Source organism: Notamacropus eugenii, chromosome 3 (assembly GCF_028372415.1).
Source record: "Notamacropus eugenii isolate mMacEug1 chromosome 3, mMacEug1.pri_v2, whole genome shotgun sequence".
Classification (NCBI taxonomy): domain Eukaryota; kingdom Metazoa; phylum Chordata; class Mammalia; order Diprotodontia; family Macropodidae; genus Notamacropus; species Notamacropus eugenii.
In genome coordinates this window covers 397,487-534,542 of record NC_092874.1, presented here as the reverse complement: position 1 = coordinate 534,542, position 137,056 = coordinate 397,487, and the positions used below count along the sequence as shown (strand labels likewise).

Here is a 137,056-nt window from a genome sequence, read left to right as displayed (position 1 = left end):
CAACCCCCATAAAACCTCAAGTTATTATAACAAATTAGCTTACAAATATAAATTTGGTAGACCTTCCAACAATCTTACAAAAGATTTTACAAACATTTCTTCATACAACAAATATTTTCCTCTCTTAAAACACTTTACAATTTATCACAAAACCTCTCGAACCTAACTGACAAAAATTACGAGAAAAGATCTAAAACCAAAGCCTTTACATAATTACCAAGTTTCCTTTCACAAACATACTTTTGTAAATGCTTTATTTATAGCAAAAACAATTTTAGTTAAAACTTTCTTCCTAATAGCAAGAACAAACTTTTTAGCAGGTTTAATACATCCTTAGATGAAACAGGCTTGAAAATCACACACACACATATATATTTAAGAATTCTCATTTTCTCAATAGGAATTCTACAGAAACTCTTACACAAAATTTATAACCTATTCATCATTTCTTTAACAATGCAATTCCTAATATAACAACATTTAGATAAATTACTTTTTCAACAATATATCTTACTACATGTTTAAAACTTCAAGCAACCCATTATCCATTCAGGGAAATGCATTTCCACATCACCTTGCACAGAAATTCATCTCCTCACCACCACATGGACATATACCATCACCCAAACCATTGCATCCACATTTTCATAAGAGCCAAGATTTCAAATGGGAAATCTACAATCATAAAGCAAACATCAGCATTATCAATACTTATTTATAACTAAATACAAGTTTCAAATTAGCAAATCTTGTCACATCCTTTTAAAACCATAATCTCTATATAGCAAAATCCAAATTTAAAAATTGTGTAACAATTTATTAGTTTAATGTTGTATCTAACATATGCCCATCTTTGTGTCAAGCACTTTACGATTATAAATGCCAAATAACAATATCTTTTTCTGCTTAATCCTAATAGGAAAAGCATTCTCAGATACTTCTCTTTATTCCTTCAGGACAGATTTTGGCTTCAATCGTATCAAATCTGGATTTATAATCACTAATGACAAATATTACAACCTTTTTTTCCTTTAAAGTCAAATACTCTTAGTACTTAAAAGAAAACATTATCCATAACTTCACATATTCCCTTGAAGGAATACTTGGTGACAATCCTCAGCTCTGAACAGCTCTTTTCCTTCACCTCCTTAAAGAACTGAAATCCCGTTTCCCCCCTGAGCCTCACCAGACAAAGAGATCTCCCAATCCCACTCCAGCTTCCCATTCCATCCCCTTTGGGAACTTCAGGCTATGTACCAGGAAAAGCACATAAAATTCTACAAAGAGTTTGAAATCACCCCTGTTCTCCTCAGGTTAGCTTAAAATATGCCAGTATTCTAAGACTAGGCTTCTGGTCCAGGCAGAGACTTAAGGGATTTAATTTCATTTAATCCTGACAGGGCATTGCCAGTCTCCTCAGGCAGAAGCTTCCAGAGTTTCAGAAGATTAAATAATTGACTGCCTAAATACTCACCTCCTTTTCTTCATCTTTCAGAATCTGAAGAGAATTAATGCTTAACATGCATCTAAAAAAATCACTGAAATCCTTATTGTTATTTTTTTGCAATTTGAAATACATTGTCTGGTATCAAATATATTGACTTAATTTGAACATAAAGTACAAATTTTAGCTTTGAGATCTCATTAAGTCAAAACTCAACTTTTCACTCCAGGCTGCCTGTCTGAGATATTTCTTTTACTTGCTAATTTCCATTACAGAAAAACTACCGGGTTGACCTGCCCCTCCCCTATCTGAGGGAAAAAGATGTCCCTAGTTCCTACTAAAGAAAGCTTTGAATCAGATTAAAGAGCCTAGCCCAGACAAACGGCCTAAAGAATTTAAATCAAAGCTGACAAGGTGGGGCTTCCAAGAATGGAAATATCTTTACCACAGTCAGCACCCATTTAAAAATTTGTAAATTCAATAATCTTATATAATTTTGTCTATTGGTTTCCCAATCAGGCTAAATATTTTTCTGAAGTGGGATAGGGGGAAGGGAATAGCTAAAAGCCCAAGGTCCTAGAACATGGACACACTGCTGTCCCACCCATATCTTTCTTCCTTTACATTTCTATTTAGCAATTCATTCCAGCTTCTTTGTTCCTTTTAAAAAACCCTAGAAGTTCCACTTTTTTTCTTCCAGCATCTGTAAAGAGCTTGTTAATTTTTACCAATTTCCAGCAGAGTTCCTCCCTACCTTATTTTTCCTCTCAGCCCCTGCTTCCTCTGGGCTTCTTGGGTTCTGATTCTTTATCAGTTCTAATAGTATTTAACTTTTAATCTGGTATTCCAACTTAGCCAGTATTGGAACACAAAGGAAAGAATCTTAATCTCCCACTGAAAGCCTAAAATGGAGTTCTCTCCTAATATTCTCTTTCTCTAATTACAGACCTTAGACATTTCTCACCACAAAACATGAAACACTTCACAACACACACAGACCAGACATTTAACATAGCATTGTAGAGTGTATATCAATTTCGAACTTGAATTCAGATCGGTCAAAAACTCAGAGTTGTAATTTACTCTGACTGATTTCTAGCCAATTTTGAAAGGATCTTTCCCAGAATCTAGATTCTCCCTCCTCCCCCATCCTCCTAACTACTCTCTTTTGGGAGTAGACGAGGGAAGGAATATAGCCAGCATTCTTTTAAATAGACTTTTGAAGGAGTACTCAGGATTCTTTATCCCCTTCCTGGTACCATAATCTTCAGAGCCCTCATTTCCCGTCTTAGGACTTGTTGACCTGAAAACTTAGTTAGAGAAGAGGCAACAGGCTAATGCATACATTTTATGATTTAATTAATTAATTGATCAATTCCCTATTAAAGACAACGGTAACATAATGCATTATGGAGCCAGAAATGTTCTGGCTACCCAGTGCAGAAATCTTCTGGCTTATATACATTTTGCCGTGAGAAAGGAACTCTCCTAGTTGAACAAATCATAAATTTAGTAAGACAAGACAATTAACAAAGCAATGTCAGTCAAGTCTTGAGATTCCAAGCTGGGTAAACATATGTCCCAGGTGGTAAGGAAATCCCACCACTAGTAAGTGGCAGGCTTCCTGCCCCAAACAGGTAACTGACACAGGAAAGGGCAAACAATGTTCAATAGAAACCCAGGATGCCTATTTTTTCTTTACCATTAATATCCCATAACATAGTATGTGTCCATTATTCAAGATATGTCATAACATAGTATGTGTCTATAGATAATAAGATATAAAGGGAAGTCCCATCATTCAAGATATGTCATAGGTTAAAGGTCTCCCAAGGAATGCAGAGTCAGCTTTGGCTGGCTTTTGCTGACATAGGAAGAGGCATTCTCTGAGTTTGCTTCAGAGAGAACAAAGAGATTATTCCAAAATTTTATATTAAACATTATCAGACTTATACTCTGAAGGTCCCCAAAGGACTAGTCATGCCTAAGATTCCAAAAGAGACAAAGCAGTACTTAGCCACCAATATTTTCCTGCAGTTGCTCAGGATCCTGACTTGTTATTATTTTACCTGCATTCCTGGGTTCATAACGATTCCAAACAGTCCAGACAAGTTAGCAGTCAGAAGAGGAGAAACTTGCCTGTGGATGTTTGGGCTACTGAGAACCAATGGGGGCTCCCCATGCCCCACAAGCAAATTTTCTTTCTGATGCTAAAGATCCTGGATGAGCTCCCAAATTGTGAGAAATGAGCCCAACCAACAGGCCCCTAACTATGAGAAACATGCTCACCTTACGCAAAGTGCAATACTTGTGAAATCAGGAAAGCTTTTATTACTTTCTACGTTCATTCCCACGAATGAGCAAGTAGCTCCCAAGGAAGGCTATAGGAAGACTACAATCTGTTCAGACCAATCCAAGTCCTTTATACTGTTCTGAATTTTGGACTTCCCACCACACAGTCCATCCATTGGCCATGTGACTTCATGTTGTTCTCTCTGATAGGCTTTTCCTAAAACATCTTATCAAGCCTGCACACAAATTTCTGACCTTTTAAACCTGACCATACTAGGTCAAAACTCTGATCACTTAAAGCTGTGATGAGTTTTAGCCCTATGGAAACAGAACTCCTTTCTTGTTTCCCACACCATCTAGGTCCCTTCTCTGTTCCTACAGTCTTCTGTATAGAAGATCCATTTTACCTCCATGAAAATGCTCAGATTCCTTAGGAGTCTATTCCTTAAGAGTCAAATGGTTCAGATTCAGTCTGGCCAGATGGCAGATTTTTAGAATCATGCCTACCCAAAGGGTGTTCTAATAAATCTTGTCTCTGGCTGAAGGAAAGCTTGGGTCCAATTCATTTGGGCAAGTGAGAAATAATCCCATAAAACTCCACACGGCCAGCAGTGAATTAAGGAAAAAAACAAAAGATTTTCATTTTATGTCATTTCAGATGGGAGATCCCTAGGAAAAGTCACACCCTTTCACACAATTGCAAAAGACCTTTTAGAATCCATCCAGATACAAATTTCCTTCCTGAACCCCATTTGTCAGGTCAGGGTTTACAAAAAAATGCCTAAACTCCACCCCCCTCTATGGGGTCTTCATCTCAGCTTCCTTCCCTCATGTCCACATTCCAATTTCCCCTCCCTTTTCATCTTCATTTTTCTCTATACTTAAATAAATGAAAGGCCAATCCATAAAATACTTTGAGTCTCATCCCAGGTGGTTTACATCATCCATAGCATGAGAAATGGATTTCCTTAATTGATAAGAGAATTAACAAAAGCTGTAAGTTGAAAAGTTAGCCTAAGATACCATGAGAAGGAGTCCCATTATCCAAGACAGCATCTGTGTTAATGCACCTCATCCTTTGTGAACCACACCTTGTCCTACAGCTTTTGAAATACAGGAAAAATGCCTTCTTAGAACAAAGAGACGTGATAGATATACTGATTATCGGGTGGCCAACATGCCCTACTGCCCCCCCAAGCAGTTTCAGTGATCAAAATGGGGTGTGGCCAATGGAGACACTTGGAGTCAGGGTATGGAAAGTCGTGTGTGAGGATAAGGGGTTGTGAGCAACAGTATTAGAATCCCCCAACTTCTCTGAGTGACCTCTAGAATCCTGAAAGAAGCATTCTGCCATTCTCTGGGGACGCAGCCTGCTCATGAGTGAGGGTGTGGGACTGGGGGGAGGTGCTTAGCATAGTACCAGGCACATAGTAGCTGCTTGTCCCTTTCACACACTCCCCCAGCCTGAAATGCCTTCCCCTGCTCCCTCTGCTCCCCCATGAGAATTCCCAGATTTCTTACAACAGTTCCAATGCCACCTCCTGCAGGAATCCTTTCCTTATTCCTTGGGGGTAGCAAACTGACACCTCCTCCCCAGACTCCCTCACCCCTGCTTTACATTAATTCTCCTGGGTCATTGTTCAATGCCACTACTAAAATGTGCTCTCCGGTTGGCAGGGATCGGCTCATTTTTGTTCACTCCTGCTCTAGCCCCTCTACAGAGGAACTGCTAACTAAACATTTTTGAAGGAAATTGAATTTTTCAGATGCAGAAAGTGCCATGGCTAGAGAGAGATTATGGATCCCAGGCTGGTACTCTGGAATTGATCCAGGTCTCACTAAGGGTTATTAATCAATGTTTTTTTTTCATTTGCCCATTCAGTGCCTGAAGTCTCCTCCCACCCCAATGACACTCCACCCACCTCATTCACTCTTCCCTGTCTTCATTTTACAAGGAAGGAAACTGAGGCAGAACCAGAGATATCACCTACCACTAAAACTTAGGGGCACACTGCCTCCATCAAAAATAGTTACAGGCCCATAGTCTCTTTACTTCAAGATAATTTTTTCTGTAATGGACAATAGGAAATCTGGTAAACTGAGTTCTATTGAATACACAGACAACTTTGCTTCAGTAAGGGAAAGAGAGATGAAGGGGATGAAAAAGTTGGGTGAGACATTTTCCTGTTTTTGACTTGTTCACGGATCCATCAATGGATTCAGGCACTTCCCTCTCCTCCAATGCATGGACAATTAAAATATTCCTCATATTGTTGGTGATGGGTTATGAACCTCACTTAGTCAACCTATTTCTTCTCTAAAAAGGAGGTTATTTGCTTTGCTCTCAAAATCTTCCCTCTGTTCACCTTTCAGGCCCCAGGGCTGCTCTGGATGGACTGGGGAAACTTTCCTTCTCTCTCCATGAAAATTAAAATTTCACGCTGATTTTTCTGTTATTTCAAAAAATCATTTAGAAACAGTGTCCAAAGACAACTTTTTAAAAAAGAAAATCATAAAAAGGCAGACTTAGTAATGGCCTTGGCACCTTTCTAAGATCAATGTTGACCTGAAAACTTTGTTAAAGAGAAGGCAACAGTAATCATAATATTATGGAGCCAGAGATTATCTGACTGACTCAGTACAGAAATTGACTGTCTTAAAGACATTTTGCCATGACAAAGGAACTCTCCTAGTTGAACAAATTGTAAATTTAGTAAGACAATTAACAAAGTAGTGTCAATTGGGTTTTATAATCCCAAGGTGTGTGAATTTCCTTTCTGTAGCATATGTCTCCATGACATACTGATAAGGAGAAAATCCCATCACTCTGATGGCAGGCATCCTGCTGACACAGGAAAGGGTATCTTAACAAAGTTGACGAAGTTGAAATTACAACCCAGGACATATGTGTTTATCCTTATCACTAAGATGTCATAAAAGGGTCTCCTAAGGAAATTACAAAGTCAACCCCATTTGCTTTCTTGAAGTACCAAAAGGCATTCTCTGAGTTTACTTAAGATAACAAAGGAGACTATTAGGTCCAGGCTCTTCTTAATTCAAACTTTGGCCCTTATTAAAGTTCAAAATTTATATTAAATATTATCATCAGGCATGTTTGTTAGACCATGTACTTACATGTCCTAAGATTTAATAATTCTGATGTTTCATGGAGTCATCACTACATTAGGCCTTTTGCCTCTTTTTGTATCCTCAGCATTTAGCACAGTGCCAGACACATAGCAGATACTTCATAAACCTTGATAGCTTCTATTGAGTGATAGCTTCTATTTGGTCAATTCTGATTTTCAAGAAGTCATATTTGCATGTGTGTGTGTGTGTGTGTTTCTGTGGGGGTGTATGTGTGTACGTGCAAGGGGGAGGGAGGCTTGAATGACAGCTGGACTGTGTTTTCCACTACTCTACCATCTTGACTCAGCTTCCAATAAACCTTGTGATCCTAATGTTTATAATTCAATAATAGCCTTGCAGATGCATATCTATTTGCACACATATGCATGTAGATGTATATGCTTTAAATGTTGGCACAGAGGTGACTTTCTCTTTTCAAAGCAGTGTCAACAAAGACCCTCCCTTGTGCCTGGCTGGTGAAATCCAGCTGCCCTTCCTAGTGAGTGACCTCATGACTTTGTCAGCATATTTGGGACTGTGATGTTAGAATCCAGATGTGGCAAGGCTACTGACCTAAATGGTGAAGACAGTCTGTTATTCAAACTCCTTGTCCATCTTTCCCATTTTTCTTCTGCTCATTATCCGTCTTCCAATCTTGTCCTTAAATTCCCTTGAGTAAACTCATCTTACTTAGATCTCCCACCAAGTTTCCTTTGAACTTGCTTTCCTTTCCTACTTACTTTAAGAGATGATATTTGTCATTGTCTCTCATCATTATTCTTTATAAAACTTTACAGATGAGTTTATGTTCTAAATTGGTGTTCCCTTTGGCTGCCATCTCTTTTTACTTGGCAAGTGCCAACCCCCTCTCCACCCACCCTTGGGAAAGATAAAATATTCAACATTACAGTGAATCCTAATGCAGAGCTGACATGACCTAATTGAAGGTAATTCCCTCTAACAAATCTCTTTCTAGCTCTCTGGATTCTACCAGCTCTGACCTTGACCAACAGGTCTTGACCTCTGGTCTTGACTAGGTCAGATCAGGGCTAGACATCTTCTGGTGGTGCTGTGGTTAAAGTACTGGGCATGGAGTCAGGAGGATAAGTAAAAGAAGTTGAGGAAAAATTAAGGAAAAAATAAGAGTAATATAAGTAAATCAAGAACATTATGAAAAGAAAGTCAATTGGAAATTGGAAAAGGATTCAAAAACTTATGGGAGAAAATAACTGCTTAAAAATTAGATCTGGGCAAGGGAAAGCTAATGGCTTCATAACACACCAAGAAATAGTAAAAACAAAATCAAAAAAATGAAAAAAAATAAGAGAAAAGTCAAATATCTCATTATAAAAACAAATGACCTGGAAAACAGATCAAGGAGAGAATATGATAAGAATTGTTGGACTACCTGAAAAATATGATCGAAAAAAGAGTCTAGACATTATACTTTAAGAGTATTGTCCTAAAAGTTTTAGAGTGAATGGACAAAGTAGACATTCAAAAAAAATCCACTGATCATCACCTGAAAGAGATTCCAAGATGAAAACTCACAGGAGTATCGTAGTTAAGTTTCAAAGCTCCCAGGTCAAGCAGAAAATATTGCAAGCAACTAAAAAAAATACTACAGAGTTATAGTCGGGATAACACAAAATTAAAAAAAAAAACTGGAACATGATATTTCAAAGAACAAAGAAGCTGAGTTTGCCACCAAGAATTATTTACTGAGCAAAACTGAGCATAATCCTATGTGGAGGGAAAAAAGATATTTAATGAATTAGAGGAATCTCAGGTATTTGTGAGGAAAAGACCAGAACTGAACAGAAAATTTGACCTACAAGAATCAGGAGAAACATAAGAATGTAAACATGAAAGACCAATTATAAGGGATTTAATTTACCTCTTATATGGGAAAATGTTATTTATAACTCTTAAGAATGTTACTAGAGTAGTTTATAAGAGCATAGATAGAAGGCTTGGGGTTGAGTTGAGCATGATATGAGCATCCCAAAAACTAAAATTGGGTAGAGAGTGGTAAAATGGAGCAATTATCTCACACAAACAAGGTGTGAATGAAAGAACTGCTGTAGAAGATCGTGGGGATGGGAAGGGCTGGTAGTAGTAGAACCTTATTCTCATCAGAACTGAGTTAAAGAAGGGATAACATACACCTAAAGGTCATAACAGACAGAGATATAGGAGGGTAATAGGAGATGATAAGGGAGGGATTCTTAGAAGAGGTATGGATTAAGGAGGTAGAGGATAAGGTAAAAAGAGAGGGAGAAAAGGATAAACAGTGAAGAAAAATAGGATGATGAGAAATATACAACTACTGATTAAAACTTTGAATTTCAATGGGATAAACTCACTCATAAAATGGAAACAGATAGTAGAATGGATTGAAAAGCAGAACCCAAAAATATGTTGTTTACAAGAAATAAATTTTAAAATGAAAAATATGCAAAGAATAAAGATAAAGGGCTGGAGTAGAATTTATTATGTTTTAGCTGATACAAATAAAGAAGGGTTAGTAGTCATGATCACAAATTTAAAGCTAAAATAGATTCAATTAAAAGAGTTAAACAGGGAAACTACATTATGATAAAATGTGCCATAGAAAATGAAGTAATATCAATACCAAACCTATATGCACCAAATGCTATAGCATCCACATTTTTAAAAGAAAAGCTAAATGAATTACAGATGAAAATAGATAATAAAACTATAATAGTGGGGAACTTGAATCTTCCCCTCTCAGAACTAGATAAATCTAACCAAAAAAATAAGAAAGACATCAGGGATGAATAAAATCTTAGCTAAGCTAGATATGATACATATCTGGAGAGAATTGAATGGGAATAAAAAGGAATATACCTTTTTCTCAGCAGTATGTGGTACCTTTAAAAAAAAACTGACCACATATTAGGCCATAAAAACTTTAAAGTTAGTGAAGAAAAGTAGAAATATTAAGTGCATAATTTCAAAATCAAAATGCAATAAAATGATATTTAATAAGGGACTGTGGAAATACAGATTAAAAATTAATTAAAAATCAAATAACTTAATCTTAAAGAATGTGGGGGGGGGGGGTGCAGAGCCAAGTTGATGGAGTAGAAAGACACACATACTCTAGCTCTTCCCCCATAGCCCATAAAATACCTACAAAGAATGACTCTCAATAAATTCTAGAGCAGCAGAAGCCACAGAGCGATGGAGTGTAGGAGACTTCCAGCCCAGGGTGACCTGGAAGGCTGACAGGAAAGGTCATGGAGCAGAGCCCAGCCTAGCCCAGCCTTGGCTGCGGTGCTGGGAGAAGCAGGGCCAGGACAGGCCTCAAGGGCACAATCCCCAGCTACAGTGCAGATCCCTCAAACCACAGGCACCACAGGTCAGTAAGAGGGCTTTTTCAGCTGTCCAAGAAGGGAGTAGGGTACCCCTATAGCTCTGGCTCCAGGCCTCGGCAACAGAGGCCGCAGCAGACAGCAGCTCCCATGGCAGGCAGCAGTCTGCATCCATTGTAGGAGGCCTCATCCTAAAGCCCCTGGGGGAATTGAGCAGCTGATCTAATCTTAGCCCCAAGTGCTGGCATGGCAGAAATGGAGTAGAGGTGGTTGTGGAGAGGAAATTCTACTACTTGCAGATTCTGGGCACAAAAGTTTTCCTGTTGCTCCCAGACCAGTTTGCAGGCTTGACTGTACCACCTTGGAAGAACTAAGATCTTACAGGGCTCCAGAGTATACCCTGCCATTGACAAAGAACCCAAAAGTCAAGTATTTGGTTGGGAAAATGCCCCAAAATGGGAAGAAATATAAGACTATAGAAGGTTACTCTCTTGGTGAACAGGTATCTTCTTCCATCCTTTCAGATGAGGAAGAACAATGATTACCATCAGGGAAAGACATAAAAGTCAAGGCTTCTGTATCCCAAACATCCAAAATAAATATTCAATGATCTCAGGCCATGGAAGAGCTCAAAAAAGATTTTGAAAATCAAGTAAAAGAGGTGGAGGAAAAAATGGAAAGAGAAATGAGAAAGATGCAAGAAAACCATGAAAAGCAAGTGAACAACTTGCTAAAGAAGACCCAAAAAAGTGTTGAAGAAAATAACACCTTTAAAAACAGGCTAACTCAATTGGCAAAACAGGTTCAAAAGGCCAATGAGGAGAAGAATGCTTTAAAAAGCAGAATTAGTCAAATGGAAAAGGAGGTTCAAAAGCTCATTGAAGAAAATAGTTCTTTAAAAATTAGAATGGAGCAGATAGAAGTTCATGGCTTTATGGGAAACCAAGAAATCACAAAACAAAACCAAAAGAATGAAAAAATGGAAGATAATATGCAAAATCCCATTGGAAAAACATTGACCTGGAAAATAGAACCAGGAGAGACAATTTAAAAATTATGGGATTACCTGAAAGCCATGATCAAAAAAAGAGCCTAGACATCATCTTTCATGAAATTATCAAGGAAAACTACTGTGATATTCTAGAACCACAGGGCAAAAGAAATATTAAAAGAATCCACTGATCACCTCCTGAAATAAATCCAAAATGAGAAACTCCTAGGAACATTGTAGCCAGATTCCAGAGTTAACAGATCAAGAAGAAAATATTGCAAGAAGAAAAAAACAATTCGAGTACTGTGGAAATACAATCAAGATAACACAGGATCTGGCAGTTTCTACATTAAGGGATCAAAGGGCTTGGAATATGATATTCCAGAAGTCAAAGGAACTAGGATTAAAACAAAGAATCACCTACCCAGCAAAACTGAGTATAATACTTCAGGAGAAAAAATGGTCTTTCAATGCAGTAGAGGACTTTCAAACATTCTTGATGAAAAGACCAAAGCTGAAAAGAAAATTTGACTTTCAAACACAAGAATCAAGAGAAACATGAAAAGGTAAACAGGAGAGAGAAATCATAAGGGACTTACTAAAGTTGAACTGTTTATATTCCTACATGGAAAGACAATATTTGTAACTCTTGAAACTTTTCTCAGCATCTAGGTAGTTGGAGGGAGCATACATACACACAGACACATAGAGAGAAAGAGAGAGAGAGAGAGAGAGAGACCATAGGGTGAGTTAAATAGAAAGGGATCTTATCTAAAAAAATAAAATTAAGGGATGAGAGAGGAATATATTGGGAGGAGAAAGGGAGAAATGGAATGGGGCAAATGTGCTCTCATAAAAAAAGCAAGAAAAAACCTTTTCAATGGAGGGAAAAAGGGAGAAGGTGAGAGGGAAGATGTGAAGCTTACTCTCATCACATTTGGTTCAAGGAAGGAATAAAATGCACACTCAATTTGGTATGAAAACCTATCTTACAATACAGGAGAGTAGGGGAGAAGGGGAGAAGCAGGGTGGAGGGGGGATGACGGAAGGGAGGGCAAATGGGAGGAGGGAGTAATTAGAAGTAAACACTCTTGGGGAGGGATAAGGTCGAAAGAGAGAATAGAATAAATGGGGGCAGGACAGGATGGAGGGAAATATAGTTAGTCTTACACAACATGACTATTATGGAAGTCATTTGCAAAACTACACAGATATGGCCTATATTGAATTACTTGCCTTCTCATTGGGGATGGGTGGGGAGGGAGGAAGGAAGAGAAGTTGGAACCCAAAGTTTTAGGAACAAATGTTGAGCATTGTTCTTGCATACAACTGGAAAATAAGAAATACAGGTAATAGGGTACAAAAATTTATCTTGCCCTACAGGACAAAAGAGAAGATGGGAATAAGGGAAGGGGGAGGGATGTTAGAAGGCATGATTGGTGATAGGGGTGATCAGAATGCTCAGTATTTTGGGATGGAGAAAGGGGAGAGATGGGGAGAAAATTTGGAACTCAAAATTTTGTGGAAATGAATGTTGAAAACTTAAAATAAATTAATTAATTAAAAACAAAGAAAATCAGACATGACTGAAAATGATTAAACAACAACAGCAAATTATGGATAAAAATAAAATAAACAAAAATAATCCCTATCTCTCATAGGTCTTCAATTTCTCCCTTTCTATTGGCTCTTTCCTGGTGGGCTATGAACATGCTCAAGTCTCTTGTCTTCAGAAAAAAAATATACTTTCAGCCTATGTCAATTTACATAACATATTGGGGGGGGAAAGAAGTGGAGATAGGCAGAAAAATTGAAACTCAAAATCTTATGGAAGTGAATTTTGAAAACTAAAAATAAATAAATAAATTTTTAAAAATTAAAAAAAGAAGAATGTGTGGGTTAAAGAATAAGTCACAGGAACAACAAATAATTATGTTACAAAGAATGATAATAATGAGACCAGAACCTCTGGGATGCAGCAAAAGCAGAAATTAGAGGAAAATTTATATTTCTAAATGCTTACATCAATAAAATAGAAAAAGAACAGACCAATGAATTGAGCATGCAAATTTAAAAGCCAGAAAAAGAACGTATTCAAAACCCCCAATTAAACACCAAATTGAAAATCTTAATAATTAAAAGTGAGATTAATAAAATTGAATGTAAGAAAATCAGTGAATTCATAAATAAAAGTAGGAGTTGGTTTTATGAAAAAACAAATAAACCACTGGGGTTAGAAACATGCTTGACACTAATTAGGTATCAAGGCAAATTTATTGCAGCAGAGTTCAGAGGAATTGGACATTTTGGCCAAAGCAGGCCCCCAACCTCTCTTCAGGAGGACGGAGAACTGAGATGAGCTGTATACAGTTAATTCAAAACAAATCCTCCCATCAGAGGATTGATTGGACTGTTCCCCTTTAGGTCACCACCTTCTTTACACATCCATTACATATCTCCTTCATATGCTTCCCCTCCCTTCTCTAACATATGAAATGTGCCTAATTTGGGGCTTTTTCTCCACCCTGGGTGGAGTAGTTAATATGCAAGTAGTCTATTAAGCAAGTGCAAAGAAGAAACGCTTTCTCCCTGTTATTCCTGGTCATATTTCTGAACCAGTTCAGGCCAGATCAGCCCCATCCTGATTCTGTGGTTTTCTGAAGGCCATTGTCTGCTTTCTGATTGGTTGAGTCCACCTGTAATCTGCTAGCCTTCTTATTATCTGACTTATTCTCAATGACTCCATCAGCTAATAACAACTTCTGGGGAAACAACTCTTTGCTGTCTCTCCCAAGACTGTATAATATGATCTCACACACTCACACACACACAAAAATATATTTGTGTCAAATGGTGGCCCCTAGTGTGAGGTAGGGAGGGAGGGAGAAAGCTTTTGTGACATTTGAAAAGTTTGTGAGACATAGTTTCTCAGTAATTAATCATTTTATTACTAATGCGAGCATATCATTAATAAAAGGGTCAGGGACACTCTCAAATGTTAGACCCCTCATGGAACCCACTTAATGCTTATATGCATCGAAAGGGTGATTGTTCCTGAGAGTGGCCATGAACTCTGATTAACGAGTAATGACGGTGAACGATTACAATGAGAGGTGGACCCTTTTCTAACGAGAGGATGGGGGACATGGCTTTGATCATATCGTAATGAAAGAACTTACTTTCACCCAAACCTGAGCTGAACACAGATGGGCTTTTCTGCCTGGGTGGGGTCTGAACAAGGTTCTTAAGAAAGTTAATCCAATTTCATTATCAGCTTTGTCCTTCAGAGACTGAACAACCTATAGGCTTCTACAAAAATCCCTGTCCTATTTTAACAGTTGGTTATTAATATAAGAGAAAGAACAATTTCTCTCAGTTTTGAACTTAAAATGTAACATAAAATAAATTTTTAAAAAGAAGAAAATAAATCGAATGAAAAGTCCAACATCTGAAGTTTCTCTAGAATTAACACAGGAAGAACCATTCTCTAATAGAATGAGTCAGCAAAAGATATAAACAACTTTTAAAATAAACATATACATGTACATATGTATGTGCATGTAGACACACATGTAATCAATAACTACCTGAAAAAGAAGTTCAAAATCATTAATCAGAAAAACCTGAATGGCAACAGCCCTGGACTTCCCTTTCCATCTTTCGGGTCACGGCATTTTCTCTGGTCATCTGCCTTGCTCCCAATGCTCTCCTCAGCTCTTGCCACTTGACCTCCCTGGCTTTCTTCAAGTCTCTTCTAAGATCCCACCTCCTACAAGAGCCTCCACCAACCCTCTTAGTCCCAAAGCCCTCCCTCTCTTAACCATTTCCTAGTAGTCCTACCTATAGCTTGCTGTGTGTGTGTACTTAGTATGTATCTGTCCATGTGTGCACAGATATCGATTTATACATACACACACATATATGTATGTTGCATGTTGTCTCCCCCATTAAATCATAAGCTCCTTGAGGGCAAGGACTGTCTTTTGCTTCTTTTTGCATCCCCATTGCTTAGCTTGGTGCTTAATATATTTTATTGATCGATTGGTAAAGGTATTTGTGGAACTATCTGGTGAGATGGGGCAGCTAGGTGGCGCTAAAGTGCTGTGCTTGGAGTCAGGAAGTCTAAGTTCAAATCTGGCCTCAGACACTTAGCTAGCTGGGTGACCCTAGGCAAGTCACTTCATCCTGTTTGCCTCAGTTTCCTTATCTGTAAAATGAGCTGGAAAAGCAAATGGCAAACAAGTGCAGTGTCTTGGCCAAGAAAAGCCCAAATGGGGTCCCGAAGATCTGCTCGAGATTAGATTGAATCTTCGGAGTCAAGTCAGAATGTGTCAGTCAATGAGAAGAGTAAAACAGAGTCAGGTCTATAGGGCAGTGGATCCAGTCACTTCTGTCTCTCCCTTCACCAGCGTCTTACCTGGAGAGAGACGAGGCCCTGTCTGGACACGGACTCTGCTGCCCTCTGCTGGATTTTGCAAGCACTGCGCTACCCCTCATGCTGCCTAGCTCAGATCCTGAGCCCAAAGCAGGTTGGGCTTTTAAAAATCCTGAAAGAAGCAGAGGAAATTTGCCCCTCAGGCCCCCCTGCCTCTCAGGTGTGCCCTGATCTCCAGTCTCTTGCCTTTGTCATGACCACATTACTGTCTGACCTGCTGCTTCAGTGACAGCGGATCTAGGATTCAGGAAGCCCTGAGTGCAAATCTACAAAGCCTCAGACAGCCTAGGCAAGTCACTCAAACCCTCTCAGCCTCATTTACCTTGCAGAGTCTTTCTAAGGATCAAATGAGAGAGTATTTTTAAAGCCCTCAGCATAGTGCCCCACATGGTAGGGGCTATATAAACATCCTCTGGACATCTCTCCCTCCCCCTTTCCAGCTCCCTTTTCTAGGCTGATTTCTCTCAGAAAGTCAGCTCCCCGAGGGTAGGGGCCATTTTGTTAAACTGCCATTCCCAGAGCTTAGCATATACCAAGTTGTTTAATAAAGGTGCTTTCTCTCTCCTGCCTTTCCCTCTCTGTCCCTATCTCTCATTCTCTCTTTCCTCTGTCACTCACTCTCCTGTTTGTCTCTCTTCCCTCCCCTCCCTCCTCTCTCTCCCTCTCTCATTCTTTTCCACTGATGGTCACTCTCTGTCCTTTTCTGTTTCTCTCTATCCCTTCCTCCATTCCTCTCCCCCTCTCTTCTCTTTCCTCTGTCCATGTCATTTTATTTCTCTTCTTTCTCTGTCTCTTTCTCTTCCTCCCTCCCTCCCTTTCTGTCTCATTCTCATTTCCTCTCTGCCTCTCATTCTCTTTCCGCTGTCACTATATCTCTCATTTCTCTGCCTCTATTTCTCTTTCTCCTTCTGTCTCTTTCCTTTTTTCTCCCTCCCCCTCCTGCCTGTCTCTCCTCCCTCCCTCTCCCCTTCTCTCACCCTCTCACCTTTCTGTCTTCTCCTTCCCTCCCTGTCCTGCCTTTATTTCTCCTCCCTCCTCTCATCTCTCTTCTGTCTCTGCCTTACCTGCTCTTGCCTTTCCAGTCTTCACCTCCCCCCTACCCCGGTCTCCAGTGCATCCAACTCTCCACCTCCTGACTGAGCTTCTTTTCTGGGGTCATTGCCTGTGGGTGTGTTTATGCTAAATGCTCTTCCTCCTTATCTGTTTCCTTGCTCCTCTGGCTTTTAGATCCCAACTAAAATCTTGCTCTTTGCTCTTCATCTCAGTGCTTTCCCTCAGAGATAACCCTCAGCATACCCTGCCTGTCTTGTTTGTACACAGTTGTCTGCACGTTGTTTCCCCTTAGACTGGGAGTTCCTCAAGAGCAGGGACTAATTTTTCTGCCTTTGTATCTGTAGCACTATGTCTGGCATATGGTAGGTAATGTTTGCTGACTGCCATATTTACACATATTATACATATTTACATATAAATATATATACACAGACACGTATGTATAAATATATGTGAACTGCATTGTCAATCAGTATGGGTTGCAAAGTGGTAGTCATTCCCACACCAAAAGTTCTCCACATAAATTGAATCACATCTGGACAACAGACTTTTGATTTCATCCAATACAAGAACTGTTAGTGTAAAAACCTGCCCCCTGCCTTCCTCATCTCTCCCCAAGCTCTTTGAAAATGCAGCCTTAGAGGCACTGAGGGGTTTAGTGATGAACCAACAGTCATGGGGCTGGGATGTCTTTGCAGAACTGGAACCCAAACTTTCCTCTTTCCTGATCATCCTAATTAGCAAACCCTGCCCTACCATTTTGAACCGTTAATCTGACGGAATCTAGAGCGGTGGCATATACTAAAAACAATTAGTTTTGATCACTGCTTAGAGTTAAAACCACAATAGACCCGGTAGAAAAAACCCTGTCCTCTCTAGAGTGGAGCAGCCCAAGCTGAGACCCAAAGGCATGGCAGAGAGTGCAGGGAGATGGCATGATGCCATGGAGAACACTGGCCCTGGAATCCCAAAGCCTTGGTTTGAGTTCTGGCTCTGACACTGGTTAGCTGGGTAGCCCTGGATAAATCACTTAGCCTCTTTTGGCCTGTTTCCTCATCTTGGAATTGAGAATGGCAACCCTTCAAACTATTGAGTGCACAAGGCTGATAGTGCACTGATAATAATGATGGAGATGTCTAGTCCCCTGGGAGGCTGGCAAAGGCACTCTGTAATTCTCTTCTGGGATCTCACACTAACCCTGCCTTGCTGTCCCTAAGTTACCGATGCCAGCTATTGCTTGTGGGTACAGGAGCAGGGAGTAGTGTCTGAGGTGAGAGTCCAATCCACACCTTCCTGATTTCAAGGCTAGCATGTCAAGCTGTCCTGCTAGAGACAGGTGAGCCGTCACTGTAGAATACAAAGTGTGTCTGTTATCCTTGCCTTGGAAAATGGGAATTCTGTGGGAAGGTCATCAAAGGGTATGGTTTGGACTGAAATAAGAGTGACATGGGAATAAGGAGACATACCCCTGAGCACCCAGCAGGCCTTCTTCAAATGACCCAGGAGAAACAAAGGGTCAGGTTCAAGGATGGGGGATGGCCATACCCAAAAAGGGAGGGCTACTGAAACCTCCTGTACTATATAGTTCAAGGGGTGCAAACTTGGGGCCCCCAGAGGAAAAAGATCTTTCTTGACCAGGGAGCCAGGAGGATAAGGAAAGGACTTCCTGCCAGGGCCAGAGAGAAGAGGCAGAATTGGGGGGGAAAGGTCTTTAGATTGTAGCCTTTGAGTCTGCAGCGTCACAAACTCCCAGTTTAAGGGAGTCAGGGTCCTTTTAGAAAGGAGACTCTGAGTTCTGTAACAACAAGGTCTTTGACCCCAGGTCCTCAAATCTATCAGGGCAACAGCCATCCTGTCTGGGTTTTACCATCTCCTGTTACTTGGTCAGCTGAAGACCTGCGACGTGAAAGGGCTTCAGTGGGTGAGTTAGGGTTAGCAAGGTGAGGTGTTAAGTGACCCAAGGATCCCTTGGGTAACTAAAGTAAATGAACCCAAATAATCGAGCCTTCCAAACCAAATCCTGAGCAGAGGATCTTAAGTGCACTTCAAGGGGGTTTCCAGCACAAGAAGGAGGCTCATCTCGACTCTAGATATCAGGCTCTCAGCAGTGGGCATTCAGTCAGTCTAGTCTTTCAAATTTAAAACCTCTTTCCCTCCTTCCATTATATTACTGCTGTGAACTCACTTTAGAGCTGTGTCCTCACAGGAAAGGAACACCACAGTTCAACATAGGGAAAGCCCAAATCTTTCATTCTGGCCTCTTCACCAACTTTATCTGGGACTTTCAAACAAATCACCAGTTGGTGTGTGTGCATGTATGTATACGTATGGGCTCTGTATGCTGTGTATGAGCTATGTACATGTATGTGTGGGGGGTTGATATAAGGGGCTAGGTGCATGTGCCTATATGGACTCTGTGTATGTGTGTGCATGCATGTGGGCTGTGTGTGTGGGAGCTAGGTAGATGGACTCTGTGTATGTGCATGCACATGGGCGGGAGGGAGCTGTGCATGGGATAGGGTGTGTGGGGAGAGGGTATAGGGAGAGAAGGGGGCCCCAAGTTCCCATCCACACCTAAAACACTGTCTTAACAGTAGTGGAATGTTTTGAGGACCTACTTTTGACTACCTGTTGGAGACTCCAGAAATTCCTTCAGGTCACAGTTTCTTAGGCATCTCCTCAGCGCACAGCACCGGGCTCTATTTACAGGAGACACAGGGATCTACTTGACTTACAACAATGGCGAAGCCCCTTTTCTGGGCTGCCCTAATCCCCAAGGGCATCCAATGCCTCTAAACACAACTGGGGCAATTGGATTCCACAGGGGGTAACAAGAAATTGATCACCACGGGACGTATAGCTTTTTTAAGTTTATTTCAGAACACAAACATATATTACTTTTTTTTTTTTAAACATAAATCACTTAACATTTATTTCAATGACTAACAAGCTTTTTGATTCCACCAAAGAAATAGGATTCTGATAAGAGAGTTGCCCATGACCCTACAATCTGTGAACGCCTGTCTCATTCATGCATTCCATCCCTTCTTGCACTGTTCAGAAAAGCTGTCTGAGCCCCTACTGTATGCTCCTTTTCCTCTCCTCCACACCTCAGTACCCCTTTCTGCGGCTCAGACGCTGAAAAACTAGGACAATTGCGTTCCAACTCCAGCGATGCTGGAGAAGTCTGGTGGTCATGGGGTGCCACGCAGCTCCGGAGTCGCGCTGCAGAGCCGCTCCCAGGAGGAAGTGTCTGGCACTGCGCGCACTGCTCCACGGAGGCAGGCTTATCTCTCTGTTCATCAATATTCTCTTCCTCAAGATGACCCATGGGGACGTTGTCTCCTGTCTTCAAATCCAGAAGGATGCACCCACATTATTCCCCTTTCAGAAATGCTCCTCCATCAGCGTCCAAGCGCCCTGATGGCGCTAAGACGATGCACAGACTGTTGGCTAGCTGCTTCAGGATCCCACCCAACCCCCATCTCGCAGTTCCTAACTCACTGAGTTCCCCTTTGTTCACTGTTCCACTGCTCAAAGACGATGTGCAAGCGATGGCGACCCACCTGCTGGTGGCTCCAAACCTCGAACTGCATGGGCACAAATGTGACCTGCTGTTCACTCGGGACGTTTGTGCGATCCCTTCTGAATAGCTCCTACCACTTAGACACACTCAGACAACGGACAACTGTCACCATACTGAGACATACCCTGGCACACTTTGGACTCGGCAAAACTCTCTGACATTAAAAATTGATTCAGTGGCAGTGTGGTGAGGGAGGGGGCAGCTGCTTCACAAATAGTAACAACAACACAACCAACAAGGATTACACATCGGGACATGCAGCACCGAGGAGATAAGCATAGGACAATGTTTCTGAAGAATGAGAATTCATGTTAGCAACCGACATCTCTTCCTCATAGGCAGTTTGCAACATACAGAATGTTCTGTATTGTGAGATTTGGCAATCATACACTTGATGTGTGTGCGTGCTAATTCACGTCCCTTGGGCCTGTCTCTGCTCTCGCTTTTGCTGGACGAATAGGGAGGACTCACAGCAGCCACAGCGGGTGGACACAACAGCTAGAAGAGGCAGCAAAGCTGAACAGCACACAGTCGGCGGGGTCACAAGAAGCGAGGGAGAGTCCAGCAAAGTGGAGCACTTTGGAGATGATTGATTCAAGAGAACAGGCAAAAGTGGCACGTGGCTGTCCAGGTGCGTGGCACACAGACGTCCCACGGGAGTGCCCGGGGAGCTCCGAGCTGTCTGGGGCTTTGGGGAGCCTTCCTGGTCAGCCTAAGACAAGCTGGTGGGCTTTGCCCCCTTGAGGGTATCTGGGCTGCCTGGGTGCAGTCTCTGATCTCTCTAAAGGGGGGAATGATCATCGATAACAATTGATAGTGTTTTAGTTGGTACCCAAGTCTGACCCTGCAGCCAGCTTGGAGGCTCAGGGGATACAGCTGGATACCGCTCCAGAGAGAGGGCAGGCAAATCGTGGGTAAGGTCCTCTTCCCAGGTCCTAACATGCCCCCCTCCCATGAATCCTTTGGTGGTTCACACGGACCAGGTAGAGCAGAAATATTGATAGCAGAACGTTCTGGCAAGATGTGGGGTACAGGCAGAGAGAGTGGGTCCCCAACGAACATCCATGCACCGTAGAGTTTCCAATAAGTTAAGTATTGTTAGAGCACCCACAATTATGAAAAATAGCGGCGAACCACTGGGCCAGTGGCTGGTTGATAATGCAATCCCTTGAGGCCAGAGCCCAGTGCTTTTGGATTTGGGTGAAGGGTTGGGGCCCCCCAGCTTGCCTGTCCAGTCTGTCAGAGTCTTGGCACATCTTGCAGGTGGTCACACAAAGTAACGCACATGGCCTCGCAGTCGAGGCCACCCCAGCCCCTGGCTGCGAGACCACGGGTGTAATGACAAAGCCAGAGGACTTGGGTCTGTGCGCTCCCCGACGGGGCGTAAAGGCACGACCGAATGCGCAAGAGCACCTCGGAATGAGCATGTGTTCCCAAGCCACAGGTGCTTCGTGGCCTGGGGCTCCTCCTCCCCTTTCCCTCCTGCTGCTGCTGCTGCTGCTGCTTGCGGGTGGGCGGGCTGACAAGATGGAAGTAGGGGTGGGTGCAAGGCTGGGGGAAACCTCCTCTACCGGGAATCCTAGCTCCCCTGGTTGGGGTTGGCCTTCTCGTCCTGGGGCTCAAAGGCAAATGGATGGATAGACTGGGGATGCACATGAGCTGGAGATGAGGCGGAGTGACCAAGCCAGTTGGGAGTGGTTTCACCTGGGTGAACTCCAGGGATACTCTAGTTGGTTCTGGGGCCCTAATAAATAGCCAGATCTGAAGCTCTAATTTGGGGAGGGAGGGAAAATGTCATCATTGGGCTCAAGAATATTGGAGCCAGGCTCTGGAGCTAAAGTTGGAAATTGGGGCGTAGGAATGGACTTCTCAAGCACAGAAGGATCCTTGCGATGGAGCCCGAGGCTCCTCCAGTCACCCTTGCGAGCACCGGTTCCTTTACTACGCCAGCTTGGCCGATTGGGGATTTGGGCTAAGTGAGGATCCTTTGAAGGATAAGGAGAATTAAGGGCACTCGATAGGGAGTAGTGGGGCACATTTCTGGCTCCAATGTCTACTCAAACGGATTTGGCTACACTGATGCAGACTGGCACAGTGTCTCCTGGCTCTGGAATTCTTACTAAAGGCTTGGAAGTGGACAACAACTTTGATGTGGGGAGCCAGGGGGGTGGCCTGGCAAAGGCCGCTTAGGAAAGTGCGGGGAGTGGATCTTGGGGTCATCCCCTAAGATATGGGTTCTCACTCCTCTACTGGCCTGGATGCCCTGCCCTATGGGATGATAATGCCAGTGGGCTGGGATAGGGGTTCCAGACCCTCCCGATCAGGGCCTGCTCACCAGGATGGAAAGCAAGCACGAGGGCTTGGTGGGCAGTGGCAAGGCCCGATTGGGGCTGGCCAGGAGCCAGAGACCAGCCTGGGGGAGGCAGGCGAGCTCTCCTGTGAGGAGCACAGCAGCAGGTGCGGGGAGGAGCTTCACGCAGTCAAGCAGCAGAGGGTCGGAAGGCCCTCGGTCTAAAAAGCAATCCCCCCAAGAGCTGCCCTAACAAGGGTTTATTATCCAGCCTCCACTTGACTTCCTCCAGTGCAAGGCAGCTCACTCCCTCACAAGGAAGTGCCATCCATCTTCAGAGATCTCTCATCAGAGGGAAAGGCTTCCCTCCCATCTAGCTGGCAATCTGCTGTCCTTGAATTTTCATGAGGGAGGTTCCAAAGTGGGCAACAGGAGGGTGGCCCAGAAAGCGTATGGAGGCTGGCTTCCGGCAGTGGGGGGGCTCTGTCCCAGGGTGGGACAGAGAATGGGCGTCCAGTCCCCAGCAGGACCGGAAAAAATAAGGCAGGATCCCAGCACCTGGGATCCTCGGAAACAGGATAGGATGCAGAGAGCTTGGACATGGGGGGGAGGGGGGTTCAGTGCTGGCAGTAGTATACAAGGTCAGATGAGGACCAGCGGGAAAGGGGTTGATGCTGGGCCACGTGACCCACAATCTTCTGTACAGAATGGTGGGTTTTCATGGGCCTCCTGCCTCGAGGCCAGATTGATCTAGAAGCCATGAAAGGGCCAAGCATGTAGGTGGCAGTTAAGTGGCCCCAGCTGGCGGGGGAGGAGGGGGGCTGCGGCAGGCGGGGGCCGTCTTCTCACTTTAGGGATTGGGGGATACACCGACTTGGACAATCACAACAAAAAGGGAGCAGCACACTTGCTGCTGGTGCTGAGTTCGTGGAGCTGGTAGATGTTATCGATTTTGGCAATGTATCACATGGTGTTTAGGCGCATGGTCTCTTCTAGGCTCTGTGTCCAGGAGGCAAAGGCAGCTTTCATCACTTCTGTGTTGCTAAGCTCGTGAAATAAAGAGGGACAGAGGCAAAGTGGCCTTGCTTCTCCCCTTGCCTGGGAGGGGGCTGTCCCAAAGGCCATGTGTGAAGCATCAGTTTCTAGAAAGAATGAGAAATGGCCATCCTGGAAGCGTCAAACTGAGGTCAGAGTGTAGATTAACGTCTCTGGGGCTTTCAGCATTTGTTTGGAAAGTCCCACTCTCCCTAAAAGATCTGTTGAATGAGGCAAAGAACCCAATGAGTTGCTGCAGCTCCTGGACAGTCCTTAAGGCCCCAGGTGTCATGGGGAGGACATGTCAAGACGACACTGGCCTGATGAGAGTCCATCTGGATGCCTTCAAAGGGGGAGGTTTCGCCAAGAGATTCACACGAATGAGGCTGACGATACAGTTCTCTAAATTTAATGTACAGCTGGCATCTGGGAAGCCAGTTTGGAGTCTAGACAGACTGCAGTCACAGGAATCAATTGTTAGACGGTCAGCTCCACGGCCATGTGGTGGTGAGGGAGGTGGTCACAAAACATCTGGATGAGATTGCTGGAATAGGAGTATGCGTTGCGAAAGCCGGACAGCATCAACGGATATTGGAGGTGACCAAGAAGGGGATCAAGCACAGTTTTCCATTCATTTCCCTTCCCAACATTGACCAGGTGGTGTACCCTGCTGGGGACCTGGTCCTGTAGATGGGGGCTGCTTGGAGCTGGTACAATACGTAAGGAGTTGAAGGTGGTGGATACTGGTTCCAGACGGCAATGGCATTTGGGTTTTGAGAATCATTGCAAAGATATAGCTCTCCCACTTTCTTCATGATGACAACTGGGGCCCCCAATGGGGAGGCCGGCTGGACACAAACCCATTTCACATTCTTGGCCAGGAAGTCTCGGACAGCCATCAGTTCTGGGTCCGACACTGCGTAGGGGTAGCCGGTGGGGGCTACAGTGTAACTGTACGGTGCGTGGTATGGGATGGCTTCCTGGGCCATCGGCACAAGAACTTCCTGAACGTCCATTCCTCCAGGGACCAGGCTCGGTGCCATCAGCAGAGCAGCCCGACAGTTGTGCTGGCAATACTCTGAGTCAAAAACGATGGTGCGGGAACTCCACATGATGGAGGGGTTGTGCTGGGTGAGCCACCGCACCCCCAGAACCACAGGGAAGAAGGGGGACTGGGTCACATCGAAGGAGAGTCTCTCACGGTGTTCCCCAATGTCTACCACCAGCTCCTGGGTTTCCTGGGTCACTGGGCCAGAGGCCAAGGGCCGTCCGTCAATTGCTTCCACCAGCACCGGCCAATACTTAATCTTTACTGGGATTCCAGTCTGTGCAACGTAATCTTGGTCAATAAAATTGCCGGAGGCACCGGAGTCAATCATGGCGCGGACGGTACAGTAGGAGCCGTCCGGGAGATGTAACGTGATCAGTAGTTGCAAGTGAGAAGATGACGCGTCATCTGGGGGGGACCTTTCTGGTTCAGGCCCGGGCGCTGGGGGTCCCTCTACAGCGGGGCCAGGGAGTTTCCCACCCCAGAAGACTTTGGCTTCTTGGATGGACAGTTGTCCACGTAATGGCCGGCCAGTCCGCAGTACATGCACAGGTTCAGTCTTCGGCGACGTTCCCTCTCTTCTGGGGTCAACTGAGGCCGAGTGACCAGCTGGTTTGATTCCGACTCGACTGGAGGGGACGAGGCGCTCTGGGGCTGAGGAGAGCTGGCAGGAGATGCCCCTCTCCGGGAATTCAGCCTTCCCTCAATGCGCAGACACTGGTTGATGAGTGCGGGAAGCGATCGGGCCACCTCCACGCGAGCGAGCTCATCTTGGATGGGATCACTGAGGCCCTCCAGGAACTGGTCGATGAAGGCCGGCTCATTCCAGTCCAGGTCCTGGGCACAGAGGCGGAAAGCACTGGCGTAGTCTAGGACGGAGCCGAGGCCTTGGCGGAGACGCCGGATCTTGCGGTTGGCGGCCTCTTTGCGCTGGGGGTCCTCGAAGGCCTGCTTGAACTCATCGATGAAGGCCTCATAGTTGTTCAGCAGAGGACTGGACTCCAGTAGGTAGGGGGTGGCCCAGCGGGCCGCGCGCCCCTTGAGCAAGCTGGTGAGGAAGCACACGCGGACGTGCTCTGTGGGAAAGTCTTCAGGCCTCAGCTCCATGTACAGGCGGCTCTGGGCCAAAAAGCTGGGAAGCATCTCGGGGGTCCCATCGAACTTCTCAGGGAGGCCGACGGGGCACTTACCACGAGGGGCAGAGAGGCCCATGGCCCCTACCGGGGTGGCCTGGAGCTGTCCCCGGAGGTTGGCATTCTCCTCTGACAGCTGGAGGAGCTGGGTCTGCAGGGAGCTGTTCTCCTCGGTCTGCTGGAGGAGCTGGGCCCGCAGGGCCTGGACCTCAGCTGTGAGGTCCTCCATCCTGCAGCGGCGGGCCGAAGCACCGGAACCAGTGCTGGTTGGCATATTCAAAGATCCTGGGAATCAGTGTAAGCACGGTCAAAGATGCCCCGGGGGTGGGGCTCAATCACTCTGGCTAGACCAGAATGGGTAGAGACAGTAGGCAAGGGACAGTGGAGCTTGGCCAGAGAGCCCCAAAGAGAGACCCAACAGACCAAGGAAGAGTCCTACTGTTTTAGAGTCCACCACCAATGAGAAGAAAGGGCGACGAGGCCAAGAGTCAGTTGGTCAGCTGAGGCTCCAGTGAAAGTCCCCTGGCAGCCCCTGAGGGCTCCATGCCATACCTGGCCAGTTCAGATAGGAAGTGATCTGAACCAGTACCTCTGAACGGTTGAATCACATTATCTAGCTGGCAGAGTGTGGTTGGTCTGGGCACAGGCTGTTGTCCTTCTGCAGAGGTGCTGACCTCCTCCTCCGGGAGCCCTCCCCCCCACCCCAGGGTGGGGGGTCTGGTTTGACGTGACTCCCAGATCCGGCTGCTCCCTCGCACTCAGCACTTGTAGGTTCTACTGTCTGCTGAAGGAAGTCCAAAGTCACTGGTGCCTGTGAATAAGGAAGACAGAGAATGTCAGCTGAGCTAGAGGCATGGAGGAGACATGGAGAGGAGCAAGTCTGTGGCACATGCCAGCATCAGATCACAGAAGCAAAAGACAGAAAGTATTCAGAGACTCTGATCAAATGACTCTAGAGGGAGAAGACTCGAAGGAGGTGGGGAGGGGCTGGGAGGCTACTGGAGGGCAGTGTTGTGAGGGGGCTCCATTGGGAGAAGACTGAGACTGGGTCATAAAGATGGGAAGGGGGCTTGAAGGCAGAAGCCTAGAGCATTGTAGGTAGGCTGATGGGATCATTGGAAAAGGAAAAGGGAAGGGGGGGTTGAGGTTAGGTTGTGGGAGGGGGAGAGGAGGTGGTATTCATATAGGACACCTGTAGGTTGTGAGGAGGGGGTCCTGAGATTAGAAGAGTTTAGTGATGAGGGGAGGATATTGGAGGGCTGGATTATAAAGGGATGGGGAGGGGAGTGGCATTGAGAGGGGGCTAGACTCCAAACAGAAAGGGGTGGACTTTGAGTCTGCAGGATTACAGTAATGGGGGGGGGCCTGGGAGTGGCAAAATATTGAGAGAAGGGGGAGGTGATGCTACTTGGGGGAGCTAAAATCTTAAAAATGAGGAGAGTGTTTGAGGATAAAAAACTATTTAAATGAGGGTAGGTTTGGGGGGTGGGCTAGATTAAAAAAATGAGTAGAGTTTGAGATCAGAAGCCTGTAATAATAAAATCAATCAAATCAAATCAAATCAATACAAAAATAAAAAACAGGGGGTCTGCATTATAAAGAGAAGGGGAGGGGGCTTGAGATCAGCAGACTCATTGAGGGGGGTATAAGGAAGGGAGAGATAAAAAGAAATGGGGAGGGGGTTTGAGGCAAGAGGGCAACAGTATTAGGGACAGGTTGTAGGAGGGGGGAGGTGTTGATGTGGGAGGCCTGCAGTAATGAAGGAGGCTGTGAGGGGCTAAAAGACCCCCAAATGGGGAGGGGGCTTGTGGTAATGAGGGGAGGATGTGGGGGGGTTTGCTAAGATGTTAAGAGATGGGGGTAGGGTTTGCAAACCCTACCCTAGGGAAGCAGTAGGGGCTGTTTGTGGCTGGAAGGCCCCAGCAATGGGGGCATATTCCCAGGAGTGGAGCCTGAAGAGCTGCAGTGGGCTCTGAGATTGGAGGAATGTGGCAATGCAGGTAGCTGGTGGGAGGTGGGGGCTCTGTTACAAAGGGATGGGAAGGAGATTCAACAAAGAAGCCTGTAGTGATGGGGGTAGGTTGTGGGGGCAGATAAGGGGGAGGGGGGGGGGGCTAAGGTTATAAGACTTTAGGAACAGGAGGAGCATCAGGGGCCTAGATATCAAATAGACTGGGAGGGGTTAAGCCTAAACTTTAATGTGCTGGGGAGGGGATTGGCTTCTACAGGACCATAGTAATGAGGGAAGGTGGTGGGAGGGGTGGGGGCGCTCGGGGAGGTGATGCTAGACATGTATCGTAAGAAGAGTAGGTTGGGGGGTAGGGCTCAAAATTTAAAAATGGGGAGGGGGTGTGATATTGGATGACTAGTAATGAGGGAGGGCTGCATTATAAAGAGATGGGGAGGGTTGGCAGCTAGGAGACTGTAGCAATGAGGGTAGGAGTCAGAAGACATGGGGAGGGGTCTGAGATCAGAGGATTGAAGTAATTAGGGTGGGTTGTGGGGGGGGCAGACAATAAATACGGAGGGGCATATGAGGATAGAGTGTGCATGTGGGGGGGGCTAGACAATATATAGGGAGGGGCACATGAGGAAAGAAGGTAGGTTGTGGGGGGCTAGATAATAAAAATGGAGGGAGGGGCACATGAGGAGAGAGGGTAGGGTGGGAGGGGCTAGATAATAAAAATGGAGGGAGGGGCACATGAGGAGAGAGGGTAGGGTGGGGGGGGCTAGATAATATATAGGGAGGGGCACATGAGGAGAGAGGGTAGGTTGTGGGGGGGTAGATAATATATAGGGAGGGGCACATGAGGAGAGAGGGTAGGTTGTGGGGGGGCTAGATAATACATAGGGAGGGGCACATGAGGAAAGAGGGTAGGTTGTGGGGGGGCTAGATAATACACAGGGAGGGTCACATGAGGAGAGAGGGTAGGTTGTGGGGGCTAGATAATATACAGGGAGGGGCACATGAGGAGAGAGGGTAGGTTGTGGGGGGGCTAGATAATATATAGGGAGGGGCACATGAGGAGAAAGGGTAGGTTGTGGGGGGCTAGATAATATACAGTGAGGGGCACATGAGGAGAGAGGGTAGGTTGTGGGGGGGTTAGATAATACATAGGGAGGGGCACATGAGGAGAGAGGGTAGGTTGTGGGGGGGCTAGATAATATATAGGGAGGGGCACATGAGGAGAGAGGGTAGGTTGTGGGGGGCTAGATAATATATAGGGAGGGGCACATGAGGAGAGAGGGTAGGTTGTGGGGGGGTTAGATAATACATAGGGAGGGGCACATGAGGAGAGAGGGTAGGTTGTAGGGGGGCTAGATAATATATAGGGAGGGGCACATGAGGAGAGAGGGTAGGTTGTGGGGGGCTAGATAATATACAGGGAGGGGCACATGAGGAGAGAGGGTAGGTTGTGGGGGGGTTAGATAATACATAGGGAGGGGCACATGAGGAGAGAGGGTAGGTTGTGGGGGGGGCTAGATAATATATAGGGAGGTGCACATGAAAATAGAGGATAGGTTGTGGGGGGACTAGATAATACACAGGGAAGGGCACATAAGGAAAGAGGGTAGGTTGTGGGGGGGCTAGATAATATATAGGGAGGGGCACATGAGGAGAGAGGGTAGGTTGTGGGGGGCTAGATAATATACAGGGAAGGGCACATGAGGAGAGAGGGTAGGTTGTGGGGGGGTTAGATAATACATAGGGAGGGGCACATAAGGAAAGAGGGTAGGTTGTGGGGGGCCAGATAATAAAAATGGAGGGAGGGGCACATGAGGAGAGAGTGTAGGTTGTGGGGGGGCTAGATAATATATAGGGAGGGGCACATGAGGATGGAGGATAGGTTGTGGGGGGACTAGATAATACACAGGGAGGGGCACATAAGGAAAGAGGGTAGGTTGTGGGGGGCTAGATAATAAAAATGGAGGGAGGGGCACATGAGGAGAGAGGGTAGGTTGTGGGGGGCTAGATAAAAATGGAGGGAGGGGCACATGAGGAGAGAGTGTAGGTTGTGGGGGGGCTAGATAATATATAGGGAGGGGCACATGAGGATGGAGGATAGGTTGTGGGGGGACTAGATAATACACAGGGAGGGGCACATAAGGAAAGAGGGTAGGTTGTGGGGGGCTAGATAATAAAAATGGAGGGAGGGGCACATGAGGAGAGAGGGTAGGTTGTCGGGGGGCACAGGAGAATAGAAGGTAGGTTGTGGGGGGGCTAGATAATAGATGGGGGGCACATGAGGATAGAGGGTAGATTGTGGGGGGGCTAGATAATATAGAGGGAGGGGCATATGAGGATAGAGGGTAGCTTGTGGAAGGGCTAGATAATAGATTGGGGGGCACAGAAGGATTAGAGGGTAGATTGTAGGGGGGGGCTAGATTTTTTAAATGGGGAGGGAGATTGAGATTCAAGGCCTGTAGTAATGAAAGCAAGATATAGGGGAGGGGACTAGAATATAAAAAGAAGGGGAGGGGGCTTGAGGCCAGAAGATTCATTGAGGGTAGGTAGAAAGGGATAATATGGCAAAGGGGAGGGGGTTTGAGGAACAGGTTGTGGGAGGGGGGAGGTGTTGATGTGGGAGGCCTGCAGTAATGAAGGAGGCTGTGAGGAGGGGCTAAAATGCCCCCAAATGGGGAGGTAGCTTGTGGTAATGAGGGGAAGATGTGGGGGGGGGGCGTTGCTAATCCTAACCCTACAGAAAGAAGAGCAGGTTTTCTGGAGGGGTTAAAATATTTAAAAACTGGGGAGGTGGCTGAGATTAGAGGAGTGTGGTAATAAGGGTGGGAGGGGGTAGATAAAAGGGGATTTGAGAATAGGGCACAACAGGGTGGAGCTGGATTTATAAAGAGAAGGGGAGGGGGTATGAGACAAGATGACCACTTTAAGGAGGGCAGGTTGTGGGAGGGGGGGACTGGGTTTAAAAATGGGGGCGGGGCTGTGCTAACCCTAACCCTAGGGACTTTTTGTAATGAGGATAGGTTGTGTGAGAGGGTGGATTATAAAGAGATGGGGAGGGGGTTTCAGGCTATTGGACTGAAGTAATGGGGATAGGTTGGGGGAGCTAGATAATAAAGAGCTAGGAAGGGAGTTGAGGCTATAAGACTTTAGTAACAGGGCGGTGTTAGGGTTAGTGGTGACCCACAACACTAACCCTAAACTTTAATGAGCTGGGGAGGGTATTGGCTTGGAAGGTGGTGGGAGGGATGGGGGGTGGGGCTAGAGGAGGTGATGCTAGAGATGGGCAGTAAGAACAGTAGGTTTTTTGGGGAGTGAAATATAAATAATGGGAGGGGTTTGATATTGGATGGCTAGTAATGAGGGGAGCTGGATTATAAAGAGAAGGGGAGCGCTTGAGGCTACAAGACTGTAGCAATGGGGTTGGGCATGGGGGGGGCCCTAAACTTTAATGAGATAGGGAGGGGGTTGATTCTAAAGGATTGCAGTAATTAAGGTACGTTGTGGGGGGGCCTAGATAATAGGGAGAAAGGAGGTTTGAGGATATAAAACTTAATGAGGGTAGGTTTGGGGGGCTAGATTAAAAACATAAGTAGAGTTTAGAGGGGAGGAGACTTGAGGTCAGAAGACCCTTTAAAGGTGGATGTGAGGCAGGGAGAGATAAAAAAGAAATGGGGAGGGGGCTTAAGATTAAAGAAATGTAATAATAAGGGTGGGTGGGGTAGATAGTAGGTTGGGAGGGGATTTGAGAATAGAGCACAGTAGGGTGGAGCTGAATTATAAAGAGAAGGGGAGGGGGGGTCTAAGGCAGGATAACATTAATGAGGGCAAGTTGTGGGAGGCGAGAACTGTGTTTAAAAATGGGGGCAGGGCTTTGATAACCCTAACCCTAGGGACTTCTAGTAATGAGGATAGATTGTGTGAGGGGTTGGATTATAAAGAGATGGGGAGGGGGCTTGAGGTCAGAAGACCCATTAAAGGTGGGTATGAGGCAGGGAGAGATAAAAAAAGAAATGGGGAGGGGGCTTGAGGGACAGGTTGTGGGAGCGGGGAAGTGTTGATGTGGGAGGCCTACAGTAATAAAGGAGGCTGTAAGGAGGGCTAAAATGCCCCCAATGGGGAGGGGGCTTGTGGTAAGAACGGAGGATGTGGGGGGATGGATTATAAAGAGATGGAAAGAGGGTTTCAGGATATGGAGTCTAGATAATAAAGAGATGGGGAAGACGAATGGTGGCTAGATATGTATAGCAAAGAATTGGGGTGGGTCTAGACTTCAGATAGGTGGGGGTGCTTTGAGACTGCAGTAATGAGGGGGCATGTGGGGGTGGCAGAATATTGAGAGAAGGGGGGAGGGGGTACTTAAAAATGGGGAGGGGTGTGTGGGAGTGGCAGAATGAGAGAAGGGGGGAAGGTGGTACTAGTGTCAGGGGGGCTAAAATCTTAAAAATGGGGAGGGGGTATGAGATTAGAGGCCTGTAGTAATAGGGGTAGCTTTTGGGGGCCAGATCAGGAGATAGGGAGGTCAAGTAATGAGGGGAGACTGTTGGAGGGGGTAACATGGTAAGAGATGGGGGTGTGGCTTTAAGAACCTTAACACTAGAGGTCTGTAGTAATGAGAGAAGGTTGTCAGGAGGGGTTCAAATATTCAAAAATGGGGGGTGTTGAGCTTAGAGTGTGATAATGAATGAGGGGAGGAGTGAGGGTGTAGACAATAAATGGGCAGGGAGGGGGAGTGAGGATAGAGGACAGTAGTAAGGAGGGGAGAGTGAGGGCTGCATTTTAAAGAGATGGGTGGGGGGAGTTGAGGCTAAAGCAGGTAGCAGTGAGGGGAAGAGGCAGGAGGGCTGGCTCTAAAGTGATAGGGAGGAGGTCGGAGACTAGAGAATTCTAACAATTAGGGTGTGGGGTCCACTCTAAAGATATGAGATGGGGTTTGAGGCCAGAGCTGTTGAGGGGAGAGGGGCCCTAAAACAAGATGAGACATTAATGAGGGCAGGTTGTGGGAGGGGGGGACTGGGTTTTAAAATGGGGGCGGGGCTGTGCTAGCCCTAACCCTAGGGATTTCTTGTAATGAGTACAGGATGTGTGAGGGGGTGGTTTATAAAGAGATGGGGAGGGGGTTTCAGGTTATTGGACTGAAGTAATGGGGATAGGTTGGGGGAACTAGATAATAAAGAGCTGGGAAGGGAGTTGAGGCTATAAGACTTTAGTAACAGGGCGGTGTTAGGGTTAGTGGTGACCCACAACCCTAACCCTAAACTTTAATGAGCTGGGGAGGGCATTGGCTTCTACAGGACCATAGTAACGTGGGAGGGCATGGAGAAGTGATCCTAGAGATGAGCAGTAAGAATAGTAGGTTTTTGGGGGAGTGAAATAGAAATAATTGGGAGGGGATGTGATATGGGATGGCTAGTGAAGAGGGCAGCTGGATTATAAAGAGAAGGGGAGGGTTTGAGGCTAGGAGACTGTAGCAATGGGGGGGTGGGGGGGTGAGTCCTAAACTTTAATGAGATGGGGAGGGGGTTGATTCTAGAGGACTGTAGTAATTAGGGTAGGTTGTGGGGGGACTAGATAATAGATCGGGAGGGAGGGGATTTGAAGATAGAAAACTATTAATGAAGGTAGGTTTGGGAGCCTAGATTAACACAAATAGGTAGAGGGTTTGATATTAAAAATCCATGATAACGAAAGCAGGCTATGGGGGAGGGCTGGATTATAAAGAGAAGGGGAGGGAGCTTGAAGTCAGAAGACCCTTTGAGGGTGGGCATAAGGCAGAGAGAGATAAAAAAGAAATGGGGAGGGGGTTTGAGGGACAGGTTGTGGGAGGGGAAGGTGTTGATGTGGGAGGTCTGAAGTAATGAAGGAGGCTGTGAGGAGGGGCTAAAATGCCCCCAAATAAGGAGGGGGTTTGAGATTAAAGGAATGTGGTAATGAGGGGAGAATGTGTGTAGGGATCAACGAATTAAGAGATGGGGCGGGGCTTTGCTAACCCTAACCCTAACCAATGAGAGGAGAAGGGAGGGGGAGGCGGTCTGAGGCAATAAGAGAACAGTAGAAAAGATGGGTTGTGGGAGGGGGAATATGTTATGAGATGAGGGCGGGGCTTTAAGAACCCTAACCCTAGAAGCTGGCTGGTAATATTGAGAGGAGTGAGGGGGTGGACTGGGTCAGAGATGGGGAAAAGATTTGAGGCTGTAGGACTGTAGTAATGGGGTAGGTTATGGGGGATCAAACGATGAAGAGATGGGGGTGGGGCTTGGATAACCCTAACCCTAGAGGTCTGTAGTGATTAGTTTAGGTTGTTGCGGGGGGCTAAAATATTAACAAATGGGGAAGGGGTTTGAGTCTAAGGGACTGTAGCAACGAAGGAAGCATGCAGGAGCAGGGGGTGACCCTAAAGTTAATGGGAGGTACTCGGAGGTTACAAGACTGGTGTGAAGGGGTAGTTGTAGGGGGGCTAAAGTGGGGCATACCTGAGGAGAGGTTTAAAGGTTGGGTTCTTTTACTCGGGTTACAATTTAGGTTTTCTTGTTTGTCTTTTTGGTTTTTGGAGGAAGGTTGAGGGGATTATTGGGGTTTGGGGGGCTGGAGGCCCTATCTAAGGAAGCTAGAATACAGAATACAGGGTAGAGATTAAGGTGTATGCAGGATATGCGCTGGGCTCTAGTGATGTGGAGGGGGCTTGAAATCGGATCCAGTAACCACCATAAAGGTGAAATTGTAAGGAGAGGGCTCTAATGATGGGGAGGGGGCTTGAGACTGAATCCAGTAACCACCACAAAGGTGAGGTTGTAAGGAGAGGGACTTAAGACTGGATCCAGTAACCACCATAAAGGTGAGTTTATAAAGGGGGGGGTTCCAGTAATGTGGAGGGGGCTTGAGATTGGATTCAGTAACCACTGAAAAGGCGAGGTTGTAAGGGGGGCTGTAATGATGCAGAGGGGGCTTGAGGTTGTTCAGCATTAACCAGCAGTAAAGTCTAATTTATAAGCGGTAAAGTCTAATTTATAAGGGTGGGGGTCTTGTGGCTGGACTAGCTTGGGAGGGTAATCGAAGAGGGGGTAGGCTACATTACCAACAGGTAGGCTGTTCTTTAGTTTTTGTGCTTGGGCAAAGGGTTGGGGCTGGGCAGCTCTGGTAGCTGGAGGGAGGGGCTGCTGGACTGCAGTGAGCTGGGATGGGAGGGGGCGCCCTGTGGCTGGACTGCAGTCTCTCCGCTCAGCCACCGCAGGGCTGGCGTGGCTACACGGGGGTCTCAGTGGTTGGCCGGTTTGGGGGGCGGGACCAGGCTGGCAATGGCGCAGCAGGCGGTCTGCTGCAGAAATCGGGTGGGGTCTGCAGGGGCTGCGGCAGTGGGGGCAGTGCCAGGGGCCAGCCCACTTCCGGGGTATCAGTCTCCCCATCTCCATCCCGCAGCCTTTGCTCCTCCCCGGCGGTGGTCCAGGGATGGCAGACTGCAGAGGAGGGGGCGGGGCATGGACCCCTCCCTCTCGGGCACTGCGGCTCAGGGGTCCAAGGCGGAAGTGGGCAGGCTGTGGGGGGACTGCAGTATTGGGGGGGGGCTGGGCTGCAGTAGCTGTCAGCTCCCCAGAGGCGGGCAGAGGTGAGGCGGGGCTAGAAGGGTGGGAGAACAAGGGTCCGCATTGGACGCTTCCGCATCTGCAGAGCGGTCCGCAGGGAGGGGGGAGGGAGAAAGAAAGGGAGGGGGCTGCTCTGGGGGTGGTAGGGGGCGGGGCTGGGCCTCAGCCGTCAGAAGTGATGCCCCTCCTTAGTGCGGCACAGGGCACCCAAGGGAAGGGGGAGGCGGTCTACCGCCGCCTCCACCACTGAACCATTTTTTCTTACCTAATTACCTGTGCCTTCATGGCTTCTTCCAAAGCTTTCCCCATAGATTGGGGGCTAGCCGGAACCTTGGTGATCGATCAGCTAATGCCCTCGCCCTCCCTCCTTTTACAGAATAGGAAACTGAGGCCACAGCGGTGAAGCGCGAGCTACCGCAAAGCCGCATTGGCGAACCCTCCTGTGACGCCAATGCACCACTTGGAGCCCGCCCAGCCCCCCCCTTTCTCTCCCCCTCCTCCAATCTCGAACAGCCAAGTCCGAGAGCCTTTTCTCACTCCTCACTTCCTGGTCTATGCGGTATTTGCTCCGCAGACCACCCCCTCCCCTCCTGACGGGGTCCCGCCCACCTGTCTGCTGCAGTTTTTCCACCCAGATTTTCGACGCAGTTCCAATTTCTGTCTCCCACCCCACCCCCAAGCTAAATGCTCCCCAGGGCGCTGTCTTGGACCCTTCTATCTACACCCTTTCCCCCGAGATCTCCCCGACTCCCAAAGGTCCAGCTATTAAGCCGATGACCTTCAGATCAATAAAAGCTGCCTGAAGCTGCATCCCCAACCGCCCAGAGCATCCATCCCTATCCTCTTTTCTGAACTTTCCTGGGGGGCTTCCTACCTTCCCTCCAGGTGTAGAACCTGGCTCATCAGACTCTCCTGCGGCCATCCGTGGGCAAGGGTGGTCATTTCCCGGCCTTCTTCCCCATCATCACTCACCTGGTCTACCGCAAGGGGCTCAGTCTCCCCCCAGTCTTCCACACAGCTGCCCGAGTGAGGCGCAGGTCTTACGTGTCTCCCCCACACCCTCAACGAGCTCCAGGCGCTCTTTATCGCCCTTTCCATTGAGACGAACGTCTCGGTTGGGCTTTGAAAGCCCTTCACCAGGGGGCTGTTAATCTACTTTTCTGCCAAACAGCCTTTTCCCGTTCCCGTTCTGGACCCTGCAAAGCCTAGCCCCCGCACCTTTGTCCTGGCTCGCCTCCCCGTCTCCCTCCCTTTCTCCTCGCCTAGCTCTTTCCCCAGATCGGCTCCAGGAGCCTTCTTCCCCTTGCAAAGTTACTTGGTATCTCTTTGGGATCCTCTGGATGTCCGCCCTCTATCCCCCGCCGGGGCTGAGCCCCCTTGGACCACCCGCCAGCCCTGACGCAGTAGGCGCCAAATCTCTGCCCTTGGAGTGACTGTGGAAATGGAGGTGTGGGGCTGCAGGGGTCCCCGGGCTGGGGGGCCGGCGCCTGGGGGGCTGCCCTGCTCCGAGGCGGGCTCCACCTTACCCGACTCCCGGCTCTCGGACAGCCGTGCGGTGGCGGCTCGAGGCTGGCGCCGGGCCGGCCCCTGGGGAGGCGCCGGTGGGAGCGGGCGGCCGAGCGTCTGGGGAGTCCGGGGGGCGAAGGCGGCAGGAGCGTCGGGAGAAGCGACTGCACGAGGCGAGACTCGACTCCGTCTGGGCAGAGCAGAGCGCGGGGCGGGCTACAAGAAAGCTAGTGCGCAGGCGCGGCGGCTGCGCTCCTCCCCCGCCCGCCTGGGGCCCTGGCTGCTGCGGCAGAGGCGGCTGGTGGGGGCAGGGCGGGCCGGCCGGGGCTCTGCTACGCCGAGGGCGGCCGCCAGGGGGAGACCGAAAGCAAGGCCCGCGAGCCCGGGCGGGGCCGAGCGAGGCCGAGTGGAGAGAGGAGCCTGGGCTGATCGCGAGCCCGAGACTGAGGAGGAAGATGCTACGGGCGCCCGGAGGCTCAGGGGGGGGACCCTGCATGGGCAAGAGCCCCGCCACCGCCGCCGCCCTGCTGTTGCTCACAGGTGCGTCTGCGACCCCCAGGATCCCCCGGTGAAGGACGGGGTGGGGTGTGTGGGGAAGACGGGCGGGATCCCACCCCACCCGTGTCCCGCGTGGGGCAGATGGGTGGCTGAGCCCCCACCCCTCTCTAGGAGGGGCCTCCATCTTCACAGCCCTTACGAGGGGGTCTCTGCAGACCCCTCTCACCTTCCCAGGCCTGTGCCCCTGGCACCCTTCTCCCTTCCCCCCCTCCCGTGGCACCCACTCGTGATGGAAAATATGAGCTTCCCCCCCACCCCGCGTTCCAACGCTACAGCTGCTGGGGCCGCCTTTTCTCCCGACCCTTCCCTTCTCTCTCTCCTTCTCTGAGGCCACACTGTAAACTCAGAAGCCAGTAGATCTCAGGGAGTCTCCCTCTGAACACTCCCCACCCTAGCCCTCCCATACACACTGCTGGCACCCCCTTCAATAGTCCTGCCCTGGGCCTGTACTCCAGGCCTGCCTTTCCAGGCTTCTGGGCTCTGTCACTTCATCAGGTCTCAACCTCCTCTTTCCTTGGGTTTGCAGAGAGGTGCCCAATGTGTGTGGTCCATGGAAGACCTAGGATGATCTGTTATTCCAACATGCACTGGGCATGGTTCCCAAGAGAATGGCTGAATTCAGAAGGTCCGCTTTCTTTATCCACTTAGTCTTTTCTGTGTGGATGGTTAGGCCAGACTCTTGGGAATGGTGGGATCTTATCCCAGAGGCTTTAGGAGGCTGGGCAGGCATGGTGTGACTCTAGGATTTCTCTCTGCTATTTCGACCCAGAGAGTTCAGTGATTATAGCCCTAACTGCCCAGCCTGCTCCATTAATTGTCACAAAATCTTAGAACCCCTAGCTAGGTTGTTTGTTATTACGTTTCAAGCAATTTCTTACATGGGTAGTCTTGTCATTTGTCCACACACATGAATCTCCCTCTTGGTCAGGAAATAAGGAAAATAAATTCGGGAAAAATAATCCAGTCCAATCTGGTTCCCCTTAAAATTCCTGAGGACCCTGAGCTTAACTAAGTGGCTTGCACTAAGCTGCCCTTACACCTGTTCCCTCAACCCCATACACTGACCCCTTGGCCTCTGTTTGACAAAGTGAGCTTCCCTTTGCCCCCTTCGCCTCCCCTATGACTCCGTTCCTACGACCCATCCTTTTACTATGAAGACTGTTTTCTCTCCTTCTTGACCCCCTCCCATATACAGGGCCAGTTCCGAGGGCAATGGCAGGCGTCCCCACCCCAACTTCCCTTCACTCCATGACCCCACTCCCAGCTTTGCTCCCACTGGCCTCCCAGACCCTAGTAGCCATTGTCAGCTGGCCCCTTGACTGTGCTCTTAGTTTTACCCCCACAACTTATTGTCTTTTGCTCTAGGCTCAGTGGAGGAGGCGGTCATTCTGTTGGGTCAGGTCATGCCAAGTCATCCTCCGGGAATCTTCCCCTCCTGTCACTCCCTCATATGGCCGCATTTTCTTTATTTCTGGTTTTATTTTCAGTTTTTATTGATCTTTTGTCCTTAGTTCAACATTATTTTCAAATAATGAGATTTGGAGATCACGTCTGCCTTCTCTCCTTAGAAAGCCATCAGTTATAACAGACCAAAAAAAAGAAAAAGAAAGAGGGGTGGGGAGCAATTCAGTGAAACTAAGCCATCCCTGGACCATGCCTTGACAGCACATGAGGCAGTCCCTGCCGGGGATAGGGGCTGGTGTGTGGAGGGAGGAAGGACGTTTTCTCAGCAACAGTTTTGTTTTATGAAAAGTTCCTTTAATTTGTGTGTGTTGGGTTTTGGGTTTGCTTCCTTCATTCTGTATTAGTTCATATAAGTTTTCCCTGGCTTCTCTGAATTCTTCATATTCATTATTTCTTATGATCAATATCACCTTATTTTCATGGACCACAATTTGTTCTTCCATTCCCTGATCAATGGGGGTCAGCTTTGTTTCCAGTTTTGTTACAATAAAAAGTCCTGCTTTGTTGTAAATAAGATCTCCCTTCCATCCTTCATTTCTTTTTCCTCCTTTCTCTCTCTCTCTTTCTCTCTCTGTCTCTCTATCTCTTTTTCTCCATCTCACTCTATATGTATCTATGCGTGTGTGCATATATACTATATATGTATATAGTATACATACATACATATGTATGCCTAGTAGTGAGTAGAATTTCTTAATCAAAGAATATGGATATTTTAGTCACTTTATTGACTAATTAAGAATTTCTTTCCAAAATAGTTGGACTAACTCAACAACTCCACCAGCATGCTGTGCTCATGTAGCCACAGCACCCCCAATATCAACTAATTCTATCCTTTATTATCTCCCCAGTTTGCTGAGTGACTGTGACGTGAAATCATGGGACTGATTTGATCCACATCTCTCTTATTGATTATTTTTAATATTTCTCATCATTATTATCATATTATTATTATATATCTCATCATCATTATTAATAATTTGCATTGTTTTGAGAACTGTGTTCATATCCTTTGACCAATGGGTAGAAGACATACTCATTGGGAAATACTGGCCCTCAGTCATGTGTGCATGGTCATGTTTGTGTTTCCTGCAGCTCTTCCAACATCAGGAACTTGTCAGAGACATCTGATGCAAAAATATTTTCCTCCCCTAACAGTTTCCCTTTGAATTTTAGTTACATTGAGTTTGTTGCTCACAAACGCTTTTGTATTTCCATGCATTCAAAATAATACATTATATCTTTTCTGCTCACCTCTCTCTATTGTATAGTTAAGAACTCTCCTCTTTGCTGTAGCTATGGAAGATCCTGGAGCTGATTTGCTTCCTTTTTTTTAAGAGTGTGAGCTTGAATATTCAAGTCATGTATCCATTTGGAGCTTCTTTCTCCAACGTTCCCCCTCTTCTTTATCCATGGTCTCCTTCCCTTGCTGCCTGTAGACATGCTCAGATCTCTTGGGAAAAACCTTCCCTTGACAACTCTTCCCTCAGTTAATCCACCCTTATATTTCTTTCCTTTCCCAGTCAAACTCCTAGAAAAAAAAACTGTCTATACTTGTTAACTTTTACTTTCTCACCTCCCATTGACTTTAAAATATTTTTTTAATTTTAACATGTATTTTTTAAACTTTTGAGTTCCAAATTCTCTCCCTCCTCCCAGTCCCTCCACCACCCATGGAGAAGGCGGGTAATATGATACACATTATACATGTGAAAAAATTAAAACATTTACATATTAGTCATGTTGGGAAAAAAAAGCAAGAAAAGTAAAGAAAATGGAAGGAAAATATGCTTCAGTTTGCACTCAGATTTCATGAGTTCTCTCTCCAGAGGTGGATAGCATTTTTCATCATGGGCCTTTTGTAATTGCCTTGAATCATTGTATTGATCAGAGTAGCTAAGTCATTCACAGTCGATTATTGTTACAATGTTGCTGTTATTGTGTACAATGTTTTCCTGGTTCTACTTACTTCACTTTGCATCAGTTTATGTATATAGGTCTTCCCATATTTATTTTTCTGGAACTATCCCCCTCATAATTTTTTATAGCACAATAATATTCCATCACAATCGTTGACCACAACTTGTTCAATCTTTGTCCCACTGATGAACTTCCTCTCAGTTTCCAATTCTTTGCTACCACAAAAAGAGCTACCACAAATCTTTTTGTACATTTAGGGCCTTTTTCTTTTTCTTAGATACCTTTGGGAGGCAGACCTAGTAGGCTATTGCTGGGTCAAAGAGTATGCACATTTTTATAGCATTTGGGGCATAGTTCCAAACTGCTCTGCAGAATGGTTGTATCAGTTCACAACTCCACTAACTGTGCAGTAGTGTCTGAATTTTCTCACATCCCCTCCAGCTTTTGCCATTTTTCTTTTTGGTCATGTTAGCCAATCTTATAGATGTGAGGTGGTACCTCAGAGTTGTTTGAATTTGCATTTCTCTAATTATTAGGGACTTGGAACATTTTTTTTCATATGACTATAGATAGTTTTGATTTCTTCTTTTGAAAACTGCTTGTTCAGATCCTTTGACCATTAATCAATTGAGGAATGGCTCTTATTTTTATAACTTTGGCTCAGTTCTCTATATATTTGAGAAATGGGGGCTTTATCAGAGAAACTTGCTAAAAAATTTCCCCCCAGTTTCCTGCTTTCCTTTTCATTTTATCTGCTTTGATTTTGTTTGTGAAAAAACTTTTTAATTTCATGTTATCAAGGTTATCCATTTTATCTCCCATGATCCTCTCTATCTCTTGTTTGGTCATAAATTCTTCCCTTCTTCATAGATGTAACAAGTAAACTATTCCACGCTCCCCTGGTTTCCTTATGGTATCACCCTAAAAACATTTAACAATCTCCATGATGTATCCATTTTCACCTCATCTTGGCATATGGTATGAGATATGTTGGTCTATGCCTCATTTCTTCCAGATTGCTTTCCAGCTTTCAAAGCAGTTTTTGTTGAATAGTGAGTTCTTGCCCTCAAAGCTGGAGACTTTGCGTTTATCAAACACTAGAATACAATGGTCGTTTATGACTGTATATTGTGTTACTGATGCAGTCCGCTCCATTTCTTACCCAGTACCAGACTATTTAGATGATTACCACTCTATAATACAGTTTGAGATTTGGTATGGCTAGGCCACCTTCCTTTACAATTGTTTTCATTGATTCCCTTTATATTCTTGACCTCTTATTCTTCTAGATGAATTTTATTATTTTTTCTAGCTCTACAAAATAATTGCATAAATGATTTTATAAATAATTTTAATTTATTTATAACTCACTTATAAGTTATAATTTTATAATATATTTAGTATATTATATATGTTTAGTATATTATACATGTTATATGTTTATAAATATGTTTTCTGATATTTTATAATTATATTTATAATATATTTAAACTAATTTATCATTATTTATAAAATGAAACTAAAATTAATTTGGTTAATATGACCCTGAATAAGTAAATTAATTTAGGTAGAACTGCAATTCTTATTATATTGGCTTAGTCTACCCACGAGCAATTAATAATTCTCTATTTGTTTAGATTTGTCTTTATTTGCTTGTAAAGTGTTTTGCTGGTGTGTGTATTCGTACTTCGTTGCCAAAGAAGACCATGCCATCAGAGAAATAATGACATGACTTGCACTTGACTTTATTTTGAGTGAGGGAGGGCTGTGCAGGTCACCAGCCTCACTTCTCCTCCAGAGCCATCTGAATCCAGGGACCAGATATTCCTCTGGATGACTGGAGATGACCCAGGATGAGGCAATTGGGGTTAAGTGACTTGCCCAAGGTCACACAGCTAGTGAGTGTCAAGTGTCTGAGGTGAGATGTGAACTCAGGTCCTCCTGACTCCTGCACTGGTGCTCTATCCACTGCACCACCTAGCTGCCCCTGTTTTGTTGGTAATATGTAGAAATACTGATGATTCATGTGGGTTTATTTTATATCCTGCAATTTTGCTAAAATTGTTAATTGTTTCAATGAGTTTTTTAGTTGATTCTCTAGACATCTCTAAGTATACCATCATATCATCTGCGAAGAGTGATAGCTTTGTTTCCTTGTTACACAGTCTTTTCCCTCAGTTTATTTTTCTATTGCCTTACTGCTACAGCTAGCATTTCTAGTATAATAGTGAATGATAGTGGTGATAGTAGACTTCCTTACATCACTCCTGATCTTAGTAGGAAGGCTTCTAGTGTACATTACAAATAACACTTGCTCTTGGTTTTAGAAAGACACTAGGTATCATTTTAAGAAAAACTCCTGTGATTCCTATGGTTTCCTGTGTTCTAAATAGGAACAGGTGTTGCATTTTGTCAAAAGTCTTTTCTGCATCTGTTGAGGTCATCGTATGATTTTTGTTGTTTATTAATTTGTTCAATTATGCGTTTAGATTTCCTAATGTCGAACCAGCCCCACATTCCTGGTGTAAATCCCACTTGGCCATAGTTTATGTTCTTCATGATATATTGCTCTAATCTCCTTGCTTGTGTTTTGTTTAGAATTTTTGCATCAATATTCATTAGGGAAATTGGTCTACAATTTTCTTTGTTCTTACTCTCTCTAGGTATCAAAACCATGTTTGTGTCATAAAAGAAATTTGATAAGGCTCCCTTATGTATTTTTTTCAAATAGTTTATATAGTGTTCGAATCAATTATTCTTTAAGTGGTTGGTAGAAATGACTCGCAAGTCCATCTGGCCCTGTGGATTTTTCCTTAGGAGCTCATTGGTGGCTGCTTCAATCTCTTTTTTTTTTCTCTCCAAAGATTGGCTTATGTAAATATTTTATTTCCTCTTCTGTTAATCTGGGCAATTTATATTTTTGTAAATATTCATCCATTTTCACTTAGATTGTCATTTTATTTTCATATAATTGGGCAAAATCGCTCCCAATAATTGCTTCACTTTTATCTTTACTTGGTGTTTCATTCACCTTTTCACTTTTGATACTGGTCATTTTCTTTTTTTATTTATCTAACCAATGATTGTCTAGTATATTGGATATTTTCCCATTATAACTAGTATGATCATGTTGTTCCTCTGTTCACTAACCTCCTGAGGCTCCCTATTACCTTTACCATCAGATGCAGATCTCCCTTTGTGGTATTTAAAGCCCTGTGCAACCTTGAAGACCATACACCTTTATTACACATTCCTCACTTTCTTGTGTTCTGTGGGCCAGCCAAACACACCTTGGTATCACATCCAATGCTGTTGCTCACACACAACCCTCCATTTGTTATCTCTTTCCCTTCGCACAGCCTATCCTCCATACCTGGAATGCATTCTTTCCCACCTTGTAGAAGGGCTTCACTTTAGCAGATCGGACGTACTTTCTGGGTGACATCTTTCATGTCCCAATTTTCAGATGAACCTTTTTCTTATATATATTGTGGACGCAGAGAATTCACAATACAAGTAGGAAAAAAGCTAATATAACTGAAAACGCATTTCCTTTGAAGCTTCTCAAGCAGTGATTGGCAGCATGTGGGTGGATAAAATTGCTGGCAGCAATGTTAATAACATGCTGAACACTCCATCTTTCCTAGTCCCTCCCTCAGAGACTTTGGTTACAGTTTCTGTGGTTTTAAGAAAATGCAGAGACTAAGAGTTAATTGTAATCTTGGAAGGAGTTTGTGTGTAGCACCCAGAGAGGATGAGGAATCCTCAACAGATAACTCTCATGGAGAGTCTGAGAGAGACTTGGGGAGTTAACTGATCTCCTGGAGAAAGCCTAAGGAGATACATGGAGGGAGCAAAGCTACCCTTTTGGAGGGGAAGTCAAGATCTAGTTTCCTTATGAGAACGGAACTGAGTTAGTATTCATTCTGAGGAGAATTCCTGAGCAGTTGTTACTGCCTTTCTGAGGGGGGGCTCAGCTCACTTATGTTTTGAGGAGAGACAGTTAACTGACATTTCTGAGAAGTGAGAGGAGCTGAGCTAACTCCATTCTGAAAACAACAAAGTGATTGGTCTGTGGTTCTAGTGTGTTGGAGGAGTTGGCCGTTGTCAGTGGGTGAAAGGAATTCTATCTAGTGCACGGCTTCTTTGCCCCCCTTTCCCAAAGCACAAGAGGATTCCATCTGTGACCTTTCTCCTGGCTGATATATTGTTTAAACTCTTATGACTTGTGCTGCTTTTTCTGTTACTAAATGACATGGGCAGCGGCCCCCAATTTGTCGAAATATATGAGTTTGGAATCTGAGATTGAAGGAGGAGAGAAAAAGAAGCTGCAGGAGAAGAGGGCTTCCCAGTTTGACAGGTGGGGCCTCAATCAGTGAGTGAGCATTTTCAGTCATTTCTGAGCTAGTACCAGAACATCCCCCTCCAGTGATGGCCCTTGGAACAGGGTGAGCAAAGGAAGGAATGAAGTGGTCAGTCAGGGCCAGTCCAAAGGAGGGTTTTGGAGCATTTGGGGTGCTTGTCCTTGAGAGCAGCTTCGAAGGGCTCTTCATCTCTGCATTCTGGCAGACCTCCCAGTAGGGTCCTTATAGGGGGGATGGTGTCCACAGAATTGCCACAGTTCTGCAGTGTGGCTATTGAATTAAGCTAAAATGGGGACATGGGCTGACTAAAATGAATGGAAGGTCCCATAAGATTCCAATCAATTCAGTTTTCCTTTATTTGGTATTTCCTGGGTACAAGGCACCCTCTTGGGCAGGGGGCAGGGAGAGCATGACTTCAGCAAGATGGAGGAAGCCCTTTCCCATCCCAAAGCTGAAGAAAAATGCATCATGTCACCCCATTAACATTGGAGCCATTTGTTTCCAATACAGAAGAGAGCCTAAGTTGTTCTCAGTACTGGCAGGATGGCTGTCTTTCTTAACTCTACGTCACCCAGTGACGAAGTGCTTTTACACAGCGCTGAGATGCCTTTCTTGAATAGGTGGGGTTGTCCACATGAAAAAAAAAACCCTGCTTTTCCTCTGGGAAAAATGTTCGAATTTGTAGCTCTTGGTGATGCTTGGGTTAGGGCAGTGCAGCCACATTCAGCTTTATCCAGAGTTCCCTGCATTATGTTGGGCCTCCTCCTGGGCAGACACAGAGCTCTCCTGGTAATTGGCTGAGGGGCCTGCTGTCAGCAGTGCAGCTCAACCCTCTCCTAGGTGGCTGCCCTGAAGGGAGGAGGGCCTGAAGGCAGCAGAAGCACAAGCATTCATCCACCCCTTGATGGAAAAAGAAGGAAACTAGAAGGCCCAGCTTTTGTTGTTTTCTGTTTTTAAAATCAGCAACTTTCCGAATGAAGGGCACCTACCTGCTTTGACCATTTCTTTCCTTGATAAGGAATCTCCCCCTTTAGGTGAGGCCAGACAGGCAGACCTTTTGTTAAACAAAAGTCAAAGGTAGCCTGAGGAGGGATGCCCACCTTGGGAGGAGTGAGGCCCCTTTCCCTGGGAGAAGCCAGTCTGCTCATGTTCGCAAAGGGACAGACTAACAGGTAGCTGCTGGTGCATATGTCCTTTTTAGACCTTCAGGTCACAGGACTTGTGGTTCCTTCTTCCAAAACTTCCACAGAGTTCTATGGGCTTGGTAATTCACTTCATGTTGGCAGGATTGATTAATGTTCAGCCCAAGACTAGTGCCCAGAGATGCAAGAGAGAGAGTCTCTGGATGGGTCTGATATTCTCAGGAAAGAAACATCTTCTCCTGGTCTCATGGCAGCTTCTAGGTGACATCTAACCTCATGCCCACTTTGTTTTGGCTTTAATTCGGCGGTATCCAAAATGAATCTCATTGTTCTTTTAAACAGTTGAAGGGTGATGAGAGCTGGGCCTGGAGCCAGGAGGACTTTGGACTCTGCCTAGCTGGGTGACCCTGGGGAAATCATACTCTCCACCTCAGTTTCACCATCTGCAAAATGGGGATAATAATTGCACCTTCCTTCCAAAGGCATTATGAGGCTCAGATTGAGCTGCTATGTGTGAAGTGCTTTGCAAACTTTACATTTTCGAACTTATCGAACAAAATGAACACAAAGTTCATTATTCTGATTATTAAAGTGTGATTTGAATGAAGGCAGCAGAGTGTGCACTGAGAAATCCTGGAGACCCTCATTTGTTTGCATCAATGGAAGATGTCATCATGGTGTCTTTCCCAGCTTTCTCTTCTTCACTCTTACAGACATATTTGCCTGCTGGTACTCCTCATGTGGAAGTTCTGGAAGCAACATTTCACAGTCCATACAGTTATGTCTTGGAGAATTTTGAGGGGTGTTGCAATTCCAGATGAGTTATATCCTCTTAAAATCTGACTTGGCTAAGAGTTGGGACCAATTTCTTTGTCAGAACTTTATTTAGAGGTTCCGTTCACCTCTACTGAAAGTGACAATACTAGCCAATATTCCACAAGAACAGAAGAAAATGGGACTGAAATTCTAAGTGTCCATGGCGGCTTTGGTTCTGCACAAACAGGTTAGGTGGCCCTGGACAAGCACCACCAGAGCTGTGGGCCGCTCCCTAAAATGCCAGGTTCCAAACCAGGTGCCATTTTGGGTTTGCACACCAGCGCGCCCCATGGTGCTTTTGTCTAGATGGACAGGAGAAGAAGCCCTAAAGTCCCATCTCTGAGCCTTCCCATAGGTGCTTTCCTGTTCTTTTTCTTCTTCCCACAAAGCTTTTCTCAGGCCCTTTTCCCTTCACTGAGCCATGCAGTTATACTCCTATCTACCCTCCTGCTCTTTAAAGTCTAAGGCTTGTGGCCTGCTCCAGAAAATGGATCTGGGCCTAGCTTTGCCCACGCTAAGGACCTCAAACTATGTCACAAGGGCCCATAAAGTCTTTGGCGAGGCCTTGCGGTGCACAGCCTGAAGTTGGAGTGCAGGCTGCAGTTTGATGATGGCCAGGTTTAACCCTCCCACATCCGTCTGCACCTTTGCAGAGTGCGCCCCTTGCCTTGCTTGCCCCATCCCCCCACCTCTTGGATCTCTCAGCTTTCCTCCAGAGTCCAGTTCCCCTAGCTTTCTGACCCTCTGAGCTTACTTTGTACTTTCTGGGGATGATTTCTTCTGTCTAGTTAGACAGATGTCCAGTTCCCCTGGAGAATGTGGGAGATCCTTGAGGGCACAGGCTGCTTCCTTCTGATCTGTGCCCCAGAACTCTGCCTGATACATGAAGTAAGTGGGCACTTGGTAGATAACAGCTGAATGATTGATTGTGTGGGGCTTTAGAGAAGGTTACCTTTCAGAAATATGGAGACAGACTTCCCCTTTGGGAAATGGTTGCCGAGTGGGTGGGTCCAGGGGACACTGTTTCAGAAAATGGCTTGATGTGCGGCCTGTCTCTGGCCTGGGCCCTCTCCTCTTTGCTGCCCACGCACTTCTTGGTCTCATCACAGCTTTCATGATCATCCTTAGATGATTCTCCCATCTCTTGTTCACCCTTAACCTCTCTCAGACTGGACGTCTCCCAGACATCTCCAATTCAGCCTGTCCCAGACTGAACTCAGTACCTCCATACATATCACCCCGCATCCTCCCCTCTTCCTCCCTCCCTCTTGGCTATCCAAGGTGATGCCAGCCTCCCATCCTGCAAACTCTAACCCAGTGGGTCATCCTCCCCCATCCTCGCTGCCAGTCATGTTGAATCTGCCATCCAAAGGGGAAATCTGACACTGTTCCTACTTGGCACCTTCCCTCCTTTCCTCCCCCCACAACATAGCCATTGTCAGACCTTGCTGTCCACCAGTCCAAGCAGCCCTGGCTACCATGCAGGTCTGAGCATGTCGTCTCCCTGCTAAGTGAACTCCAGGGTCAATAGAAAATTCTCTCTTTGGTGCTAAAAGCCCTTCCCAGCCTGGTCCTTCCTAACTTTGTCTTAGATTTCACTCCCCTCCATACCCTATGCATTCTCCCTACACTGACATCCTTGCAGTTCCTGAAGCACAGCACTCATCTCCCCACTCCAGCCTTTGCCTGGGCTGTCCCCTTGCCTGACACTCTGTCACCTCTGCCTCTTGAATTCTTTGACTTCCTTCCTGGACTTTCTCATTGTTGGTGCCTTCCTATTTCACATTCCCTTCCATCTGTGCTGCCTAATCTTGTATGAACCTCTTTGTCTTCATGCTTTTCACATACTCCCCTCCCACCCCACCGCCCAACCACTAGACTGTGAGATTCCGGAGGGCAGGGTCTACTGTTTGCTTTTCTTTGTATTCCTGGAACTTAGCACAATGCTTGGCATGTAGTTGGTGCCTAATAAATGGTGAGCCTTGATTTTAGAGGTGATGGGTGGCCACATCATAGATTAAACGGTTGTAAGTAGTTTGATGATGAATGGCTGACAGTTTACAGGTCCCAAGTGGAGTGCCACAAAGCTCTGTCCTTTAGCCTGTCTTGTTCCCTGTTTTTGCCGATTCTGTTAGACACAGAATCTGCTCATAGGATTTGCAGATGGCACAATGCTGAGGCCCATTCTTCCATGTCAAGTCTGCAAACCTAACCCCACTCTCCAGGATTCTGGTTCTCTCTCAGGAGTTCCTGAGGACAATTTTCAAGGTCCTTCTCCCTCGCCCCTCAGTCTTTACATGCCCAGTTCCTGCACCTCATCTTCCTCTCACCATCCTGGGGGCTGTCCTCTGGACACTCCCTCATTTCTCTATGGCCTTCTTAAACCCAGGTGCCCCAAACTGAGCACATCCTCAGGAGGGTGGGGCACAGTGGGGCTACTCCTAGGAGCTTGGCCTCAGCTCGATGCTACCTCCTGGGCTGTCATGTCACCGTGAGTCTACTAAAGCCTATCAAAGCTAAAAATATCATAGCTACATGTTTTTGTGGAGAGGTAGCTGGGTGGCACAGTGGATAGAGCACTGGTGCAGGACTCAGGAAGACCAGAGTTCGGATCCAGTCTCAGACATTTACTTACTAGCTGTGTGACCCTGGGCAAGTCTCTTAACGTCTGCCTGCCTTAGTTTGCTCACCCTCCCTCCCAGGGTTGTTGGACCCAATGAGATCCTATTTGTAAAGTGCCTGTACCACATGTATACAGCAGGTTCTATAGAAATGCTTATTCCCCCCACCCCACACACACCACTTTGAGTGTTAGTTCACTCCTTAGGGAAAAGGTGTTTTGTTACAGTAAAAATAGTAATAGCTGATATTTTTATTTCATATTTGATTTACGGTTTTATATTAATTTATTCGGTAGCTTTCTAAAGTGAATGCTGGGTGCCAGGGAGGGTACCGGGGAAAATTGCGCCGACTTTGGCGTTAGGAAACTGGAGCTCTAGAGGTTCCTCTCCTGCTTATTCACTATATAACCTCTTTCAGCCTCAGTTTCCTCATCTGTAAAATGATGAGGTTGTACTAGAGGCCCCTTCCGGCTCTATAGTTGTGGTCCGAGGTCTAATGTGTAATGAGAAAGTGTGGAATTAGACCCCACCACATCATGAGAATTCGTCTCCTAACCCTTTGCCACGCTGAGCTGGGCTTGTTTGCCCACCACTGGCTCACCAGGTTCTCAGACATAGACTGCCACCATCCGCTTCTCTTTTCATACTTCCTCAGAATCTTAAGCACAGTTTATTGGCTCACCATTCTGGCTCGATCTGGCATGAGCCCCCACACAGTGTCTGTTTTCTATCTGTCCAATCAACCACTCACAAGAGGTGATATTTATACAACCAAACACAATGATACCCCTTTTAAAGTAAAAAAAAAAATATAGATGCTAATTTATTAAATCAGCACATGAGAAAATACATCTTAATACACATATGAAGCCAAATCAGTCTTTGCTGCCAAGGTATATGGCACCTCGGGCAGAGAGCCCCAACAGAGAAAGGTTTGGGAGCTTGGGGTAACTAAGAACTGGGTCCCAGTCTTTAGGGTTTTGGGTCCATTCAGGGACCTCACAAAACTGCTTCTTAGCTCTCTGCTTAACTCTAGAACCTCTCTCAGCTGGTCTGGATCTTGCAAGAGAGAAATGCTTTTTTTTCTTCTCCTCTGAATAATACTTTTAAACTTTTTCATTAATAATCCCCTTTAAAAACCATTTAGAAATTGTTAGCTCTTAAAGAAGGTATCAGTTGTCTTTAAGCTGGATCAGGGCCTCTCTCATCCCATTGGCCACCTCTGGACAGTACAGACTCCTCCAGATACTACCTGGTCCAATCAGACCAGAGCACAGACTGACTGTCCTACAGAGTCCCCCCCCCCCCCCCCCCCCCCCCCGCCATGGCTGCAGAGAGCACTACATCCTATGCAAAGCTACTCTCCTCTCCAGCTCTCCATGCCAACTCTCGGTGCCAGCTCTTGGTACTCTGAGCTAAAAACTCTTGGCCAATAGTGATCTGTCCTCTCCTCTACTGGGACAAAGCATTTTCAAGTTTTTTCATTAACCATCACTCTCTGAAGGCTACTCTTTAATCATAACTCTAGTCTCCAAATGTTTATTCTCATTTTAAAACTTTTACCCTCTATAATGATAAGCTAGGGGTATGCAAATTAGCTGATATATCATCATGCTTTGGGTAGCTAGATAGTGCAGTGAATAGAGTGTCAGATATCTTCCTCAGTTCAAATCTGGCCTCAGACACTTACTAGCTGTGTGACCCTGGGCAAGTCACTTCACCCTGTTTGCCTCAGTTTCCTCATCTGTCAAATGAGCTAGAGAAGGAAATGGCAAACCATTCCAGTATCTTTGTTAAGGAAAGCACAGAGGGGGTCACCAAGAGTCAGACACAACTAAACAACAACAAAAACCATTGTGCTTTGCAGTTTTGAAGTCTTCCATGTGGTCCTCCATATCTTTGGTACCCTGGGAACTACTTCTCTACCTTCAGATTTCTCTCATCGAATAACAGATCTTCCTCTGTTCCCACCCAATCCAGACACCATTCTTTATTGGTCACTAAGAGATTTGAGGGGAGAGCTTTGACACTACAGATTGTTTTTTTCTCTCCATAACTGTCCAAATGCCGTCTGAAAGTTGTGTTTCGTCATACGCACATTGTGTATGTATGTATGTTGTGTGTGTGTGTGTGTGTGTGTGTGTGTGTGTGTGTATTAAGACAAAGGTCTATATCTACTTAGAAATCAAAATGTTCATCCACAATACTGGCAACATCCCATATCATTTGACAAGAGCTAAAACTCTCTTCCTTTATGAAGACTTTTTGGTCCCTTTCTTTATGAAATGCCTCCGTTTATCTGAAAGTGCCAGTATAACTTACATCTGTATTTAATGAACTTTCTCATCCATAGGGGAAATTCCTTATTATTGCACCTGTTTGCAGAAAATAAGCTCCCCATTGCTTAGAAAGTCACCCCCAGTTTGTGTACTGTTCCACAGGGCAGGATGACTGTCCTCCATGGGCCCCTGCCTTCTCCCCAGAACAGTTGGAAGGCTGGCTTTCAGATGAAGGCTTGGCAGAGTAGGTGGCCATTGATTAGGGCGTAACTGCGTCACTTGTGTATGGATTGAAGCTGAATGCTGCAAAATGAAAATCTCCAAGTTCTGCCCAGAGACAAGATGTGAGAAGGCCCCTCCCTCTGCTTTGCAGAGGTCGGGGACCATGGCAACGCTGCATAGCACGTCAGACTGTTGCCAGTATGTTGGTTAGTTTAGTTAAATGGGTTTTTTTCCTTCCTTTTGATTTTTGTTGAGAGGGGGACAGCATTCCCCTCTGGGAGGGGTTCGGGAGAGGGATATTTTGGGAAGTAGAGACAATAGGAAAATAAGAAGTATTAATACAATTAAATATATGTGTATAAAATAAAGTAAAATGTGCACTTCAAAGAATAAAGAAACATTTATTAAGTGACTACTATGTGCCAGGCACCATAGAAGTACAAAGACAAAAATCATTAAACTTCCCCTTCCTTTTTGGAGCTAAAATTTCACCAGCTTCTTTGCAGATTTAGGTAATCCAAATCTTTTATAGGGTGAGAATCATTTTTGTAAACCTGGATTGGGAGAACAATGATATATCCCCACGTCAGGGGAAAATGTCTCCAGTCGTTCTCAGAACCTTTTACTTACAGTTCTTTCCACCAGGATCATGCTGGGTATTTGGAAGGCTGTGTTGAAGCCTCTTCTTTTTTTCAACAGCTCAGCACAGTACCTGGTACACAGTATGCACTTAAGAAATATTCTCTTTCCTCTCTTTCTTCTTCCATTTGCTGTCCTGCTTCCCTCAATAAAGCCCCCCAAATGTCATCAGCCAGGTTTTATAATCATAAAGATATTGAATCTGACAGTTTGGAGCCACCAAGTCCTAGATGCTCGAGGTGGAAGGAGCCTCAGGGGTCCTCAATCCCTGTACCTGAACCAACATTTCCTGCACGGCTTCTGAAAGTGCAGCAGACCGGCAGGCAGGCCATCCTTTGTTTGATGACTTCAAGGGAGGGGAGCTCATTACCAACAAGGTCATTCCTAACAAATTTCAGAACAACAGACAAACTCAACCTTATCAGTCACGTACAAAGTTTTTGTTTGACAGAAGAAAAATTGCTTTTTTCTCTTCAATGTCTTTGTTCTAGGACTTATCAGCCTGCAGGGATATATTTCTCTTTGGGTCTAAGGGCAAGAATTCCCCTTTGGCATCTGTTTGAATTGCTACAAAATTTAGGCTAAAAGAGAGAGAATTATCTCTGTGAACTGAAAATGTGCTCTGTGTAACAATCCAGGTAATATTTTTTTAAAGGAAGACTCAAGTCACATAAAATTGTTTATTTAAAAAAATATGTTATGGAAATCCTTACTCCTAAAGTCTCTGTGATGTTTTCTCACTTGTTTCATTCTGGCTCAGTCATTGACTGTGATCTTGTGTGTGTATCCACCAGTGATTGGAAAGGTGCAATGGGTGATCAGAAGAGAATCTAAAGTTTAACCCAGCCACCAGTGAGGAATTGTCAGCCCTATTTTGAACAGTGGCAAACACAGCAAATTCACTGGTTTCTTAGCCTAGTGACTGGAGGTGGCCCTTCAGAGGAGGCCCTACATATGGCCTCTCCCTATTCTCCAGCCTCCTTGAATTCCCAAGGCCTGCTGTGGAGCCTGGCACACAGCAATCAATGCACATCGTGTTTCATTGGCTACAATGATAGAACCTCATAGAGTCCTTGCCCTGGACTAGAAGATGTCCAGCCTCTCTGGCCCTCAACCCCAGTGTCCAAGTGTTTTGTAAGTTTCTAAGGGATTCAGAGTTGTCTTTTGATTAATTTCAGAATTGATAGATTTTCATTTGGGTTCCTCATGGGGGGAAATGGGCATGCATCTCTACTATGGATGCACATAAGCATCAGGCCTTCATTCCCAAGCATCCCCAGAAAGTTTAGCAGAACTTTCAGCTAGATGAGCCCTGAAGAAGTGGGCCAGCTGGTCCTCATCCATCCTCTGGGCTCCAGGAAGACAATTAGACATCCATTCTGTCATCACCAGCCTCTGCTAAGAAAGACCATAAAGTCTGATCCAGCAGTGCTCGTGGGAAGAATTGGAAACCCGCTCCCCCTTCTATTTGTTTTCAGATTGAAGCTCCAGATTCTGGGTAGGAGATGTGCCATCTTGGCAGCCACAGTCAGAGGTTTCTGGGCTGGCTCTTCACCCTGAACTGTCAGCCCCTTTTGGAATTTCAGGGGCACAGATGGCTCTCTCCCTGTGGGAGAATGTCTTCCTGGGATGATGTTTTTTCATTCCTTTCTTGGTCCTGTTAAATCTTAAAAAGATTAGTAGAGATGCCTATGGACTGAGCCCTGGAATTGGAGTTAGGCAACACAACTTCAAATCCCAGCTCAGATATTCCCTGGTGGAGGGGCTCAGAGCCTCAGAGGATTGAGGAAAAAAAGAAAAAAACACTGGTAAGCCTGGAAGCAAGATGAGAACTTAAGAAAAGCTGCACCTGGGTGCTTGCTACTTGACTTTCAATATGTCACTGGCTGCTAGGGAACTCTTCTCAGTAGTGGCTGTGTATTGAGTGAACCATTGGCCTTAGGTCAAGTCTAGCCACAAGGTAAATGGGGATATTGGGTTTTTTTAAAAACCACCTTTTATAAACGTGTACATGCTGAATGTTTCTTTGTCTGCATAGACTGGAGTTTGGAGAGCTTTACACTCATGCAAAAAACAAAAGCAAATTGTCTGAATTCTGAGACTTTGGCCTCTCCTTTAGGTAAAAATACTAAGAAATGTGGGAATAGCTTTGACGTAAATATCATGAAGCTTAATATCTCCACATTAAATTGTGTGATGTTGAAAACTGCAAAGTCTGGTGCCAAAGGAAAGCGACACTGGCAGGGCCAGGAGGGCCCCAGCTAACGGGGCTGGATCTGGGGAATCACTTTGATTGACAGGAATTCATTCTTTTTCGTGCATTTATTTTATTCTGAAAAGCTTTTGCATCTAGCAGTGCGGATGGCATAGATGAGACAGTTCACTGGAACACAAAACAAACCAACAGTTTTGTTATCAGCAGAAGGGCAGCTGCTGGGCAGAGCCATGGTGAGTCCAGGTGGCAACATGCCCCCATCAGGGGCTGGCGGCTCGGGTACTTCCTCTCTTCCTCCTGCTTTTCCCCTCACGTCTTTGGTTTCTTGATAAATGGCAAATCGTTCAGGAAAGAATTAACTTCCGTTTCTAATCTTCTAAACCTTTGGATCCTTTATGTACTTAACCTCATGTTCTCTTCTGCTGCAGTTCCTGCCTTTTTCTGCGCAGAATCATTATCCTGTGCACAAACTGCTTGTGCCTTGTCAGTGCTGGTTGCTTCTGTCACATCACCGTGTGCTTGCCATAATGTTGCAGTCATGGAATTGAAACCTACAGGGAAGTTGTTCTTGAGATCTGATCTTAAAAGCATTGGAGCTGAATTTCAGCACAACCCCCTGCAGAGGATGTCTTTCCTGTTACATTCACCACTTTTATTTCCCTTAGAAAGATGGGGCTGCCATGCTAAGGGAAAGGTGGAGTGCCCACCCTCTGCTTGGGCTCTGTAGGGCTGGACCCCTAGAGGCATTGGGCCTTTGGTGCTCATTCACTCAGGGCTATGGGACGTGAGCCCCTACTTTCATTTCCCATTACTGTCAGAAGAAGACACCCAGAACCATTTCCAGAATGCCAGTGATGTTCTGTGGGTTTCTGCCTTATCTCAAACATCTCCATTCTAAATGATCCTTTAAGGTGTCTCTAACTTCTCATCCCCTTGTGTCATGGGGACCTCACTGAAGTGGACAGTCAGTTTTGTTCCCCCAACTTCTATAAACCAACCCTAAATGGCAGTCAGAATAAAATGGGGCTTAAAAAGTCTCCCAGTGTTTGTGCTAAAACTCCTGCCTTCTCCCAGGCCTTCTTAACTCCTGTCCCAGATAAAAAGAGAAGACTCACTCGGTCAATATTCAGAGGGTTTCTCTAGTTACCTGTCTGCTCAAGAGGTCCATGGAATTGCTAGCATGATAAGGAAATGTAAAGGAGAACAGGCCTATTTGTGGTAGAGAAGTGTTTTCTGCCTCTTCATTCCTCAGTATTATCTAATTTGTGGTGCATGAAGGAGCAGTGATTCTAGTTAGGCAGTCAGCAAGCATTTAGCAGGTGATTATGTGCCAGGCACTGTGCTAACCACTGGGGACAAGAGGGCAAATGAGATCTCCTCCCGCAAAGATCTGATGGGAAAGACCACTGAAATAACCATGTAAATGGAAGGCAACACTGAAGAGAAAAGACAAACCCCTGGGGGAACTGAGGGGATTGGGAGGGATTCTTCTCTCTGGAGAAGGCAGACTTTGTTTGGAGTCTAGAAAGAAGTATATCAAGAAAGCCAGTAGGAGGTGTGAGGGAGAGAGCATTGCAGGCATGCAGGACAGCCAGTGAAAACACAGGGGAACTGAGAGATGAAATGGCCTGTGTGAGCCACAGCAAGGCCAGTATCACTAGATCCCATAATACATGGAGTGGAGTGAAGTATCAGGAAGGAGCATTTTGTATTTATTCCTGAAGGTAATAGGGAACCACTGAAGTTAGTGCTGTGTGTAGGAGCGGGGTTAGGGAACATGCTCACACCTGTGCTTTAGAAAGGGCGCTAGGCAGCTGAGTGGAGGGTGGGGTAGAGAGCCAGCTGAGGCAGAGGCACCAGTCTGCAGGTTATTGCAGCAATCCAGGTGTGGGGTGATGAGGGCCTGAGCTAGGGGGATAGCAATGTCATGAGAGAAAGAAGGGGACATATTGGAGAGATGTTAGAAAGGTAGGATTGATAGGTCTTGGCAACAGATTGGGTATGTGAAGTAAACGGGCATGAGGAAGGACAGATGACGCTGAGGTTGCCAGCCTGGGTAACTGGAAGGATAATGGACCCCACTGGGAAAAGGGTGAGTATTGGGTAAAAACATAATGAGTTCAGGTTTGGACATGAAGTCTGAGACATCCTTGAGATAGCCAGTTCAAGCTATCCAAGAAGAACTCAGGAGAAGGGTTCTGACTGGATAGTTACATTAGAGAATCTCCTTCATAAGGATGACAGCAAAACAGCACAGAAGAAGAAGAGAAGATGCCCTGGGAAGATCATTGGGCGATACCCACAATTAGTGAGCGTAACCTAGATCCAGCCAAGGAGATGGGTAAGAGGACCAAGACAGGGAAGTGTCATGAAAACCTAGACAGGATGGAGTGCCAGAGAAGGGGATGGCCAGTGTCAGAGGCTGCAGAGAGGTCCAGAATAAGGACTGAGAAAAGACTTAGCAACGAATGGAGAGATCGATGGAGAGAGGAATTTCAGTTGAGATGAGGAACAGAACATAAATACAAGGAGTCAGTCAAGAAACATTTCTTAAGCACCTGCCATGTTCTTCTAGGCACTGTGCCAAGTGTTGCAAAGGAAATAGAGGCTGAGACTGGAGATGGCTTTCACAAGGCATTAACCTAGAAAGAGAGGTGAGATAGAAGGAGAGAGCTGGCAGGTCTGGTCAGATCACATGGAAGCTGGCATGGATCTCCTCATCCTGTGCTGTTAACACTTTGAATCCAAGTGTAGGATTTGATATTTATCTGTATTAACTTTCATATCAGTTTAGGCCAACACATTTAGCCCACTTCATCATTTCTACGTTGAAAGCACAAAATTCTGGGAGATAATTTGCTGAATTTTAGGATGTGCTTTATAGCATTCCTCCAGGAATCCAGGAGGGATCATTTCAGTTGAAGGGTAGGGTTGAGAAGTGAGCAGATGTGCAGGAAAATGACCATATCTATGCATGAGAAAGAAGGATGGATTGGAGGAAGGACAGTGTGGAGGTGGTTCTAATGGTGCTGTTAGGGATGAGGCCCTGGACAGAGTAGATGCAGGAAGTGTTGGAGTGAGCCTCATTAGAACCATGACATGTGGCTGGAAGGTGATTCTGTGGAAATGGGCTCTTTGGGCCACCACAGGCACAGTGTGGGTGGGCTGCATTTGAACCAGACTTAGAACAACATCTCAGGCCTTGAATTGGAGTAAGAAGAAAGAGGTAGGTTGGCCTCGAGCCACCATTGTGAAGGACTCAGCATTCTGTCATGAGTCTGCAGACACAGATGGGAATTCAGCTTGGAGTGTTTCCATTTCTATTTTGGGAGGCTGTTGTGGATTTCCCCCTTGGGCTGGAGGAATTGTGGGTTGTTGTGGTTATTTTTATTCCAGTGAATTAGGTTTGCCTCCTTACTACTAGCTGTATCATCCTAGGTAAGTCACTTAAACTTACTTTGCCTCAATCTCCTCATTTATAAAATGGGGAAGGGAGTCAGTCACTAAACATTGTATCTACTACGTGCTAGGCACTGTGCTCAGTGCCGGCGATGCAATCTCCCAGGAAGGGAAAAACCACCAGCAAAAAAGTACTTGCAAACCACAGAGGAAAGGCTCTGGAAAGAAAGGGGAAGCAGGAAAACATCCTGGAGAAGGTGGAATTTTAGCTGGGAGTAGAAGAAGGCCCGAGGCAGAGAGGGGGGAAGAAGAGAGTTCCTGGCAGGAGAGACAGCTGGAGAAGATGCCCAGAGTTGGGACACAGGGGACCTTGTGTGGTTTCCACCAAACTGGAAGCCAATGTCACTGGATAGAAGATGAAGTGCACGGGAAGGGTGGCTTTTAACACCAAACTTTGATCCTCCAGGCCCCAGGGTGCCATGGCAGTGACCTGAGGCAGGGAGGAACCTGACTCAGGAGGGGGTTACAGCAGTCCTGGGGTTGGCTTCAGGATCCTCTGTGCTCCTTTCTAGCTCTAACCCATGAGCCTGTTCTTTTGTTCAGGACTTGTGGAAACTCACTGGGGAACACTTCTATCCATGCCTGGGACAGTGTGTGGGTGTGATTGGCCCAGGCTCACTGGGACAGCATTTGTTTGCAAATCTTGAACCTTAAGCCAGCCCTCTCTCCACTCTAGCTTGCAACCTCTCTCTTTCTCCAGCAACGTGCAACTAAAATCTAAAATGAAGGTGTTACCAGTTTACAAAGCTGTGGACCAGTGAGGTGTTGGGGAGGTGACTGTTTCTACAAGGGTAGTTTACATGAGATTTTTGGAATGTGCCTTCAAAGCCAACTCAGCCCAAAGCTGGGGTTTCCTTGTGGAGTATCAGTTCGTAGAAGGGTTAAAGACCCTTGGACACCCAGAGGGCCACTGGGTCTTCCACTCATTCTACTGGAGCTGCCCACAAGCAGTACAGGAGCTCTGACCACGGACCCATTACTGTTGGGTCTCCAGTTCTGTTGGTGCTACATTGTGCCTCCAGGGTGGCTGGGGCAGTTTTCTTCAGGTATGTGAATGTGTGTCTACAGAAGAGTGAGGTGGCCTTAGACCCAGGAAGATCCTGATCTATACAGGCATGTTGGTTAAGTGATTATTGCCCAACCATCTTCCTAAGACTCTAAACTGCAGAGATATGATGCACTCTTCATGGGTGAAGGGAATCTGCTCATAAGAAATTCTTGGTGCAGTGAAATAACAAGTCTTGTCCCTCACTGCCATCCTTAGGAGCACCTCAATTGATGCACATAAAAAAGCTACACTTGACTGCTAGTTTCCCAGAGTCTGAGAGCTTATTTCCTCTGAATGTCCGTGCATGGAGCTGCCAGGCATCGTCGACCTGGCCAAGGAACCTGAGTCCAAGGCCATGTCAGACAGAGGTGCAGACCAAGACATGCCAGCCAGTGTCCTTTGGGCCACACTTCTTTACACACAACAGCACACTGGTTGGTTTCAAAGCCAAGGCATTTTTTGGGTAGGAGTGGCCATCTTGGGCTTCCCTCCCAGGTGGGGACCCAGGCTGAGTTGGGCCAAGGTCACACTCTTGCCTGCAGGTAACTGTCCTTCACCTTTTGCTAAGTGGTCGTTCTGGCTTTTTGAAGGCCATGGTCTTGAAAAAATGTTGTATTCTGGCCAGGAAACAACCAAAAGGCAGCATGGTTTGTTGGCCTTATTGAGCAAGGGCAAAGTGTTGTTTCAGGGGCACACATGGGTTGGTGCCTGCAGATTCGGTCCCATGTACTCATGCTTGGGTTTCTTGTTCCTTTGCTGGCAAAGCAAGGCAATTATTTTGCCTTTGTGACTGTGGTTTGTTCTGTTTCTTTGCTATTAAGGATTGAAAAGTCTAAATGTAGCCCAGGTGGGATTCTTTACATACTGAGGCATGGAGGGGGAGGGGCCCCTGGATTTGGCATCCCAGAACTGGGGCTCCCTGCTGGACCTGCTGCTGTTTCTCACCTGTGTCAGTGACGTTGAGCAGGCCTCAGTTTCTTCATTTGCAAAATCTGGTCAGATTTTCCCATAAAGAAATGCTTTGTAACCCTTTAAAGGCTGAAGAGAATTGGAGCTAGTAAGGATTCCTGTGTTGCCTTGTTGGAGGTGAGCCTGCTGCCTGAAGAGGTGAGGAAAAAGCTGTGGCCTCCCTGGGAGAAAGGGTTGGGCACTGTTAGACACAAATGTATCCTGAGTGCTGCTACAGTGTATCCCAAGTATGCTGCTACAGTGTATCCTGGGGTATATGACTTCTGTCTGTGGGGGCTGCTTGACCGCCTCTGGTGGGGGTGCCCAAACTGCCTCCCGGGCTTTGTTCTAAACTGGCCACAATGTTACTAACCCATGTGTTTGGCCTGTGTTTTTCTTTCCTCTGATCTGTTTGCACCACAGAAATAGCAAATGCACAAGGCTGGGGGTTGCTGCCTCTTCCAGCCAGCATGCCTCACTCGCCTCTTTTCTGTCTCTTCTTTTTAGTGTACACCATTCTCTCTAAGGTACAGTCTGACCGGAATGTGTACCCATCCGCTGGAGTCCTCTTTGTTCATGTCTTAGAGCGGGAGTACTTTAAAGGGGAGTTCCCCCCATTTCCGAAACCTGGTACGGGACACTTTGATCTTTCTGCAGAGAAGGGTGGGGTACTGGGCGGCCCAGGGCCAGTTCAGTCTTCTCAGAGTTCTGCATGGTGTCTTGAGAGAGGCAACATTGCAGGGGGCAGTCTGAAAGCAGAAGGAAAAGTGGGAAGATTGCTTGTAGCTTCAACAGCATTAGCTCAGACCTCACCAACAGTGGCTTTCTTTGGACCATTGGCGTTTTCCCAACAAAGCATCTGTTAACAGAACATTGAGTTTTGTTGTACTTAACAGAGAAAGTTAGGGTCAGGGTCAGGATTAGAAAAGAGAGTGCAGACATTAACATTAAGCAAGTCCATAAAGATTTATCATGACATCAGATTTATTTGAACAAACAATTTCTGATGGCCACTTCTGTTGGTTCTGCATTGGGTGCATTACTAATGGGAGGCTAGTCAGCAGCAACATACAAGGAGACAGCGGAAGGTGGAGAAGGTAAACTTAACATTTCCTTACCTGATGCGTGGACATATAAAATGTATTTGCATTGTGTGTGTATACACATGTGACTAACTTTATAAAAACAAAGAGAAAATACTCCCATTTTTATAGTGATAGTATCACACTTGAAAAATTCATGAGATATAATGGCTTTCTCAAGGTTAGAACATAGTCAAGTGGAAAGAAAAACTATTTATCAAAGAATTCTTCCCTTGCTTCCTCCCACCCCAAATGTTGCCTTGTTTTTCAGTAGGGAGGACATCCACACAACATGGGGGGTGGGTTCTTTCTGTATGTGGTTGGAGTTGGGCTCTGCTTCTTGAGGTACAGCCCCTCAGCTTTGGGAATGAGACAGGGTGATTATGGTACCTCCCACCCTGCCCAGAAAAACTGGATGACATAACTACTCTAATGGTTTGTTCTTGTAATGTAGGGTTGCTTCTTGAGATCAGTGGCCCAAGTCAGTCAGTCAACAAGCATTTATTAAGTGCTTCCTGTGTGCCAGGCACCTACCTATTTGAAGTCCCTCTCAGGAGGGTTGTGCCCGACATCTTTCTCTCCCTTTCATGAGCAGGGATCACAGGGCTTTCTAGGGGATTTGGCGAAGGGGCCTTCTGTCTTTCAGCAGATCTGAGCAGCCTCCAATGGACCTTTGCCCTCCAGACTTTTCTGGCATCTGGGAGGGACTCTTAGCCTAATTATCTTAGCATGTTTGGCATTTTCCTGATAGCAAGGATGACAGAAATGTTTTCATAAGTGCAATCAAGTGTGTGTGTGGGCACAATGGTTATCTTGCATGTTTTCATTAATCACCTGTTTCTTACCTAGGTGAGGTAAGTAATGACCCCATTACATTTAATACCAACTTGATGGGCTACCCAGACAGACCCGGATGGCTCCGCTACATTCAGAGGACACCCTACAGTGATGGCGTTCTGTACGGCTCCCCGACTGCAGAGAGCGTGGGAAAGCCAACCGTCATCGAGGTACCCTCCTCCTGCCCATGCCCATGGAGGGCTTATGACCTAGATGGGGCAAGATTGAGAGTCTCTAGGTTTCCCCCTATTTTAGTGAGACATTGTCTGGGAAGATTTTGTAGACATATGTTATCTCTACTTCTGTTTGTGGTATCTTTGGATGACAGTTTTAGATGGTTACCGGAAAACCTCACAAATTCCCACAACCAGGGGAAAGGCCAAGCTAAATTAGCAAAAAGCTTGAATTATGAAAGATTTTTGTAAAAAAGAAGAGTGATTCTGATGTCTGTGCCTTGTACCTACTTGCATTTGAAGGTTCTGTCAACATCCCCTTCTTCTCTCAGAGTCCTCAGAGCAAGGGTACCCCTTCTCCGTGAAGCCTGTTGTAATCTCCCTTGGTGAAAGGAATCTCAGAATTTTCCCAACCCATGACTGGGACTTTTCCTTGACTCATTCTAGTGTATTTGATCTTTGTTGAGCAACACTTCTGTCCCTCCCACATTGAAGTGGCAGTTCCTTGGGAACAGGGTCTATGGTAACCCTTTGACATTGTGGGTACTGATATTTCTGTGTTACCTTCACTCTTTGGGTAGGCTCTGGATGCTACCAGGCCATCCCCACACATATCTGACTTCTCCTACTTTCTAATATTACAGAGAGCAACAGACTGTCCTGTAATTAATTAGTGAATCAATTAACCCTCTGAGGAGATGTACTTTATCTGACTGTCTGGTGTCATTGTGACTGCCCAGGAGCAGTTCCCATGAATGTAGTCAGTGGTCCCCAAGCCCTCTCAAAACAGAGCTTGGAATCTGTCCAACTTAACCAAAAATGTGAAATTCCTCTCATCTCGGTGCCTTGAACGCTCATCATGTAGCTTGGATTCTTCCCCACTCCCCATCACAAGGTTAAAGGCCTGCTCAGGAGTGGATAGTTCCCTCTGACTCTGCTATGGGAGTTATCTAGTCAAGCAGCCTGAAGACCCACACAATCAGTCAGAAGCTTCCAGACCTCATCTGCAGGGCTGCTGCAATGCAGGCTCCTCCTTTTCCACTCCCATTCAGTCCAGCCAATCAAGGCAGGCTGGGTTGAAAAAGAAAGGATTAGGTAAGGCTAAGAATTCACTGAGATTTCTTCAGCACTCACTGGGTAGCCAGGGAGGGGAAAGGGCTGGATCCCACTGCTCTGCTCTAACCCTTCCATGTCACCCAATCAGTCCTGAGTTGCAGATCTGCCACCCTCTTTCCCCCTTTAGCTGCTTTACAGGTTTTTGTATGGTCTGCACCTCAGCAAACACACACTTTGGAGTGATCAATTCTTCTGTTAGTTCAGTGGTTTAGGAAACTCCCAAGTGAGCTAATTGAACCCCAAAGACCCTCCATAGCTTGCTCCAGGTTAGAGACAGTAAGCATTTGAGCTCAGCTTTGACCCAGGTCCCCTGACTCTGGAGATTCTGACCTCCCCACTGTACCACACTGCCTCCTGCTATGAAGGTGGGGTGGACTAGGTATAAAGAAAGGCTTTGGGGAAAGGAATGAGAGAGACCAAAGATCCAGAGTCCTAGCAGAAGCTCCACAGTTGTGTGCTGGGAAACTAGAAACACCAAATAATCACAAAAAAAAATGAAAGAGTCTGGTTATTGGCACAGAAGTGATCCAACAGTCAGACTGGCGACTTTTCAGGGCAAAGAGCAGAATTAAAACTTGACATGAAAGGACAATAATGAGAATGGAGATGGGAGACAGTCCTTAGCAGTGAGAAAGGGGAAGTGGGCATCAGTACTGATGACCAGAATTGGCACTGCAAGACCAGAAGGGACCCAAAGCCCCTCAGTCATCTGCTCTCTGCAAAGAGAAATGGAGGCCAGAGGGAGGAAGCCCAGGGCAGTGGGGGGATCTGTATAGGCTGCAGTGACTGAGCAATATCTAGGTTGTGTTGTATTTTTGCTTATTTGTTAAACATTTTCAAATTACATTTTAGTCTAGTTCAGCTGCCCTTGGGAGTTTTGTCTCAAGCCTGACACTTCCAGGTTAGAATAAAAGTCATTGGTCCCATCTTACAATGATGGATGATGGACAGTGATGGGCAGCATTGTCTTATAAAGCAGAGAGAATGAAGCCAGGCAAGAGAGTCAATTAGGTAATTTACTTTGGTTTAATTAAAAGTTAAGCATTCAGGGATGAAGATGGAAGGAAAGATGAAAACCCAAAGAAAATGGAAAAGTTCTAAAAAGATTATTAGTACAAATACTTTGCCTTGACAAGGACAGTGGGTCTTCCACTCTTGGACCCTGGTCCATCTGAGGTGTGTTGGCCTCTTGTGGCGAGGGGGACGACATCAGAGAAATAGCATTCCAAATTTGCCAGATTGGGCCACATCTGTACAGACAAGATTTGTGCTAGAGGAGGCCCAGTGGAGGGAATGCTGAGGGATTGATACGAAAGGTATCTGAAGGAGGGAAAAAACCAAAGATGTAGAAATGAATCTTGAATCTTATTTATAGCCCAAAAGTGACTGAGAAAGCATGAGCACCTCCTGACCCTATTGCCTGCCCTCCTGCCAAGACACCATCATTTACACCTGAATCGAGAGCATCCTTGATGAGTGCAGCAGCAGGGAGCGGGCAGGCTCCCAACAGCCCACATCTTTACCGTTTGGGAATTGACCGAAAGACAGAGAATATCAAGTCCTGCCGGGCTCACTGTTGGCTGCACTCAAGGCTTTGATTCAATGGAACAAAATTCCATCTTTGAGGCTCTTTCCCAATGAGGCATCTCCCAGCCTTACACCGAAATCTTCGATTCATTGAAAGACCCAGTAGCAGAGATATCCTTGCATGATGGCCCTCTGATCAGCAGCATCAGATGAGGCATAAAATGGGGAGCTATCTGCTCCCACTGGGATGGGGGAGATACAGAGCAGAGTCCAGGCCAAGGAGAGATTCCCTGGGGGAGGCTGAGACATTGTCCGGTTGTTCCTGTTTGTGCACGACATGGGGCTGTTTGCCTCAATTTCTAGGACAGTGCAGAACCTTCTAGAAATGATTTACAGTCACTTTTAAAAGTTTGGCCTGACCCTCCCCACCAAAAAGGCCAAGTGGGCAAAACATGTCTGATGCCCAGATTTCGTTGTTTATCCTTCGTTCTCAAAGAGGACCAATGATGTTAGGACAATGATGTCTCGACTTGCAAGCGGATAAGATTTAAGTGAGGCAGGGCTGTGCAAAGTCATATGCCTCACTTTGTCCTCCAGAACCATCTGAGTCCAGTGTCACGATGTAGATCAGGATGACTGGAGATGACCCCAGATGCAGTGGGAGAGCTTGGCCTTTTTAAGGAAGGTCATTCCAGGCCTCAGTTTGCCTGAGGTAGCACTCATTCAGTGATTTAAAGCTAAGTAAGAAATGAGGCAAAAAATGGTTTAGTTTGCCTACTTAAAAACCAAACAAACCCGACCCTCAAAAAGGGAGGGGAAGACCCTCAAGGTTTCTTTGCAAACAGAAGCAATTGCTATTTATACTCACTCTGAGCTAAGGTTTCACCTGCATTCGGATGGAGACACGGCAGAGAGTTTCTGTAAGGGTCCAAGTCTGGGACAGTGAGTTGGGTAGGCTGATGGACAGGAGGAAGAAAGCACTGGTGAAGGCAGAGACCCTAAAGCGTGGAGGAGGGGAGTGGGAGAAGCTGAGGAATGGCCTTAATTCTTATCAAGCCAGATTGGTTCAGTTGTGGCCAAAGAAGGCCCGGTTTGTCAGTGTGAGGGTGAGTGATGGTGTTATCATTGTTCTGTCTTCATTTCAGATTTTGTACTGTTTCACAGCTTGCCCTTTCTCTTCATTCTAGATAACGGCTTATAACCGGCGCACCTTTGAGACAGCGCGGCACAACCTGGTCATCAACATCATGTCAGCAGAAGGTATGACTGAAAGAACAGTGGTTTGGGGGCATGGGAGGGTATCGGTGTATGTGATGAATGGGACTTAGATCAGAATCAGGGCTAAACAGCAGAAAGAAATGTTGCTGAAAGTTTCCTGAAACATTTTATTCCTGATCTGTAAACTGAGGGACTCCATGGGGTTTTCTCTGGCTCTAACCTAGAATCAAGACGGGAGACCCTCCCCCCAAAACAAACCCCACAAACATTTCGATTCTACTTACTGTCAACTACCTTGTGATTCTGGACAAGTCAATCCCACTGTCTGAGCCTCAGTTTGCCTCCCTGTAAATGGCAGGGACCACAGGTCCTATGGTCCTTTTAAAAATGTATTTCCTGGAGTTGTAAACAAATTACTATGGAACCCTGATATGAAATTGTTGACTTAAAAAACAATAATTTCCCAGACAAAGTTAAAGCTAAAATAGACTTAATTAAAAGAGATGAGCCAGAAAACTACATTATATTAAAAGATACCCTAGATAATGAAGTCATATCAATACTAAATAAAGACATGCATCAGATGCTATAGCATCCACATTTATAAAGGAAAAGGTAAATGAATTGCAAATGGAAATAGATCACAGAACCAAAATAGTAGGGGACTTCACCTCTCCTTTCTCAGAACTAGATGCATCTAACCGCAAAATAAAAAAGCAAGACGTCAGGAAGGTGAAAAGAATCTTAGAGAAGCAAGATATGTTAGACATCTGGAGAGAACTGAATGAGAATACAAAGGAATACACCTTTATTCTCAGTGATACACGGCACCTTTACAAAAATTGACCAAATATTAGGGAATTAAAACCTTATAGTCAAATGGAGAAAAGAAGAAATATTAAATGCATCCTTTTCAGATCATAATGCAATAAAAATTACATTTAATAAAGAACCATGGAAACACAAATTAAAAATTAATTGGAAACTAAATAACCTAATGTTAAAAAATAAGCGGGTCAAAGAAAAAAATCACAAAAATAATAAATAATTTTGTTAAGGGGAATGATAGTAATGAGACAATATATCAAAACTTATAGGAGGCAGCAAAAGTGGTAATCAGAGGAAAATTTATATATTTAAATGCTTATATCAACGAATTAGAGAAAGAGCAGATCAATGAATAGGTATGCAATTAAAAGAACTAGAAAACAAACAAATTAAAAATTCTCAATTAAACACCAAATCGAACATCATGAGCATTAAAATTGAGATTAGTAAAACTGAACGTAAGAAAACCATTCAATTAATACATAAAATTAGGAGCTTGCTTATGAAAAAAACAACAGATAAATCATTGATCAATATGATTTTTAAAAAAGAGAGAAAATCAAATGACTAATATCAAAAATGAAGAAGGTAAATACACTACTAATGAAGATGAAATTCAAGCAATTATTAGAAGTTATTTTGCCCATTTACATGACAAAAAAATTTAACAATCTAAGTTCCAAGTAGAATCCTTACAAAAGTCTAAACTGCCTAGGTGAACAGATGAGGAAATAGAATATCTAAATAAACCTATTTTAGAAAAAGAAATTGAACAGGCCATAAATAAGCTTCCTAAGGGAAAAAAGCATTAAGACCAGATGGATTTACAAGTGAATTTTACCAAACATTTAAAAATCAGTTAATTCTAATATTAAATAAAAATTATTTGGAATAATAAGAGACAAAGAAGGAATTCTGCCAAACTCCTCGTATGAAACAAATCTGATGCTGATACCTAAACCAGGAAGAGCAAAAACAAAGAAGGGAAATTACAGATCAATCTCACTAATGAATATTGATGCAAAAATCTTAAGTACGCGTAAGGAGACTATGGCAACGTGTCACAAAGATTACGCATTGTGACCAAGTGGAATTTATGCCAGGAATGCAGCGATAAGGAAAACTGTGAACATAATTGATTATATCAGTAATAAAAGTGATAAAATCATATAATTATATCAATAGATGCAGAAAAAACTTTTGACAAAATACAACACTCATTTCTGTTAAAAAAAAAATTGAAAGCATAGGTATAAGTGGATTTTTCCTTAAATTGATAAGAAGCATATACCTAAAACTATGAGCAAGCAATCTCTGTAATGGGGATAAATCTCCTTCATAAAAGGATTTGTTCTGTAAAACTTGGACTCAGTCAAAAGGTCGCCCCCAAGGACCTAGAAGGCCACATGTGGCCTCGAGACTGTAGGTTCCCCACCCCAGTAGAAGCCTTCCCAGTAAGATCAGGAGTGAAACAAGGACCTCCATTATCATCAATAGAATTCAACATGGTGCTAGAAATGCTAGCAATCCTAACAAGGAGAAAAAGAAACGGTCTCCGAATAGGCATGAGGTAATAAAACTCTTCCTTTTTGAAGATGATATGATGATATACTGAGAAAATCCTGGAGATTCAACCAAAAAGCTGGTTGAAACCATAATTTTAGCAAAGTAGCAAGACAGAAAACAAGCCCACACAAATCATCAGCATTTCTGCATGTCACCAACAAAGCCCCGCAGGAAGGGATAGTGAGATATAGTTCATTTAAAATAACCATAGCCAATATAAAATACTTGGGAATCTGCCTGCCAGGACAAACCCAGGAACTACATGAACATAATTATAAAACACTTTTTATCCAAATAAAGTCAGATGTAAATAACTGGAGAAATATTAATTATTCAGAGGTGAGGTGGAGCCAAAATGATAAAATGGCAATTCTACCTAACCTAATCTATTTATTCAGCACCATCCTAGTTATATTACCAAAACTACTTTGTTGAGTTAGAAAAAATAAGACAAGAAAAAAGGACAAGACTATCAAAGGAATTTACGAAAAAAGAAACAACCACAAAGGCAGGTGGGTTAGCGGTACCAGATCTTAAACTGTGTCTGTTATCAAAACTATCTGATGCTGGCTAAGAAAAAGAAAAGTGAGTCAGTGGAGCAGGGTAGACACTGCAGTAAATAACTAACCTGGTATTTGATAAATACAAAGATTTAAGCTATAGGGACACGAATTCACTATTTGGTAAAAAACGAAACAAAATAAAACAAACAACAAATTGCTGGGAAAACTGGAAAGCAGTCTGGCAGAAACTAAATATAAATTAATATCTGATACCATTTACCAAGATAAGGTCAAAATGGATACATGACCTAGACATAAAGACATACTAGAAGAATATGGAGCATATCACCTATCAGATTTCTGGATAGGAGAGGAATTTATGAATAAACAAGAGGTACAGGGCATTGTGGGATATAAAAAGGATAATTTGATATTATTAAATTTTAAAGATTGTAAATAAATAAAGATTGTATATAAAGATTAGAAGGAAAGCAGAAAATTGGGGGAGAAAATTTATGACCAGTTTCTTGGATATAGACCTCATATCTCAAATATACAGAGAAATGAGTCAAGTTTATATATGACAGATATATACATATATATGACTGAGTCATTGCCCAGTTGATAAATGGTCAGAAGGAAGAAATCAAAGCTATCTAAAGTCGTGAAAATATGTTCTCAATCATTCTTGATTAAAGAAGTGCAAATTAAAACCACTTTGAGGAACCGCTAAAATGATTGAAGGGGGAAATGAAGATGCTGGAAAGGATGTGGAAAAATTGGGACATGAATTCACTATTGGTGGAGTTATGAACTGATCCAGTCATTTTGGAGAACAGTCTAGAATTATGCCCAAGGTGTTATAAAATTGCCTCTACCCTTTGGTCCAGCAATCCCACTATAAGGTGTGTTTCCCAAGGCAATCAGGGAAAAAGGAGAAGAACCCATATATTCTAAAATATTTATAGCAGCTGTGGTGACAAAGAACTGAAAATGGCAGGGAAGCCCATCATTTGGGGAATGGCTGAACAAGTTGTGGTATATGATTGTGATGGAATACAAAAAGGATGAGCTGGTTGATGTTAGAAAAAACATGGAAAGATGCATGAAATAATGAAGGGCAGAACTCAGGGAATGTTGCACATAGTAACATCGATGTCACTCAAAGAGCAGCTGTGAGTGATCCAGCTGCCCTCAGTAATGTGATCATCCAAACTGGCTGCCAAGGCTCTGGGGGAAGGTGCTCTCCACTCACAGAGAGAGGTGATCTGGGAAGTATGGAGTGGATGCTTCCACATATATGTCTATATCAAATGTTGACCTTCTCTAGGATGGCGGGAGATCAGTCAGAAATTAAAATATGACAAAATAAACAAAGGCACCAATACCATTCCCTCAGGTCACTATTTGCTTCCCAATACTTAGCCAATAGGTAAATAGCCAAAAAAGCCATCTCTTTAAATGTACATGCACTCAAGCAGCTAACTGATTTCCCAAGGTATACCATGATACCTTTTTGAAAAATGTGGATTTCTGAAAATCAAGGACAAGAGTATATTATTGGAATTAGAGAGTCAACTTTTCTTATCCCTACTTTGGCATCAGACTAGTTGTTTTTTCCTGAGGCTTCAGATAGTTAAAGATATTATTGTTCAATATTTTTCCCATTGTTCAAAATAATGTCCATCTCTGGAACAGGGATAAGGGTCTTTATGAAAGGAGGGACCAAAGGTAATTAACAGAACCCCCGTGTGATGTGGCCATCTCCCTCTGCTGGCTCAATTCCAGTGCTGCCATTTTGATGTGAGATGGGCTAAAGCCCACCTTCACACTGTCTACAATGACATGATTCGTTAGGCACATTTGTGACACAAAGTGAGGAGTGGAGGGCAGCCCTAATTGTTTTGGGGCTGTTCGGCAGGGTCCACACTCTCCCTGTGTGATCCTTGTTCCTAATGGAGTTGCCCTTTTTGCCTTGGGGGCAAAGCTGCCTGGAGGAACAGAGCTCACAGCTCACAGCAGGCCCTGGCGCTTTCCTGGATGTGTCCTTCTGATGGGAGCTGACCAAAGAACTGGGGCTGCCTCTTGGAGCAGACTGATTGAGTCCATAGGCTTTCCTTGAATTCTTATGAGTTTGTGGTGATTATAGTGATTCCAGATCCAAATAGTCAGTCAGTCAACAAGCACCGACTACATGCCAGGCACTGTGCTAAGGCCTCGGCCCCCAGGGAAGCTCCCAGCCTCATGGAGGGACACTATGAGAGGCGGTCTGCATTCCCCAGTGGCAGCATCTCTGCCTGAGATTATGCAGCAGGCCCTCCCATTGGTTGGTTTTATACTGCAGTGGGGGCCTGATTGATTACATAGGGAGACTGCAGGTGAAGTGGCCAGCTGCCTGACAGCTCCTGCATCCTGGAACAAGGCTTGAGCACGTGGAGCAGCTGAATTTTTATCCCAACGGCTGTGAAGGTGAATTTTAAGATTTGTGGCAAGAGCCATTGTCTTAGAGGGTGAAAGAATGTTTTCATGCCCCTGCAGTCTTCCCCTGCCCCTCAGAGGGTCCCTACACAGTGCAGCCTGACTCCCTTGTAGTCCCCACAGGAGTCCCCCCCACCTGCTGGGATCCCCCCACCTGCCTCTCTAATTAGTGGAAGCAAGTGGGCTAATACTCCAGTTGAGCTGAGGCTAGGGAGCAACAATGAGGTAAACTAAGGTGGGGGGCTGTTGGAGGTATTGGGGGAAGGAGAACAAATCAACAGAAGCATGGGCTACTGTCCAACTTTGCTTCTGCTTTTTTCTGATGAGGTGAGTGATCCTCAGATTGGAAAGGGCTTTGATCCCTAGACCAGTCAGGTGACAGTAAGAGTCCTTGGCTGCCCTGGACAAGGTCCCCCCTCATGACCCTACTGGAATGGCAGCCATCTTGTCCTCCTCCCTGTCCCGTGGCCACGTGACCAGCCTGTCTTCTCATCTGGCCACCATTTTCCTGATTGTATTTTTCCTCTGTGACAGAATGACTGTCTGAGAGGCTGTGGCCATGGCAACAGTGAGCCAGGAGCTCTGTGGAGTGGGCCCCCAAGCCCTTCTTTCGGCAGATTGCTGTTTTCTCCTTGTCACTCAGTGGTTTTCAGTGAACAAAGCAGGATCTGGGCAGTGTTAACAATGATTTCCAGACTAGAAGAGAAGGAAATGGAGATTAGTCAGAGGGCAACTCACCCCAGGTAGAGCGTGGGTCTGAGAATCACACAGAACCAGTCCTGGGTCTATTGATTTAAAGCCAGAAGGGGTTCTCATTTTACAGATGAGAAAACAGAGCCCAGAGAGGTTTGGTGACTTTCCTGGGGTCACACAGGTGGTGAGGGACAGAGCCAACCCCAATCCAGCACTATTTCCTGGGCATGGAGTAACATTAGCTAACAAACACAAATAAATCAAAAACAATGCTGAGATCTGTGGGTGGATGGTAATCAGTTGCCGTAAACAACATGGGGGTGTTTGTTAAATGTCTTGGAAGCAAGATAGCACTTTGATCGACTGATCCTTGGAGGGAAAGACAGCCCTGCTCAGTTCAGAAGAACCCTTCCCAAATCCAAAGGGTCCCCCCTGATTTTAGATTTTAGCAGCTGATTGTGGTTCAAGTCAGAGGGATTGTGGAGGGAATGAGTTTGGTGAGTCTGCAACCATCAGGGAAACAGCCCTGAGGAAGCTGTGAGGCATCCTGTGACATTCTTAGGAGGCAGATATGTTCAGGAGATGCAGACCCTTGGTTAGCTGTTGCTTTTAAAAGGTTGAATTCGGCCAAGGCACCTGTTCCTAATAGGCATCACTGGTCAGATATATACTCCAAATAAATGGTGGCTTGGCTCAGAGCTAAGGGCTTTTTCTGAAGTCAGTTGAGTGTCTAGACATGACCAATATTCTGTATTCCTCTTCTCCCCTGTTTCTCAAGGAGTGAAATATTTCAAATGTGTAAAAACAAATTATTCCCAAAGGGGAAACCGTGGATGTCTCTAAAGATGTTTTTGGTGGAAGTCCTAACAAGTGGTACCATTGGGAAAGTCCATTTTTATGACCATTTGTGGAGAGGAATGAAAATTCTGAGTTGTTTCTGAGGAGAATTCTATGCCTGAGATGGCTGCCTGGTAACAGTTTTAAAGATCATTTCTTTGGGTCCCAAGATGGCTCTGAGTCAGTGGCTGAAATTTTCCCTCTCTTTTGTGTCCTTGGAGGGGCTATGGAGGGGCAGCACTCCAAGGCTCTGGGGTGGGGTGGAGGTGGCATGGTGGGGGCAGCACTCCAAGGCTCTGGGGTGGGGTGGAGGTGGCATGGTGGGGGCAGCACTCCAAGGCTCTGGGGTGGGGTGGAGGTGGCATGGTGGAACAGCTCTGGAGTCAGTGAACCCCAAATCTCCTGATTTTCTGACAATTGACAAACCAGAACCAATCTTCTAACCAGGGTGGCATGCCTCTCTAATTAGTGGAAGCAAGTGAGCTAATACTCCAGTTGAGCTGAGGCTAGGCAGCAACAACGAGGTAAACTAAGGTGGGGGGCTGTTGGAGGTATTGGGGGAAGGAGAACAAATCAACAGAAGCATGGGCTACTGTCCAACTTTGCTTCTGCTTTTTTCTGATGAGGTGAGTGATCCTCAGATTGGAAAGGGCTTTGATCCCTAGACCAGTCAGGTGACAGTAAGAGTCCTTGGCTGCCCTGGACAAGGTCCCCCCTCATGACCCAAGTGACCTTCATCGTAGGGTCTACAAAAGCTGCCAGGTATGGGGGCAGATCTCCAAAGTTGGAGAATACAGAAGGAGTCATCCCTTCCACCCCAAGCGAGGGAGGTTGACTTCCGTCCCTGAAGAATCCTAAAATGTATTATTAAAAGGACGGTTGCTGCACATCTAGACATGGAAGCAGTCATTACTGAGGGCCATCATGGCTTCACCAAGAAGAGGACAGGCCAGATCAACCTCATTTCCATTTTTGCTGGGATGGTTGTTTAGCCATTTCAGTTGTATCCAACTCTTTGTAACCCTGACCCCATTTGGAGTTTTCTTGGCAGAGACATTTGGAGGGGTTTGCTATTTCCTTCTTCAGCTCATTTTCCAGATGAGGAAAATGAGGCAAACAGGATGAAGTGACGTGCTCAGGGTCCCATGGTCAGTAAGTGTCGGGGGCCAGATTTGAACCCAGGAGGATGAATCTTCCTGACTCCAGGCCCCACACTCTAGCTGGTCCTGGTGTGCCAGGGTTACTGACGGGAATGCTGTTCCTTGACAACGTATCTCATGTGAATGTTAGGATTATGAGAACTGAGTGAGGTGGCAGTACATAGAAGTGTATTCAGCACTAGTTGAGTGACTGGACCCAAAGGATCAATGACAGCCTGGAAGGAGTTTTCCAGCAATGTACCCCAGAAATCTGGGCGTGGCCTTGTGCTTTTTAGCATTTTTATATTGGATGCCTTGGATGAAGGCAGAGATGTCCCACTTGTCCATTTGCAGATGGCACAGAATTGGGGGGGGGGGCGGTGATGGTGAGAGGGTTCAGAACAGTCTTGGTGGACTAGGGTAATGCTATCCCTATCCTCTCCGTGGGCAGAGGGACTGATATCCAGTAACTGCGTCTTTTTCCATGGAAGCCTCCAAGCCGGTTTGAGCTGGGATCCTGTTTCCATGGCAACAATGCTACCACTCTCAGTTTTTTTCACTGGGTTTCTGGAAATTCTCAAATCAAACATAGGCATTTTTCTCATCAAAAACTAGATTTCCCGTTACCCTATCAAGCAGAATTCTTCATAAAAAATATGAACGTGGAAGAAATGCTGGCGAGTGAGGTTCTTGGCGATTTTCTCGGGGCAGTGAAGAATGTCTGGCAGCCAGAACGTCTGAACGCCATTAACATCACGTCAGCCCTGGACCGAGGAGGACGTGTCCCCCTCCCGATCAACGACATGAAGGAGGGGTAAGCAAAGAGCTCACATCTTCAGTCTGTGCTGGTTAGTGTTCAAAATGGCCCTTTTGATTTTCAGACTTCTCACCAAATCTATTCTACATAAAGGATATTTTCCAAAATCCTTTTCTTTAGTAAGGTCAAAGAATCCTCTTTGGGATATAAAAATATTAGCAGTTTTCCAGGCTGAGGAGGGAATGATAGAGAATATGGTGTCTGTGGAACCCACAGCTGTCCCTCTTGTCTTGGCTTCAGAGCCATCAGAACTGCCAAGCCAGCCTGTCAGCCCAGACTCCCTGGCTAGGAAGGTGGCTGGGGGGGACATCACTTGGAAGCAGATAAGATCTGGCCTAGTATTCTAGCCATGATCTCTATGGTCTATGGCTCTATCATAATCTAGGATCTCCCTGAATCCTTATCAGCCATCCAGTGTGTTAGCTATTTCATCCTGCACGTATGTGATGAACTCACCACCTATATCTTTGTCTAAGTCATTCATAAAAGTGCTAAAGAGCACAAGGACCAGCACAGACCACTGGGACACTCCATTGCAGCCCTCCTTCCACATTGCCATAGGCCAGAAACTCTCTGTTCTTTGCTCTTGGTCACTTGGCCTGTTCTGCATCTATTCTGTGTCTAATGTCCACTGCCTCAAATAACAATATACATGCCGTGCACTCCCAGCGTATGTCATCAAACATCCACCACTGAAGATGTTAGTGCCTGGACATGTTAGCTTTCTGAGTTCTGTGCCCATATTGTTAGATTATCCAAAATCCAGTTCTCTAGCCATTGAGCGACTGATGGCAGTGTGCCAGGTGCTAAGCTGAAGGCTGGGCACAGAAGGAAGGGACCAAGGGGTGCCCAGGAGTAATTGTCCATCCTCTTTTGGGGGAAGCGTGCATTGGCAGGAAGTTTATCCAGTCCTTGAGTTAAAATTTGCATCTCCGAGGCCCTTCCCCTTCCCCTGTGTTTAAGGAACCAGGACTCCAGATGAAGTCTGATGAGAGCAGAGGACAACAGGACCGTCCCTCCTCTGAGTGCTGTTCCCTCCCACTGCTGGCTCACATTGAGTTGGCCCTCCACTGAGACCCCATGGTGTTTCTTCTAGAACACCTGCTGTCTCTCATGCCTTCCTTATCTTATACTTGTGAAGAGGATTGGGTTTTTGGACCCAAGTTCACAACTTTGTGTTTCTCCCTTTTGCATTTCATCTTCTTAGGCTAGCAACACGTAGGATCATGGTCCTTTTTGATGTTGCCTCTCTCCTCTAGCATGTTTGCTGCCCCTCCTAGCTCAGCGTGCAGACTCAATGAGCATCTGGATTGTTGCTGATGCTGTGAAGCAGCCCTATCCCCAGGGTCCTCCATGGGAGACCTGAAACCAGTCACAAGCGTGCTTTGGATCCTGCCATCCAGGCACTCCGGACCCATGCAGTGGTCTTGTTATTTCATCCACCCCTCTCCATCTTTTCCACAAGAATAGCTTGAGATTCCTTGTCAAAAAACTGTTACAACTGAAAAGAAATATCCCTAGCACTCCCCTTCCTTCAGAAAAGGCAACGCCAGTGTGCTGTTCTGAACAAAGCCAGACTGGTTCCTTATACTCAAAGGTTGTGCTCACAGAGCTTGGGATTCCTATCTATGCAGTGCCAGGCCCTGTGCTAAAAGCTGAGCACAGAGAGAGAAAGAGAGAAATGGCATGGTCCCTGTCTGCCTTCAAAGAGCTGACATCGTAGCAGGAGCAGGGTGAGATAGCTTGGGCTCAGAGGAGGAACCTGTGGGGGCAGAAGGAAATCTATGGCTCCAGGTACCTGGGAGCACCCTCTGCTGTGCTCCAGGGGGGTGGGGGAGGCATAAGCTTTCCTGGAGCCCCACCTCTGCTCCACCTCCCAAAGGCATTCAAGTCCTCTGTCCACTCTTTCAAGGATGGTAGTGTCCATTTCTGTTAGGGTTTAATTCCAGGAAAAAAGGTGATCTCTGTAGTCTAGATTAGGTGCCTTTTTGTGCACAAAACGAACATTGTTGAGTTCAGGCTCTTTTCCTCTTTGCTTCAATTGCTAAGAAACTTGAGCCAAGTTCAGTGTAAAGTTGTGGGCATTATCCCCTCTTGGGTGCCTGGCAGTCTCTTCATCCATGCTCAGTTATGTTCTCTCTCCGTGTCTCTGTCTCTCTGTGTCTGTGTGTCACATACACACACACACACACACACACACACACACACACACACAAACATACACAGTCTAAGTCTCTCTGTGTCTCTCTCCGTGTCTCTCTCTCTCCTCCTCCTCCTCCTCCTCCCCATCCTCCTTCTCCCCCATCACCCCAAGAGGCAGTAAGGCCCTAGAAGGACTTCAGGGAAGGTCGCTTCCCCTGAGGGTGGACCAGGTTGACAGCTGTTCATTTCAGGAGAAAGCCTGCTTTGGAGACTGACTTGTCCGACCCTCACCCCAGGCTCCGTTGAGGGCCAGCCAACATCGCAGCCTGTCTCCCTCTCTCTCTCCAGGGTCTATGTGATGGTTGGTGCTGATGTCCCCTTTTCCTCATGTTTACGGGAGGTGGAGAATGCACAGAACCAGCTGCGCTGCAGCCAAGAAATGGAACCCGTGATAACGTGTGATAAAAAGTTCCGAGCTCAGTTTTATATCGATTGGTGCAAAATCTCTCTGGTAAGTGAGTGAAGGACCTGAGGGCTCACTGGGGGTGAGTGTATGGCCAGATGCCACAGCTCAGGAGGTGCCAGCTTCTCCCTCCTCTCTCCGTAGGTGCCCCCTCTGTTACTGCTACCCACGTTGCTATTTTTCTAGATCTCAAACACAATGTCTTGCCTGCAGGCTGACCCTTCTAGTAGACTCTGTGAGGGCAGAGACAGCTTCTTTTGTACTAGGTACATAGTAGGTCCCTGAGAAGTGCTTGTCTCTCCTCAAGCAAATGCGGGTTGTCAGTTAACAAAGATGAGGTACTTACTTTGTGCCAGGCACTGTGCCAAGTGCTAGAGACACAAAGAAAGGCCAAAGAGAGACCCTGCCCTCAAGGGGATGCCAGTCTGACAGGAGACAACAAGCCCACAATTAGATACAAACAGGAAAAAATCAGGATGGATTGGGGAGAAGCAGCAGAGGGAAGGGGAAGCAGTAACAACTTCCTGGAGAAGGTGAGATTCGTATCTGCCGTGACCTCAGAGCAGGCCCAGAGCTTGCCGGTGCCAGCTTCTGTTCACCAGCTCTGCCCCGACCATCAAGGAGTCTTTAGACAGCTAAGTCCCATGGACAATGGCCAAGCACGTCCTTCAGAGAATGCCTTGGGAGGGGACATTCCAGTTGTGATGCTCACCCTGAGGCCAAAGGAGGCTGGAGGTTGGGCCTTGACAGTCTTTCCAACTCCCAGTTCATAGTCCTGTGCTGTTAGATTAGGGTCAGGTTCAACACACATTTAGAGGTGCCTACTGTATGTAAGGCCCCATGCCAAGTGCTGGGAATGCAGATACTCGTTGAGCTCTCCCTGTCTTCAAGGAGCTCCCATTCTGCCAGAGGGGAGAAGGCTAGAGAGCAGGGAACAGACCTCCAAGGACAGGCTCATGTTCAGAGCAGAACTTTCAGTCATTCCACTTCCAAAGATTTATTGAGTATCTGCTGAGTGCCCAGCACTCTGCTATGTACTAGACTACCGAGACCCAAGGAACCAGTCCTGGAAGTCTTTTATGAAAATGGCTTCTGGCATCTAAATGTGTCTTGGTAGCTCAGGTCAAAAGGTGTCTGGTCCTCCTGGTTCCTGGAGGTGGCATTGCTGTCTTGGAGACAGTCAGTGCTTGCCTCATGGGCTTGCCTTATGTTGGGGTGCTCAGAGTTAGTCCATTTGGCGTCATCTGCCATGAACCTGCCAGCTCTCCCCTCCCCACTCCTTTATGATTCTAGCCACCCCCTATTCAGATAGGTGACAAATGTGGGGGACTCATCATTGTTTTCATCTTGTCAGGCCTGACCCAAGACCCAAGACCCCTCAATCCCTCCAATTCTTTGCGAGTTGAAATTCTGTAGCTAGGAGAGGCAGTCATGTAGGGGATAGTGATGGCTCTGGGTTTAGATTCTGCCTCACATATTCCTGGGTGAGGAAGGTCACCTCTCTGAACCTCAGTTTCCCCATTTGTCAAATTTATCAACAAATGCTGTAGCCCCAGTTACTCAGGGCTATGCCTGTACCAGCTATGAGGGGAGACATTTCTTGGGAGAATAGAGCCATTGTTTCTTGTATAAGCTGTCTTTAGTTGTTAGATCTTAGGGAGGGGTATGTTGTGTGTACAGCAGTCCAAGCCCCTTATGATTCAGGAACAAATTTTCCTGTTTGGAAATTTCTCTTCCTCACCACTGCTTTTGGACCACCCATGGTTCTTGTCAGTACTTGGCTCCAGGTGTGTCATGGGGGAGTGAAGAGTGGGGTGGAGAGTCCTTTGTGTTCAGGGTGAGAACCTCAGCCGGGCTTTCTGCCCAAGCTCTGAGTTGCAGTGAAGAAGGGATCTATGCTGGGACTCAGGATGCCCATGCTGTGGGCTCTGACAAGCTCACATTGGGCCCCTCTCTCACCATTCTAGTTGTGGTTTGAGGATCCCATAGTTGTGAGTGTGTGTATGCGTGTGTGTGAGAGCAAGGGCCTCAGTGGGCACTTCTCTGTTTGTCATCCTCGAACTGAGAGTTCAGGGTCTTGCTACAGGTGGAATGGGGCTCTTTTCATGGGATTCCTGGTTGCCTTGTTTGCTGTTTCTGGATAAATGGAAGTTGGTGGTGACTAGGTGGCTCAGTGCATGGAGCCCTGGACTTAGAGTCAGACATTTAACTAGCCGTGACTCTGAGCAAGTGAGTTCCCCTCTGGGCCTCCATTTCCCCATCTGTAAAATGGGGTTGCTTGAGGCTCCAGTAAGATAACATATGCAGAGCATGCAGCTATTGGTGCTGGCAGTGCACATGGCTCCCAATGGTTAATATGGGTTGCCATTTTCTCTCTTGTGTCAGGTTGACAAAACCAAACAAGTGTCCACCTACCAGGAGGTGGTTTGTGGAGAGGGGATTCTGCCCGATGGTGGGGAGTACCGGCCTCCTCCTGACTCACTGAAGAGCAGAGACTACTACTCGGACTTCCTCATCACTCTGGCCGTGCCCTCAGCGGTAGCGCTGGTGCTCTTTCTGGTTCTTGCCTACGTCATGTGCTGCCGCCGCGAAGGCGTGTGAGTACTTCAGTGCTCTCTACTACAGAATGAATGGTTGCGTCTCCTCAGCTCACAACACACTAGCTCACACTCAGAAAGAGCTTCCGTAGTCCATAAAATCTCGATAAACCAGTGGAAACCATATTTTCCTTTTAAACATGTCTTAAACTCACTTTAAGACCCTTATCAATGGTTGTAGGAGGTCTAATTGCATCATGCAGTCTGTAGGAATAAGACAGCCCCCCAGGGCCAGCTAGGTCCCAAGAATGTTCCAACTCTAACTTTGGTTTAGACTGAAACCTAGTGACCCACTCGGAAGAGGTCCAGAGGTGCATATGCTTTGCTGGGGCCTATGCTGGATGGGTGGACATTGAGCGAATGACTCAGCTTGACCAGAAGTTATAGTTGGAATAGGCTTGGAATTCTCAGCAATTGGATCGATGGAGTGTGCCAAACATCTGAAACCCCAGCCCACGTCCCAGCATCAGTCCAGGGCATCTGGTTGGAGGGCCATGGCTTTCCTCTCCAGCCTGGAGGCCCGAGGAATAAGGAAGGGAGGCAGCAAGCAGCACCACCCCCTCCCTCCATCCTCCATGTTGCCCGTGTCATCCCATCAGCCATTCTCTTGGTTTTGTTTCTTGTGTGTGTCTCTCATCGCCCTGGTTCTCCATCCAGGGCCGCGTCTCCACCTCATGCTCGACCACCATGAGCGCATAGTTCTGATGTTCCAAATATCAATGCTATGATTTAATTCATACATTTTGTTTTGTTTCTAGGGAAAAGAGAAACATGTACACCCCAGAGTAAGTGTCTCCTTCCTGCTGTTTGCGTTCCCATTGACTTTCCATCTCTCCGTAGTCCTTCACGCTTCCTCCATGTGTGTCAGCGCTTGTTCCATTTATCTGACCCCATGGTTTATTTCCAAAATGCAAACGCTGCTTTTTAAATAGACAGACCTTGGAAGGGCAGGAAATCTCCATTAAAAAGGGCACGGAAATGAATGTGTAGCTAATTAAGCTTAAACCACTTCCCAATGCGCAGTTTTATAAGGAGTGAAGAGAGGACACGTTCCCGGATGCAAAGAGTTCCCCCAAAGCGCCAGCCAGAGCCTCCCCACAAAAGGGCATTCTGCTCATCCTTGAGATGCCCCCAGGAAGGAAGGATATGGGGAAAAATGGGAGAGAGTGTGAGATTTCCAACCAAACCATGGCGTGTGTGCTCCCTGGTGAGGAGATTTCTGACATGGTACTCTGCACAGTTTAGTTTAATGAAACAGTCCTTGATTTCAAGATTAGTCAAATCATGATTTTAAATTCCTTCCAACCATGTAAAAGTATGTGCTAAACGGTTTCCTATTTCAGAGGTAGAATGTAGCAAGCCTGAAAAGCAATAATCTGTGTTTTTATTTTGAGAGAACTTTTTTTTCCATAATTTTTCAGATATTCCTGTCTGGAGGAGCTGATAACTCTTAATGACTCTAATTTATTCCTTCTGACCTAGCATCCAACTAGTCCATCACAGTGCTATTCAGAAATCCACGAAGGAGCTGCGTGACATGTCCAAGAACAGAGAAATCGCTTGGCCGCTGTCCACGCTGCCTGTGTTCCACCCAGTCACTGGGGAGATCATCCCCCCACTGCACACAGACAGCTATGACAATACCAGCATGCCGCTGATGCAGGCACAACCGTAAGTACTGCCGTGATGGCTTTGATTAGCGTCTGCAGCTGGAATACCCAGGGCCTTTCTCAAGACCCACCTGGGCTGCCAGGGAAAGATGGAGCTTTGACAAGGTCTTTAGAATGTGGGCAGGTGCCCAAAGGACCCCAGTGCAGAACAAGGCTCTTCAGAGAAGAGAATACCTTGTTATAAGGTGAGGTGATGTTCAAGATCCTGGGTGCCCTGCATCAATGAGAAGCTGGTGCGAGACTGGCCACATCTACCCAGAATTCAGGCTGTGGAACTGAGCTGTAGGGACACCAAAGAGTCCGGTGGCCATGCTTTTGGAAACCTTAGTGGGCGTGGACTCTGCGCAGTTCATCCTTTGAGCCTCTGTTTACATTTCAATTACTCTTCTCTTAGCTTGAATTTTTAAGGGGTGTCCTTGTGCATCAGCCTCCCTAGGGTGAGGACTGCGCAGAGATGCTCTTTCTTTTCCTGCTCGATGCAGTCAGTCGCGCACCCATCAGCCTTGACCAGCCCCTGGCTGGAAGGCAGCCATGGCTCTCTCCTCATTCATGATCTTTTCCTCCTCTTGGTTCTCTCACCTTTTCTTCTCTCATCTGCCCATTTCCCAGATGAACAGGCATCAGTCAACTCAAACACAGGTTGGGAAACGAGCAGTATTCCAACTATCCCTGCCTCCCCAGAGCTAGCAGGGCGCTGCAGCGTTGCCCAGTTCGCGGCCTCAGGCATCAGCAGATTCTTCCTGGGGCTGATCTTGCTGACTGCCTAACCCCTGGGCCACTGTATGTTAGACTACTGGTGGCATCAGACACGCAGTTTAATGTTTCCGTATTTGTTGAACACATCTTCAAGATTTTAAAAGATCTCTGCAAACTGATTTTAGCCTTTAAACTCACAATGTTTCATTTCATTAGAATTTTGGCATCCATCCCAGTGGTGTAGGGTGAGGGAGGTTTCCTCAGTTGCACTGGATATTCCTGAAGGGAGGGGCTGCCCTCCCTCTTCTGTACAACAGATTCCTGGAAACAGGGTCTTGAAGTGAATTGTTCTTTTCCCTTTGAAACAATGTTGCAAATGACAATTTCGTTGTTGTCAACCAAGGACTCGGCAGGACTTGAGCAAGGCTGTGCTGTAGCAAAGTTCCATTTAGGAGCCACTGACCTCAGTGAAACAACAGCCACGTGTTCAGGCTGGACATGTTCAAGTTCCACGTGGATCTGGGAAGGATTCTGAGACTCATTCAATTTGCTCATTTTTATGTTGGCAAACCGAGAGTCTGTTACTTGCCCAGGGCCTTAACAGTGGCTGGTGGCAGAGCAGGTCCTGGCATTCACATCTCCTATGACTTCAGTCACTCAGTCCCCCCACTGTCCATCTTTCCCATGAGAGTGTGACCAAGCTGCTTCCCCCAGGCCCCAGGAGTTTGAGCCATAGTGATCTGGGTGTTAAGGTTTCAGGAAGGGTGGCACAACCAGCCCAGTGAAGAGGCCCTGAGAAGCAAGAGTCCCTGGGACCCAAACCTGAGCAAAGTTTGCACTTGGAATGGGGGCTGTGCTCCCTGAGAACAGAGCTAAGCTATAGGCCTAACCCCCTTCACCGCCTCGGAACCTGAGGCCGGGCAAAGGGTGTGTTTGGGGCTAGATTATGCCTGTGTGTGTGTGTGTGTGTGTGTGTGTGTGTGTGTGTGTGTGTGTGTGTGTGTAAATCAGCTGGTATGTTGTAAGTATTCCTTTGTTTAAAGAAAAAAGTACATGGGATGGATGCCAAGGTATGATAGAGTGCCCATCCAAGGGGTAAAAAGTACCAGATTTGGTACTTGGGAGAGGGAAGACCTACCCATGGTCATATCACAAATCTCTGACATGACAGCCTTTATTTAATATTACTCTCACTTGATCTCAAACTTTAAACATCTGATTAGATAAGTTGGAACCTCCAGTGATTTGATCTCCCAGAGAATGAGGGACAGCTACCCCCTCCCTGAGTCACACAGCCTGGTCCCTCTTCTGAAAAATGGAAGAACCTGCACATTCAAGGCGGAGGGGCTGGGAGACACGAGCTTTCCCCTCTTAAACGCTAACCCCCAGGAGTCTTCAATGCCTGCAGTAAATTACAAAAGGGTCACTTGCAATAGGAGAGGCAATGGAGGGGTCCCTCACTGACCTCGATAATGGTGCACTCTGGCCAAGGTGGATCTTGCTAAAGAAACTGGGGACCGAGCAGGCAAAGGCTCTGAGAACTGAGGACCAGCTGTAAGGGGGCGAGGATGGTAGGTAGGAGGAGCATTGAGGGATGACTGTTTCACTCCAGAATGAGCCCATGATGTGGTAGCAGCAGATTCCTCGCCCCTCCATGCTGCACTAATTCTGGTGAGTACATGCTGGCTGGTGCCAAGAGTTGGAGGCAGTGTTGGACATGCTGAATGAGGGGGAAGCTACCTACAATGACAAGGTTTTGTGGATGTTTAGCAGTTGAATCTTCCAACTGGCCTCCTATGAAGTGCTACAAATAACACAGGCTTGTGTTATGTGTCTGAAAAAAGCATTTTTGCCCACTCTTTTACTGATGAACAACAGGTGGATGAGGAAGCTGAAACATTTTGTATTTCATGTCTACTTGATGAGTAATGTTTTTACTTTTCTTGGTAGACATTGTTTTGGGCAGTCATTAGAACTGTATTTACAACAGGATTCTTCTTAATCTTGAGAAGCTGTAGGAGATGTGAGTGCCAGGGTCTGCTCTGCTACTGACCAGTTTTAGAGCCTGGGCAAGCAACAGATTCTCAGTTTACCAACATTAAAAATGAGCACATTGAACTAGTCTCAAAAATCCTTCCCAGCTCAAATTCAGCTTAATTCTTATTAATTTTTGTGGCATGGACTTGTCTGGTGAAGTCTATAGACCCCTTCTCAGAATCATATTCTTAAATGCATAAGCCAAAATGTATTGGATTACCAAGGAAAACCACCTGTAGTAAAATAAAAATGCTCCCCAAGTTCATAGACCTCCCTGAAGTTAATCCTCGATTTATGGTGCCTGTTCTTTGGGATAAAGGAAAAGGCAGTAGCAGAGCAGCAGACTATCCTTAAGGAAAATCTATGCCAAGAGACCTAGGCTTCCATTCTCTCTCCTCACCCCTTTTTGCAGGAATCATTCATTGATTCTTTGCAGTGTCCAAATACAGGAGGTTGACTTGGATGACCCTGTGGCATGGCAGTGCCCCGCATGGCAACGTGCCATAGACTGGGGCAGTATTTGGATGACTTACGGCTTTTATTTGTGGGCACCAGCATAGTGACAAGAACCAGTAAAAAGGAAGAACTCAGACGGCTTTGGGCTCCTTGGGTTCAGGTTTGTCACTTTCAGTGGCTTTGTTTGGTACTTTCATGAGTCAGAGAAAAGGAACAGACAACTTTTTAAACTTGCTTTCGTGTTTCCATAAGTCTTAAATCTCAGCTAAAACCCAAGTTTTCCAGATTTTCAAGTGTCATGTTTCCAGTTTGCTGTTTAAAGTCAGTTCAATTTGTGACTTGTCAGTGAGGGAGTGGTGCACATGCAACCCTGTCATCTTGCTAAGATGGTGTTTCCACACAAAGAAGACCTGAGAGCTACTCCCTGGAGAACTGCGATGACTGGAACATACGTGATCATCCTGAAGGGTTTAGTTGTTCAGTCATTTCATTTGTGTCTGACTCTCTGTGACCCCATTTGGGGTTTTCTTGGCAAAGATACTGGAGGGGTTTGCCATTTCATTCTCCAGCTCATTTTACAGAGGAGGATACTGAGGCAAACAGGATAAAGTGACTTGCCCAGGGTCACACAGCTAGGAAGTGTCTGAGGCAGATTTGAACTCAGGAATAGGAGTCTTCCTGATTCCAGCCTTGGTGCTTTAGGCACGACGGTGACACCTAGTTTCCCAACCAGGGGTTCATTATCAGCATCTTTAAAAGGGTCTGGATCAGCTCTGGCCTTGTCTTTGCCTAATTCCCTTCTGGCGGACTTTGGTGACTACCAGCATAGGAGGAGAGGTGGGAGTTGGGATCCAGGCCAGATCTTTCAGCCGGTCCAGATGGATGCCCTGTAGAATGAGGAATGGCCTTTGGGACCCCAGCCCAGCAGCAGCTGAGTCATAGGCTCAACTGGCAGCCGTGTGACACTTGGACCTAAACTTGGTGGGACCAGTCCCATATAAGAACTGAGCTGGGGAAGGGGGGATGGTTCTTCCCCTCCTCCTCTCCTCTAGCACATGAACCCCTCAGGGTGTCTGAGGGCTGAGGGAGCAGCTTTAGGAGAGAAGGGCCAGAGCCAACTCCATAAGCAGAATCATGACGGAGAGGCCATGGTCAGTGATGGGTGTCATAGAGAAGGCTCCTTCCAGTTAAACTTGCCAGGCATGCAAATTTGGCTGGAATCCTCCTCACGTGTTCTTAATGCCAAGTTGCTGGGGGCCTCTCTTTTGGAATAGTCAAATTCAATCAGTATCATCCAGTCTGTTCCTCTGATTAGGTTTGGGATTTTGTTTTGTTTCTTCACTATCAAGGGCATCAAAATGGGCTGATAAGGCAACTTCGTCCCTAACAAGCCATCCTTGTCAACTCTGAGCAGAAGAGAAAAATCTAACCTCCCTCAGGTGCTCACCTCCAGCCCCAGTCCACACGTCAAGAGCCTCTTTCTGCAGCCTTGCCTGTCCCTTCCTGCTTCGCCCTCCTTCCCGATCTTGTCCACACCATTCTTGCTTTTCTCTTACTCTCTCCCCTGGTGCCCACAAACACACAGGTTGGCCTCCTCCATCCTCTTTCACATGTGAGGCACATTATGGGTGAGAGTCCATAGCCATTCAAACACCATTGTTTATGCGCCCCCATTGGTGTTTTCTCTTCCAGACAACCCAAAGACAGCAGTTCAAAGCAAAAGAAATGTGATTATACGATGTCGTAAGCTAAGCAACAGGAACTCTGTGCCCCATACCTGAAATGCCCTTCCCCCTTACCTTTACTGCCCAGATTCCCTAGCTTCATTCAAATCTAGCTGCTGTCCTTGGAAAGAATCTTGCAAACCTGATGGTTTTACCTACCAGGTCAATGTGGTTCTCCCCACTCCGTCTCACTTTTCACTTCCTTTCTTCATCAGAGTATGAGCTCTTTGAGGACAGGCACTGGCTTTCTTTGTATCCCAGTGCTTAGTACAGTGTTTCCTTCCTCCCTTCCTCCTTCCTCCCTCCTCCTTCCTTCCTTCCTTCCTTCCCTCCATAGTTCCAGGACTCAATCTTACCAGTGTGGAGGAAGGGGAAAGGGGAGAGGGGAGCTGGGTGTGGACAGGTCTTGGGCTCACTGGAGGAAAGATGGCAGTCCTTGGATCAGCTCTGCCATTAAAAAGATGTGTGATTGTCCATTTAGCTTAAAAAGAAAATGCACTTTAACTGGTTTGTAATTTGTCTACAGAAACCTGCATCATTTTATTCAAAAACTTTCATTGTTTCTAGGAACCTGCCCCATCAGACTCAGATTCCACAGCAGCAGGCAGCCGGTGAGTACCACCAGTGTGCGCAGATGATGCCAGTTACCAGGGCACATCACACCAGGGAGTGGATGGTGGGGAGTAGTCCATCTTCAATTGGACAGGGGCCTATGGTTCAGCACTCTGGGTGGACCTAGTTCCTGGGGAGTAAATTCAGGGTGTGAGCATGTGACCTGGATGGTTCCATGGAGCCTGTGCCCTCCGGGCTGATTGCTAATTGAGAAGACAAACCCCATTTAATTGGGGGTAAGGATTCCAGAGCTCACTGTAACAGAGGCACTGCTGGAGTATCTTTGAGCACCCTCCCTGGCAGCATTTGAGGCCCTTCAAGACAGAGAGATGGTTAGCACTGAGAGGGGCTTGCAAGGCTGGGCCTGCTGTCCCTGGGCAGTGGGAGAGTGATCATGCCCTTTCCCTCCATGTCACTTACCTATTGGCAGTGCCACCCTTCAGACCCCCTTTGTGGGTGGGTATTTCCCTCATTTCTGTGGCAAAGTGGCAGCTTGTCCTTGATTTTTTTGGTGGTAGTAGTCACTGCCACCCCGAAAGTCCCCCGTGGAGGTGAGCCTCTTGCCTGCCAGCTGAGGACAGGTCACTCTCCCATCCTCCCAGGACTATCTGCTTGATAAGAGGTTTCCAAGACCAGCTTCTAAGCCAGTGAGGTCTCAGTTCCTCCTGGGTCTCGTGGTCAGTGGTCAGGAGAGCCAGCCTGCCTGGTGGGGTGCACAGACCTGGACCCCGGCTGACTGAAGGGCAGTTAGGAAAGTAATTGAAGGTTTCCATGTTTGGTGCTTTTATTTAAAATGCATCTTCTCTGTTACTGCTTTCGGGGCTTTAAGGAGAATTTCGCATGACAACTTTTCAAAGATTTGAGGCAAGTATCATAAAACTCTTGTTCAGATTTTAACCCCAGAGGGATGAGAAGGTTGTGGAGCCCAAGGCAGGGCTGGCCCCTCCTTGGGTGGGTGACTCCTGGCAGGTAAATGTCAGCCCTGCAGAAACCAGACGCTGCAGCGCGCGCCCCCCAGTGGCCGCTTCTGCCAGAGTCTCTGTTGGGAGGAGGAAAGCTTGGGGCAGGGCCCATGTGGCTCTCCCAAGCTTTCTCAGTGTTTGCCCCAAATGTAGACTGCCATTTTTAAAGGAAAGCTGTCTGGGTCCAGTCCAATAACTCACATTTCATCCCTGTGGAGGAGGGAAGACAAGGGTTGACATCCCATTTTATAGGCTTAGAGCATTGGATGTGACTTCCCAAGGTTAAGCCTAGGTCCCCCCAAAGCCATTCCAATCCCCTCTCCCCTTGATGCTGCCACACTGTCTTCCATTGGGGCCTCACGGTTAGGGTTAGATGCCCTGGAAACATTGCAAGGAAAGGCTAGGGCAAACTGAGTGGGAGAGGATGGGACAGGGCCGCATAGAGCTGCCAGGGGTGGGGGTGGGGGGCGTAGGGCAGGGTCCCTGGCCCTCAGGCCCTCATTGCCTCAGCCCCTTTGGGCTGCAAGGTCTTGGGGAGGATGAGGACACCTGGCCCCTCCCTGCTCCTGCTCGGATGCCCCTGGGTTCTGCCCTAGTTGTAGTAAAATCAGAACTAATTAGCAGTCAATCAGTCAGTCAGTCAATAAACTCAATGGCCTTGGGGCTAGAAATGGCTTGAGATTTCTCTGGGCATCTCAGTGTCTCAGGATGCCTGGATCTTTGCTACATCTTTTGTTTCAATTAGGCCCAACCAACTCCGATGAGGCACGAGCCCTGGGACCAACATGGGCATCAATGAGTCCCATGCCCTGAAAATAGGGAAAAAGGGGGTACTAACAGCAGCAGGAGGGAGGAGCAAGGAGGGCTTCGAGGAGGAAGAGAGAGGGGCAGGGGACAAGCATTTCTATGGCATGCACTGGGCCAGGCGCTTTTTACCAATGGCATCTATTGGAGCCTCACACAGCAAGCCTGTGAGGTAGGTGCTGTTATTAGCCCTATTTTACAGTTAAGGGAACTGAGGCAAACAGATTCCGGGACTTGCCCAGCTAAGCCCACCTAGCCCCCTCTGAGGAGGAGGAGAGCTTGAACACCTCTGAAGAAAGACCAAGATTCTGGGAGTGAGAAAGGAGGAGAGAGGAGGCCAAGACATGGAGACTGAAGATGGGCATGGGCACCAGGCAGGGTGCTGGACCCCCTGAGGGTCCTGTAGATGCCCAAGAACCCCTGGAGAATTCTCATCTCTTTCGCAATTGTGCAGCTGCATGAAGATCCACTTTCTCTAATTACTCAAATTTGATCTGGATTTTTCTTTGGGAAAACATTAGGGTAGTGGCAGTGATTTCTGGCCAGTGTGGCCCCCAATTCCAATCCTAAGCCTAACCCCAACTTCCCAATGGATCATCAGCTAGAGCTCTCTCTTCTGGGCATGGAGTTTTCTGTCTGGTTTTCCCCAAGTACCTGCAGCCCTGCAGGGAAAATGAGTGGGCAGCCTGGACGCCAACCACCTCATGGTGCCAGCCCCAGGCCCTCGGTAGGCCTGTGCCTTCTGGTGCTCCAGCCTGCAAGGGTGTGCACTGGTGGTCAGTCCCTCTCCCTAATGGAGTCCACTCTCCGGTGGCACAGATTGAAGCCCATTTGGCCCTTGACCTGTAGCTTTCCTCTAATTCTCAATCTAGCCTTGTAACCAGCCACACCTCTTTCAGACCATCTCTCTAATTCCCATTTTCTCCAAATTTCTTGGTTGGAGATGCCTGGCTTCCTGCCCCTGTCCCATTACCTGGTCTTCAGGGACTTTTTCCATGAGCCACAGCCACACAGTCACAGTGTCTCACAAGAAGAGAGATTTGGGGTCCCCAAAGTGGCATCCCCAGGCCAGTCTGGCCCACCAGCTCCATGTCATCCTTCCTGAGGGGATGGCAGGCAGGGATCTCATGTCGGAAACTGCCAGATATCCTGGGGCATCTCGCAGTCAACAGCGATGCTAATGATCAATGATGATGATGAAGAATAGCATTTTACTTGATCCCTGGGAGGCAGATGCTGTTAAAACTGTCCCCATGGTACAGATGAGGAAACTGAGGCAAACAGAGGTTTTGTGACTTGTCTAGGGTCACACAGACAACAAGTGTTTGAACTCAAGTCTCCCTGACTCCAGATAATCTCAACGTCATTTTCACAAAAAAGCATCAGAGGACATCCATTTGAAGGGGATCCCTCTCCCATTTGGATTCTGCTGGATGTCCTCCATGACAGGAGCCACTGATGGCCTTTGGCTAGCAAAGGTCTCCGTTTTGTGCTTCACTTTATGAATCCTAAAAGATTCATTGAGATTTAAGGAAAGGCGAAGGATTTTGACAAATACCTTCTTGGAAGAGCCTCGAAGGTGACCTTTTTTGTATCAGGTGGTTTTTTTTATGACCAACACCATGAGCAGAGCAGTCTTGTGGTCTCTGCACCTCCTGGTGGACTGTGGTACATACAGACACATTCCCTTAGTCAAGGCTGTCTCATCAAAATGCATAGAGATGCACAAGCAGTTGTTGGTCAGGAGCTATGGTAGTTTTTCAACTGCCTTTGAATGGTCATAATCAGGTCCAAGATTTTCCCCAAGCCTTTAGTATTATCCCTCTGGCAGATCCCTTGAGAGTTAAGCGCGTAACACCCTCCCCACAGTTGTTGCCTTAGTCAGTCAGTAAGCATTTGTGAAAGACCAACAATACTGTGCCAGAACCCGGGTACCTCCCACTGAGGAGCCTAATAAGTCATCTGAGCAGCTGTGTGTGCAGGTGTATGGATGGTTCTCTATAATAGGGAAAATAAATCAGTGTGCGTGCTCCCCTCCATGGCTCTCTCCATCCACCCTTTTTTTCCTGCATGGCAGTTTCCACTCTGTCCTGTAGCATGCCAGGGACAATGGCTGCTCCATTGGAACGGGTGGAGCACAGAGTGTGCTGCAGACATTGGGGAGGATCGGCCCCATTCTCCACCTGCTTGTCCTCCTTTCCGTCTACGCTTGGATGCCCTTGTCATGTGCTGGCTGAAAGGGTCTCCAGAAAGACTGGCTGTAGGTTTGGCTGCCAACCACAGCCTGTCCTTTGCCTAAGTGGTGCTGATTCCACCGTTCTCCTCTGTGAGATCTTACCAATGAGGTGAGACTTGAGGACATGTAAAAAGTGTGCATGAGGGGACAAGTTCTGAGCTCTGACCATAGGACTCAGAGGCTGTGATTTGGGGGCACTGGTGGACCTGGGCTCGAATCCTGGCACTTCCACTTAGTACCTAGGTGACCTTTTACAGGCTTCAGTTTCCTCATCTGTAAAATGGGGTGGGGAAGCGTTGGACTCTCCAGTGACACTATGATAAAAGGCAAACTTGTGAAGCTGCGGAGGTGGGAGCTTTTTGGGGAGTGGTTGGGGGGTGCTCTCTTATAATTTGTCTTTTTCCTTTAAACTGAAGTTAGAAAAATGACAGGAATTCAACGCTGGTGTCTCCTTAGTTGTCCCTCTGCCATCTCAGTGTCTCCCAGCTCTCATGGGATGACACTGTGCTCAGTTTCTGAAACTCTCAATGCCATGATAGGATGGATCTACAGTGGCGCCATCTTTGTGTTCCAGGTAAATGGTATCCCTGAAGAGAGGAAACTGACTGAAGCGATGGACTTGTGACTGTCTTCCCATTGTACCTCTTTGATCAGCCAAAGGACGCATGAGCTTTGCTGGTGGATAGTGTGCATGCCCACCATGTCCTCAGAATAACGACCATTTAACTCATGGACTATTTTTTTTTGTACTTTGGATATTTTTGACAATTTGTACGACATTGATGACTTTATATTTGTTACACTTAAAGTGATCTTTAAAATAAACTTATTAATAAAGATAAAATGTCTGAAGACTTGCGTTCATTTCAGCTGTATATGAGGGGATACAGAAGGTGGAGAAGACACCAAGAAACTTGGACACGGAGTTGGCGTCCAATGCCTCCACTTCTTGGCCTCGTTTTCTTCAAGGCCCCTTAAAACCTGGCTTCCCACGTACAACCCGAATGGAACCGTTCTCTCCAAATCACCAGTGACTTGAGGCTGTCCACCACTGCCGAGTCCCGATGGTTTCCATGATTCCAGGTGGTGAATTGGGGCAGATGGGATACTTCCTCCAGGCTAGTAACAAGGCACTGTGCTAAATGCTTTACAAATATCGTTCCCCTCAATTCTCACAACAACCCAGGGAGGTAGCTGCCATTATTATCGCCGTTTTACAGATGAGGAAACTGAGGCAAAAAGATTAGTCTGTGAATTCATCAGGGCTGCTGAAGGAAGAAAGGGACATCAGAAAGAATGGATGTAAAAGATGAGGTCTGAGAATAGTATTTGGATTTCAGAATCATGGTTTATAGCAGAGCTTCTTAAACTGTAGCCCATGACCCCATGTGGGGTCACAAAAAATTTAGCAGCAGTGAAAGGATTCTGAATATGCAACAACCACAAGTTAATTAAAAATCAGATGCGTAATGGATCCCAGGTGTTTCTGGCGGGACTCACCTATGCTGCATCACACTTCACCGCAGCCTTGGTTCAGAACACCAAGCATGCACACTTTACACTGCATGTGCCCTCAGGCCATGCAACACACTGCAGTGGGGAAAGTTTAAAAAGCCTTGGTTTACAAAGCAGGCAGGTAACATGGGAATTTGACCAATCCTTTGCCTGACTTTAAGAAGACCCAGGGCCCCTCCAGGAAAGAGACCTGTCTGGAGGTCACTGGTCCTACAGGTCCTGTCCAGAGAGATAAGACATTAACTAGAGAAAAGGACAAGGGAGATGGATGGCAGATGAGAGAGAACGGTTCAAGAGGGCTGTGACATCAGGGAGGTGATGCCATGATCTGCAAGTGGATTGGATTTAAGTGGGGCAGTGCTGTGAAAAGTCACCAGCCTTACTCTCTCCTCCCGAGCCACCTAAGTGGCAAGATATGTATCAGGACGACTGGAGATGGCCCCAGTGCAGTGACAGACCTTGGCCTTTTCAAGCTAAAGCCTTTAACAGGTCTTTGTTTGACTGAGAAAAATACACATTCAGTGACTAAGACTAGGTAAGAAATGAGGCAGAGAATGGATTCTTTTCCTAGTCCAAAAAAATAAAAAAATCAGTCTGGGAGGGGAAGAGCCTCAGGGTTTCTGGCCCAAACAGAAACAACTGCTATTTACACTCTGAGCCATCTGAGCCCAGTTTGCAAATGACGCTTGGGCTGAGACCCATTGTTGGCCAATCAATGACAGCGAGAGTGATTTGGGCTTCAGGTACAGTCCTTAAAAAAGAAATCCAACCCACAAACCCCAAGATACCTTGCAAGGTTTCAGCGATCAAAATTTCTATTCTTTTGGGCAGAGCACCCACAGGCAAAGGCATGATTCCCTATGTGGACAAAGGGAGAGGAGGGAGAGAAAGAAGAGGGGAAGGAGCCAGGTGTCTATATGGATAGTGAGACTGGAGAAGCTGTAGGGTTGGTGATACCGAGGCCTGATGTGGAGAAGGAGGCCTGTGGGGTTTGCCCCTGGCTGGGGATGAGGACCATGTGGGCCCCGAGCTTCCTGGGGACCTTTAGAGGCAAGTTTTCCTTGTTCTCATTATTGACAAGCTCAGACTTGGACATTTTTTTGGGTTAAATAAACCCTTTTCCATGTTTAATCTCTCATTAGCTCTAGGGTTTGTCAGAGAAATGAAGTCCTTAGGGGCTTGAGCAGAGTTACCAAGGGCCTGGGGTGTCAGTGAGTATGGGCATTTTGACAGAGATCTCCCCAAAGTTGGACTGAAGTGTCTTGTGTCAAAGATTGGGGCCTGACACTTAGGTTAGATTTAAAATATGGGAAAGTTAGGTCTTTGGCCAAAGGGAGGGCACTTAATGAAGGCTGGCCAAAGACTTCTCCTGAGCCTTCCCAGTCTTACGAAGGGATCAAATAAAAAAAGAGGAAGGAGGATCCTCAAATATTCCTCTGAAAGAGAGTGTGTATGAATGTGTATATGCACGTGAGAGTGTGTGTAGAAGTGTATGTGTACGTGTGTGTGACTGAGTGTGTGTGTGTGAGCGTGAGTGTGTGTGCTGGTCGAACAAGGAAGCAGAGTGCTGCAGCATACAACAGTAGCAGAGAGAACACAGAGTGTTCAGGAGACAGAATTCAGGAAAGCAGCAGGGGCCTCCCGGTCAGTGCACAAAGGTACAGCATCCGGAGAAGACAGAGCCTCCTCTACGTCTGACTCGGTCCTGTCACAGAGGTCAATGTCATCTCCCAAGTGTCCTGGAGATGGGATGGGGTCAAGCTCACGCTTGGAACCAAGTGACCACAGAAGGAACAAGAGACAAACACAGCAAACGTTCATGAGGTGAGGGTGGGTGCGCATTTAGGCTCTCAAGGAGCTCTCCATCAAAGGGGAAGACAACAGGTAAATTATAATTGCAGATGAGATACACACAGTGTCGAAGGAGGCAGAGGAATTCCAGAGCAAGGCGCTGGGAGCAGTGATGGAGAGCTTGGGGGAGAGTCCACGGGGGAGAGTCCACAGAGGAGGGTCAGGGCACACCCTAGGCCGAATGCCCTGGTGCAGAGACAAAGCCCTCAGGCTTCTCTCCCCACTGAAGGCTTAGTTCTTGGGTCCTGGCTGGAATGATGAGCTTTAAATACCAGAGAAGGTTGTATGGTATTGGCTGTTTGGGGTCTACTTGGAGTTCCTCCTCATATGTTTTCAGCTTTATTCATGGGCTTCTGGGAGTACTTGGCTTCCTCTCCACTATTTTTTGGTGTGGGGTGAAATAAAGGCTTACTTAATCCTAGTGGCTAGGAGCCAGGCACCCGCTACCTGGAACTGTGAAAACTGAGACCTATCCTGAGACTTCCCAGTCAACTCTAGGGGCAACATGGCAGAGTGCATAGGGCCAGGAAAACAACCTGCTCTGTGACCCTGAGCCAGACCAAAGATTGTGGAGCTGGTGTGAATGAGTAAAGGGGCTTTCTTGTAGGAGAGTTCCCTCTGCTAATGAGCTTTCACATTTGGGATGCTCCTCACCCCCAAGAAGTACTTCCAGGTAGGGGCGACAGGCCCCAGAGAAAGAGGACTGTGGGAAGGGAGTGAACAGGATTGGATCCAATCTGGGTGGGCCGAGGTGTGGAGCCCTGGGGCCTGGTCTAAAGATGCATTCTCTGGGGTTGGATTATCCCTAGGAGGGAAACATCTGACATGTCCATCAACCTGGGGGGAATTCTGAGAGGTGGAGCCCAGAGAGGGGGGGGGAAGATGAGTTCACTCTTAGAGACCATAAACAGAGGCTAAAGGCTCATTGGGAGTAGGGAGCGAGATGGCCAGGCTTGTACCTTAATGATATGACTTCCTAACTGTGTGAACGATAGACTGGAGAACGGAGACTTGGGCCAGGAAGATGGAAGCAGTTCAGGTCAGAGTCTAAAGTGGAGAAGTGGCTGGCTGTTGGTGAGGAGAACTCTCCTCATCCTGGAAGTTCCTTCTCTCCTGAACTTTTCAAAATGGCAGCCCCCTCCACCTCTGTGACCTCTTCCTGATTGGCTGGACCTCTCCATCCTCATTCCCATGCCAGGCCCACCATCCTCTGCCCTCCATCAGAGTGGCAGCTCCTTGCGGGCAGTACTTTCTTTCCAGGCTTAGCACAGGGTCTGCCCATGGTAAGCACTTCATACTTGACTTGTAGATGGGATCGCTAAAACTCAGACACAAAGTGAGTGTGTGTGTGGGGTGAGGGCTGGGGATTTCAGGAACTGCTCTGCGGTCACACACCTGGGTGACCTGGAAGATGGTGGCACTTCCCCCTGGGGAAAGGTGATCTGCTTTGGACACAACTGGGCACTGCCCAGCCTGCAGTTGGCATGAGCCCTGTGGTTTCATTTCCCAATGAGGAGATCCCCTCTGCCAGTGGAGAACAACTGTCTTGTGCACTTCAGGGAGCCCTGAGAAGTTGTAGATTGTCCCAGGTCACCAGGCCAGCATATGCCAAAGCCAAGACTTGAACTCGCTGTCCTGACCCTGAGGGCAGCTCTTACTTCTCTCAGGACACAGTGGGCATGGAGTTGGGAAGACCAGAATTCAGATTTGGCTCCTGACTCCCTTTGTGACCACTGCCTGCTTCAGCTTCCCCATCTATCTCCCATAAAGCAGTCAGCACTGGGTCTGGTGCTTTAGTTATTAGAATTGATCTGGGAATCAGAATGGCAGAATCAGAGGCTCCAGGGGGAGATGTGGCTCTGCGGCAGCCCCATTCCACCTCAGTCAGCTCTTGTTAGGAACCTCAAGCTCATTATAGTTGATTGTTAGTGTTTTGTGCCTTGGCTCTGCCCTCGACCTCTTCCACACAACCACCTCCAGGCAGGGATTCCTCTGCCCTCCCTTCCCCCTGCCCCAAGTTCGCCTATTCAGGCTACACATCCCTGATTCCTTCAGGTGACACTGTCCTTCACTGCAGGTTCTCCACTGGCCTGCTAACCCTACCCTTTCTCCAGTGTAGCGACATCCTTCCCCAGGCCTTGACATGGCTCTCAGTGCAGACCAAGACTTGTCTGCCAACTCATGGCAAGCTTCAATACTACTCCCAAATTCTTTCTTTCCCCCAGAACTTAATTGTAAAAAAACGTTTTCTTATCTGGCACTGAAATCCTTACGTCCACTTGCTGGTGCTGGGAGACGTACAGGACCCATCTGCTTACAACCCAGTTCTGAGGTTACCAAGGAGGCACTGGGAGAAATCTATGGATTCACCGTGTTGGCACAAAGTCTCATTCTTCAATCCCTCCAACGTGTGGCTGCCATACTGGTGGGGGTCCCACTCATCCTCAGTTTTGGTCTCATAAGAGCAGACACCCCCACATGGTAAGGAAGGAGGACCCACAGGTCCCTGCCAAATACACTCAGTCCAAAAAGCATCTCTCAGGATGAGTTTCATTGGTGTCAGCCATCCTTTGAGGTCTGTATTCAAAGCACTTGGAGACCAAGCGACTGGAGAAGGGCAGATATCATGGCTTTCCAAAATGGGAAAAGATGGAACCTGCCAACAGTCAGCTCAGGAGTCGGGCCCACATTCCTGGAGAATGGTTCTCCAAACCAGAGCCAGCCCTTTCTTGGCAAGATAACGAATCAAAGAGGTTAACAAAGCGCAAGATGGTGGCAGAGAGGCATGCTTTAAGCAACAGTGGAGCAGCCATGGATTCTAAGTGGATCTGAGCTGTTGACTGTCCAGTAGATGGACAAACATTTATTACACATTCATTATGTGCTAGAGGATGGGGTGTCTGTGTGCTCTTGAGGGCAGCTTGTAGGGAGCTCTGGAGGCAGGGAAGGCAGGTGGTTTTATCAGAGGTGTGGAAAGAGGCCCAGAGGGGCCAAGGAGCTGCAGCTCTCACATGGTACTCAGTTCTGGGAGCTCTTTTTGGGCTGGAGAGGGACCTGAGGAGGTCTCTCTCCTTTGCCACAAGCTCCTGTCAAATACTAGGCTGGGATTCTGCTCTGTAACCCCATGGTCCCAGTCTGGCCACATAGTGAGGGGGCTGGGAGGGCCTCTGTAGGTGCATGACAGACCCGCTGAAGTCTTCACATCTCCCTGTGTCCTGTCTTCTGAGGGGTCTTCCCTTTACCTGTACACGTGCACACTAGGGGCAGACCTGATCTGCTCCAGCTTCAAGCCCCGGGTCCAATACCCATCTTTAGAAATTGTCAAACTATCTAGACAAGATGATACCACACTTTTGTGGAAGAAAAGTCCAACTGAGGCCTCACCATATTCAAATCTTTTTACAAAACCATATTGTCTCAACAAAAGGAAACACAGACAGATATGGAGCCCTATCTACCTGGCAAGAGCAGCTTGTGAGGCAGGAACCTGTGAAGTGGGTCCCCTTCTGGAGATGCCAGCTGAGGGCCAGGAACAGAGTGGGCAAACCCCACCTCTCCAGGATTGGGAGCCTGCCCGCAGTTGGCAGAGAAAGGAAAGGGTAACAGGGGAGATTCTGAATCTTGGAGGCAGTCATTGCTCAGCCCCTTTCAGGTTCCAATCCCCAGCCCTCCTCCTTCACAGGCTGGTTCAAAAAAGAAGCAGGAAATGGGCTGCACTCAAGCCCCGGTGAGCAAGGACAGCTGAAAGAGTGGGCAACCAGGTGGCGGGAGAGCTGGCCCTACCAGGAGAAATGTATGCGGCCTATACACCTGCCAAACCCAGGTTCTTTCTGCCACAAAAGAAACACATGAAGCAAGCAGTTTAATTGATCTCTTGCCAATACAAAAATAAGCATCCAACAGAACAATTATTTACTTTTTAAATTACTTCACACATTCACATAACATCAACAGAAAATATATTTACCCCCCACAGTAAACAAGTGCAATCTTTTGAACCATAAAAATCACAACCCAATCTGTACAACAGATAAATAAATCCTATCTACAACAGTCAGCTTGTAAAAAAAAAACACAAAGAAAGGAAATGCTCCCGACTCTTCTCCTTCAAAGTCTAATTGAAGTCAGCCCAAGACTTACGTGGCAAACCCCCAATCCGTTGCTCAGCAAAGAACATGGGTGAGAGGAACTTGGGAGGGTTGAACAGAATTTGGGAAGGACTTTCCAAATGTTGGAAATAATAGAAAAAAAATGAATAAATGGAGAAAAAATGTCCAATTGATCTATGACTGAGCTGACCTCCTTGGGGAGCTGGTAATGAAAAGTCAAGGGGGGAGGGAAGGAATTCTGGATGGAAAAATTTACCCTTTTAAAAGCCAACACACAGCATGAGCACGGGCATGGACAGGACCCTCAGGATCAAGCAGACCCCAAGTGGCATGATGGTGACCGTGTCAGAAAATCCACGCCCTGATACTTCACTTGGACATCATTGCACAGACACTAAGAACATGTCTTCGAGAAGCATAGGTGCGGCACCATTCCCACTACAGAGAACCGGGTCTCCCCACTGCCCTCAATGGGTTACACGAAACCTTGCCTGTAGGCCCCAGGAAGGTTACCGCCTGCGTTCCCCTTGGATGGACGAGAGGAGGAGGAGGGCACAGAAGAAGCCCGCGATGCAGGCCAGCCTTTTCCAGAGAGCTGTGCTCTCTTTGGGGATGAGGATCTGGGCGAGGTCATTGGTGATGCGTGAGATTTCATGGGCAACGCACACAAAGATGAAAGTGCTGACCGTGATGTTGAGCATTGGGTTGCCAGGAATGAGGACCAAGATGCCCCTGGTGTCTGCGGCCAGCCAGATGTGGTACTGGCAGATAAAGAGCTGGGAAGGAAAAAAGAACCACAGTTACGCAGGCCATGGGAGAAAACTCATCCACTCGGTGCACAAGGGAAAAGAAGACCAATGTTCTCCATTCTCTGGAGGTGCTCAAGCCAATGACTGAGATTCTGATGCCATTTCTGAAGGGGGGTGTGGTGCAGAGGGGGGTTAGGCGAGACAAAGAGGATGTTCTCATCCCAGAACTCTGGGGAAAAAGCCAAGAGACTAAGATGGGTGATTCTGTTCACACCCTATCAGTCAGAACAGTCTAAACAGAATCATGCATACATATACTCAAGCACATATGAACACCTCACACACGTATACACACACATGCACACATCTCAGCCCATGATAGAAAGGTTTTTTTCCAGACATCTCCATCATCACAACCTTTATAATCTTCTGAAATCTTTCAGCACTGTCAGCAACTGCTTTAAACCCCTGGCAGAGGCCTCCGGAAGCTGAGTTCTAGGCCTTTCTCACAGTGCCTGGGGTAGGCCCTGCAGTGGCCTCTGCAAGGCTCTTCTCCCCTCTCCCCCTTCCCTCCAGGCCGCCACACTCACAGGGGCAGAAGCCTGCCCCCAGGGAACTTACAGGCTACTCAATATATATGCAGTACAGAGTGCAAAGGAGACCCTCCACGGCTTCCCTCAGGTGGAATCTGAACAGGGCCAAGTAGGAGGGGGGAGGGGAGAGGGCACGCTGGGTGGGCAAAGGTGTGAAGGTGGGGCAGTTAGAATGGCTGAAACTCAGAGAATGGGAATGGAGAAGGGCAGATGGTGAAAAAGCCTACACTGGACACCAGCCCAAAATAGACATGGTATAGGGGGAGGGCTCTCAGGGAGGTCCTTCCCATAGCCAGATAGAGAGATCTAGAGCTCTGAGAAGATGGAGAGGACTTACGGCGTTGGCACAGAGAGGGGCCACGCAGGGAGGACCACCAGGGGAGTGGAAGGAGGCTGGAGAGTTCAACAGGAGGCGATGTTTACCTGGGTTTGGGGGAGGGGAGGAGACCCCACTGCAGAGGTGGGGGAGCAAAGAGGCTACCTGTGAGGTCAGGGGGTGGGGAAGAGAAGTGGGGTGAAAAGAGACACGGAAATGTCACTACACAGATATGGGCATACTCACCTCTAACGATATTTTCCCAAACCAAGCGAAAAATGAACTGTACACTGAGCGGATATACCCTGGGATGTTTCTGATGAGAATGAAAGCTAGAATCTAAGGGAAGAACCAAAGGAAGAGTCCATTAATCCACTACCCTCGCTAGGGCCCATAAGCCCCCAAAGTGCCAGGAGCCCTACCTGCACGACAGACACTGCGGGATGGAGTTCGTTGCACTCAGCTTTGGTCTTACAGCTGCTGGCCCAGATGGAATAGGTCTAGGAAGGAAGGGCCGCGCAGATCAGCTTGTGAAGCACCAGGATGCTTAGTCCCCTTCCTACTGGGCAGTCCCAGGTACCACCAGCAGGGAAAGCTGCCACGAGCTCTGATGTGCCCCGAGGAGGCCCATTTTACAGAGGGGGCAGCTACCTTTCTAACCCAAGAGCCCACCTGTCCCAAGCCTGGGGGCTACATACCTGTAAACAAGGACTTGGCCACCCCTGGGCATCCCCTGCCCCTCCAGCTACCTGATCCCAGAAGTAAAAGGGCCATAGGCATTGCTGTTAGGGAACTCACCAAGAAAGAGACCACGGACACAAAGAGGAGCACATTGGACATCCTGCTGGGGAGCAGGGGCTCCCCCTTCCCCTCAGAGAGCACCTGGCGCTTCTGCAAGGCCAGGTAAACAAATGCAAACAACATTCCGTGGAAGACAACCTGCAGAGGAAAGCCCACCTCAGGAATCATGGCAAGGACAAGAGCACAATGATTGTGGCTTTCTGTACTTCTCTCATCTGAATCTACCTCGGGTATGTCTTGCTTATCCCCATTTTACAGATGAAGAAACTGAGGGAGAAGGCCACACTGCTACTGGTCAAGGAACTAGATGTGCAGTGGCAGATGTAGAGGACCCTGAGCAGAGCCCTTTGGGAGAGGCGCTGCCCACTGGGCCACTGCAGGACAAGGATAAGGACAAAGGACAAGAGCAGATCTGGTCTCCTTGGGTATGACCCTTAGCAAGGACTCCCTAGGAAGCCAGAGGCAGTGAGTCACAGGGGAGGGTTGCCAGGCATGAGCTGACCTGACCTTGGGCAGGGCACCCACTGTTCTCACTCATCCCTGGCAGGGACCTGGGGTCCACATTGTCCAAACCCTCCCCAAGTAGGATTCATCCAACCTTGGCCCAAAGACTTCCAGGGTCCAGGAGCTTACTACCCCTGTGATGAGAAAAGTCACCAGCCAGAGGCTCAAGCCAGAGCCACTGGACCCTATCCCACTGGGGGCCACCCTACAACAAATTAGGTCACCTGCCCATCCCACAGGTGTATTCACTGGACCAGGCCCCTCTGACCTCACTGACCCCCTCCCCCCACGTGCCAATCCCAGGGACTCTCTTGAAAAAGAGCAGAGAGGTCAGGAAGTTCCCAAAGATACTTCCAGGCCTCCAAGTACAAGCGATGACATACATAGCGGTCTAACTTCCACCGGAACCACCACTCATAGACATTTCCATTCAATTCAAAACACTTGGACAATGGCCAAAGAGAAAAGATCTTCTCAAACGCCCCCTGAAAAACACAAAGGCAGAGAGGCCATCAGCCAGAAGGCCCCCAGGCCGGCTGCTTCCTGAAGCCTTCTGAATTCCTCCAAGTTTAAGAAGGGCAAAGAAATGGCTGATTCTAAGGAGCCTTGTTGCACCAAAGGACCTACTGTGTGCCAGTGACAGAGCTACAACACCCTTTCTGCCAAGTCACGGCCCTAGCAGCTGGAGAGGTATGTAGAGCTCAGTCCGAGGTGAGGAGGGGGTGTTCCAGGCTTGGAGATCCCTGATCCTAAGGAGGCAAAGCTGAGTGCATCAATGGAGCGAGCACCAAGATAGGGGTCACCAGGCTACCTGAGGGGGGTAACCAGCCCTGCCTGGAAACAGAGCAGCTCAAAGATTCTGTGCAGATGGGCCTTCGCCTGGAAGAAGGTCCAGGCCCCCAAGAAGTAGCAGCAAGGTCAGCTGGGCAACAAACCCAGAAAGCAGAGGAGCCTGACTGAGGACTCTGCAGAACAGAACGAGACCTGGTCTAGGTGACTGAGAAATGAGAAGGGGACAGAGAGGAAACACGTGAACACTGATGTCTACTGAGCTCTCCACCTAGAAAGGTCTAGGAGGGGAGACCACGGCTGCATCCATAGCTGTGGGAGTCATCTGTCATCACACAGAGATAACAGCAGCTACAGGAGGGGATGGAGAGAAGTGAGACCAAGGGGGCAGATTCGCGGCAAGGAGACTAACAGAGAAGTTACTGGAAGCTGACCAAGAGGAGGGGGTGGACAGGAGGCCTGGAGATGCACTGGCCGACTGGACAGAACTTGGGCTCTTACGCACTACGAGAGGATGGGGACCCAAAATCCAGAGGGGAGAAGGTGCTCATCAGTGGTGCAGAGGTCAAGGAGGGTGAGGACTGAGAAGAGTGAGGGCAGAGAGAGTGGAGGGGGACAGACAGCGGCCTGGGGGATGCCTGGCTCTCTCATCTGACACTGTCCAAAGTTGTTGGAGGGTGGCCAGTGGCCAGCCTGGAGTCAGAGGCAAGCCCAGCTTGACACCCCACATTCCATTTACACCAGACACATTGGTCTTTCCTGTCTTCCCCCCACATTGCCCCTAGCTGTCCTCATGCCCCCAGCATCAGGCCCTCAATCCACACTTCTTGGTGCTGAAGGACCAAAGGGAAGCCTTTCCCTGGGCTGCTTCACTGCCAGGATGCGCGTATCAGCATGGGCCATGACTCAGAGCTACAGTGACCCTCACTTAGGGGTCACAGATCTGAGAAGCTAGAAATTAGTCTTGTCCAAGCTGCTCTACAAAGGTTGGTAGACATAGCCACTGGGGTCACCAAGCCTCAGCAGCCCGGACTCCTGGGAGGTTACAGGGTCCTCAGGGGGGAAGAGATGCTAGTTCTTTCACACTTAGGACAACCCTCTCCATGGCCTCACCAGAGTTATGGACCCAGCTCTTTCCCCAATGAGAGCTGCTCATTCTAGAATCCAGTAAATTAAAGGCGAAATTTAAAGGCCAAGATCACAGGTGAAACAGTGACCCTCTCAGAGCCCTCAGCTTAATATCCAAACAGCTTAATATCCACCAGCAAAATAGGTTCTCAGGATATCTCATGACTATTTACAAAAATGAGCCAGAAATTCCTGCAGCCAGTGAGCCAATGGGGCTCAAACCAAACCGCGCCTTGTTCAGGGTCTAAGAAGATGGTTTTTGGGACAACCCAGTGCAGCCACTTCAAAATAAAGGCATGTCTGTTCTCATGCAGCTGCTGCAGGTCAGGCTGCCCAAGGAGTCCATGAAGATGCAAACACAACGACAACGCGCACCTGGGAATAGGCCAGGAAGCAGATACAGCCAAGCAGGAAGGCCAGTTTCATCATCAAGCCCAGGTGCCAGAAGCAGCTTCCTGTGGGATGAGACATTGTCTGTATTAGGGTAACTCACACCTTCTACAGAGATGGAAGTCACAGACATCTATTTCCTGCAGAAGACACTGAACCGCCCAGTTGCTCAGAACACAGATCCCATTTCGAGCTGCCTCTGCCATCGACATCTGACCACATCCTGCACCTGAAGTCAAGGCTCTTCCCAACTTACCGAGTCACGATTCTCAATTTTACAAGCGTGGGGAGCAATCTCACTGAAATATTTTGTCTTCAATCCATTTAAAAAATAATCTAAATTCACTTAATTAAAAAAAAATTTGTACTTTTGTTTTTAATTACCAACATTTCCCATTATATTCCTCCCTTCCCCAAGAGCTGTGACTCTTATAACAAAAAATTCCAAAATGAGAAAAAGAACAAGGTTACCCAACAGCACAACTGGGTCTGACAGAGGGAGGATAATGCAGTCATTTGATTTTAAAAGTCTATCTTATGAAAATGAAATATACTTTTTAAATGGAATCTTATTTTTTCCCAACCAACCCAAATCCACCTTCTCTCCCTACTGCCTCCCTCCCCCATCCCCCACTGGGAAAGAAAAACAACCCCCCCCCCCCCAAATCCTGCTTCAGAGGAGCCTTGGCCATCGTGGGCGGCAATTCTGGGGGTCAGTTTCCAAGCTGTTGCCGCTGTAGGAACCACTCTCTTGGTTCTGCCCGTGCAAGTCTTACCAGATACAGTGCAACAGCTTCTCCGCCACATTCTTCTACCATGACACGTTTGGCCCTTTCCTGACTGGTGGGCACTCCATCTCCCCCATCCCCCGCGCCCTGCCCCAGCAGCATCTAATTCTTGGTCACCACAAAAAAGATCTGCTATCAATATTATTTTATTTTCTTACCTAGAGTTTGTTTTGCTTAGGACAAACATATCCCCCAAACTACCCTCCCTCTTATTCTTTGCTTTTTTCCCTCTAGTTTCTCTGTTGAACGAAATGCATCTCTGCACACAACAGTGTGTTAGGCAGGCCAGTAACCATGCAAGGCTGCTTTGACTGATTCAGATGAGAATGGGGTTCAAACGGTGCTCCTGCCTCTTTCTCCTTGCTCCGATTCTGTACAAGACACTTCCCCAACCATTTGTCTCCTGAGAGCCCCCTGATAATGACAAGATCAGAGGGGATGTGTCAGTATTGTTGGTCCCTGTTCACCTTTGAATGTTTCTCCTGAGCCCTGTGTCTGCATCTCCAAGAAGTTTCTACCTAGCTCTGGGCTTCAGATCGAGAATGCTTGGAAGCCCTCTACTTCATTAAAAATCCTTTTTTCCTGCTGTAGAAAATACTCCAGTTTTGCTGGGTGAGTCTATGAGCCCATGGTTTTACCTTTCAAATCTTGTATTCCAAGCTCTCTGTTCCTTGCAGGTGGGGACTGCTAAATTTTGTGTGATCCTGCCTGCAGCAACTTGGCCTTCAATTCTTCCTCACTTCCTGTAGGATTTTTCCTTTGAGCCAGGAGCTCTGGATTTTGTAAATGTAATGTTCCTGGGAGTTTCCATTTTGGAGTTTCCTTCAGGCGGTGACCAGTGGATTCTTGCTATTTCCACTTTGCCCCCTGGTTCTAAGAGATCTTGGCAATTTTCTCAAACTGGATTTCTAGGTTCTTTTTGCGGGATGCGTATATGGGGGAATCACAGCTTTCAGGCAGTCCAACAATTTTTACACTATTTTCTTGGATCTGTTTTCCAACTCCCTTGTTTTTGCTAAGAGCCACCTTACATTTTCTTCTATTTTTTTCAATATTTTGACTTTATTATTTCTCGTCTCATGGAGTTGTTCGCTTCTATTTGGTCCATTCTAATTGTCAGGGAGTTTTCTGTTGCTTGGGCAGATTTCATACCTCTGGTGCCAAGCTGCTGATGCTTTTTCCAACTTATTCTTTTACAGCTCTCTTTCTTTCTTCCTCTAGTGCTCTTATTTAATTAAAAATATTTTAAAACTTAAAAAACTCTCCATTTTCTTCCAGAAATTCTAGGTAAATTTGAACATAAGACTGGGCCTCTCTCTGCTGGACTTGGAGTCTCTCTGTGGCCTAGTAAACTGCCCCTCCCTGAGCTGGAATGCTCTGCTGCTTGGCAGTTCCTGGTCAGACCTGTCGCCAGAGCCTGCAAACCTAATACTAATTGCTAACTAAGAGCTAACATTTACATAGTGCCAACTAGGTACCAGACACTGGGCACTTTACAATTATAATCCCACTGGATCCTTCCAGCAGCCTTTGGAGGGAGGTGCTATTATGATCCACAATTTATAGGGAAAATGAGGCAGAAAGAGGTGAAGTGACTTGCCCAGGGTTACCAGTGTCTGAGACAGAATTTGAACTTAGGTCTTCCTGAGTCCAGGTCCAGTGCTCTGGGCACTGTGATGCCCCTGAGCTGCCCTTCTCTGTTTCCCTAAGCCAACCTGGGCTGGAAAGATAATTCAAAGTTTTTCTTGAACTTCCCAATCAGAATCTGGTTTGGTGCCTCTGCTAGGTAGAGCTTATGACTCTACCATATTGACCCCACCTTTCTTTCAAGAGCCTCCAATAAAGAGGAAGCCTGAATCCTTTCTTGTGCTTCTTCCTTTCCTCCCTCTTGCGTTTCTCTCTCCCTAGTCCCATCTCCTTCCTTGTCCCTTTCACTCTCCCTCTGTTCCCTGTCTCTGCCTTCTCTTCCCTCCCTGCAACAGCAGCCAAAGTCAAGCAGCAATGACTCACCATTCGCTTTCTTCTGGGTGATCTGCGGCCACAAAGCTAAGGTGACATAGATGATCAAAAACCATACAGTAACCAAGGGAACAAAGTAGTAGAATTGGTAGGGTCGATCCATCACGATGCATAACACCACAACCAGGAAATTGAGACGGAATAACACCTGTGTGCAAAGGGAGGGGGGCAGAGTCGACAGAGGAGTCAGCTTCAGTTCAGCCCTAGGTACCACAGGCAAAGAAAGTGATTTTTTTTTCTGGTAGGATTTAAAATCAAAAAGGCTATTTAAGACTAAAATAACAGGCTTTACTATGTGTTATCTGTATAAATGTATACTGCTTTGTATTAGTATATGATATATATTTGCTACTAATACTACTATGTATATTTGGCCTTTTCTCCCCCAATGGGCAAGAGGGGAGAGAAGGGAGGAAAAAAATAAATGTTTGTTAATTGGGCAAAAATTTTTATTTGGTCATTTCAGTTGTGCCCAACTCTTCATGACCCGATGGGGGGTCTTCTTAGCAGACACTGGAATCATTTGCCATTCCCTTCTCCAGGTCATTTTACAGATAAGGAAATTGAGGCAAACGGGGTTAAGTGACTTGCCCAAGATCACAAAGCTACACAGTGTCTGAGGCCAGATTGGAACTAAGGTCTAAGAATTTCTATTAGTTTCACAAGTAAAATTTACAGTACAAATGCTGTCTCCTGAGTCCTCAGTCTCCATCCCTTTACAAATGGGCCTTGGGGCCTTGACTCCCAATTTGCCAACATAGCTCAGTCTTTCTATTGCAAGACTGAGCCAAAGGGGCCCTAGGCAGGACCATGGCACAAGCTTTGTACCCTCTCCATATATCCTTCACCGGTTGGTGGGTGAGCAGGGATCCAGTTAGTGATCCATTCTGATTGGCCAGTGGGTAGGCTGGCAGGGGCCTAGGAGATGATCTTGTTAAGCTAGTTTCTGGGTGCTGAAGCCTGGAGATGCCCAGACCTTCTGGACCCAAAGTCCCACAACTGGTCAGGAGCAGAGGCAGAAGGTCATGGCATCCATTCATTCGTCCATCTTTTATTTACTCATTCATTTACTTGTGTATCTATTTGTTTCCTACCTGACATACTCGGTGAATTCCAAAGTCGCCTTTGATCCAAAAGTATGAGAAGTGCCCGTAACCTGTTTGAAATAGATATGCAGCAACCAGAACCCTAATGTGCATATACACAGGCAAAAACTGTTGGCAAAAAAAACGCATTAAATTGGGTGGTTAGGGTCAGACAGAATCAAAGGCTGACGTTCTCATCAGTAGGCACACAAGCAATTCACAAAATGTACAGATGGTCCCCCCATTTCACAAAGGAGGAAGGGTAGGCCCAGCCTCAGGGATCACGACTCACCCACTCTAGCACTCCAAGGGTTCTGTGAAAGGGAAGCTGCTGCTCTGCCCTGTTCTCACAGGGAGGCCATCCTGGAGGGCCCATCTCTCTCTTCTTGACACATTCAAAGCCTGTCTACTCTTCCTGTCAATCACCCCACAAAGATGATGTCATTCAACATCTATTAAAGACCTGATGGATAGAAAGCTACACTGATGAGATGACTTGGCTTAGCCCAAGAGCCCCTTTCTGTCCTGCTTCTGGTCTGGAGCAGCTGGGAATGGGAGGAAGAGTCCAATGGCCCTCCCTGCCCCCAACCCTGACCTGCCAGAGACTCCCATCTCAAGCTGTGGAAGCCGGGGTGTCTTCACAGTCCCAGGATTCTCATGCCAATGCTGCCCCCGGGGTCGTGGATTTCTGGCACCTCAAAGGGAACTTTCAATCTATTTTCCTAAAGAAAACCTGCTATTCATGTGTTTCAGGCTCCATCAAACTAAGCATAGGTAACTATGGATTCTGGGGGCTTCTGGATGAGAGCCCAGGAAACTGAACACAACCAGGGCCTTTGTTTCCAAGTGGAAATTCCTTCTGAGATCCGAGCAACCGTCTTCAAAGACTGCACAGGACGGGAGCCCACGATTGAGCTGGCCACAGCCCGGGAGCTTGACAGGAGTGGGAAGTGCATACACAAGGAATGATGGCCTTTCTGTCCCTCTCTCCAAGGATAGGACAAAGGTTCTGGGTTTGAGTCTGAGAATGGAGACTGCAGTCCAAGCTCCAGGCCAAGCCTGTTGTCTAAGGTCCAGTCGTGATAAGTGTGCAGGGGCCTAGCCCCAGTGGGCAGCTGGCCTGGGATGGATTTGTTTTTAGCAACTCAGGAAGCAAAGACAAACACAAAAGATGGCCATGGGGGGCCCCTTCAGCCTCCACAGTGACAGTGGCCTCCCAAACTGTTTAGATTTTGTGCCCCTCAAAGACTCTTGTCCTGTGGCCCGTCAGGAGTGGGCACACTCCTGGAGGTGCAGGGTCACACCCATCTTGACACAATCATTCTAAAAAGAACCAGAATAACACAAAGGACCAGGGCAAAAGAAGGGACAAAGGTGCTTCATGGAACCCAAAAGTAAAAGGGAGACATTAAGTGCAAGGATGGCTCTCAGCATTTGGTGAAGAGCCCAAAGGCAACAGGAAATGTTCATGGAAAGTCTGGTCATCAAGGGCTGCAGAACGAATGGTCACGAATGGATGAAAACGAGGAAGGGTTCAGGGGATGCTCAGAGCCACTGGGGAAAACCCTCCCCATCCAACTCATAGATCTGCTGACATGTGGAAACATCGAGGCAAATGAGGACAATATGAAGGTGGGGAGAAAAGCCTGGTATCTCCTGGGCCCTCAAGAAAAAGATGGGAAAAGCAGCTAGCTTGGAGCAAGTTCAGAAAGAGGAAGGCTTTGAGTGATAAGGAAACTGATGGAAGGAAAAATGACAAAAGCAGAAAAAATGGCCTTGGATTCTACTGGTACCAAAAAGATGTAGAGAACACAGGGGCCCCTGCGCTTCCCCGATGGGTGAGACAGAACCCCCTCGATTTGGGCTCCCCTCCACATGCTGCAGAATTGACGGGAGATGTCAGTTTGCCCAGGAGGCCACTGGCCCTGAGATCCAGCACAGGCCTCCAGGCCCCGAAAGAGATCCTCAACCACACGAGAATCCAGTCTGTCCATCCCCAAACTAAGGAAGAATGCAGACACCCAGAGAGCCTGCCTGCCTGGTTGGGCTGGGGAGGTAGAAGGCAGCCAGCCAAAGACCCCTCCTTCCAATCTTCACAGGTACTGTACCTGCAAAGAGATGAGCATCCTCGGAGGGTGAGGCTCCACACAAGGAACTGTGTGACAGAAAGGGGAGGTGGGGTAGCCATGGGGGGAGAGAAGCTGGTGGCTCAATGGCCAGAGGCCAAGAATGGCACCCTGCGGATGGTGGGACAAAGCGGAGAGGCCTCCAGCTCACTGGGAGGACCCCAGGGGTGAGAGTCACACAAGACGATGGGCTGCGATCGGAATTACTGGAGGTCCTCTCAAACTGAGGAGATCACAGATTCCTTAGAGAATCAAGCAGCATTTGCTCATTTAGCATCTTCAGGCCACAAGTCTTTACAGAACTAAAGCTCTCGTCTCTTCCCTGACGCCCCCAAATGTCAAGCAACATTCAGGGCAACAAATTCTAAGACAAGCAATGAAATCTCATCTTAGTGAGGACGGACTGACTGAAGAGAAAGCCTTAAGTGAAGAGACTAGCTGTGGGAGCTCCCCACGCTCCTGGGTGAGGTGGGCGGCCCTGACAGATGATGACCACACGAGCCAGAGCAGGTCAGTTTCCCCATCTGCCAAATGGGTCTAATGCCTCACCAGGGTTGTAGCAGGACAGGTGTTACAAGTGGGACGACAAGGAACTGAACCAGAAATCCCCCATCTTCTGTGTTTCCTGCTGCAATAACCTCAGGATGGCAGGGTAAGGCCTTGGGGCAGCTCCTGTGGCAGCCACAGCAGGTGCGTGGGATATTTCAGGATGCAGGCTGCACCAAGCTAGCCCTAATCTCCCCCAAATATCTACTGTCACCCTACATATTTACAGCCCATATCACATCACATACGTGTGTATGTAAATATCCAACTTGGTTTAGAATCCTGACAATAGAACTGGCTCATTCTAAGTGAATTTGAAATCCCACCACCTTGTTTAGTTTCTATTTCTTATAATTAAGATCACCCTATGCGGCTCTAGACTTGTTTGGCAGGGTAGGTAACAAGCACGTATTAAGTGACTACTGCATGTGCCAGGTGCCAAGCTTAAGCGCTGGCTACATAAAGATAAGATAAAGAAGAGCCTCAGCCTCTGCCATCCTAAGGGATTCATTTTTCATTGGTTTCATTGGTAAGATGAACGTAAAATGACTGCTATCTTCTTTATCCCAAGAAACTGCCCTCAAGCCCCATCCCCCAGACGGTCCCTGTGTGGGCTGGAACCCTTACAGTGCTGGCCCCTGAGATGTGGTAGATGAGGATAACCAGCTGCATCCAGCCCTTCCACTCCTCTGTCTGCTCCCGGTTCAGCACCTTGGTCTGTGGGAAGGAGACACCAACGCAGGGCCATGCCCAGTCACCAGGCAGGCCAGGTGTAAAGAGGTATACCCTCCAGCCCCCACCCTGAAATGGCCCGACACAAAGTCAGACTGTCTTCTGATCTATAACCTAGAAGACCAAGCTCAACGATCCCCAGCAAGATGTGACTCAGAGCATGAGATGAGAGAAAGGCCAGACCTTTTGGGGTGTAGACTGTGGCTTCATTCACTGGATCAGGCTGCCCCCCCAACCCTGCCCCCCCTTAACAGGGTAAGTTCCAGGAGGGGAGGGCCAACCCAGGCAAGCTCTGGCCTCCATGTGTCAGGGGCTCCCTGGATCCAAGGGAACCTTGTTACGTGAATGTGTAGGGTCAAGGTCCCTGCTGAACCCTGAGGGCAGGGTCCCTTTCTCGTCCCCAACCCACTGCTTGAAGGGCCTGCCCCTGCCTCAAAGGGGCTGCAGTGCCTTCCCTGCTCCACCTACCTCTTTGGTATTTTCGTTATAAAACACTCCCAAGACCAGGATGTAGATGATGGGCGTGAAGAAGGAGGAGTGAGTATAAAATTTGTTTTCTTTCATAAACAGATCTGCACGGTCGCACAGGTAGAAGTAGGTCATGATGAGCCCCAACTTGCAGCATGACTGAAGGACCACTTGGGAGGGGCAGGGAGAGGGTGCGGGGGTCACCTTCTTCTCCTCCCCAGCCTCTACATCGGTGCACAGTCGGCTTCTCCGGTGACCGTGGCGGTGCACGAGCTGCAGGACCAGGCAGCCCGCGATGGACAGGCCAAAGAAGCTGGCCGCCAGCTTCTGAATGAGCGTGGGGGCCGCAAGGGGCTGGCAGCAGGAGCCGTCGATGGGCCTCACAACCTTGTTGCAGCATACATTCATGAGAATCATGGCGCTCTGCCGGAGGAGATGGGGCAGGAAGTGTGGGTCACCAAGGGAAGCCCTATCACTGCCCCAGCTGGCTCACTGCTAGCCCTACTGAGAAAAGGAGAAAACCAAGGTTTCCTCGGACGATTGTGCCTGAGGCTGCCCAGGCTCACGCAAGGTTCAGTCACTGAGGGAGGACCAAGAGCCAGACTCAGTCACTGAACAGTTCCTAGCCTCAGTTTCCTCATCTGTAAAACGGGGGTCTCCTGGGGTTGTGGTGAGAAACCAGCAAGCTAACCCATGTCAAGGACTTGCTGGCTAACGTGTGCAAGGTCAAATGTTGACTTCCCCTTGCCTGCCCAATGCCAAGCCTAGAGACCTTCTCCACTACCTCTCAACATATATAGCCTCAGACGCTTCCGACAGAGGATGTGGGCTGTAAGGCAGCCTTGGTCACAGAACTGGCCAGTCAGTGTGTCAGGAGTCCCCCCTCTTCCCTCACTCCATGAGTGGGCTCCCTCCCCAGAGGGCGGTGGGAAAAGCATCAGAACACACACAGTCAGCCAGGGGCTGACAGATCTTGCAGAGATAACTCCAGGAAAGGCAGTGTGTGTCCAGCAGTGCAGCTCCTGGTCAGTGTTCCTAAAGGGCAGCCCCCCTGGATGGGCCCTTTGGCAAAGACCAACCTCCTATCCTGGTCCTGGCCACCAGGGGTCACTGTGCTCTTACTGTTTCTCTACTTGACTCCGGGAGATGGAGACCATCCACAGATTCCATGATGGTTTCTTGTGCGATGAGCTGGGAAACGCGGAACACTTTGACCCTGGACTTGGCATTCTTGGTGCTGCCATTGAGGATGCTGATGGCAGCTTCGTTGTATGCGTTGATTTTCTCATTGGTGATCATCCTCCTGTTTTCACTCAGCAAGTCTTCGTAGACAGGATCTGCACACAAAATAAGGCATTTTGGAGGGTTGATAGGAGTCAACAAATATGTTTGGTGCCCAAACTTCCTCCCTCCAGGGTCCCTGCTACATTTTGTGAGCCTGGCTCACTCTTCTCCCTGAAACTTTCTGTCTTCTCTTGGGTGAGGTGGAAGGAGAGAATTGCCTCTGAATGGCGGTCAGAGCCTTGCTCTGCTTGGCCCTAGAGGACTGACCTCGAGGTGGCTGGGTGTGAACGGGATGCTATCTCAAAGTGGAAGGGGCTTCCCTCTCTTGGGACTCAGAGGGGTTCTAGTGGCTATTCTTTCAGTGTGTGGCCACTCTGCAAACTCATGACCCTGAGGGGAATTTCAGAAAAAAGGATACCTCCTAAGGGTCTATGGCCACACAGCCTAAGCACTCGATTGCAACGAGAAGCACACCCAGGGGTTCCCCAACCAAAGGAGGTGAGGGTTACTTTGTCATCCTCATCCTGAGATTTACTAGGCTGCCCTGACCAGAAGTTTACATCTCTGGCTTTGGAGAATGACTTGGGGGGCCAGGGTGGGGAGCTTATCCCAATATTCCTTTTCATAAAGCAACAGTTTTCTTCTCAGCAGGATTATTCCTCATTCAAAACAGATCAGTGATACTTATCTTGGTAAATTAGTTCCTTACCTTGTAAAACCCAGTAAACATCGCTAGTCTTGGCTAATTTCTCTAAAAGTGGCGCGAGAGAAGTGATGTTGGTCTTATATTGGGCAAGGGCCTCCTCACTGCCATTGTGGGTTTTTATGGACCACTAAAAACATGGAGCCAAAAAGAGCAGTGTTAACCAGCTGGTGATCAGGAAAGAGGGTGAGCTACCCCCTGACCAATCCCTCATTGCCTCATTCAGGGTAATGGACTTTCACTCCACTCCTGGATAGCGGGAAAGGGCCCAGAGGCCAGATCTCCCCAGACCACAGACAGGATGGACAAAGGGGCATCTTGGTACAGACCAAGAGAGGGCTTCCCACACTGAATTACAAGAGCAACCTGGATCTGACCGACAGGGCCACAGACCCCCAATCTTGGCTGGGGCAGAAATCGACAGAGAACAACGACACGTGCTCACCGTGGCAGCTCCTGCTACGACGACGTGGGGCTTGCCCACAGGTTCCTGAAGAGGGAAAAGTCAAATGTAACGGCCACTTACAGAGCACCTACTATGTGGTGGGAGCAGGGACCGGAGACAACTCATTTGTCAGCCGGCCCTAACTCTGACTGACGAGAACAGGAGGATGAAGGAGCAATGGGACCCCAGAAGGGGCTGCCAGCAGTCATTTCATCCTGAGTCTCAGGCCTTCCATGCTGGCCTCTGACAGGCCATCAGCCTGGCACAGCTGCCGTGGCTGGGACAGACAAATAGAGAGGAGGGGAAGCTGAGGTGACCTCAGGACTCTCACCCACAGCCATCTCTGCCAAGAGGAGGTAGGAATATTGGCTCTAAGTGAACCCCTAAATACCAACCTCAGTCCACAATTTGACACGCTGTTTCATGGAAGCATTAACTTCAGGGTGCCACAGGAAATCCTAAGAGAAACACAAACATGTGTAAGAAATCTCAGTCCTGCCTACTTGGCCCGTCAAGGCCTCACCAGGGGCTCTGACTAGCAGGAGACTGAGGGACCTGGAGGGAAGGCATCCAGCTCAGTGAGTGTGCATCCCTGGGTAGCAGCCACAGGCCTGGTCATAGCCGGGATGCCTTACGGCTGGCTAATCTAACAACAGGCTGTGTGAATACCAACACACCAGCACACCCTCGCTTCAAGGTGCTTCTGCTCATGGGGAGCAAGGAGGTGGGAGGTCGAGGTCAGTGACACTGTCAGGGACCTCCCACATATGGATGTGGTGGGATACAACCTGACAGATGGGGCCCTTCATCTAGCTGTCTCAGTTTCCCCTTTGATAAAGACTAGATGGTCTCCAAAGGTATGACCTCACTCCATCTACAAAATAACTGATGAGCAACAAAATAAACTCTGTTTATTCAGTCATTACATTTTGTCTTTATCCTGCTCAACTACTGCCACTGGCAAGCAAATAAATGATGGCATTTTAGTGAAAAACTCACCACTTTAACTGATGAAATTTTGTCTTCAAAAGGGATGTTTTCATGCTGCCAAAGGAAAGAAGAGGAGAGGGGCGAAACAGAAAATATGAACTTTTTAATATAAAAAGCTTGAAACAAAATGCTAATTTCTCATTCATCTATTTTTCTTGGAAGAGCCTGGATAATCCAAAATAACCTTCCAACTCCACTGCATTTATAGCTGGCCACTCACAAAGGTAGGCCCATGCACAGGAGCCTGTGCTTTACACCAGCCCGTGACCCGTCCCCTAGGGAGCATCTAGATTGTGCAGCTCAAGATCTGACATCTTTACTATTATTATTTTATTTGTTTTCAGTGTTCTACAAATCATTTCCATATATTTTAGATTTTCCCCTCCCTCCCTGAGACAGCACACAATTTTATATAGGTTCTACACATACATTCCTATTAAATACATTTTCACCTTAGTCATGTTGCATAGAAGACTTAAAATGAATGAGAGAAATCGTGAAACAAACCGAAACATAACACAAAAGAAAATGGTCTGCTTCATTCTGCAGTCAAGTTCCACAGCTCTTTCTCTGGGTGTGGAAGGCATTTTGCCTTAAGAGACTATTGGGAATTATTTAAGTCCTTGCATTGCAATGAAATACTAAGTCTACCAGAAAAACTCTGGCACACTGTGGTCGTTGCTGGGCACAAAGTTCTCCTGGCTCTGCCCCTCTCACTCAGCATCAGATCATATAAGTCTTTCCAGGCCTCTCTGAAGTCTTCCTGTTCATCATTTCTTATAGCACAATAGTATTCCATTACATTTATATGCCACAACTTGTTCAGCCATTCCCCAACTGATGGGCATCCCCTTGATTTCCACTTTTTTAAAGCATCACAAAGATAATTGCTATAAATATTTTTGTACATGTGGACCCTTTCCCATTTTTATGATCTCCTGGGGATACAGTCCTAGAAGCGATATTGCTGGGTCAAAGGGTATGCACATTTTTGTAGCCTTGTGGGCATAGTTCCAAATTGCTCTCCAGAATGGTTGGATCAGCTTACAGCTCCATCAACAATGAATTAGTGTTCCAACTCTCCCCCATCTTCTCCAACATTTATCAGGAAAATCTGACATCTTGGGAGGGATCCAGAATGGATTTAGAATTCAGAGCTGGAAACACTGAGGACAATGTCCAATCCAACTCAAAAACACTCACAAAGCTCCTTCCCGTTAGGCACAGGGCTCCGTAGTGGGCTCTACTTCTGCAGAGAAACAAGAGGAGACCTACAGAGACTGCCGCCCAACGGAGAGAAACAAGTGCTCATTAATTGAGAACCAACTCAAGCGTGGCCAGATTCCACCCTCATTTCCCAGGTTTTGGGAAACAGAGGCTACCATACATTCCCATTTCTCAGTGGAGAAGTGGGGACCTAAGGAGACGGGACGTTGCAGGCACTACCCTGAGCGCTGATCCGGCTTCACAGCTTTCCTTCAAGGGTCTTGTGTGTGGGCTGGGGGGGTGGGTGTCATGGGAAAGAGTTGGTACAAAATGCAAAAGGTTTCTGGAAGATGAATCTGGAAAAGGCAGTTGGAAAACACAGCCCGAGGCACCTGAGGAGGCACCTCTGTGTTAGGGCACAGTCTGTCTTTACCCTGGAGAACTTCCTTAACACCTAGATTGCTATTTTTCTCCCTGAAGAGTCTCCTCTTGAATCTTGAATCTTCTTCGAATCAGCTTTCTGTCCTCCTCCTGCTCCTCACACTGTCCTGGATCTTAATGACGAGGGAAGCCAAGCTGCTGGTACTCAACCCCAAGGAGGCTTAATGCCCACATGTCCATTGCTACAGGTAGGCAGATGTCACTCTTGTGGTCTCTGAGAGCAGCCAGGGACCGAGGGGGCTCTAGCCCCGAGTCAGGGAACAGCCTGTTTGTTGTTCAGTCATTTCAGTCACGTCTGACTCTCTGTGACTCCACTTGAGGTTTTATTGGCAAAGATACTGGAGTGGTTTTGCCATTTCCTTCTCCAGCTTTTCCAGATGAGGAAACTGAGGCACACAAAGTGAACAGACTTACCTAGGGTCACCCAGCGAGGAAACGTCTGAGCCCAGATTTGAACTCAGGAAGAGGAGTCTTCCTGTGCCAGCCAGCAGCCCTTACCCCTAATCCTCACTCCCTTAGAGGTGGCCAGCCCCTCCTCTAATGTGGCAGTCAATTCCTTTCTCCTCCTGCCATCATTGCTTTCCTCTACCTTTCCTCACAGGCTGATGAATGGAGCTGAAGAGGGTCGCAGCACACGCTGACTGGGGCCAGCCCCCCTCCCTCACTTCAGAGCCCCTCCATGGGCCCTCCAGCTCAGGCTCTCCTTTCTTATTTCCTGATGTGAATTCTCTTCTCTCTTTTTTCACAAGCTCATCAAGCCAACTCTGCTTTCCCCAATCCAGATCATGGAGTGGGTGGCCCTTCTCCCGTCTATGCGCCCCGCTGATTCCCTGCCCTGCCATCTTCTTCAGTGATTAGTCCCTTAACCAGCCCCTTTCCCAACTGCCTCCCTCATCCTTCAAACCCTTCAGGAGAACGGACCATCCCTGGAGCCATGGTCAGTGATTCTTTTCTCTTTCTCAGCCCAGCTCCTACAAAAAAATCCACTTATACTTGCTTCTTGTCTCACTTTCACTAGCCCTAATTACCCAAGCTCAACCTGTTCCAAGTTCATCATTTGAATGAAAGTTACCAATGACCTCTTACTTGCCCAATCAAATGGGCTTTTCTCAAGCCTCATCCTTCCTGAACTCTGGGCAGATTCTGACATTGCTGTGCACCCCTTTTCCTCTTCTCTGGGCTTTGGTGACACCACTCTCTCTACTGAGCTGGCCACGCCTTCCATGTCCTCTCCTTGGGTCTCTGTCCAGACTGTTTGGATGATAAAAGGAGGGAAGTGGAGAAAGCGTACAGAGACAAAAGGGCCTAGGACAGACCTGGGAGCGCCCACAATTAGGGAGAGGAATGGGAGACAACTTGGCCAAGGTGATGGAGGAGAGAGGCACCATAAAATGGGAGAGAAGAAGGTTCTGTGAGGACAGGAAGGCGCTGACCATGGCATTCGACTGTGCATTCCCCAAGCCTGGATTATAGGCCCCTTGTCCTTCAGGCCGCAATTTCTCCACGAGCCCCAATTCCCAATCTCTTCCCCCTTCTAAGCCACCTTTTATTCATTCTGTCAACACAGGCAAAGCTCTAACGTATCTCCTGTCTCTCAGAAGCCTCCTGCACCTGTCTCCCACGATCTTGGCCAAGGCCAACTCTCCACCTGCACATCAGAGCCCCTTCTGTCCCGCCTCCAACAGACTGCACCCCGCCCCCCCATCCACCCACCCCTCATTTGCAATCTCTCCATCTCTACTGGTTCCTTCCCTGCAGTGTACAAACATGACCATGTCTCCATCTTCAAACTACATCTCCTATGCCCCTGACAGGTGTCTACACTAGGGACTCCCATTTCCTCTCCTCCCCTCTTTTCAACCCTTTACAACCCAGCTTCTGATGACTCCATTCCACTGAAAACTGGTCATGATCTCTCAGTGGCCACATCTGATGGCCCTATGTCAACCCTCTCTCCTTGACCTCTGGGCAGCCTCTGACACTGCTTGTCACTCTCCCCCAGGATCCCCTCTTCTCTCTAGGTTTCCACCCTCTGCCCTCTTTCTCCTGGTCCTCCTCCTCCCTCTCTGACCTTTCCTTCTCCGTTTCCTCTGCTGGATCCTCCTGCAGACCGTGCCCTCTAACCACCTCTAACCACAGGTATCCCTCAAGGTGTGTCCTGGGCCCTCTGTTCTTCTCCCTTGGTACTCCTTACTTAATCCGGTGAACTTATCAGCTCCCATGGACACAGTGACCCTCTCTATGCTGATAATCCTCACCTCTGCCTGTCCTGCCCCAATTGTCTTCCATCTCCAACTGCCTGGCAGATGCCTCGAACTGGACATCCAGTAACATCTTAAACTCCACAGGTCCAAAGCAGAGCTCACCATCTTTCCCCAAACCATCTCTGCCTCCTCCCTTCCCCGTTACTGACAAGGGCACCCCCTCCAGCTCACAACCAAGGCGTCCTCCCAGATTTCTCAGCCTCTCTCACTGCCCTTCATATCCAATATGGTACCACATCTCTCAAGTACGCCCCCTTCTGTCCTTCGATACTGCCACAGCCCTGGTGCAGGCCCTCATCATCTCATACTGGGATGACTGCAATCACCTGAAAGTGGGGCTGCCCCATTCCTGTCTCTCCTTTCTCCAGTCTGTCCTCCACTCAAATATCTCAGTCCCAGGGGCTCCCTGTCACCTCCGGGATCAAACCCACCCTCTCCCCTGCTACCTTTCCAGTCTTCTGACCATCTTAACCCCAATACATGCTCTGTGACCCAGTGACCATGTCCTCTTGGCTGTCCACCATCACTGGAACGCTCCCCCTCCTCCATGTTGATGATCAATAGTTCCAGTTAAAATCCTGCCCTCTGAGCCCCCTAAATTCCAGCGCCTTCCCTCTCTCCTTTCCGAATTGTTCTGGTGTGCAGCCTGCTTTGTACAGAGTTGTGCATGCTGGCTCCCATTAGACTGGAATCCCCTTCAGGGCAGGTATCATCTTTTGCCTCTCTCTGTCCCCAGAACTTACTGCTCTGTGACCCTGTGGATCCTGGCACACTAATACTGTCCGTGGGGCTTGGTGGCAAAGATGCTGGAGTGGTTTGCTACTGCCTTATCGAGTGGATTAAGGCAAGCACAGGTGAAATAACTTGCCCAGGGTCACCCAGTTAATGAGTACATGAGGTTGGATTTGAACTCAGGTCTTCCTGATTCTAGGCTCTATCAACCGTCTCCCCAGCTGCCTAGCACATGGCAGACACTTTATAAGTGTTTCATGGTTGACTGAATAAATGATTCTTTGGGCTTGGCACAAAAAAAAGTATTTCATCAACTTTCCTAAGAACAAAAAATGATCAGCCTCTCCTGGAGGCAAGAGGATGACACCCACCCACAGCCCCTAATTCCTCATGATCACCTACCAAAAGATTTATGGAATATGATACTCTTACCTTATTTCCTTCTTCTTTGAATTGGGGATCAATGATTTTCACAAAAGAATAAAATAACTGACGAATTCTGGAGTCTCCGATGAAAACGATATGTTTATCTATGAGGCAGTTCTTTGCTTCACTGTAACGAAAAGATTCAATGATTATTTTAATAATTATTTCTCTCTCACATTAAGGATTAATTGTTGAATTAGGATGAAGGTTCTTGCCCTTTCCTTCTGCCTCTTCCCAAAATCAGGGTGGGGAATAGCCCTCCCAGACCTGACCCGGCCAAGGATACTGGGAGCTAATCAGAGAGTAAAAGAAATTCTAAGCTGAGGCAAAAGGGGTGTTTACTCAGACAGCTTGAGGAAAATGTGGACCCTGCCTTCTGTCAGATTTGAATGGCCCAAGTCGCATCTCCCAAACCCTCATGGCAATATCGACGCTCCTTAGGAACACCCGCTTTTGCAAGGGCATACAGAGCGGGAGCTCGCTGCCGTGAGGGGCCAAGGGCACCGGCATCACTAACAACATGATTAGATTACCAAGAACTGATGCCTCTTGAACTCTGGAAGGGCCACAGTTAAACCAAGCAGCGTGCTCCTCTCCCTTCCATCCTGGCTGCCTTGGAAGCTCGCGGTGCTCGCCCAGGGCCTCCCCTTCTGGGGTCAGCCCCATGGGCCAAGCCCGGGCTCAGAGCGCCCCGCAGGGGCAGCTGTATCTCAGAGTAACAACCCTGTCTTTAAGAGAGGGGAAACTCAGGAAGCTCCACTGGAGAGCCTTCCCGGAGGCGCACGGCCGCCCCGCCGGCAGGGACGGGCTGCACCTGCGTTCTAGGAACACGCCGCCAGAGTTCTGGAGTCAAGGCCCAGCCTGGAGCAGCCAGGGCCGAAGCGCCTCCTCAAAGACGGTCCGAACCGGGCCGAGCCTGGAGCAGCCAGGGCCGAAGCGCCTCCTCAAAGACGGTCCGAACCGGGCCGAGCCTGGAGCAGCCAGGGCCGAAGCGCCTCCTCAAAGACGAGCCCCGAACCGGGCCCGAGGCTGTCCGGTTCCTTACCTGACTCTATACCTGTGCATCATGCAGCCGTGCGGCTGCCACACTCGCTCTCCAAGAAACCTGCCGCTGGACACGAGGTGTTCGCAGGAGTCGTGGCCTGGGAGCGTGGAACGGAAAAGAGAGCGGTCAGCGCCCGGGCCGGAGTCACGGCCGGCAGCGAGGACCGGACCGCATCGCCGCTTTACAGCTCGGACCCTGCCTCCAGGGGCCGCGAGGACCGGACCACAACGGCCGCCGCGGACGGTATCGATAAGGCACAACCCGAGGGGTCACAAGGCAGACGCTGCTCTCGGAACGTCTCCAAGGACTCGCCGAGCCCGCCTAGGACCCGGCGCTCGTGCGCTCGCCGTCCGAGGTTCGGCTGGGCTGGAGGGCAGAGCGGGGAGCCCCGCGGGCCGTGCCAGGGCGGGGGCGGCTGGCATCTTGGGCACACCCGGTAACCGTTCCCGCCCCCTGCGCCCACCCAGGGGCCCTGAGCCAGGGCCCGTCAGAGGGAGCGCCGGCTCCGGCCGGGCTTCCCACGGGGACCCCACAGCAAAGCGCGGGCTCCGGGCGGCCCGGGAAGGGACGGCTCCCTGCGCTCCCGCGGGGAGTGCCACGGCCAACCCGAGCACCGAGGGCCGGCCTCCACCGACCTCCGGACCCTCCTGTCTGCGGAAGGCGCCCCGGACCGAGTCTGGGAGCGGAAGCTAACTCTCCAGGCTGGCTCGGGCCGGACAAACAGCGCAAACGGAGGACAGCCGGCCCTGCGGGGTGGAAGCAGCGCGCCCGCCGGGCCCTCCGGGGCCATCCCTGAGCCAGCGCTAGTGGCCAGCTTTAAAGGGAAAAGCGAATCTCAACTAAAAGCCTGACGCGTAAAGCGCGGACATTCTGGAGGAAGGTCGGAGAGGGCCTGTCCGAGGGTCCACTCCTCGTGCAGAGCCAGCAGAGACGCTGAATTGGGAGCCCACTTGTGCGTGTCTCGGGTCACGCCCCGTCCCCGCCGGTCACGCCCCGTCGGTCACGCCCAGGCCACGCCCACCACGGGGGGGGGGGTTTCCGCCGGGCGGCAGGGCCCGTGACCACCTCGTTCTCACCCCACCCCACTGGGCCACGCACTAAAGACAAGACAGGATTTCCCCGCGCCGCCCGAGTCCTCACAAACCGCCCCAGGGTCGGTGCAGCCGGACGTCCCTCAGGTCTGGGGGCGGGGCGAGGGGCGGGGCGGCGGGCTGGACAACCCAGGTCTGAGCGGACCACCCGGGGAGGACGCGGAGACCGATGGGGGCGGAGCAGAGCCGGCGGCCTGCGGGGCACAGGGAGAGAGTGAGGACTGGGAGTCAGGAGATCACGAGCGGTGTGCCCGGACGGCCCCTGCGGACGGCAGGTGGAACAGGCAGGGACAGCTGAGCGCCACGCGGGGGCGCGGGCGACGTGCGCGCTCTCGAGCAAGCTGGGGAGCGCGCTACCGCGCAGGCAGCCCTTGCGCACGCGCACCAGCTCCACGGCGAAGTTCAGAGGGTGGGGGTGGGGCGTTTCTCCCGCGGCCGCGCAAGCGCACCGGGGCGGGAGGGCGAGCTTGCTCGGCCACGCACGCGCTCTGGGAGTCCCGGCCTGCCCGCCCTCTCCGGGCCCGCCAGCTCGCCCCGCGGCCCCACTTACCCGGGTAGTGGCGCAGCGCCGCGTGGCCGGCGGCCAGCAGCAGCACGGCGGCCAGCGCAAGCCCCTTGGCGCTGCTCACGCTGAAGTACTGGTTGATCTCGCGCCGCCCGCGCGTGTACGCCAGCGCCGCCATCTTGGATCCTCCATGACAACAGCGCGCAGCGGCGGGAGCGCGAGCGGGAGCGCGAGCCGGGCCCGGGGGCAGGAGCGGGGCCTGGTCCTGGCCCTCAGCAGCTTGGCTGTCGCTCGGGGGCTGCCGCCAGGGCCGCAGCGCGGCCAGCAGCAGCCGCCGCCACACCGGACTCTCCTCCGCCGCGGCCTCCTCCGCGCGCCGCCGAGGCCCCGACGTGCCCGCGCGCTCTTCCGCGTCTGCGCTCGCGCTCGCGCCTGCGCCCTCCTGCTCGTCCCGCGGGCTGGTTCGCGCCTGCGCAGAAGCGCAGCCTGAGCCCCGCCGCCCCTCCCCTCCCTCCTGCTGCTGCCGCGGCTGCGGAGCGTCGGCTCCCTTGGGCGTCCCGCGGGGCGGGGCCGGAGGCTGGAGCGTCATGGGCGGGGCCAGGGGCGGGGCCTTGGGCTGGCGGGGCGTTTACGGGGGCGGCACCGAGCTGACCGTAGTCTAGGGTCCGGGCAGCGGGCCGGGATCAGTCTCTGGGTAGCTGTCCAGTTGTCCGAGTCCAGAGCAGCAGGGGTGGGAGATGGGAGTCGCAGCCCGTCCGGTTATCTGAGCTCAGGGAGCAGGGCAGCTGGGCGCTTGTCCAAAGTCGGAGCCGCGGGGGTCAGCTTGTCCGGTTGTCCGAGGCCAGAGCAGGGGGACAGTTTTTCCGGTTACCCGAGGTGGGGGCCAGCTGTCCGGTTGTCCGAGGTCAGAGCAGGGGGTGGCAGCTCGTTCTGAGCAGCCTGTCCGGTTATCTGAGCTCAGGGAGCAGGGCAGCTGGGTGCTTGTCCACGGTCGGAGCCGCGGGGGTCAGCTTGTCCGGTTGTCCGAGGCCAGAGCAATGCGGGGGGCAGGGGGGCAGTCAGCCCGTCCAGTGGCCCAAAGTCCGACAACCTGGCCACGCCGCGCTGTGCTGGCAGAGTGGCTCCCAGCCCAGATGCCAGACCGAAGTTCACCTGTCTTTCTCTGCCACGCCCCCAGCCAGTCCCGCCCTCGAGGGGCCGAGCCTTAGGCCTCCCTGGACCCTGGACCCTGCAGCCTGGGCCCTGCAGCCTGGGGCCGCCCTTGGCCAGCGGGCAACCACGGAGCAGGCTGGGCCGGCTCTACTTGGCCCCAGCTCCTGGCCCCAGCCTGGGCCAAGGGCAGGTCTGGGGCGGGGGGAGCTGGGAGGGAGAGTCGAGGAGTTTTGGGGGGAGGAGCATTCTGAGCAATGGGCGGCACCCCGAAAGCTAGGCTCCCCCGCCCTTCCCACGTGAGCCGCCCCTGCCAGGTCAACCCCAGGCCAAGAGACGCAGCCTCTGTCGGTCACGAAGCCCATACACAGCCCTCACTCCTAGGGTTCCCGGGGCGTACGTGTGTGTGAGTGATTTGCGTGTGTATGGTGGTGGTGGTGTGTGTGTGTGTGTGTATGTGGATGGGGTGTGTGTATATGGGGTGTATGAGTGGTTGTACTGTGTATGTGGTGGGGTGTGTGTGTGTCTGTGTGTCTGTGTGTCTGTGCTGGAGGCCACTTGTAGCCAGAAGGAACCTGGGACCTGGAAGTGGAATGCCTCAGCGGAGCTTTCAAAGAATTGGATTCTCAAAGACAGAGAGGCAGCGCCATCCCTTCCTTTCCCTGTTTCCTCCAGTGCAAAAATGAGTTAGACCAGATGACCTTGAAGGGCCCTCCCAGCCCTAAAAGTTACCTACTCATAGGCAACAAATTTCTCTGTTTGGGACCTTGACCTGATTCCCCCCACCATTGTTGTGTATTTATTTGGAGGCCAGTTCTGGACACGTCTCTCCCCCTACAGAATGTAAAGTCTTCAGGGCCAGAGTTTGTTTCTCAGAGACTTTTGTCTTTTGTGTCTGGATCACAGGCAGGTGCTCAGCGAAGGCTTTGTGATTGACTGATTTTATAACCATCAAATGTTACAAGTGCACTGGACATCAGAGACCATACACTAAGGTTTCACAGATGAGGCTTCATTAAATGGAACAATCATTTGTTTATGTCCACTGTGTGTGAGATGCCTGCTGTCTCCAGGTCTCCTTGCAGAAGCACAGTCCCATCAGGTCAACTCCAGCTCCTCATCTGTATAGACACTTCTGGGATGGGAAAGACCTGTAGCTTAGTGGCCTTGGGCTTCACAGTAACAAAGCTAAATGCTTGGGGTGGGGGGCTTCAGACTTCGGCTGCTTTGGTGACCTTCAGGGGGCAAGGTCCCCAGCCTGCCCAAGATGCCTTGAGGATGGGGGATGGGGCCCTGGACCTAGATCCTAAGCCTAAAACACCAAAGCACCTGGAATGTCCCAGGAACTAGAGATATAGAGGATCCAGCTCTCCAACACAGTGTTTCCTCCCACCCAGTGCTTGGGCGGTCCCAATCATCAGTGCCTCTCATGGTCCTGCAGCTCTTCCGTTCAACTGGGAAAATTACCTTTCCCATCAGCCTCCTGGGGGGGCAGAGTGATGAAGGCTGTGATGGGTACCCTGTGGAACATGGGAGACACTGTCACAGGACTGCTCAGCGTGGCAGAAAGGGTGCTGTGCTCTGTGAGCAAAGCAGGATTGAGACAGCACAAAGTATACATAGGATGTGCAGATTTGGAGTATCCACCCCAAATGTTCACACGGACTCTCTGTGCCCAACCTGTGGTAGAGCATTCTGAGCTTATATTGTTCTGACCAGCCACAGTCAGACATATTGAAACTTGACTTTATCATGGTGGTGTCAATTTTGGTCCTCTTCGAGAAGGAAGGACAGCGCAGTGTGTAAGGATTAGAGAAAGGGCTCGTTTGGCTGAAGCACAGAGCTTGAGAGGGAGGGAATGGCTATTTTCCAAGTTGGGGCTAGGTTGTGAAAAGGGTTAAATGCTAACCTAGAGTTTATGTTTCATCCCAGAGGTGACTAGGGGCCAGTGGAATTCATTGGGAAGGGAAAAGACATGCTCAGATATTCCTTGAAGGGTAGTCACTGTGGTAGCTCTGTGGAGGCTAGTGGTAGGGGCCATTGAAGGAGCCCCCAGAGCCCATGCACTGATCTAGATGCACCCACTCTGTTTTAAAGATGAAGAAAAGGGCCTTCACTCCAGTCTTGGGTACAAAGTTCTTTCATGTAGTGCTGCCTTTTCAGAGCAGAAGCAATAAGCTATGAAATGATGAGATAAGTACCTCTGGGATGGGCCAGGCTGTAATGCCAAGGATTCTTGATTCTACTAATAAAAGAGGTGAGAGTTTAGAACTTTTGAGAAGAATATATTGAGTCAAGTGACAAACAGGAGATTAAATGATATGGATAATATGCCCTCCTCCTATTGATTTAAAGGCTCCCCACTGTTTTTTTAGTGTCCAGCCCTTTCACACCTGTCTCAGAGCTTCCTGTAGACAACCTCCAGCTTCATCCTAGTCTAAGAAGCCTTGTCATGATGAAAGGAGACTGGTCCAATTAAGGGAGGAAAGCAGAGGGTCATTCTCCTACCTCGGAACCAGGCATGTTGGAGAAGATGAAAAAGGTACCAAGGCAATGGGAGGGGAAAGGGATAGGGAGAGGTAAGGGAGGACTGTCCCTTTCTTTTTTTTTTTTTTTAATAATATTTTATTATTTTTCCAAATGCATGTAAAAACAAGTTTTAACATCATTTAAAAAAAATTTGAGTTCCAAATTCTCTCCCTCCCTCATCTCCTCCTCTCCTGAGATGGTAAGCAATTTGACATGTTATACTTGTGCGATCATGCAAAACATTTCCATGTTAGTCATGTTGTAAAAGAAAGCAGACAAAAAAATCCCCAAACCCTGAGAAAATACAGAAAGTAAAGACTATGATCTGCATTCAGACTCCATCAGTTCTTTCTCTGGATGTGGATAGCATTTTTCAGCATGAGTCCTTCAGAATTGCCTTGGATCATTATACTGCTGAGAATTGCTAAGTCATTCACAGTTGATCATCTCACAATGTTGCTGTTACTATGCACAGTGTTCTGGTTCTGCTGATTTCACTTTGCATCAGTACATGTAGGTCTTCCCAGGTTTTTCTGAAAGCCTCCTGCTCATCATTTTTCATAGTACAATGGTATTCTATCACAATTGTGCCCCAACTTCTTCAGCTATTCCCCAATTGATGGGCATTCCTGCAATTTCCAGCTCTTTGCCACTCCAGGAAGAGCTGCTGTACCAATAGAGGACTGTCCTGTCTTTGGCTTGATCTGATCAGGATATTTTTCAGTCATTCTGGTCTCCCCAAAGTTTCATCTTTTTGGTTTGACCCACTGGAACTCAGATTCTGTGCTTTTTCTTTGACTCTAAGGTGGTGTTTATTTTCCCCACAGACAGGTCTGGTCCCCATTCAAGGTTTTGTTCAGCTCTTTAGGTTTTTTTCTGGGAGGCCAAAAGTTCCTGTTTTCACCCTTTTGTTTCCTAGACAAAGTCTTCTCTGTACTTCCTGTCCTTTGAACACCCTGAATCCAGCATTCTGGGAGAGATATCCCTGCCTTCCCTCCCAGACAAACCACTCTATCCCTCACTTGACATTTATTTACTTAGGACCTGGAGGCTGGGATCTGGACCTCAAGTCACATCAGATATGGGGAACACAATAGACCAGAAGATGCCATGTTCACCTGAAGGGAGGAGCATATTATATGCATTGATTTCTATTGAGAAATAGGTTTTGAAATCAAAGTTGGATCCATTTATTTTTACCTCTGCTCACCCAGGTTCTGTGACCCAAGAGTTATTGAGAAGACCACATCTGAGGTCCCGTGGTGTTCACATGGTGAACATCTTACCTAATACCATACGTCCAAAAGCAGAGGCCAAGAGCCATTGACTAAGAAGGCCATGGAACATTCATTATATATATGAGGACTATTGCCAACCCAAATTACAAGGGAAAAGTGATCCTTTCAGGGCCGCAGATCCCTCCCTGAATGGGGGATAACACAGAATCCCTTCTGGGAGCCACAGCACTTCCTAGGTTTGACTAAGAAATTTGCACAACACTAGTCAAATATGGAACTTTGGTACAAAAGAATTATGATAGCCTATTCAGGCTTAAGCACTGGGCTGAATGGAATGAGAAAATCAATAGAGATAAAGGTAAACTCTTACCAATTAACTTCGTAGATACAAGATCAGGGAAGTACAGCTAGCAGAAGTCTGTCTGAAAAGGGGGTTTAGTGGATTGTAAGCCCAGTAGGAGTCCTCAGTATGACCAGGCAGCCAGGAAAGCTAATGTGCCTTAGGCTACATGGGGACATAGAAGCAAAAAGGAAGAAAATGAGCATTTAGTAAGCACTGACAGTATACAAAAACTTTACAAATGCTCATGTGAATAGTAGTACCACAAACGTCCTGGAAGGGGGGTACTACTATTATCCCCATTTTGTACTTGAGGAAACTGAGGCAAATAGGTTAAATGACTTGCTCAGGGTCACATGGCTAGACTGGGTTTGATTTCACATCTTTCTGACGCCAGCCCTGATGTTCTAGCCATTGTACTGCCTGACTACCTCAATAAGCATTTATGAAGCACCCACTTTTTTGCCAGGTCCAGTGCAGAGTGCTTGGGTAGAGAAGCAAATAAAGACAATATTGAAATTGGTCTGATTGTATTGTGTGCACAAGGCAACAGGAAACATTTCAAGAGACAGGTGGTCACCGTGCGTTGCTATGCTCATAACTTTTTTTAAAGGGTTATCATGAAAATAACTGTAGTTTATGTGTTGACCTCTTTTGGAGGCTCAAGAAAAGACCTTGGCAGGCCAGACACAATGGATGAACCTCACACAGAAACATCATAAAGAATGACCATCATAAAGAATAACCAGTAGGAATCAAGTTGTTATTGAAAGATGTGAGGATCATGCTTAAGTCACTGTCCAAGTGATTAAAACTGCTGTTGATGGCACAACATGGCTTGCAGATGGAAAAAAAAGAAAAGACAAAGAGCCAATGAAAATACTCTAATAGTCACCATAATAAGGAAGCCGCAAGACCCTAAAACAGCTTTGCTGACAGATCCAGAAGCCAAATATGGCATGGGAGAGAACACGGACCTGTTACACAATCTCCTGGAGAAGGGTTGTGATCAACTGCCATTGATTCAGCTTCAGGAAGTGGTCACAATGGTTGCCTTTCCAGGTTCCACTTATATAATATTAATGACAGTCATTCTGAGAAACGTAGGGAATCTTGTGTGAGCTGATACAGAGCAAAAAAAGAGTAGATATGGCCCCCACCTCTCCACAGCTAAAGATCTCGCCCCCCCCACTTCACAAGAAAGAGCCCTCTTCTACTTCCTTCTTCCCTTTCCATCATCTATCATCTCAGCCCCCCGATACTACCCTCTATCTCTCTTCCTTGACCACAGTCTCTGGTGAACAGGTGGCCATCTTGACCAAGGCCAACCCTGCCCCACTCCTCCAGACCTAGCACCCTAGATCCTCTCCAATTTCTTCTAGCAGACTGCCCCCACAGTCATCGTCTTTCTTCCTTAGCTTCAATTTTTCCTTGTCAATTGGAGATAGAGCTCTTTTCCAGCTCACTACAAACATTCTCTTCTGCCCTAAGAAAATTTCACTACATTCTCCCTTTTCTTCCTCTGCTATTACACGTCTATCCATGTGGTCTTCCCTGACAGAATGGAAGTGTCTGAGGGAAAGTACTACTTTGTCCTTGGGTGTCCCACACCCAACCCAGCAGAAGCTACTGGAAATATAATAATCACTAAACAAGCAAATGTGTGTTGGTTGATGAACTCATGACCATAACAATGAATATGAAAATACTATTCAGTTACCACAATTCATAGTGATTGCAGAACACATGATAACGCATACTCCCTGTGTCCATTTCTGTATAATGCATGTATGGATGTATATACATGGAGGAATTGGTTTTGTTAATAATTGGTATTTATAGGGCTCTTTGTGGTTCACAAAACACTTAATATATTCTCTCATTTGATTCTCATAACAACCTTGGGACACAGGGGTTATTATTATCCCTGTTTTACAAATAAATTGAGGCAGAAAGAGGTGAAGCGACTGGTCCAGGGTCACACAGTAAGCCTACTCTACTCACTGTGCCTTCTAGCTGTTTTATGGATGCACGGCATTGCTAACATTGATGGTTCAGTAAAGAGAAAGTTTATGGGGATGGCATATATTGTAATATGATAGTAAAATATGTTTTCAGTGAAGCCCATCATATTGTGGAAGGCACATCGTTCAAATCTATGGCTTTGGGCAGTCAATTCCCTTCCCTGGACCTCAGTCTTTCCTCCATAACCTGAGGACTGGATTAGATGCCTGTCTAATCACTTCAGGAGTTCTGAACTGGAGTCCACAAAAGGTCCATGTTAATGAATTAGCACACAAATGATTAAAAATTCAAATGGAGTTGCAAATATTTCCTTGAATGCCCGTGTTCTTTGATGCATAGATGGATCAAATCTTCTGAACAATCAGACCTGTGGAAACTTATGGCAGGAGGGAAGGAGAGTGAGGGGTCCAGTGGAGACTTTGTCCACCTTCTGCATACTGATGGCCTTTTCTTTGAGTGGGGGAGGTGACCAGCAACTATAAAACCATTTGCTAGGGGAAACTATCTGTACAAACCAGAGCGTGTGTGAAAGGGGAGGTCCCATTCCTTTATGACACAACAAGGCATTCAGTTGCCCACAGATTTTGTTATCTTTCAAGGTTGTGTATCTTTTTATCCTCAGGACAGGAGCAAAACAAGCCTGTCATTTGGATGCCCGGAGTTAGCACAAAGTCAATGAATGACGCTCCCACCCCCAACCCCACACCCATGCCACCAGCCAGTCTGGACAGTATCATCGCTGCTCCCTTCTTTTATTCTTTCCATTTTAAAAACATTTTTATTTCAAGTTTTTGAGTTCCAAATTCTATCCCTCCTTCCCCTCTCCCTTTTTGAGACAGTAAGCAATCAGATAGAGATTATAGGTGTCCAATCATATAAAACATTTCCATATTAGTCATTTTGTACAAAAAGATTCAAATAAAAGAAAAAAATGAAAGAAATAGTTGCTCCCTTCTACAGAGGGAGCAAGCAGGTTTCATGATGGCCCTCAGTCCTTGGTACCCATGGGGAGGAGTACAGTGGTGCCAGGAATCCTCAGCCCTTATTATCTACTAAGTGCCTCTAAACTGTGCTAAGCACTGTTCTTAGCTTGTCTATAAGCATTGGTTTAAATGTTGATCTGAGGGTGGTGAGCTGCCTTTCTGCATCAATGGAGTCTGTGGGAAATGCTCTGCCCCAGTGAAAGCCCCTGTCCGGGTCTTTACTTGGGAACTAATAAAGAAGGCTGACCAGAAGAATCTAGGCTGACCTCCTTGTGAAGTCATGCAACAAAGAAGTGGGATACTGGTGCACACCTCCTCCCTAAGGCTCAGTGACCCAAAGGAAGAACAGAAGGAAAATGGGGGTGAGGTCAAAGAAAGACCTGAAGGTGCCACCTGGGTTGTGAGCCTGGGAACTGAGAGGATGGAGTACCCTCTACAGTGGTAGGAAGGTGGGAAGGGCATTAGGGGAAAAGATGAGTTTATTTCTGGGCAGGTTGATGATCGGGCATCTGGTTTTGAGATGCAAAAAGCACCAGGGAGCTCCAGGTCGAAGGTGGGGGAGAGAGGTTACAGCGAGATAAATCGATCAGAGAATCATTGTCATCAAGAAGATAATTGGAGCCTGGGAGCCCAGAAGATCACCAGGAGTATATGTGGCTCTGTAGATGAGATATGGGATGTGAGGTGTGTAGGTGGGTGCATATGAAGTGTGCGAGAGGTGTGGGAGGTGTGTGTCTTGTGTATGTGTGACTTCTGTGTGCATATGTCCCTGTGATGTGTGTGAATATGGGAGACAGAGAAGCTCTGAAGGAGGGGAGCCATCTGAGGAGGCTTCATGGACTTGCTGTCATTGGAACTGGGAGTGGAGGGAGGGAGGGCAGCATGCCAAAGTGGGGAGGGCCTTCAAATACCATGTCCAAACCTCATGCATGTCTCTATTAGATGAGAAACTTGAGATTCAGGTTAGGGTAGGACCTGATGGGGCTGCTAGGTGGTGGCATAGTGCACAGAGTCAGGGTTTAGAGTCAGGAAGACTTGAGTTCAAATTCAGCCTCAGATTCACTAGCTGTGTGAGCCTGGCCAAATCACTTAACCTCTCTTTGCCTTAATTCACCAGAGGGGGCAATGGCAAACCGTTCCAGTATCTTTGCCAAGAAAACCCTGTATGGGGTCACACAGAACAGCTGAGCAACAACAACAAAGGAGGAAAGAACACACAGAAGAAAGGGCCCCTCTCGAGGTCTTGGGATTGTCAGGAAGAATGAGTCTTGGGAGGGAGCAGCCCCTGTCCAGGCTTCAGATTCCAGGCAGAGGAGACAGAGGACACAGCTGGTTTGCTGTCCCTTGCTGCTGGCAAAGACGTGGTGAAGATGGGCGAACAACCTGCGCACGGACTGTGTGAGCTGGGGCGGTCCCTGAGGGGCCAGCTCTCATGTTCTGCCTCCAAGTCTGCTGCGCAGGCTGAAACCACCTTCCTGGGCCTCAGTCTTTCTTCTGTGAAATGCACACAATGCTCCTAGCTGTCTAATGGGAGTTCTTGAAGAGTCCCTGATTTCTTCTACTGGAAGGTAGGGAGGGTGGAAAGGGAGAGGAGGATGTGGGCAGTGCAGAGCTTATGAGGAGACCCTGAGGTGCTGGTCTACCCACTCATGCTAGCCTCCAGACCACCTCCTTTCATTGACTGTTGGAGGTCCCAGGATCTCCACATCCTTCTCCATCTCCACCCTGAGGCTCTTCCCCTTGTTCCGAGCTGGTCCATTCACAAGTCTCCCAGCCCCACCTGCCTCCTTCCCTCTGGATGCCTCCTTGCTTTCTAAGGCCATTCTCTCCTGAAATGCAGAGGCTGGGCAGACAGAGTGGAGAGCGTTTCTGCTTTCTTAGTCTTTCTTTCTCATTGCACTGCTGGCCCCAGGTAGGAGCTTGGCCCTTGCTAATTATTTTTCCTGCTCCAGTTGCAGATCACAAAGACCTTTTTACTCATGGCATGAAGTTTTTGTTGGCACCTTCAGCCCCAGTGGCCTTTAGCTTTCCTGATGCTGCCATTATCAGGCCATATAATTTCTTGATGCTCACTCCCAGGCTGCCTTTCAACCTTCTGACTCATCCTTTTCCAATCTAACCTTCTTAGAGGCCCACTCGCTTTTTCTTCAGTTGCTTGTCTCTTGTTTTCTCTACAGAATAATGTCAGGTTATAATGTTAAAATTCCATACATTTTCCGTGAAAAGTTTTCCCATCTGATCATGGAGTCAGATTTAGCTTCTCTGTGAACTTGGTGAAATTGGGTTTCTTAAATTTGCCATGACCCCTTGCAGCTGAAGAGTGGTGCCTTCATTCTTTCCCACAAGTGCAGAGACAGCTCTATCACCTACTGATACTGTGACCATAATCAGGGCATCAGGGCAGTGGAGCTGAGGGATGAAGGAGAGCAACAGCTGCTGCTCATACCCCTGAGGAGGGCACCTGCTCTCTGTAGGCAGTGAGACACTCAGGGAGATCCCTGATCACTGTAGAGCAGTCCCCATTCCACATGGACAGAAGTCTAAGGGAGCTGGGGGAGATTCCTTTAGGATGAGGGAGTGCTGCTCCAGAGGCTAATTCATGGATGTCTGAGTTGGCTTTCCTCTGTGTTCCTGTAGGCATTTTGTGGGCTGGGTCATACTTTGAGATGGCTGAAGTCTCAGGGCAAGGGACTGAGAGGTTTGAGGCAGTGATGGTGGGGTCATGATATCTCGCCATCACACCCATCTGTTCCAATTCCCTGCTCATGAGCTCTGAAATTCTTTGATCTGATCCCAATTCCCGATCTCTGCAGCTTTCCCTCTGCCTTCCACCACCTCCCTTTATATCCCTCAGTTCTTGCCAGGCTAGCACTGCCATTCACACTCTTCTCCCATTCCCATCTCAACTCCTTGGAGACTCCACACTTTCCTCTATGTTTGTATCTTTTCCAAGCTCCAATCTTGGCTTATGCTACCATCTGCCTTCATTGATCCTCATGTACTGCTGTATGAAACTAGAGAAGTTCATGAAACCATCTTGACTGGATCCAATCCCAACTGGACGCTCCTCGAAGCAAGGGATCCTTTTGTCTCCTTAATTGATTCAGCTAGATGACACAGTGCACAGAGCACTGGGCCTGGAGTTAGGAAGACCCAAGTTTCAATGTAGCCTCAGATACTTACAAACTGTATGACCCTGGGAAAGTCACAACCTGCCTCCATTTTATCAGCTGTGCAGGGAGGGTAATAGCAACACCTGCTCTGCAGGGTTGTTGTGACGTTTAAAAGAGGTAATATTTGTCAGGTCCTTCACACAGTGCCTGGCACATAGTAGGCACTATATGAATTTGTACCCCCTTTTCCTTCCCCTACCCTCAGCAGAGAATTTTGCCTCCTATTGCCTGAAAAACAAAACCAGAAATGGAGGCGATTTGTCAGCTGCCTCTTCTTTTCCTTCTACTGTGGCCTCTCTTATTCTGTTTTCTGCTCTTGTCTTCTTGGCCTCTGCCTCAGTTGCTCACTTCTTAGAATGCCAAGGCAGACTTGGCATGGTCTAGAATCTTCCAGCAGCACAAGGGCTGCTTCAGATGATGTCTCCAAATTGGCCAGAATGTTTACACTCACACAGATTCTCTGTTCTCAGCACACCTAGGCAGGCCCCAGGAGCCAGGAAGCAGCAGCAGTGGCGGTGATGGGGGCAGTGCATGAATTTGGGCTGCTGGCCTTGTATTGCTCTTTTTTTCTAATATAGTTAGGTGGCTCATTCAGATTTGGTGGATGCGTCTCTGGGAAGGAGTTCAAGGTGAGTAGGGGGAGGTAAGTAGGGGGCATTCCACGATGAGAAGGAGTGTTATGTGGCTGGCTAAGAGAGGGAGTTGGTTAGGGTTAGGGAGAAGAGATTGGGGGGGGGGGGGGCGGCAGAGAGTCCCTATCCATGGTCCTGACTAAAATTTCTATGTGGTGCTGTGGATAGAGTGCTGGGCCTATAATTGGAAGACCAGACTGTTCTGAGACTCCTCATCGGCAAAATGAAAAAAAAAAATGAGCTGACTGGCCTCATAAGTGCCTTTCAGGCTGCCAGTATTTGTGACCCGCTTCTGGCTTAGGATTTAAGATGGAAGGAACTCACAGGGAATCTTCAAAGAGTGAAAGGGTGAGGTGTTGGTACAGGGAAAAAAGTGTTAGCCCCCCAGACTGTAGCCCCCTTAGTCACCTGACCAAGCTTCTGGTAGTCCTACCCAACCAGGCAGGCTCTTTTGTGGAACATGGAACATGAAAAACTCCCCTGGGTTAGGAAGAGCCTTTATTTCTCCATGTCCACTTTCTTTGTCCCTGTGGTCAAAGGTAGGTCGACACCCACACAGATTCCCTTAGAGAGTCATCACAATAGAGGCAAGTCAGAATGGGCATGAACAGATCAGGAATCCAAAGGCGTGGACTCTTCAGGTGCCTTGGAGATTATTTCGATGTTTGACCATGGGAGGTGTGGGGCCTCTCTGGGTTGCAGGTTCTTCAGCTACTCATTGAGAGGTGCAGTTTTGTTGGCCTCAAAGTCTCATTCCATATCTGAGGTTGTAAGGGACGCACAAACCACAGATGCCCTTGGAGTGAGCCTGGAGGGGGCAGCTGCCTAAGTTGCTTTGAGTGGAATTAGAGGTGCTGACCACCCCCTACCATGTGTGAGTGTGGACAGGTGCGCGCACACAGACACACACACACAGACACACACACACACACACACACACACACACACACACACACACACACACACAGGGCTTTCTAGGGATTCTGAAATCCCCATGACTTGGTGCAATCTTGAAATGAATCATTTTCTGCTGGAGGCCACTATCAAGCTCAGACATCTCACTAGGCAAGGTTTCCTTCATGAAGGATCAAAGAAGCCTTTCTCAGTTTCCTCAGCAGCTTTCGCTATTGAGGGCTCTCTCCTCTTCCCTGGACATACAGACCTCTTTGTATTCCTCGATTCCAAGGGGTGGTAAGTAGATTCTCATTTGTGAAGGAGGCTCAGGCCCCAGGGAAGACTCAGCCATCTCCGCCACCAGATATGGTTAGTCTCTGCTCCCCATATTTCCTCCACTTGTTCCTTTTGTCCCAACTTCCTGCCCACTCCCTTCCAACACTTGCTGGACTGGGGTCGGGGGGTGACCCTGGCTGGCCAAGGGCAGGATGGATAGTGTCCTATAGCACTGAGCTGACTGCCCCAGAGTGACCATGGCCTGGCATTTCATTTGTTTGTATAGGCCTGTCTCTGAGCTGCATTTTCTGTGTGTGGTCTCCTAGATCTGGAGTCAGAATGGGATTCCAGGCAGTGGCTTTATTGAGAGACCCAAAGGGTGGGCCTGGGCTGGGGGCCTTCCAGGCTGCTGGTGCACTTGCTCCAGTTTTGATTAGTCCTGACT

General features: G+C 47.7%; 3 protein-coding genes across 10 annotated transcripts; 1 reads left to right on the top strand and 2 right to left on the bottom strand.

The window, feature by feature from the left end:
- Window positions 1–24,724: 24,724 nt before the first annotated feature.
- On the bottom strand, window positions 24,725–26,475 carry PEG10 (paternally expressed 10). Its single transcript, XM_072650731.1, has one exon. It carries the CDS (start codon window positions 26,046–26,048, stop codon window positions 25,095–25,097), a length of 954 nt encoding a protein of 317 aa, XP_072506832.1. The 5' UTR covers window positions 26,049–26,475; the 3' UTR covers window positions 24,725–25,094.
- Window positions 26,476–37,240: 10,765 nt separating this feature from the next.
- On the top strand, window positions 37,241–92,575 carry SGCE (sarcoglycan epsilon). 8 transcript variants are annotated; one of them, XM_072650730.1, is made up of 12 exons: window positions 37,255–37,363; window positions 55,189–55,296; window positions 61,026–61,148; window positions 62,450–62,607; window positions 66,441–66,513; window positions 75,131–75,329; window positions 77,823–77,985; window positions 80,323–80,534; window positions 81,293–81,319; window positions 82,017–82,205; window positions 87,685–87,728; window positions 92,306–92,575. In XM_072650730.1, the coding sequence occupies exons 1-12, from the start codon at window positions 37,279–37,281 to the stop codon at window positions 92,320–92,322; spliced, it is 1,398 nt and encodes a 465-aa protein (XP_072506831.1). In that variant the 5' UTR covers window positions 37,255–37,278; the 3' UTR covers window positions 92,323–92,575. The 8 variants fall into 8 exon arrangements, with proteins under 8 accessions (XP_072506827.1, XP_072506828.1, XP_072506826.1 ...); XM_072650724.1 differs by lacking the exon at window positions 61,026–61,148; XM_072650721.1 differs by lacking the exon at window positions 81,293–81,319.
- Window positions 92,576–98,942: 6,367 nt separating this feature from the next.
- CASD1 (CAS1 domain containing 1) lies at window positions 98,943–124,021 on the bottom strand. Its single transcript, XM_072650720.1, has 18 exons — window positions 123,418–124,021; window positions 121,777–121,873; window positions 120,738–120,858; window positions 115,672–115,716; window positions 115,068–115,130; window positions 114,673–114,717; window positions 114,234–114,357; window positions 113,363–113,577; window positions 112,241–112,663; window positions 111,668–111,757; window positions 108,378–108,497; window positions 107,275–107,431; window positions 104,462–104,541; window positions 102,553–102,654; window positions 101,663–101,803; window positions 101,287–101,364; window positions 101,111–101,203; window positions 98,943–99,982 (listed from the first exon to the last, which is right to left on the bottom strand). Exons 1-18 carry the CDS (start codon window positions 123,959–123,961, stop codon window positions 99,716–99,718), a joined length of 2,805 nt encoding a protein of 934 aa, XP_072506821.1. The 5' UTR covers window positions 123,962–124,021; the 3' UTR covers window positions 98,943–99,715.
- Between the last annotated feature and the right edge of the window lie 13,035 nt (window positions 124,022–137,056).

What these genes read in the sequence shown, in the direction of transcription:
- PEG10 (XM_072650731.1), bottom strand. Translation starts at nt 26,048, where the DNA reads ATGCCAACCAGCACTGGTTCCGGTGCTTCGGCCCGCCGCTGCAGGATG.
- SGCE (XM_072650730.1), top strand. Translation starts at nt 37,279, where the DNA reads ATGCTACGGGCGCCCGGAGGCTCAGGGGGGGGACCCTGCATGGGCAAG. An exon ending in TGCTGCCGCCGCGAAGGCGT is followed by an intron (nt 80,535 to 81,292) that starts GTGAGTACTTCA and finishes TTTTGTTTCTAG; the next exon opens with GGAAAAGAGAAACATGTACA. An exon ending in CCGCTGATGCAGGCACAACC is followed by an intron (nt 82,206 to 87,684) that starts GTAAGTACTGCC and finishes CATTGTTTCTAG; the next exon opens with GAACCTGCCCCATCAGACTC.
- CASD1 (XM_072650720.1), bottom strand. Translation starts at nt 123,961, where the DNA reads ATGACGCTCCAGCCTCCGGCCCCGCCCCGCGGGACGCCCAAGGGAGCC. An exon ending in ATAACGAAAATACCAAAGAG is followed by an intron (nt 111,758 to 112,240) that starts GTAGGTGGAGCA and finishes TCCTTCCCACAG; the next exon opens with ACCAAGGTGCTGAACCGGGA. An exon ending in TTGGGAAAATATCGTTAGAG is followed by an intron (nt 99,983 to 101,110) that starts GTGAGTATGCCC and finishes TTTCCTTCCCAG; the next exon opens with CTCTTTATCTGCCAGTACCA.